Source organism: Alternaria triticimaculans, assembly GCF_023758025.1.
Source record: "Alternaria triticimaculans strain BMP 0046 chromosome Unknown scaffold_1, whole genome shotgun sequence".
Lineage (NCBI taxonomy): Eukaryota > Fungi > Ascomycota > Dothideomycetes > Pleosporales > Pleosporaceae > Alternaria > Alternaria triticimaculans.
The window spans coordinates 1,215,592-1,337,487 of NW_026055958.1; the positions used below are offsets into that span (position 1 = coordinate 1,215,592).

The 121,896-nt window shown below is 41.4% G+C and overlaps 26 protein-coding genes across 26 annotated transcripts; 13 read left to right on the forward strand and 13 right to left on the reverse strand.

Moving 5' to 3' along the window:
* Positions 1 to 52,240: 52,240 nt before the first annotated feature.
* J4E78_000435 (uncharacterized protein) lies at positions 52,241 to 54,775 on the reverse strand (the record flags this gene model as incomplete). Its single annotated transcript, XM_049361099.1, has 1 exon — positions 52,241 to 54,775. The coding sequence occupies one exon, from the start codon at positions 54,773 to 54,775 to the stop codon at positions 52,241 to 52,243; it is 2,535 nt and encodes an 844-aa protein (XP_049226382.1).
* Positions 54,776 to 55,041: 266 nt separating this feature from the next.
* On the forward strand, positions 55,042 to 55,602 carry CBP20 (Nuclear cap-binding protein subunit 2; the record flags this gene model as incomplete). The annotated part of the gene is made up of 2 exons (XM_049361100.1): positions 55,042 to 55,104; positions 55,159 to 55,602. The coding sequence occupies 2 exons, from the start codon at positions 55,042 to 55,044 to the stop codon at positions 55,600 to 55,602; spliced, it is 507 nt and encodes a 168-aa protein (XP_049226383.1).
* Positions 55,603 to 56,003: 401 nt separating this feature from the next.
* Positions 56,004 to 56,861, reverse strand: J4E78_000437 (uncharacterized protein; the record flags this gene model as incomplete). Its single annotated transcript, XM_049361101.1, has 1 exon — positions 56,004 to 56,861. One exon carries the CDS (start codon positions 56,859 to 56,861, stop codon positions 56,004 to 56,006), a length of 858 nt encoding a protein of 285 aa, XP_049226384.1.
* A 458-nt stretch (positions 56,862 to 57,319) lies between these two features.
* On the forward strand, positions 57,320 to 58,501 carry J4E78_000438 (uncharacterized protein; the record flags this gene model as incomplete). Its single annotated transcript, XM_049361102.1, has 2 exons — positions 57,320 to 57,424; positions 57,479 to 58,501. The coding sequence occupies 2 exons, from the start codon at positions 57,320 to 57,322 to the stop codon at positions 58,499 to 58,501; spliced, it is 1,128 nt and encodes a 375-aa protein (XP_049226385.1).
* A 2,520-nt stretch (positions 58,502 to 61,021) lies between these two features.
* Positions 61,022 to 61,579, forward strand: J4E78_000439 (uncharacterized protein; the record flags this gene model as incomplete). The annotated part of the gene is made up of 2 exons (XM_049361103.1): positions 61,022 to 61,200; positions 61,264 to 61,579. 2 exons carry the CDS (start codon positions 61,022 to 61,024, stop codon positions 61,577 to 61,579), a joined length of 495 nt encoding a protein of 164 aa, XP_049226386.1.
* A 1,127-nt stretch (positions 61,580 to 62,706) lies between these two features.
* J4E78_000440 (uncharacterized protein) lies at positions 62,707 to 64,098 on the reverse strand (the record flags this gene model as incomplete). The annotated part of the gene is made up of 3 exons (XM_049361104.1): positions 62,707 to 63,044; positions 63,129 to 63,755; positions 63,819 to 64,098. The coding sequence occupies 3 exons, from the start codon at positions 64,096 to 64,098 to the stop codon at positions 62,707 to 62,709; spliced, it is 1,245 nt and encodes a 414-aa protein (XP_049226387.1).
* A 2,328-nt stretch (positions 64,099 to 66,426) lies between these two features.
* Positions 66,427 to 67,368, forward strand: J4E78_000441 (uncharacterized protein; the record flags this gene model as incomplete). Its single annotated transcript, XM_049361105.1, has 1 exon — positions 66,427 to 67,368. The coding sequence occupies one exon, from the start codon at positions 66,427 to 66,429 to the stop codon at positions 67,366 to 67,368; it is 942 nt and encodes a 313-aa protein (XP_049226388.1).
* A 607-nt stretch (positions 67,369 to 67,975) lies between these two features.
* On the reverse strand, positions 67,976 to 69,237 carry J4E78_000442 (uncharacterized protein; the record flags this gene model as incomplete). Its single annotated transcript, XM_049361106.1, has 2 exons — positions 67,976 to 69,065; positions 69,119 to 69,237. The coding sequence occupies 2 exons, from the start codon at positions 69,235 to 69,237 to the stop codon at positions 67,976 to 67,978; spliced, it is 1,209 nt and encodes a 402-aa protein (XP_049226389.1).
* A 3,463-nt stretch (positions 69,238 to 72,700) lies between these two features.
* Positions 72,701 to 73,588, forward strand: J4E78_000443 (uncharacterized protein; the record flags this gene model as incomplete). Its single annotated transcript, XM_049361107.1, has 1 exon — positions 72,701 to 73,588. One exon carries the CDS (start codon positions 72,701 to 72,703, stop codon positions 73,586 to 73,588), a length of 888 nt encoding a protein of 295 aa, XP_049226390.1.
* A 274-nt stretch (positions 73,589 to 73,862) lies between these two features.
* Positions 73,863 to 74,570, reverse strand: J4E78_000444 (uncharacterized protein; the record flags this gene model as incomplete). Its single annotated transcript, XM_049361108.1, has 1 exon — positions 73,863 to 74,570. The coding sequence occupies one exon, from the start codon at positions 74,568 to 74,570 to the stop codon at positions 73,863 to 73,865; it is 708 nt and encodes a 235-aa protein (XP_049226391.1).
* A 2,803-nt stretch (positions 74,571 to 77,373) lies between these two features.
* Positions 77,374 to 78,939, forward strand: J4E78_000445 (uncharacterized protein; the record flags this gene model as incomplete). Its single annotated transcript, XM_049361109.1, has 3 exons — positions 77,374 to 77,668; positions 77,716 to 78,456; positions 78,509 to 78,939. 3 exons carry the CDS (start codon positions 77,374 to 77,376, stop codon positions 78,937 to 78,939), a joined length of 1,467 nt encoding a protein of 488 aa, XP_049226392.1.
* A 1,706-nt stretch (positions 78,940 to 80,645) lies between these two features.
* On the forward strand, positions 80,646 to 82,032 carry J4E78_000446 (uncharacterized protein; the record flags this gene model as incomplete). Its single annotated transcript, XM_049361110.1, has 3 exons — positions 80,646 to 81,191; positions 81,246 to 81,612; positions 81,683 to 82,032. 3 exons carry the CDS (start codon positions 80,646 to 80,648, stop codon positions 82,030 to 82,032), a joined length of 1,263 nt encoding a protein of 420 aa, XP_049226393.1.
* A 455-nt stretch (positions 82,033 to 82,487) lies between these two features.
* On the forward strand, positions 82,488 to 84,238 carry J4E78_000447 (uncharacterized protein; the record flags this gene model as incomplete). Its single annotated transcript, XM_049361111.1, has 3 exons — positions 82,488 to 83,869; positions 83,969 to 84,105; positions 84,153 to 84,238. The coding sequence occupies 3 exons, from the start codon at positions 82,488 to 82,490 to the stop codon at positions 84,236 to 84,238; spliced, it is 1,605 nt and encodes a 534-aa protein (XP_049226394.1).
* A 635-nt stretch (positions 84,239 to 84,873) lies between these two features.
* Positions 84,874 to 86,130, reverse strand: J4E78_000448 (uncharacterized protein; the record flags this gene model as incomplete). The annotated part of the gene is made up of 2 exons (XM_049361112.1): positions 84,874 to 85,866; positions 85,915 to 86,130. The coding sequence occupies 2 exons, from the start codon at positions 86,128 to 86,130 to the stop codon at positions 84,874 to 84,876; spliced, it is 1,209 nt and encodes a 402-aa protein (XP_049226395.1).
* A 788-nt stretch (positions 86,131 to 86,918) lies between these two features.
* Positions 86,919 to 88,706, forward strand: J4E78_000449 (uncharacterized protein; the record flags this gene model as incomplete). The annotated part of the gene is made up of 4 exons (XM_049361113.1): positions 86,919 to 87,234; positions 87,285 to 87,657; positions 87,706 to 88,416; positions 88,466 to 88,706. The coding sequence occupies 4 exons, from the start codon at positions 86,919 to 86,921 to the stop codon at positions 88,704 to 88,706; spliced, it is 1,641 nt and encodes a 546-aa protein (XP_049226396.1).
* A 787-nt stretch (positions 88,707 to 89,493) lies between these two features.
* J4E78_000450 (uncharacterized protein) lies at positions 89,494 to 91,929 on the reverse strand (the record flags this gene model as incomplete). The annotated part of the gene is made up of 1 exon (XM_049361114.1): positions 89,494 to 91,929. The coding sequence occupies one exon, from the start codon at positions 91,927 to 91,929 to the stop codon at positions 89,494 to 89,496; it is 2,436 nt and encodes an 811-aa protein (XP_049226397.1).
* Positions 91,930 to 93,683: 1,754 nt separating this feature from the next.
* Positions 93,684 to 95,175, reverse strand: J4E78_000451 (uncharacterized protein; the record flags this gene model as incomplete). The annotated part of the gene is made up of 3 exons (XM_049361115.1): positions 93,684 to 94,618; positions 94,751 to 94,817; positions 94,915 to 95,175. The coding sequence occupies 3 exons, from the start codon at positions 95,173 to 95,175 to the stop codon at positions 93,684 to 93,686; spliced, it is 1,263 nt and encodes a 420-aa protein (XP_049226398.1).
* Positions 95,176 to 96,981: 1,806 nt separating this feature from the next.
* Positions 96,982 to 98,777, reverse strand: J4E78_000452 (uncharacterized protein; the record flags this gene model as incomplete). The annotated part of the gene is made up of 3 exons (XM_049361116.1): positions 96,982 to 97,573; positions 97,648 to 97,881; positions 97,933 to 98,777. 3 exons carry the CDS (start codon positions 98,775 to 98,777, stop codon positions 96,982 to 96,984), a joined length of 1,671 nt encoding a protein of 556 aa, XP_049226399.1.
* A 943-nt stretch (positions 98,778 to 99,720) lies between these two features.
* On the forward strand, positions 99,721 to 101,400 carry J4E78_000453 (uncharacterized protein; the record flags this gene model as incomplete). The annotated part of the gene is made up of 1 exon (XM_049361117.1): positions 99,721 to 101,400. The coding sequence occupies one exon, from the start codon at positions 99,721 to 99,723 to the stop codon at positions 101,398 to 101,400; it is 1,680 nt and encodes a 559-aa protein (XP_049226400.1).
* Positions 101,401 to 102,305: 905 nt separating this feature from the next.
* On the reverse strand, positions 102,306 to 106,653 carry J4E78_000454 (uncharacterized protein; the record flags this gene model as incomplete). The annotated part of the gene is made up of 2 exons (XM_049361118.1): positions 102,306 to 103,169; positions 103,231 to 106,653. The coding sequence occupies 2 exons, from the start codon at positions 106,651 to 106,653 to the stop codon at positions 102,306 to 102,308; spliced, it is 4,287 nt and encodes a 1,428-aa protein (XP_049226401.1).
* Positions 106,654 to 107,571: 918 nt separating this feature from the next.
* J4E78_000455 (uncharacterized protein) lies at positions 107,572 to 112,524 on the forward strand (the record flags this gene model as incomplete). The annotated part of the gene is made up of 1 exon (XM_049361119.1): positions 107,572 to 112,524. The coding sequence occupies one exon, from the start codon at positions 107,572 to 107,574 to the stop codon at positions 112,522 to 112,524; it is 4,953 nt and encodes a 1,650-aa protein (XP_049226402.1).
* Positions 112,525 to 112,713: 189 nt separating this feature from the next.
* On the reverse strand, positions 112,714 to 113,673 carry J4E78_000456 (uncharacterized protein; the record flags this gene model as incomplete). Its single annotated transcript, XM_049361120.1, has 2 exons — positions 112,714 to 112,749; positions 113,062 to 113,673. 2 exons carry the CDS (start codon positions 113,671 to 113,673, stop codon positions 112,714 to 112,716), a joined length of 648 nt encoding a protein of 215 aa, XP_049226403.1.
* Positions 113,674 to 114,099: 426 nt separating this feature from the next.
* Positions 114,100 to 114,377, reverse strand: J4E78_000457 (uncharacterized protein; the record flags this gene model as incomplete). The annotated part of the gene is made up of 2 exons (XM_049361121.1): positions 114,100 to 114,182; positions 114,227 to 114,377. The coding sequence occupies 2 exons, from the start codon at positions 114,375 to 114,377 to the stop codon at positions 114,100 to 114,102; spliced, it is 234 nt and encodes a 77-aa protein (XP_049226404.1).
* A 274-nt stretch (positions 114,378 to 114,651) lies between these two features.
* Positions 114,652 to 115,228, reverse strand: J4E78_000458 (uncharacterized protein; the record flags this gene model as incomplete). The annotated part of the gene is made up of 3 exons (XM_049361122.1): positions 114,652 to 114,704; positions 114,817 to 115,046; positions 115,179 to 115,228. The coding sequence occupies 3 exons, from the start codon at positions 115,226 to 115,228 to the stop codon at positions 114,652 to 114,654; spliced, it is 333 nt and encodes a 110-aa protein (XP_049226405.1).
* A 313-nt stretch (positions 115,229 to 115,541) lies between these two features.
* J4E78_000459 (uncharacterized protein) lies at positions 115,542 to 116,105 on the forward strand (the record flags this gene model as incomplete). The annotated part of the gene is made up of 1 exon (XM_049361123.1): positions 115,542 to 116,105. The coding sequence occupies one exon, from the start codon at positions 115,542 to 115,544 to the stop codon at positions 116,103 to 116,105; it is 564 nt and encodes a 187-aa protein (XP_049226406.1).
* A 612-nt stretch (positions 116,106 to 116,717) lies between these two features.
* Positions 116,718 to 119,512, forward strand: J4E78_000460 (uncharacterized protein; the record flags this gene model as incomplete). The annotated part of the gene is made up of 5 exons (XM_049361124.1): positions 116,718 to 116,721; positions 116,760 to 116,791; positions 116,880 to 117,455; positions 117,507 to 117,540; positions 118,527 to 119,512. The coding sequence occupies 5 exons, from the start codon at positions 116,718 to 116,720 to the stop codon at positions 119,510 to 119,512; spliced, it is 1,632 nt and encodes a 543-aa protein (XP_049226407.1).
* Positions 119,513 to 121,896: the final 2,384 nt, after the last annotated feature.

Consider the following 121,896-nt stretch of genomic DNA (forward strand, 5'->3'; position numbering starts at 1 on the left):
TTTTATACCTTATAAGCTTTATAATACTACTAATAATTTAACATTCTTTATATTTAACTACTCTTTAAAGTAGGTAAATTACTAAACTAACAAATTTTTAGTAAGCCTATTAGCTAGTATACTCTTAGTCTTTAGGTACTTAACTCTAAAAGACTCTTTAGCATACTCTTGCCTTAGCTATATATTTTAGATATTAACATGTCTAAGGCGTATTATTATACACTTATTAGCGCTAACTACTAAGCGTATAGTCTACTAGTTATTACAGAAAATTATTTACGCTACTTCTAAGGTAAGAGTAAGCTTCTAAAATAGCCTCTTAAGAGCTATTACTTCTTTACTAATATACTTAAAGGTAAGAAGCTCTACTTTTATAGTTAAAGTTATTATAGTTACTTATTATACTACTTTCTAAATAATAGCACCTCTAAAGAGCATAATAAGGTAGCTCTATAAAAAGCGCTTAGTCTCTAGGTTATCTATAAAAGAAGCGTTGCCGCAAATTATAAGTTCTACTCTAGAGTACGCTCTATAGTAGATAGCCTAGTAGCAAGTCTTATATAAGTATATAATTACTTAGTTAACTACTTTAATATACTCTTTACTTAGATTTATAAGAAAGTGCAAAAGCTTTAAAGCAGCGTATACTATATTAGGCTATAGTATAATAGCTGTGTAGAGTAGTAATCTAACACGCTCTTAGTAGTCTTTAACTATCTTCTTGTCTACTTCGCCTATTAACTTTATAAGCTCTTAGCTTAGAAGCAGTATAGCTAGGCTTAAAGAAGTGCTTTCTAAGTTAAACTTCTTAGCGAGCTTATCTAAATACTTGTTATGTATAAGTGTTATAGTATAAGTAGCGCAATTACGCAATACTCTTACTTCTAGAAACTATTTAACTAGGCCTTTCTCTTCTAGATTATATACTACTTTTATTATATTAGTAACTTATAAAGCTTCTTAATAAGTAGTATAGTAATACATAAGTAGTATATTATTAACGTAGAAGAGTAAGAGAATCTTTCTTTATTTATTAAAGAAGAGATAAGGCTCTTCTTTAGAAGTAATAAGACCTACTTTCTTTACTATACGTAAGAGCTCTTTATACTAAAGTAGTAGAGAGTTCTTTAGTCTATAGAGAGTACGCTTAAGCTTTATATACTTACTAGGCTTCTTAAAGCTATCTAGTATATTACATACTATAACTAGCTAGTACTCTTAGTGCGTATAAAGAAATGCTTCTACTACGTTAAACTAGAGAATCTCTAGGTTAAATTTAGCTACTATTACTATCGCTATTCTAAAAGAACGCAAAGTAAGTATTACTACATACGTAGAGTATATAGAATTAATTACTTATAGATCTTCTCTTACTACTACGTAAGCTTTACACTTAATAAAGTAGCTATTCTAATTAACTTTGTATATAAATACTTACTTTAGTAGAAGTAGGCGCTCTTATACTAAGAAGCGCTTAATCTTCTTCTAAGTACCTACTTAATAGAGTATATTTATCTTCTTATTATAAGCTTTGTAAAAGAGCTTTCTATATAGATAGTTACTAAGATCTTTATACTTCTTTAGAAGTAGTAGTAGTTAATTATAGTATACGCGTTTAGATAGCTTATACTTTTATAAAAGCATATTACTTAAGATTACAGCTACTATAATTAAGTAAATAGTTGTAAGCTCTTTTTAGTCTTCTTCTACTCTATATAAGCATTAGAGAAGACTATTTAGAAGATTATTATCTTATATACTATTCTATAGATTATACAGCGTATAAACTTCTAGTTCTTCTACTTCTAGGCCTTTACGTTACTCTCTAATTCTAGAGCTTAATTACGTTAGTTCTCTATAATTACGCCTTTAGCGTGTTAGTCTAGAAGTAGGTAGTAGTTCTATTTTATCTTATTCTAGAGAAGTTCTAAACGTAGAGCGTACGTAGAAATATAGTGTGCTTAGAGGCACTCTATTCTAATAAGTACTATATACTTTATTTTAATAAAAGCTCTCTATGTTAGAAAGCTATTTATTACTTAGTACTAGTAGGTACTCTTCTCTAGTTTAGTGCACTTTCTAGGCGTTGCTATTATACTTCTAACTAGACCTTATAGTTTAGTACGCTCTAGACTCTAGTGTTTACTCTAAAGTAAATAGGCTAGTATACTCTTAAGAGTCTGTATAGATTCCTAGTAGTTAGCTAGCTAAGCTTTCTACCTATATAGAAGATGTATTATATACTACTTATTAATTAGGCTAGCTAGCCTATTTAATAGCAAGCTACAATATACTACCTTCTAGCTTCTAGATAGAGTCTTTAGAAGCATGCTAGTCTTGTGTTTTACTTACTACAGCGTAGAGTTAGTTAAAGATATCTTTATACGCTTCTTCTACGTTATATAGCTTATTCTTATATAGAAGATTAATAATCTACGTAAGCTCTTCTACTAAGTGCTTCTAGCTACCTTTAGCGCTACTCTTATAGAAAAGCTTTTTATTAAAGCTTACGTTTCTTGTTGTAATTATTTAATTAAGCTTTAGAACCTATATTCTATAAATATTAAACGCTCTGTATTCTACTAGGTATCTAATATAGCCTCTTAGTATAACTTTAAAGTCGCGCTTATCTTATCTAGCTACTTACTCTCTATTAAGTAAGTAAGCTTTGCAGCTATAGGCGTAGACAGTACTCTAATCTAGGCAAAGGTTAGCTATAATAGCACAGACCTTCTTACTATGCTCTATATACTATGCGTTAAGTATAGTGTTAGGTACTAAAAGATTATAAGTATATAATAAGCTTATATTATATAGCTAGGTTGCTACTTCTATAATATCTAGCTAGAGCTTTTTAAAGAGATTTGCACTAACTCTTATCTTAATAGACTTAGTAATTATCTTCTAACCTACTCTCTCTACTCTTCTATTTAGTTTATAGGTATAGATAAGAGTGCGCTCTACAATAATGCTCTACTCTTTAGCCTATATCTTAAAGCGTAACTTACCTCTCTAAGGCAGCGTTATAATATTATTATCTTAGATAATAACGTAAATGTTAAGCTTATACTAAGCTATAAAAAAGCTTATAAAGTTATAAAAGACTCTTATAATCTCTATAAGCGTTTTAGCTTAGAGAGCATATTAATAGATCTTACTACTATAATTATCTTTAAGCACTATAATCTAGAGCTCTCTATTACAACTAGCAGAAAAGTTAAAAAGATTCTACAAGATTCTCTAATAAGGTCTTAGAGCTTTCTTACATAGTTACCTAAAGATACGCTATCTTGTATAAGTAACAGCGCAATGCTTACACTTACTTTAGCTTATTCTCTTAATACATATATTGCGCGCATTCTTAACAAGAGCTTAGAGCGCTTCTAGACCTAGGTAGCCTGCTCTTACGTACTAAAGCTCCTCTAAATTAGACTAAAAAAGGCTCCTCTAGAATTATTATAAGCGCTAGTTATTAGTTACGCTTATTATAGTTAGATAAAACTTTAAAGAATTATATTTAATAAACGTAAGCTTATACTCTCTCTTAAGCTTTGCTAGTATAAAGTTATTAGTAAGCGTTTCTATACAAAGCGTTAAGTCTAACTCTAGGTACTATAGTCTAGCTTTATTAAGAGCTACTTCTAAGATAATATTAATATAGAAACTCTTTATAAGCGCTACGCTTATTAGAATAAGGTTCTTTATATATAGTCCTCTTTTTCTAGTTAAAGCGTTTCTAATTCTTTATATACTATGTCTAAGCACTTAGAAGAAGAAGCTTTCTACTTCTATAGTGCAGAATTTATATACTCTTACAAAGGTTTTTAGCTTAAGTAGAGACATATTATTAATAAGATATACTACTACTCTATTATCTAAGATAGTGCTTGTAGAGAGTAGGTAGACATTAAAATCTATAGTAAAGTACACACCGCTAATGCTTAGCTAACTTGTAATAAGAGTAGAGTTAATAAGCATTATCTAAATTAACTCTAGGTAGACAAAGTTTAGGCTCTTAATCTATACTTATTATAGAGTAGTCTATCTCTTCTTATTAAGAGCTTTCTACAGGCTATTATACTTTAAGTCTCTAAGCTTAGCAGTAATCTTAGCCTTAGCTTTATTAGAAAGCTTTAGAGGTTTACCTATAAGCGCTGTTTCTAAGCGCTTGCATATAGTAGTAGACTACTTATAGTGCTGTCTACATAGGCAATTCTTCTTAGTCTTCTAGAATAAGTTATTATTATTAGAAGCTTATTACAGTACTTTTATAATAGTAAACACACCGCCTCTACTAGTAGAGTAAGTAGTATGCTCTTAGATTAGCGTAGTAAAAATCTTTAACGCTTATTTAAGAGTAACCTAAGTTCTACTAATAGCAAGAGCTTTAATAAGGTTCTACTGCATAAAGCGCCTCTATTCTAGAGTAAGCCTAACGCTAATTACTTCTAAATAGTTTTAGATAGCAAGCGTATTATTAACTTTAGTAAGTTTATACGCTTTAGCTTAGGCTAGAATATAGAAGTATTTCTATTGCTAGCGCTTAGCGTTAACACGTTCTTGTTACACTTTCTAGAGGTGTGCTCTATACTATAAGCGTACAAGATTCTTAGTATAGTTCTTCTCTAGAGAAAGCGCAGACTTAAGGTGTTTAACAAGTACTTATAACGTAGCCTCTTTCTCTATAGAGATAGAGAGCATAGCTAGAGCTAGAAGCTTTAGGCTAATAGTCTAATTAACCTAGTTCTAAAGATACCTAATACAAGTACTCTTTAACTACTATTTTATTACTTATACCTTATACTTTATAATAGACAGGTTATACTTATTAGCGTAGAGCTTATTAACTAAAGCGTTCTATATAATTACTGCTAGCTCTAGAGCAGTTAGAACGCTTATCTAGATAGAAGTAGCTATTTTAGCGTTAGAGTTAACGTTAGCCTAAATTCCTCTACTTAGAGCATAGAATTTAAACTAGGTAAACTACTTAGACTAATGCGCTAAGTTAGTAAGCGTAAAAGCTTCTATAGAGATTGTTATAGAGTTGCTTATTATAAGCAATAGAGCAGTGCTTCTATAAAAGCGCAAAGATTAGTAATAGAATTAGTATTACTATACTCTATTAAACGCCTTACATCTTAAGCATATAAATATAGAACTATATTGTCTTTTTAAAGCGCTAGGCTTATAACTATTACGTCTAGAAGCATAGAAATAAATAGAAGATAAATTATTATATTATAAGCTTACTTAGAAAGCTCTCTTAAGTAGCAACGCTTCTAAGAGCTTATCTTAATCTATGCTAGTATAATTACGTGCCGTGCTCTTAAGAAGCATCTAGAGGTGCGTTCTGTAACATCTAACTCTAAGGCTAGTTTATAATATTTATAAAGCTTCTTTCTTATACACTATATATAAGTTTAAAGATAAACTAGCTAGGCTTAAAAAATAAAAATAGCTAAAGATATAACTTTATAAGTAATTCTAAACTAACTATAATAACTAATCTAAAACTATATAAAAGACTATATTTTATTTTAGATACTCTAAGTCTAGAATAAATATCTTATCTAACGCCTTAAGGCCTTAAGTACATAGTTTAATACTATACTCTCTTTTAGTAATACTTTATAAAAGAAAAATACTACTTCTACTATAGAAGTACTTATTAGTAGTTTTAGCGCTAGTATAGACTTTTTATTTTCTTTTTTTTTTTTACCTATATATATAAATAAGTATAAGTCTCTTTAGATAGAGAAGCGCTTTAGAGGTAATAAAATATACTTTTAAGTTTAGAAAGTAATAATTAAGTATAAGCTAGTAATAGACTAAGAGTTTCTAAAAGATAGAAAGTTATAGTTTATATTTATTAACACTAAACTATTACTTATAGTCTAGTAGTAAATTACTTTATACTTTAAAATAAGTAAGTATAGTATCTAGAATTTACTAGAGTTTCTTAACTACTTATTATTCTACTATAGTAACGTTTATAGTAAGAAGTAGACTCTAGTATACCTAGACTATCTACGCTAAAGAAAGCGTTAGTTTTTTATAAAATTCTTTATTACCTTTAGCTAGACTTTAGCGTAAGTAGATAAACTCTACTAAGCTAATAAGTATAAGCTAAGCTAGCTTTATAATACTTTAAATAATTATATAAGAAAAGTTTCTATAAACTAAAGCGTATTATATACTAACTATAATACTATAGTTCTTATATATAAAGCTATTATAGTTAACCTTAAGATAGTAGAAATAGAGTTTATCTAGAGATTTTAGCTTTATTACCTTATACTTATAGCGTCTTAAAGGTAGAACTATAATAGTAATATTTATATAGTAAACGTAGAAGTAGTAAGTACTATATCTAAGAGCTTTTATAGAGGTCTAGCTTCTAACTAAAAGAACTAGATTTCTATAAATATATTTAGTAAGCGTAAAGTAGTAGATATCTATATATAGTATAGGCGCGTAGGCTACTATATAAGAGTATATCTAAATATAGCTATAATATACTTTATTATAATATAATTAGTTAGTTTAAATAAAAAAAGAGTATATTTAAAAAACTAACTACTTCTAGAGAGAGTTTAGCTTAGAGGTAGACTATAGTTATATTAGTAGAGAAGTTACTAATACGTAGCTTTAATACTTACTTAGTTAATATTAGCTAGTTTATAGATAAAAGTCTATTTTTAGTATTTTTATTTCTAAAAAGCACTAAGTAAGTATAGATATTAGTTAACTTAAAGTATAAATATTTCTATATAATTAATAAGATAGTTACTAGAAAAGTAAGTATCTAATTTCTTAAATTAACTTTATAGTTACTACGCTAAGTAGTAGATTCTTTATAGAACTCTATTATCTTATAGTTAGCTATAGTAAAGTATAATATTAATAGTTAGCTAACTTATCTTATTACTTATATAGTTCTAAACTTATATTATAATATTATTCTAAGTAAGCTATAAATACGCTAGAAAGGTATTATTCTTAACGTTTTATAGAGCCTTCTTACTATAGATTATACTAGAGAAATAGTAGTATATAAGTATAATTAGGCTCTAAAGTAGCTAGAGATTATAATAATTAGTATTAAAAAAGTAGCTAAGGTAGTAAGTTATAAAGCGCGTATTTTTAGATATAAAAGTATAGTTCTTATTATAAGTATCTATACTCTTACTTATATCTTACATTAGTTCTATCTCTTATTAGAAGGTATTTAACTCTTTATAAAGTCTAAGCTAAGTAAATTACTATCTAAGTTAGCTATATTTTATAACTTTTTTAATAAGAATAAAGCTAGTAGACTACTTTCTTACTAGAGCTACCTTAATTATTATATTAACTTATCTATAGATATACGTAGCTATAAGTAGAACGTACTATAAAGTTTTTTATATTTAATATTATATAATTAGCTACTAAAGCTACGTATATAGCTTATAGACCTACTTAATAAGAAGTAGATCTAAGCTAGCTTCTTCTTTACTAGGTTACTAGTTCTTCTAGTAAAGAAAGCTTTTAGAGGTTAGTATTTTTATATTAACTACTATAGCTTTAATAAAATTATAGTTATAAATTACTACTTACTACTCTTAATTAAAAAGACGCTATATATACTTTTAGAGGCTTATTAGTTTACTAAAATTAATATTTATACTACGTTTTATAAGCTATATATAGCTAATAGTAATAAGATAAAAATAGCGTTTTATATCTAATTTAGGTTATTTAAGTAGCTTATTTACTCTTTTAGTCTAACTAGTATATTTATATTCTTTTAGTAGTATATTAATAGTATACTAAAAAAAGTACTAGGTAATTTTATAATAGCGTACTTTAATAATATTCTAATCTACTCTAGAGAAAGTAGAGCTAACTACTTTACTAAAGTAAAATAAGTTCTAACTCTACTACGTAATATCTAACTTAACTTAGACTTTAAAAAAAGCGTATTTATAGTAAAGAAGGTTTACTACTTTAGTTATATTATTAAAATAGAGCACGCTATATATCTAGACCTAAATAAGCTCTAAGTAGTCTAGAACTAGTAAGTACCTATAATAGTAATAGATATATATAGTTTTCTTAAGTTTATAAACTTTTATTATAACTTTATCTTTAACTTCTCTAAAGTAGCTACTCTTCTCTACTAACTTATAAAAAAAGCTACTTAGTTTAAATAAAGACTAGAGAAAAATTAGACTTTCTAAATATTAAAGTTTATATTTATTATAAACTCTATTCTTTATTAGTAGAACTTTTTTTACTAAATAATTATTAAAATAAACTACTTAGGTATTACTTTAGAGAGATGTCTTTTATAGTATATTAGAAGTATTCTATACTTAGTTACTTACTATTTAGTAGCTTTTATAAGTAAGAAGTATAACTATACTATTTATAATAAAAAGTTACTTACTATAGTATACTATTTTAAGGTAGAAGTAGCTAAGTTTACTAGCGTATATAAGCTTTTTAAAGTTCTTACTAACTATAAGAACTTAGAGTACTTTACTAGTATATAAGACTTTAGTAAGTAATAGTATTACTAGATAAAGTACTTTTCTAAATTCTAGTATATATTATATTATTAGCCTAGACGTCTTATAGTATACTCTAATATATTAAGCTACTATAAGTAAAACTATAAAAAGAATTTCTACTAGTTAACGTATATTATAATACTTATCTAGATCTTAGTAAGTATAGTCTAGGTCTAGGTAGAGAATATACCTTTACTAAGCTTTTTAGTATTTCTTAACTTCTATATATAAAGCTTATAGAACACTATACTAGTAAAGAATTCTAGCTATATTAAGAAGTAGAAAGTAGTTTATCTAAGTATAAGAGCTTTTCTACTTAAAGCTAATATAACTTAGTAAATTAAAAACTACGCTATTAGTGTATATAGTATACTACTTTAAAAAGGCGTTTTATAGCTACTAAATTAAAAGCTACTTACTATAATAGTAATCTAAAGAGTTTATAAGTTAGGCCTAGTAAAGTATTTAATAAAGAATATTACTTTCTACTATATATACTAAAACTATTACTAAAATAGTATATTAAGTAATATTACGCGTTATATTAGAAATTACTACTACTATACTACTTACTTTTCTTAGAAGAAGCGCTAAAAGCTATTATAGCCTATTCTAGTAGTAGATAAGTACTAGTAGTAGATCTTAATAGACTTTATAATAGAACTACTAGTGTATAATAAAATCTTACTATAGTATTTTTTAGTTATTATAAATTACTTATTAAAATTTATTTAGTTAGAAGTAGTTTTTTTTATAGTCTTAGACTATATTACGTAAGTATTTTATAACTACTAGTAGCGTTTTTATAAATTTCTCTTAGCTTTTATTATAAACTATAGCTTTAACTAGTTAGAGGCTTTTTAGACTACTTTATATAAGCTTATAAAAATAGACTAGCTACTCTTAATATTATACTATCTCTAGACTAATAAAGGTATAAAGTGTATAAACTAAAAAGTATAGATAGTACTATATATAATAGTAAACTTTAAATAGACTAACTAGTTTAATTACCTTCTAGTATATTAACTTATCTTAAATAACTATAACTTAAGTATTATAAAGGTTAGTTTAAATCTACTACTTAATAGATATATAGTAGAGACGCTATAGTAGATTCTACCTTAAAAGAAGTTTATATATACCTCTAAGAGCTACACTATCTAGTTTATAGAGTACCTAAAGTCTAGACTTAATCTAGCCTAAGCTATAATTATTTTTACTTAGTAGTAGTAATAAAAGACTATAAACTAGTTACGCTACTTTATAGAGTAATTCTAGATTAGTAATAAAGTATAGTTCTTTATACGTAATATTAAAATAAACTAGTCTAGTAAGAAATTAAACTAGCTTTAAGTAAAGTATACTATAATAGTAGTACTATTCTCTTTTATAGTTACCTTAGATCTATCTAGAAACTTATATAAAACTATTTATATAAATCTAGTAAAGTAGGTAGTAGTAGATTCTCTACTAAGCTAGCTACTAATAAATATATAACTAGAGCTTATAATAGACTTATATAAAAATAATAAGAATTTATATAAATAGATAGTAGAGAAAGTTTTATAAATAAAAAACGCTTTTAGTTAGAGCTAGTAAAAGGCCTTAGTAAAGTAGACTAGCTATATTACGCTAATATAAGTTAATCTACTTAAACTCTCTAAAACTAAAGCGCTAGATTATTTTAAAGCTAAATATAAAAATATATATTTTTATAATAGACTAGTGCGTTATAATAAAAAAAAAAAGATATATAATAAATTTAGTCTTAGACCTATAATAAAGAAGTTAATTTAATAGTCTTTAGTCTATACTATCTAGTACGTACTATAAATCTTAAAAATAGTAACTTTATAAATACTATATAGACTTAGACTAGAGGTATATAAAGTTTACTTAGTTATTTTTTATTTTATAATAGATTTACTTATTAAAAAAACTACTACTTATATTAAACTACTTATTAGGCTCTAGAATCTTCTTTTTAATCTTAGAAAATTTCTACTCTAGCTACTATTATAGATTCTTTTTAGATAGAATTAGATTCTTCTTAAGTAAAAGAGACTCTTTCTTAAGTAGAAGTAGCTTTTAAATATAGCTAAAGCTCTAAAGAGATAGCTCTAAAATAAGTTAGCTTTTAATATAGTAGTATATAAAATAGTTATTATATAGTAGTAAAGAGATTTCTTACTTAATAGAGCTTTAGCGTAAAGTATTACTACTAGAAGTTAATAATAGTAAAATCTAGAAAAAGTAGACTTCTAATTTAGCCTTAGACTTAGAGTTAGATATAAGCTAGCTAGATAATATTAAAATATAGCGCTAGAGTTAGTTAGAGGTAGAAAAGTTAGTAAATAAAGTAAAGTCTAGAGCTAGTCTAGAGTTACTAGGCTACTTAGTAAAATTCTCTATTAGCTTATTCTAGTTCTACTTAATATTTTTATAAGCTTTAGTACTATAGTAAACTATATTTATATAAAGCACTAGAGAATTCTATATAGAAATAGATACTAAAGTACTATGTCTAGAAGTACTATACTACTTATATATAGTAAAAAGAGCTTACGCGCTTAAGTTTAGAAAAGAAATAGTACTAGGCTAGATATTAATATAATAGTAACTATAGTAAATAGTATTTTTAGTAGTTTAAAAGTAGTTATAAAAAAGATTAGTATAGTAGTTAGCGCAGCGTGTAGAGACTCTATACTTCTTATTATCTAAGTTATATTTATTTTTAAGCTAGTTATTAATTTAGTAAGCTTAGTAGTAAAAACTAGAGCTACTTAGAGATAAATAGTTTACTTAGTAGTAGTGCTTTAAAAGCGTGCTAAATAGAAGTTAATTCTAATAAAAGTTAATATATAAATAGTATAGAAAAAGTTAGAGTTTATACTATAATCTTACTAAATATATTCTTCTACTACTAAAACTAACTACTAATAATATTTAGAGCGCTACTAATAAAACGTATAAAATTATTTAAATTATTTAAGCTATAACTAGATACTATAAAAATAACTATATTTTTCTAAAAGAGATTAAATAAAGATATCTAGTTATTAAATAGGTATAAAGCCTTATACTAGTATTAAGTAGAGAGTTTATAAAAGGTAGCTAGACTAAAGCTTTACTTAGCTATAGTAAGAGTTAATTTAAAGTAGTAGTAAAGAATATAAAAGTATAGCGTAAACTTTAGTATAGTTTTAGTTATAGGCTATATAGTGCTATATATCTCTAAATCTATAATATAGGCGTTTTTACACTTAGTGCTCTACTTAATATAGTAGTTCTAATTATAAAATATATAGTATAGCTTAGAGTTAATAGAAAACTTAAGTATATATAAAGCGTACTTTACTTTATAATAGCTATAGAAAAAATATAAAAAGTCTAAAAAAAGTTAGCTTATAGTCTAAACTCTTAAAAGAATCTAAATAGAATAAACTAGCACTAGGCTTATACTTATACTTTCTAAACTAGAAGAGTAGTATAATATATAAAATATATAGATAATTTTTAGAGTTAGTCTTAGTAAAGTTAGAGTTATTAGAGTTACTCTTAACTTTATACTAGTCTATATAGTACTACTTACTCTATTATATATTAGTAAAAGTATAATCTAGATCTAATTAGAGTTTTTACTTTAGAGTTATAAAAAAAGCTATATTTAGAGAAACTAGTTAGCTTTCTTAGATCTTAGCTACTAGAAGTGCTAGTAGTAGTAATACTAGTACTACTATTTTACGTATTAAAGAAACTAGCTAAAGTAAATAGTACTAAAGCTATAAGCTAAGTAAGAATAATATAAAACTTTATAATAAAAAGTATAGATATAGTCTAGAACTAATAGATTTTTAAAAGAAGTAAGTATAGAAGTTATAAAGTAAAGAATTTAAAGTAGATTAAGATAAAGGTAAGTTATATTAGAGTATAAGTAAGACCTTAGATAAAAGCTATATTATAATTATAAAAAATTATAATATAACTCTAGTTTAGATATAGTTTAGAGTTATTATAACTTTATATATAGGCGTAGTAAGAGTTATATAAGTAAAATTTTTATATAGTCTAAAAACTTTATATATATAGATCTACCTCTACGTGTTATCTATTAGGCTTATAATCTTAGCGTAGAGATATTCTTAGTAATACTATACTACTTTTCTAACTAATATAATAAAGTAAGTTTAGAGGTATATAATAGTCTTAGGCTTTACCTAAGTTTAGGCTAGAATAAAGAAAGTATAAGTAAGGTCTAGACTTACTATATAAACCTCTAGATTCTATATATAGCCTTTTAAGTTCTAAGCCTTATAATATTTTATTAATACTTAGTATATTCTAACTCTAAGACTAGTTTATAATAATAAGCCTTTTTAGTTATATAAATTTATCTTAGGTACTAATAATTACTATAATATCTTCTAATTCTTAATATAGCTATTAATTTTTCTAAGTTCTATATAAACTTAGTAAATTACTTTCTATCTCTTTAACGTAAAATAACGCTAATAGTAATATCTTATAATCTATACCTTTAACGTAAGCGTATAGCGTTCTAGATTAAAATAACTTAATATAAATACTATTATATCTTATTCTAGAAGTTAATAAATTAAGTTATTATTATAGAACCTACTTAAAAATTAGGTATAACTATCTATCTATTTTTACCTTTCTCTACTTCTACTACCTTCTCTTTAACTATAATAAAAACGTATATTAACTTTATACCTACTACTCTCTTAGTATTATTAATATAGCAGCCTTTTATTAGTATCTCTAGCTACTTTAACTATTAGTAGTTTAGAATTATAAAGCTTTTTTTAAAGTAAAGGTATTTATTTATCTACTTTAGTATTCTTATATACTTTGCTTATTTAAGTTTACTATAGTAGATAAAGTAATAAGCTACTCTAACGTTAGCTTTTTATAGAGTACGTTTAGTAAGTAGCTCTAGTAGGCTAATAAAACATTTAGAGATATATATAGTATAATAGAGAAGCTACCTAGTATCTCTAATCTTACGCTTATGTTACTTAACGTAAAGAGCTAATACTTAAGTAAAGCTAAGAAATAGATATATCTTATAACTATAAGATAGTAATAAGTAGTATTCTTCTATATTAGTATTTATATAGTAAATTCTACCTACATTAAAGTCTTTCTAAACTACTACGTAGGCATAACTATTATAGCTAATAAAAAGCCTTTTTATATTATTATAGTTAACCTTTTATAGAAATTAATTATCTAGTCTTAGTTATATAGGTATCTTAGCCTCTATAACTTTCTATATTATATACTACTTAATTACCTATATAAGGCTATTATACGTATCTATAATACTATATCTTAAGATATATCTATATATACTAATTTCTAGACTAGCGTAAGGTTTAGTTATTAGTATTCTTAGATAGTTACTACGTTAAAGTACATCTTATCTAATAAAGATACCTAACATAGCTCTATATATATAGGTATAGTTAATATATAGTAAGCTATTTGTATAGCCTATAATTAAGAATATATTAAAATATTATTTAAATTTATAAACGTTTAGCTATAGCTAGTAGACTTTAAGGTTCTCTTACTAGATACTTTATAACTAGAATAGCCTTATTAGTACTTTATATAATATAAGATTAACTTAGTAGAGAGGTTACTAATAAATAAGTAAATAAACTTAGGTTACACGTAATTAGATAGAAGTATCTACTAGTATTTTACTAATATAGAAAGGTACGCTTATTACTATTCTATACGTTACTTAAAATACTATATATACTTTATTTTATATACGTTAATAAAATACTATATATACCTCTTTTTACCTATATAATAAACGCTATATAATATATACTAATATATTTAAAGATTTAACTTTCTCTAGTATAAGTTCTACTACTAGAACTCTTGCACTAGACTACTAGCTAAAGAATTCTACTTTATCTCTAAATATAAGCTTTTAGTATAATTCTATACCTCTTTTAATTTTTATAATAAGATTAATTACTATAAATTTTAGTAGTTCTTTTTAGTTATAGATTTAGCTAGTACTTAGGTAGAGAGAGTATATAATATTATAGTATTATATAATAAACTATAGACTATTTAGTAACCTTTATAGCTAGTTATAGCTTCTTCTATAAATAAAGATATTAAAGACCTACTATCTTTAGATTAAGATAACCTAGAAGATAATAAGATAAGTTTCTCTAATAAGTTTATAGACACTATTATAGTTTAGTGTACTATTTACTAGTCTAGCGCGCTTATAGTCTTATCTAGAAATTATACTATAGAAAACTTTACTTACTATTACTATACCTAGACTATAGCTAAATAAGAAGTATACTTAGTCTATTATAATTCTTTATATACTATTAGTAGTCTTCTAGAAGTAATCTCTATAGTACTCTTCTACGTTTTTACTAAAGTTAGAGTAGATACTTTCTATAGCTCTATACTTATATCTACTAAGTACTATTAGCTTAATAACTCTTAAGTATATTACCTTTTATTTTTTAATATATTTAGAATAGAAGGTTAAGAAGTCTTTAGCCTACTAATTACTATTCTATCTACTAACCTTAGTGTATTAAACTAAGACTAAGAGTAATATAATAGTAACTACTAGAATAAAAACACTAAGTAGAAGTTTATAGATTAGAGCCTATTACTCTTATAGTACCTTTACACTAGCTATATAATTACTAACTATATATTATTATCTTTAGATCTAGCTATATTATAAAGTAATAATTTCTACGTTTACTAAAGTAATATTTAGACGCTACTAGATAGCTATTCTAGAACTACTCTCTTCTCTTATCTAGTAGATTATTAATAAGATTTCTTCTATTTCTATATATCTTTATAGTAAGTTTATTAGTAAGTAGTTAATAAGTATTATTAGATTAAGCGTTATTAGATTATAGTTATAGTAGAATAGAGCTAAGTAACTTTACTATATATATAGTCTATTATTAGAATATAATATATTTAGTGTACTAAGACTACTTATAGTTAACTTAACTAAGCTTCTTTATCTATATAGTAGCTTTAGTTCTTAATACGCTTACGTTCTAGACTAAAACTATAGAGTAGCTTATATAAATAATATATATAATAATTTATAGTTATCTTTACTAATAACTTTTAGTCTACGTCTATATTTCTTAATCTTATAATATAGTTTACTATATTAGCCTACTATACTTAGTTTATTAGTAATATTATTATATCTAATTTTAAGTTACCTTAGGTTATATATCTCTTCTTCTTCTATATAATAGCTATTTACTAAGTCTAGCTAAAACTCTAGTCTAGAAATAGCTTAGTTATAGTGCTAGGCTATCTTATACTAAGTTTCTACACTATACTTTAATAGTTTAAGAATTAGTATACTATCTAGTAGAAGTATACTCTAATATTCTAGTAACTAGGTATATAAGCTTTCTAGTAATAAGTTATATAAGAAGCTAAAATATACTACCTTTAAAACTAGATAAGAGAAGTAGAAACTAACTATACTAGATTTATATACGTATCTAGTAGCGCTGTTATTAATATTAATATACTCTTAAAGTATAAGTATAATAGCTATCTAATTACTAGAGTAAATAAGAAGAATAATATTATTAATATTAGAATAGATAGTAGTAAGAAGATTAAGATAGCTAAGAGCAACGCTCTTAAACTCTTACTTACTTAGTATATCTTTAAGAAAGACTATAGTAAAGTTATTAAAAAGTATAAAGTAGAATTATATAGTAGATAGGTATTATAAGTATATAAAGAGAAGCACTTTATAAAGTAGCGTAAAGTGCTATATAAAAGAAAATAAGTAAGCTATAATAGTAAGCTATCTAACTAGTTTTAAACTAATAACTTATCTACGTAACTATTTATCTTTATAGTAATTATATTAAGTAGTAATACTCTTATAGAATACGTCTATATACTTAGATATATATTTATATCTAGACCTAGTATAAATAAAATTATAGTATATAGATAATTAGAAAAGCGCTTAGTATTATTCTTACTTATAGTGTATCTTTTAGCTATATTACTACTACCTCTAAATTCTATATACTCTTTTACTATATTAGTCTAAAGTTCTTATAGCTTTTCTATAATTCTCTTCTATATACTTATCTTATACTTAAAGCTATATTATAATACTTTAAGTAATAGTATATAATCTTTATATTTTACTATCTAGTTATTATATTAGTAAACTTTAGAATATATAAAAATAAAAGTAGCTTAGGTTATAAAGAACTTAGCTAAGAAGAAACTTAATAAAGCCTTAGTATTATTTTTCTCTTTAATAGCATCTATACTTATATTAATTTAGAGTATAGCTAAGCTATAGAATATTACTATTCTATTTATTCTTTGTCTACTTTCTAGAAAGCTATAATTAAAAAAAGTTATCTTAGCGTAAGCGCTATTAACGTATATACTAGAGTATATAAAGAGTATTATACTCTTAAATAGATATACTACTTATTATAGACTAGCCTTAAAGTGTAGCTATAATAAGTATTAGTAAAGATATTATATTTCTTAGAAAGAGAGCTTATAGTAAGCCTTACTCTATATACTAAGCTAAGGCTTAAGTAAAGCCTAAGCCTATTATATACTTTCTATAGTACTTATAAAATTTTATATAATTTTTTATTATAAGCTAAAAAATACCTTATATAAAACTAATACTTAAGAATAAAGCTAAGTATTCTTAACTATAATAGTAGAGATAAAGTACTACATAACTCTTATAGCTTAAAAGTAGTAATAATAGAATATAAAAAATAACTTTTATAATAGGTTCTCTATATAAATACTCTAAGAGTAAAATAAGTATATAATAACGCTACTATAGCTAGTATAGAAAAACTTTATAACTTATAGCGCGCGCACTATAGTAGTTATATATATAAGTTAGAGTAGTAAAGTATATAGCTAGCGCGCTTATATTACTAAGACACTATTAGCTAAGTAGGCTTATATAAGAATCTTTTTAGACTATATATAATAATACGCTACTATATATATATTACTATAATATACTTATATAACTCTTACTACGCTACTCTATCTATACCTTTACTACTTTAATTATACTTTATATTAGTGCTATACTATTACTATAGCGTATCTAATAGTACTTAATAGTAGCTATAGCTTAGTCTTAAGTAGATAGCCTTCTAAGCGCTTTCTAAATAATCTTTTTAGTAACTCTATACTAGGCTATAAAGCTAATAGTAGAATTATACGTAAGAGATAGGCTATTAATAGGTTTAAAGTAGATAGTAATAGTAATAAGAAGAATTTTATTTTAGTAAAGATAGATCTTAACGTACTATATCTTTCTTATATTAAGTTTACTAAGAATTATAAAACTATTTAGCGCTATCTATATAGTAGAGATAAGTTTTAAGTCTAAAAGTTTACTATTATAGTACTACTAATATACTATTTAAAGATTACTTATTAAACCTACTTATATAAGAAGCTATACTATAAGTATATTAATAATCTTCTTGCTACTAATAAAGAGCTTTAAGTTCTTCTCTATTACTAGTTTAAACTAGTGTATTATAGTATTAATAATAATAACTCTTATATTATAATAGCTAGTATAATTAGCGCTAGCGTAGAGCTAAGAAGAGGCTAGAGAGCTATCTTTACTTCTACCTTTAACTACTTAGCTAAAGCATTCTTTAAGCTTCTTAAGATAGTTTAGACCTAGAGCTTTATTATAACTCTAGTATCTCTTTACGCTACTAAGCGTTATAATAACTAGAGTAGTAGTAGTATAGAAGTCTAGCTAGCTTTATTAATACCTTCTTATAGTTATAGTAGTAACGCTATAGCTTTAGTTAATACTATTACGCGTAATATAAGTAAGATAATAGCGTAAATATTAGTAGTTTAGTAGGCCTAGAGTAATACTATTACTAACCTCTCTAATATTATAGTAAGTACTATTATAGTAAACTTCTAGCTTTACTTACTAACTTAAACTTTACTAAACTACTAGCACTACTAGCTAGTAGCACTTTTTAGAAGCTACCTTTCTATTTTTATTTAAGTTCTATAGCTATTACTATTTATACTTTCTACGTTACTACTTTTACTTACGCACTTTACTACGCTATAACTATTTCTAAAACTACTATAGTAGTAGTAGTTCTAGTAGATACTATAGCTTACGCTAAAGTTACTATAAACGTTACTATAGCTATTCTAGTTCTTTTATATACTACTTCTATAATAGTGCGCGTAGTAGCTATTATAGTTACTTTAAGTCTAAGTCTTATTTACTATCTTCTTTAGAAAGGCACTACTAACGTAACTAGCTAGGCCTATTATAGTAGTATTAGAAAACTTAGTTAGAGCTAGATTCTTAGTAGGTAGAGCTATAAGGCTCTTACTTATAGAATATAGCGTAATCTTAGATTATAACTCTAGAATTTAGTTTAGTGCTATTTTATTCTTATACTAGTTTCTAGTATAAACCTTAGTTTACCTTTTTATCTTTTATTATAGGTAAAGTTTAGCGCTCTTATAGTACTAGTAATAAAAAAAGCTTTTCTCTTTAAACTTACGTTACGCTATTATAATATTATATACTTCTATACTTTACTTTAAACTATACTAGTACTATTATATCTAGAAAATTCTTTAAAGAATACTATAATAGGTTAGCGTAGCTAACCTATTTTACTAGTACTTAACGTTTACTATAACTCTATACACTCTTAGCTTATAGAATTTTCTCTACTTTAAATTTCTATAGCGCTAGGTTAGTCTTTTCTAATTCTAAGGTAAGCTCTAGCTAGAAATTAGCCTATACTTAGCTAAAAAGTAGGTTTTTAGTAGCCTTTTTTACTAAATCTATATAAATAGTTTTATAAAAGTTACTAGAAAAGTCTAATATAACTATAAGTAGTATAGGTATAGTAACTACTATATACTTAACCTATAGCTAGTTAAGTTTACTACTTAGCCTATTTATCTTAATATTATATATTAAGAACTAAATCTTATTACTAAGTTAGAAACGTTTTATAGAATATTAGCTATAATTAGTTATATTCTACTAGCGCTACTACTAAAACGTAATAGCTACTTACGCTAACTTAGCTCTACTATATAGATATTCTAAGAATATTATAGTAGAGCTACTTAGAGAAGTATCTATCTTACTAGAAATTAGTATCTTTTATAATAGGTTTACTATATAGCTATTTAGAAGTAGGTTTAGGCTTATACCTATAACTAAGAAGTTTTTATTATTTAGCACTAATTAATACGTAGAGAGATAAGTAGGCTAGTTAGTCTACTTAAAGTTTACTATTATATAAAGTACTATCTAAATCTTCTAGTTTACGCGCTTTATTCTACTATTAGTCTAAAGGTAATACGTAGTAGATAAAAGCTAGTTAATATCTATAAGCTAGTAAAAAGTCTTCTAAAAGCTATCTAACTAGTTAGAACTTTAGTCTATAATAATAGTAGTTAGAAAACTATAGAAATACTACTAGGTGTTATAAAAAACGCGCGTATAATACTTTATAGCTATTAATATTATAGCCTCTAACTATATATACTTTAATAGTTAGTTTATTATTACTAATAAATACTATAGTAAGTTAAAAAACTTCTAGAGAAGCTTAGTTATAAAATTTATAAAGATCTACGTCTAATATTACGTAGTAACTAGTATTAGCTATAAAAGACCTTAACGCTTCTTTCTTAAAATATATACGCTATAGTAGTAGTAGTTATAGATGTATTACGCTATATTAGCTAATATACTATTCTAATAATAGTTATAGCGTAGTAGCTAAAATATAGTATTCTTTTTAGAGTACTTTACTAAACTATCTTTATACGTACGCTAGATAACTATAGTAGTTAAAGGCTTTTATAAAAGTAGCTATATAATACTATACTAAAGAAGTATACTATATGCACTTACTATATAGTTACTAACTTACTAGTTAGTATACGCCTTAGTAGAGAACTTCTAGAACCTATCTAGTGTAGTCTATAGTTTAAGTACATAACTATAGTTCTACGTAATAGCTTTATTCTATAACTATTATATATACATATTTATAAAAAAAAAACACTCTTTAGATAAATAGATATTACTAGTATATTTTAATAATATAAGTACTATAATATTAATAAAGCGTATAACTACTACTTTATTAGAGTCTTTCTAGAGCTAATTTTATAAGTATTAGCTTAGCGCGTTAGGCTACGCATAGAAGTATCTAGGCCTAAACTTAAGGCTATAGTAGAACTAAGATAGTAACTCTACCTATCTACTTTAGCACTTACTAAGTTTACGTAAGTCTATAAAGTACTCTAAGTTCTTATAGTCTATAAATATAGTAAATAAATAGAAAATACTTTATAGCTTACTACTTTAAGCCTTTAGGTACTATACTACTATAAGAAGCTTCTTATTATAAATAGTATAGTTCTACTACTCTACTATTAGAGTAGTAGAGTAGTATACTATAAAGTAAAGAACGCTATTAATATACTATAATAGATACTTACTAAAAGCTACTTCTAAGTAGTTATATTTAATAATAGTATTATAGAATAAGTTTTACTAGACTAATATTAGCTCTATAATAAAGTATACCTTAAGATACTTAAACGCCTTATACTTAGTAGAACTTTACTTAAATAGAATATTTTAACTAGTAAGATAATATAAAAGCGCTACTACTTTAGAGAATTCTTTAATAAAGTTCTAGTAAAAATTTATAAACCTTAGAAAACTCTAAATACCTATTATAGTGCGTAGAAGCTTCTAATTCTAGACTACTTTTAGTTTATTAAAGTCTAGATAGATTATCTTTTTTATCTAAACTATATAGCTAAGGTAGCACACCTTCTTTATTATAAATATGCTTTTCTTTAGATCTAAATTTAGACTAGCAGCTTAAAGTAGTAAAAGTACTTAGTATATCTTTACTATATAATTAGTATGTAATCTACTTATAAATATTAGTATATTATTTAAATATATAGTTACGTACTATCTTAGAGTCTTAAAAAGCGCACTATTAATATATTATTAAAAGATAGTAAAGGCGCTAGTTAGCCTAAATAGATAGATAAGCTACTTAAAGAAACTAAAATAGGTATAGAACACTATTAGGTACTTATTCTCTTTAGCTACGTAGAGCTTATAAAATATAGTTTATATATTAATCTTTATAAACTACTACGCCTAGAATATTATACGTAAAGTTTTCTTAATAAGTAGAAGTAGGTAGTAGTTAAACTAAGTAATCTTATTTAATAAGTAGTAATCTACATAAAGGCGCTACCTACCTAACGCCTTTTTAACTAGAAGTATAAGTACGCTTATAGTAGAGAAGCTAGTATAGATCTAGCTCTTATTTATAAGTTTTATAAGCTACTACTATAGCTCTAATAGTTAATTACGTAATATAAAGTAAAGAGAGCTCTAAGAGAGCGTAGGTAAGCTTCTATTAGGCTATCTAGCTAACTTAATATAATAGTCTATAGTATCTCTATAAGAAAGTAACTCTAAAGCTTTAGATTTATTAAAAAGGTTCTAAAAGTCTACTAGCTTACTAGAGAGCTTTATTATAATAAGCTTCTTAAAAAGTATAGAAGTAAGTATAATAGAGTGTAGCGTGTTAATAGCAAGAGTAAGTTTATAAAAGCTTATTATCTATAATATCTATACTACGTTTTTATTATTCTTTATATTCTATATAAATATAAATACTATAAATACTACTATAGGCCTAAGCTCTAGAAAAAGTAGGCGCGTAGTAGTTTTCTTTATAATTATACCTTCTACTACTCTAACATAAAGTTTACTCTAAAGTATATTAAAAATAATACTTTTATAGTGTATTTATAGTTTTTCTAAAATAATATTATAAGTAAGCTCTAGAATAATATAAGCTACTAGCTATAACGTCTATCTATCTAGATTATACGCTATAGCTATAAGCCTAGAAATATTAGTTCTTTCTAAGAACTTTATAGCTTAGTAAAAAGTTTTAGAAGAAATTATAATATAATTAGCCTATAGCTATAAGACTACTACTTTACTAATAGCGCTATAGCACTTATACTTTAAGTCTACTAAAGCCTATACTACTTTAATACTATCTAGTAGTAGTAGAATAAGAAATAGGTCTTTATCTATAAACTACTAGATCTTATAAATATTATTAGTAAGAAGATTATTTATAAACTTCTTTACTAAGTTAGCGCTTACTTATCTTTAGTCTAGACTTAGACTAGAAGCTACTAGTTTTCTAAAATACTATATCTCTCTTCTATTATAGTATATCTAATTCTTACTACTTATAGTATAGTTACGTTAGCGCAGCTTTAGTAAAAATACTTCTACTTACTATAGTAAGTGTAAGTCTTTAAAGCGCGCCTAGCGTTAAAAATATTTTAGAGAATTTAGTTAGCGTAAGCGCTACTAGCGCTATACCTTATAGAAGTACTAGAAGTCTTTATAATACCTATATTTACTATCTAAATATTACTATTATAGTTATAAGCTAGAGGCGCTAAGAGCGTAAAGTTGTAATATAAACTTTCTACTTTAGTAGTTTTAATATCTACTATAATAGCTTTATACTTCTAGATAGCGCTATTAAAGTCTAAATATTAAACGCCTTAGTTAAGAGTAACTATTTATATATACTTATTAAGCGCATAGTATAGCTTAGTAAGCTTCTAGTTACTACTTTAGCTAAGTCTATCTACCTACGTAAAAAGCTAGCTAAAGTAAATAAAAAAGTTAGTAAAGCTCTACTTTTTACCTTATTATAAGTAATTTAACTATACCTAGATATACTTCTAAAAGTGCTAGTTACTATAATAGAACTTAAGATACTCTAGAAAAGTAATAAAGTTTTAATAGTTCTACTTACTAAGCTTATAAAATAAAGTAACTTTACGCTATACTATAATTAAGAGAGACTACTAAATATAAATAAACTAGGCCTTTACGTCTTTAATAAACTCTTAGTCTATATCTAATCTATATTTTATTATAATACGCTATAAATAAAAGTATATTCTATTACTAGTAAATAGCTTCTTTAAAGGTAAGGCCTTACAGCGTAAAGTAAGAGCTACTATAGTAGTAGAAGAACTTAGAGATAGTAGCACTATAGCTACTAAAAAGAATAGCGTAAGTACTAATAAGATTATAGTTATAGTAATAGGTAGTAATATTATAAAGCTAGGCGTAAAGCGTATTAAAGTAATAAAGTTACGTAGTTTCTTATTCTAGAAGCGCAATATTACTATTATAATATAGTTCTAGACTTATACTTTATAGATAGCTACTATCTACTTAGAGAGCTAGTAGAGTAATATAAGAAGAGAGGCTTCTAGAGACTCTTAGGTATTCTATACACTAGGTTCTACTATTATAATACTTATATATAGTATATAAGAAGAAGAAATATAAATATTATAAACTAGCCTTAAAGTATAGCTATAATAAGCGTTAGTAAAGATATTATATTTCTTAAAGAGAAAGCTTATAGTAAGCCTTACTCTATATACTAAGCTAAGGCTTAGGTAAAGCCTAAGCCTATTACACTACTATATACTACTTAATCTTTAGTATATAGTTCTAGGTAACGTTTAGCTATATAAGGTAATCTTAACTCTATATATTAAATATAGTTCTATTAGCCTACTTAATAATATTATTAAAAACTTTTATATAATACTATATCTAGGCGTTTATTATAGTAGAATATTAATACAAAGTAGAGTAATAAAATATAGTTTAGTAACTCTATATAGTAATCTTAATATAGGTATATTTTCTAAATACTTTATATTTACTATAATATAGTAGTAAGTATTAATAAAACTCTCTCTATAACGTTTACTATAGATATAGTACTTTAATAATAATAATAATATACTTATAAAAGGTAATAGTAATAGAAACTTCTCTAGAGAACTTAGAGAACTTAGAGATAGTAATAAGTAAGCTATAGAGCTATAGAAATATTAAAATATCTCTAATCTAGAAGTTAAAGTAGAAATAAGCTTTCTAAGATAGATGCTAATAGTAATAATAAGAAGATCTTAGCTATAGAAATCTTAGCTAAAAGAGTAAAATGTAGAGCGTAGTATAATATTAAACTAGAGCTTCTCTATTAGCTATAAAACTAGATAGGTAACTATAGTACTACGTGTGTAAACTCTAGGTCTAGAATAATATTAAACTATAGTATTACGAATTTAGAGATAATTACGTAGTTAAAATATAGTTTATCTCTAGGCTACTATACGTAGTATTTATATAAAAGGTCTACATCTTTCTATAAACTTATTCTCTTCTCTATTCTATATCTTTATCTACTTCTTAAAACTCTTCTTAAAAGCTTAATAACTATAACTATAACTATAATAATAAAAATAATAATAATATTATAATAGTCTATTAATATATTAGTTACTCTTACCTTTATTATTACGTCTAATAATATAAGTATATAGTATCTAGCTTTTAAGTAGAGGTAGGTATAGCTGCAGGCCTCTATAAAGAATTAGAAGATCTTCTAGAATAGCTTTCTTTCTATACTAGTTAATCTATAGAATACCTAAATAGTATTAGATATAGTAAGAAATATAGGCCTAGCGTAGAGCTTTAATTCTAAGAATTCTACTATAATAGCTATAATTAACTTAATTAATAGTAAGCTTATAGTCTTAACTATAGTAGGTATTTATAGCTAGACGTACTATAGTAACTATTTATCTAAAGTTTACGTAATTATAACTAATTAGTTTAGAAAGCTTAGAACACTACTTACTAACCTATAATAGTAAGGCTATATGCTAAGCTTCTATAAGAGAAACTTTCTAAAGAAAGTAAAAAACGCTAAGACTCTTAGCTAGAAGTAAGTAGTACTACTATATATAAGTAAGGTATTAGATATAGACTTAAAAGCAAGACAAGTTACTACTATAGCCTAGCTAGTAAGATAGTAGAGAAATAACCTTAAGAATAATTTAAGTATTATTATAAAGTTTAGACACCTACTGTAAAAGAGCTAGAGACTTATTAGTATAGATAGAGAATAAGTAGATAAGTAGATAGATAATAGTAAATGTAGCTACTAATATAGCTAGGCTTAGATATAATTACGTATAGAATATAAATTACTAGTAATTATATAGGTAATTATATAGATATTATATAGGTATCTTAGATTAGTTTAGAGGCTTTATACTAGTGTTAGACTTACTAGATTACTTTTTAGCGTTAGTAGTTACGTAAAGCGCGCTTTAATACTACTAGTTAATAATCTAAATAGCTATTAGTATTATATTATAAATATAAAGTAGTTAGCGTATTATAATTACGCGTATAGTAATTATTATATTAGTAGTATAGTTATAAGTATTATAAGTTACAAATCTAGGCTTACGTTAGAGATTTTTTAAGTTTAAATTTAGAGTTTAATATAGTAACGTGTTATTACGTAATTACGTAATTACGTAATCTTAGAAATAGTACACTATAGGCTCTATCTCTTAGGCCTAGAGAGAATCTAGGCGTCTAGAGGCGTCTATAGTAAGGTATATATACTTAATATTAATAGCGCTAAGGTATAAACTTTCTTATACTAAAGTAACTATATTAAAAATAGTAAAAGTAACACTAGTTTCTAAGTATACTAAAGTAAGGTAATAGTTAGAAGCTAAGTCTAGTTTAATTACCTAAGTAGTAGAGTAGAAGGCTAGCTTAGTAGAGTTTAAGGTAGATAATTTAGAATCTAGAACTTTTTATTATATAGATAGTTAGGTAGTACTTTATTAAGTATAAGTTACTTCTTAGATATATTATACTATTATATAGTAGATTCTAGCTACGCTAGCTACTAATTACTAAAGCTATACGTATTCTTAGATTTAATATAAAAGTAGCTAATATTTTATTCTAGATAGCTAACTAATAGCTAAATCTTAGAGTAATTAATCTTATATTAAGAGTAACTAGACGCACTTAATAATGTTTAATACGCTATAGAAAATGTAGTTTATTCTAATCTATCTATAACTAAATTTCTTAGACTTTATAAACGTTAGGCTTTAGTAGAAGCTAGGTTATTAAAGAATTAGTTTAGCGCTATAATTAGGTATAGAGGTCTATAGGTATAAAGGTATAGAGGTAGCTATATCTAGTATAATAAGATATTATAATATTAAGAATAGATATAGGTATAAGATATAAAGACCTACTACTATATAAGTCTAATACTCTACCTAGTCTAAACGTGTAGAAGTAAGTGTACCTACCTAACTTATAATTATATTAGATTTATAGTATACTCTATTAGTACTATAATCTAGATTCTACGCTTCTAACTCTAATAAAGAGCTAAGTAATATTAGAAAGAAAGCTATATAGCTATAGACTAAAACTAATTAATTAAAGACTTAAGTCTAGAATTAGACTATAAAAATTATAGAGCTTATAAAGTAACTTACTAATATTACTATCTATTTTAATAATATATAACTTCTTCTCTAGAATTATAATAGTATAGTAAAAGAGTATATAAAGAATACTAATAAATATATTTAGGTAATAGATAGTTTTAATAAAGATATAGTAATAAGTCTATTATAGGTATTATAGGTATAGATAGTTTAGTAGAGAAACACTTTTATAGAATTTAATATATAAGTAGTACTATAAAACCTAGTTAGGTAAAATAGCTCTAGAGTATATAAGTCTAAGGTTAATATATTTATACTAAACTCTATAGTAAAGTAGACTTTTCTATCTTTAGAAGTCTTAATTTATAGTTAACTCTATATAAGCTATATATTACTCTTATAGTAAAAGTTATCTAAATTCTCTAACTAGCTAGAAAGTTACTATCTTATTTACTTATATATCTTTCTACTCTTTACTATATAAGCTTAGTTACTAGAGTAATTTAAAAGAAATATATATCTATATAATAGATAGGTATATAGATACTTAAATAAAACTTATCTAATTACTCTAAAGAGCTAAGCCTTTATATTTAGTACTTATATTAATACTCTTCTATATATTTACTCTTCTTTCTCTATCTACTCTTCTAGTTCTATAGCTATTATTCTCTACACTAACTTCTAATTCTCTATTTATCTATTTATATATTTACTAGCTCTTATTTCTACTAGTGTATTCTCTTAAGGTATAGCTATATAGCCTAACTAATATCTAGATTTAGATCTAGAAAGCTACATTCTTAATATAGCACTAGCTATAGCTAGCTTATATACTACTAATACTTTATTTTACTATCTTAAAGAAGTAGAATATATTAGCAAGCGCTACTATAAGTTTAGATTTAATTTAGTAAGAAATCTCTAAGTATCTTTATATACTCTACTTATATAAGTATATTTTCTAACTACTTCTTTCTTTACCTATACTAATAGTGTAGAAGACTAGTAACGCTATTAAATTAAGCCTTTTATTTCTTTCTATTTTACTTATAAATAATATACGTACCTTATACTATAATATAACTAGAACTATATAGTACTTCTTATTAGCTCTAGTTAAAGTCTTTAATCTAGGCTACGCTATCTACTATATTATAGTAAATATCTATACTTAGCTATACTACTATATAAATATTACTCTTACTAATATAATCTACTTTATATTAGTATTTATAGTAATTATTATTACTTTATTATACCTTAGTTTTACTATTTATCTTTATAGTTAGATTAGTAGAACTTTAATTTAGGTAATAACGTATCTCTTTTAAAGTCTTAAAGTATATATTATAGTTCTTATATTAGATATAAGAGCTAATAAGCTCTAGTGTATATATCTTTAATTACCTACAATTACTATTATTATAGTAGAGTACTTAGCTCTTAGATACTACGTATACTAAAGAGTATAAAGAGAAAAGTTAAGAACTTATAATTCTGCGAGCCTTACAACTAGTTTCTAGTTTCTATCTAGCTTTTTTTACTTTAGATACTATAGTTTAATAATAGATTATATAATTAATCTAGATTTCTATAGTCTTACTTTTAGTGTGTTTTATTTATTTACTCTTAAATAGTGTTATTTATTAAAGATCTAGGTCTTTTAGAATAAGGTATTAGTAAGATAAACTAGATATTACTATAGATTTTAGTTTAGTCTAGATAAGATAACCTACCTCTACTATATATTAAACTTACATTTATAGTTAGATTATAGTTAGTAATAAGTAGTAGATTAAAATTCTTTTATAATATTATATATTTAATAGATATAGTATATAGGTAAGTACTAAGCTATCTTTTATATTAAGTACTACTATTATTAGCTATCTTTAATAAATAAAAGAATATTCTATTTATATAATTATTATCTTATCTATACCTTTAAGTAGCTCTTATTCTCTACTATATAATAAACCTTTATATTTACTATTACTATTAGTATAGCTAATATTAGTATTAAAGACTATAAAGCTATTATTACTATAGAAATATATATAAGCTATGCGCTTAGTACTCTACTACTTGTTAAAGTTACTATAGTCTTCTATAACTTATTAATTACGCTACTACTCTATAATACTATTTTTTATAAACTTAATAAACTAGGTTATATTATTATTATGCTTTATTATCTAGATTAACCTATTCTATATATATAATATAGATTCTTAGCGCAAGTCTTATTCTATCTATCTACTAATCTATACTTACGTATAGATATTACTTACTAGAAGCGTATACTAGATTATACTAAGAAGTATAGTAGCTATTAAAGTATCTTTAAATTTATTATAGTTAATAATTCTACTATATTAACTAGAAATATACTCTAGTATATACTCTTTAATTTCTATAATTAATTACAAAGTAGCTATAAAGTAGTTATTAAGGCCTACTACTAGTAGAAGACTAAGTACTACTATAACGTTGCTAGCTAATATAAGATAGTACTCTAATAAGTAAGAAAACTTTAGGCTATAGAGTTTATTAATAGAATATCTTTATAGAGCCTAAATATTATTAATAATACTACTATTATATCTAGCCTTATTAAGCGTCTACTTACTAGTAGAGGTATAATAATAACTAACGCTATAAGAAGCGTATTCTTACGTTTATATATAGTACTTATACTTTAGAAATAGCTAGGCTATTCTTAGTCTATACTAACTAACTTAGAGTAGATCTTCTTTACCTTTAGTACTATAAGTTAAAGCTAGAAGAGAATAGCTTTATAGTAACGTAGCTTTCTACTATATATATCTTTAGAAAAGAGAGTGCGTCTAACGTAGTTTTATAACTATAAGTATAATATTCTAAGATTATATTAGATTTATAGAAATGTATATCTTAATACGTAGTAAGAGACTTCTATAGAATTCTTTATTATAGACTTTATAATTAATATTTCTAAGTATATTATTATCTAAATATTATAAAATTCTTTTAAAGGCTAACTCTATAGTAGCTTCTTTAGACTAATCTTTAGAAGTAAACGTTTATTAGAATTCTATTTTATACTTAGTAACTTCTATAATTAGCTAATATCTTCTATAGATTCTCTCTTTACCTACTTATTTCTTTTACTAGTTATAGATTCTCTAAGAAAGCACGTATATATTATTATATACCTATACTATAATCTTAGCGCTAAGATAAGAGATATACTCTAAGATCTAGATAGAGTAAGTAAGTTACGTGTAAGTCTATAGAGGTAGAAAAACATCTAGGTAGACTCTTTTATTATCTACACTATTTATAATACTACTAGTAGTAGTTATAATATAGAATAACTTTCTACTATATATACTCTTTAATAATCTTAATTAGCTTAATTATATAGATTATAGTATAAAATTCTAATATATCTATAAGATATACTAGAACTAGCTTAACGTTAATACTACTACTACTACTACTTATATAAATAACTTTATTACACTATTATTAAGAAATAATAAATTACTAAGTTTTATAAAGATAGTTATTTCTAAATTACGTTAGCTTAATAATTATACTACTTGCCTAAATATACTTAAAGAAGAGATTCTTAATTAAGTTTAATAAGCATAATTAGCTATAATACTACTTACCTAAACGTACTTAGAGGCGCGTTGCCTATATAAGAAGAAGCTAGGTATTATTTATAAGGTAGATATATATTACGCTAGTGTACTATTATTTAGTTAGAGAAACTTAAGTAGTAAAGAGTAGAATTAAGTACATACTTAGCTTAAGGTAGCTCTATTTAATAATAGATAATAATAGATAATAATAGTATATCTAAGAGTATATTAGGCTATATATATCTTTACTAGCTTAGTTTACTATAATACTCTTACTAACGTAATCTTATAGTAGAAACCTCTACTTCTATTCTTAAGCTTCTACTTCTTTTCTCTAACACAGCCTCTAACACTATCTATTACTATCTACTTAGTTAAAAGTAAGATAATTAAGGTTCTTAAGCTATTTAATAAGGTTTTCTTATACCTCTTCTAACGCTATTATTATTATATTAATAGCGTATTAGTAAGAAATAATACCTTTCTCTCTCTAGCTATATAATAATATCTAAAGAACTTTTTCTAGAAATATCTATAACGTATAAGCCTTTGTATATTTCTTTCTAGTGTACTTAATATACTCTATATATATTCTACGTTTACACTTATATAATAGTATTCTATATAGTTAGTATTATTAATTTTTAGAGTTATCTTCTCTATTATTATAGACTCTATTCTACTTATTTATATAGTACTTAGCGTAGATAGTTATTTATTAAAATTAATAGATTGTAAATTTACTCTACTAGAATGTAAACTAGTTAATATAGTACTAGAGTATTAGAGATAGAAGTAGAATAAAGTTAAGACTATTACCTATATATACCTTTTAGCATTCTTTTTAGTATATAGATATAGTCTACTAGAATAGTGTAGTATACTTCTTATAAGCTAACTATATATAATTACTATTACTCTAAGTATAGTTTCTATATATAGTTCTCTTTAGTTATTCTCTAGAGTAATAAAGCTTACTTCTTTCTAAATATTCTTAATAAGATATATACTAATTAATATTACGTGTAATACGTTTAAGTTATACTATATCTTTAGAGCTTATATTCTTCTACGTATAGTTTCTTTTACAACTATAATAAAGTAAACACTAAGAGAATTACTACTTTAAAGAAATATATTCTAGCTTTATAATATAGTAGTAGTTAGGTTTAGAATAGCTATTATAGAATAGAGTTAATAAAAGAGTACTCTTACTACCTATTTTCTATAGAAATTAGTAAATAAATATATAGTTAGATTTTAAAAGAAGTATACTTATTTTTCTCTTTATAATCTTTTAACGTTCTCTTTCTAGTTATACTAAGTCTTTAATAGAAGCTCTTAGAATAAGACTTAAAAGCCTCTAGAGTAATCTTCTTAGATATTAGTAAATTATTAGATAAGAGATAAGTAGATATACTTATATAGTTATTAGCGCCTAAACTTATAAAGCTAATACCTTTACTAGCTAGATAATAGATCTATAATTCTACATGTATTACTAGATATTTACTAGTAGTACTACGTACTCTAATAGCTTGTTTTTATTATCTCTTTTACTAGACTCTAAAATAAAAATATCTATAAAGTACTAATAAAGTTCTATAGAAGTTTTGCTTATAGATAATAGAAGAGTAAAAGCTATAATAAAACTTAGATAAAACTAGAAATAATACTTATTTATAATAAAGAGCTATACACTATATATAATAGTACTCTTAGAGGTATTACATACGTCTATCTTACTATTATTACTATTCTTAGATAGGTATTCTAATATAAAATATATAGCTTTACTAGATTTAGCTTAATTAATTAACTAAGAATTAATATACGTAAAGTATACTAAAATATAAAGTAAGCGTAGATATTTTAGATAATATAGTTTGTGTAGATTACCTAGTAGCTATTATTCTAATAATGTTAGCTACACTACCTCTAAATCTTAGTATCTATTCTTCTATCTATAGAAATATATAATAATATATAGATTAGTAGCCTTAGAGTATATTAATAGATATAGAAAGACCTAGAAAATATTTAATAAAAAGCTTTTATAGTTTAGTAAATTCTTCTTTTACTAAATATACTTAATAATTAGAGTATCTCTAATAGAGCTATAATAGATTAGTATATAGATATATAGCTACTAGATATAAGCTTTATTATTAAACTATTTATAAAATACTTCTAACACTAATAAGCCTTCTATCTTTTTATATATAAGTAGACTTAAGTTCTATTTTTACTTAGATAGTATCTATTCTATTATCTTAGACTAATATTTTTAAAGTAATATTTACGTCTTTAGTCTATACTTTTATAAAGCTACTATAAGTTACTTTTCTAGAGTATACTAACTCTTATATTAGAAGTCTAGTACTTTATCTAGGTTATTAAAGAAAGGTAGATTATTACTTCTTACGTATAGGTAGATTCTCTTAAGATTTAGTTACTATATTAAGAAGTACTAATTATACTTATTATTAAACTAAGTAGAAGTCTACGCGTCTAAAGCTTTATACTTAACTAGGTAGATCTTATTAGTTAAAATATAAATAATAAAATTACTTACTAATAGCTAAAAAGAGCTTAGAAGCTATTAGAGAAATTTACTTAGTGTTTATTATCTATTTACTATAGTATTAAGTAACCTCTAGATAGCTATAACTAAAGTAGTCTTTATTAATTAAGCTAAGAATAGTAAATCTAGTATATCTTATATCTTAGTCTAACTCTTATTTATAATACGCTAGATATAGTAGATAACTTAAGTTTATAGATTCTTAAGCAGGCGCCTATTACTACTAGAATTAATAAGTTTAGTAACTATAAGATATAGCTTAGAGTAGTTTACTAAAAAGTGTAAGAGTATATTTTCTATTACTTTTAGATTACTAAATATAGTAAAAAGGTTCTAAGAGATAAAGTAAAAGGTGTTATAACTTTTAGGTAGATATAATATAAGAAGTAAGTAGTTCTTCTATACTAACTTAGCTTCTATATATATAAACTTTTTAATATTAAATTATATAAAGTAGTAGAAGCTTATAGCTCTTTAAAGTAGCTAGTGCTAGCTATTAGAGAGATTATTAAAGAGAAAATTATTATATTCTTTATTTACCTTAAATATAATAAATACTCTATTAAGAAAAGCTTCTTCTTTAACTACTTTATTTTAGAAATTTTAATAAAGCTATATAGTAATACTTATAGTGTAAAAGTCTAATCTTATAACTCTAAGTCTTTCTCTAACTATCTATCTTTAACTTTAATATAGCTTTATACAAAGTGTTAAAAGTAGTATACTTAGTAATCTATCTAATTAACTTACCTAAATCTATAAAATATTTAGAGGTTAATATTTTACTTAGACGTATTTAAGATTATTTATATACTAAGTAAAGTGTCTACTAGTACGTTAGTGTGTATATCTAGAAGATAGTAAAAGGCTCTTTAAGCTTCTAGTACTCTTCTAGTTATAAGTCTATAAGAAATTACTTTTAGAAGTAACTATTCTTACTACGTACTACTTATATACCTACTTACTTTAATCTATAATCTTTAATAAGCTTATAATCTAGTTCTAAGATAAAGTTCTAGAATTTCTATATAGTAATAATATTCTTTTACGCTAAAGCTATACTTCTAGATAACTTATCTAGTATAGCTAAGAAAGATTTATAACATAATATTATTAATACTATTTACTTATTTACTATATCTATTAAAGATAAGTATAGTAAAAGAACGTAAAGCTTCTATAATAAGATTTACTAAGTAATACTATATTGCGTAAAGTGCGTTAACTAGAAGTAGTGTAAACTACTAATCTCTAAGTTAAGAATATATAAATAGCTACTATTATAGATTACGCTAGTTATATAAAGTAAGCTCTAGACTCTAAAACGTACTAAAGAATATAAGTAGTAGATAGTTTAGGCTATTAAGCGTAATATAGCTATAGAGGTATAATAGTAACTATTAATACGTTTATTATACTATACCTAATAGTTTCTCTAGAGTAAGCTTATATTATATCTAGAGTATCTACTATTATAGCTATATTCTAAAAAGCTTTCTACTACTATAGATAAACTTTACTAGATATATAGAGTTAGACTAGATTCTAAAACACTAGTTCTATTAGTATTAGAGAATTAGAGAAAGGTATAGAAACTATTAGTACTTATAAGAAGATATTACTATACCTTTTAAGTATACGCAACTTTAATAATAGATAAGTATCTATTACCTACTATAATAGTGTTATAAAATCTCTCTAACTAAACTTCTTAAAAGTAATTATTACTAAACAAGTTAAAGGTATTTATAATACTACTTAATAAGTTCTAGATAAAGAAGAATAGCTTAGTTATAGGTCTAAGGTTCTCTACCTCTTCTAGCGTTAATAAAGTTAGTAATAGAGCTTCTACTCTACTATTATAATATTAGATACTTAGTACGTTATCTATTATATCTACTATAGTAAGTACTATTAAAAGTAGAAATTATACTTATAGTCTAGCTACCTTTACTACTATTAAAACTATATTAAAATTACTACTTAAATAACTTAAACAAATACCTAATATTAAAAATAGTAATATAAGTAAGAAGTAAAAATAGATATTAGTAAGCTTATATAATAATAACTAGAAGCTAAAATATCTCTAGATATATTAGATGTTATCTAAAGGCTAGCAGTAATTAGGTAGAAGTAGTACTTACTATACGCTCTAGGTAGAACTTTATTATTTACTCTACCTCTTTACTAAATATAGATAGATATAAAGTACTTAGCCTTACTCTATCTTACTCTAATAAGTAGGTTATAGTTACTTTATTAATAAAATATACTAGTAGTTAGAGTTAGAGGTTAGAGGTTAAAGGTTAGAAGAGTATATATATACTATCTTCTTAAGCTAATAGAACTATAAAGTAATATATACTTTAGTCTATTATATAAATACTTTAATTTATACTAAGATTTTAAATCTACTACCTACGCGTTATAATCTTACCTACTTTCTCTATTATCTTTTTTAATACCTAGATTCTTAACTTCTTTCTTCTTATTACTTTCTACTTTCTTCTTATTACTTTCTACTTTCTCTTTATTACTTTCTACTTTCTTTTACTTACTATCTCTATAGCTCTTTCTATCTTTAGATAATAAGAATAGAGCTTTAGCTATTAGCTTATATTTCTAATAATAAATATTCTTATATATAGATAAAAAAGTAATATTATTACGTTACTTAAAGTAATTATTAAGTAACTTGTATAAAGTATTTACTATAGTTATCTCTATCTTTCTACTTCTCTATATAGGTATAAATAATAAGTTATATTTATCTATAGATTTCTTAAACTATACTATATAAAAGTACTTATTTGTATTTTAGTATTATCTTATAGTAGAGTCTAGGTAAAAGGTAAGATTATATATAAAGAAGAATAGAATAATAATATACTAAGCGCTAGTATAATTAGTATAATAGTATTAGCTATATAAAAGAGTCTATTTTATAGATACGTTTATATTCTATAAAGCGTATTATCTAATACGCTATTAGAGCTTACCTACTTTCTATACTTACTTTTTATAATTATTCTATACTTCTTATACTATAATAATATAGCTAAGATATAATAATAGTGTAATAGTAGTACTTTATATAGATAATAAGCTATTACCTATAAGCTAGCTAAATTTATCTATAGAAAATTAGCTAACTTTATAAGTATACTAATATATTAAACTTATAGAAACTACTTAATTTAGAGGTAATATAATTTAGCGTAGTATAAAGTAGCTAAATAGATAATATAAACTAAAAGAGAGAACTATAAGTATTAGATCTAAAGTATCTTACTAGCTAAAGATTTAATTTAAAAAAACGTTAAGTAGTAGTTATATAATATAGTAACTTATAGATATTATACTAGTAGGTACTTTAAGATACGTATAGAATATTCTTAGAAAATAGGCTCTTAAAACTATAAGAAGGTAGTATTATAGTTTATATCTTAAGAGGTAATAAATTTACCTACTTATACTAATATTAGTATAACTACTTATTAGTAGAGTTATTATATCTATAGTATAAGAGGTTTTTATAGTCTTAGTTAATATAACTATTATAGATAGATAATTTCTTAGAAGTAATAGTTATACTAGATACCTTATAATTAGGTATATTTAAATAGTTCTCTTCTAAATAAGTACCTAGCACTATAATTTTATATTTTATCTTAAGGTATTTAGACTAATATTTTTACTTTATATAGTGCTTATTAGAGCCTTATAAATATAATATATAGACCTAGTCTAATTCTATAGTGTATCTATACTAGTTATTTTCTAGATTATTAGACTTTTCTATTAGTGTAGATATAAATACTTTATAAAGATATTCTAGAATAGATAACTAAGTTACTAGTTTAAGCTTAAGTAGCGTAAATTACTTTTATATATAGTTATATCTTATAGAATCTTCTATACTTATTTTATACACTCTACGTAGATAACTATTATAATTTCTATAAAATTAGAAGTGTATTTATTACTTTTCTAGGTAAGTATTATATAGATAAATCTACTAGCGTAGATCTATATATAATATAATAAAACTATATAGATCTAGGTTAAGTATTATATTAAATTTAAAGTTACTCTCTTTATTAATATTAGAGAAGTTAGTAGTAATAGTACTTAGTAATAACTATAGACGTTCTAGTACTTAATTACTAAGTTATTCTACTTTAAGTAATATTAGTAGTAATTATAAGTTAGAAGAAAAGTAACTAGTAGTAGTAGAGTAATAAGAGAAGCGATAGTTGTTTATAGCTAGTACTAATAACTTATAATTCTAGATTTATTTACTTATAGAGCCTCTACTTAGCGTATAGTCTAGATATCTAATATAGCTATAGAGCTAGGCAAAAGCTCTAAGATTATTATTACCTTATTAAAGAGAAAAATAAAATAGCTATCTAGAGACGCTAGTAGAGAGCTATTTAATTTTTCTCTTTAATAAGGTATTATATTTCTATAAGCTTAGACGCTTTACTCTATTAGAAGGTTAATCTATTATATATAAGAGCTACTAACTTCTATTAGAAGTAACTAGTACTTATAAGACTAAGAAAATTCTAATATTAAGAGCTACGCTATAGCTACCTATATTATCTATATAGCGTAGTCTATAGACACTAACTTTATAGTATAACTATAATAATAAATATAAAGAATTATTAGTTACTACTACTATAACTATATCTACGTATATTCTATAAATATCTTCTTCTACTTTAATTACTCTAATATAAGCTATAGGTAGCTACGTTCTTTATAGTTTTTCTATATCTAAATAACTTATTCTCTATATAAATAAAGTAAGTAATACGTATTACTACCTACTATATTATATTTACTTATTTTTATTACTACTCTATGTACTTCTAATAATCTAATCTATAATAACCTTAACTATATAAGTCTTAGCTTTTATTATCTACGCGCTACTAACTTTATATTAGGTCTATAATTATAGCTATAGTACGTCTCTTTACTATAATCTCTATAGTTAGTAGCTTTATATAGCTTCTTAGTAATAACTAGCGTATAGCTATAGTTATAGTAGCTATTTATAATAGTAGAAATATACTAGATATTACCTTAAGAAAGATATATAAACGTGTAGAATAGTTAAGTATTATAATAGATGCTAACGTGCTAGTTACTAACGCTATATATAAAGTAGCTTAAGTAAGCGCTCTTATTATATAAAGTATAAAAAACCTTACCTTAGGCGCCTATATAGTCTAGATACATCTTACGCTAGCTCTAGACTATATTAATATACGCTTTTTTAATTATAAGAACTAATAGTAAGATCTTCTAGCTACTAAGTAAGCTAACTATATTAAGTAGCTTAAAGCTCTCTACCTATATCTATAGAGTAAAGATCTATTATAACTTTACCTAACTAATAGCTATAGAATAAGAGAAGAAGAATTAAAAGTAAAGAAGCGCTAAAAGTTCTCTAATAAAGTGCCTCTACTTCTAGGTTTAGAGAACTATAACTCTAAATATATAAGACTAAAGAAGATAACTAGCTCTTAAGCTTCTTTTCTATCTCTTATACTTTAAACTCTAATACTACTTATATTCTAAAATAGCTTAACTTATAAACTAGATTAGTAACTAGTTAATATACGTAAAACTAAATACACTAGAAATAATAATATATATAGTATCTAGAGGTAAAAGTATTTAGAGTTATTATAGCTAGAGTTAGAGCTAATTTACTTCTTAGAGCCTAAGTACGCGCTAAGCTTAGATTTTAAATTAATAACCTAAGTAGTAGCTAAACTAGAGATAAGCGTAGAAGCTAGTATTAGTAGTAAAATAGAGTCTAACTTAGTAGGTAAAGAGAACAAAGCAAAGCTCTTATAATACTATTCTAAGTTAAGAGTAGATAGCTAGCGTTGCAAGTAATAGTAAAAGAAACGTTAGAATAGTAGTAATAAGTTATAGTTCTATAGTCTCTAACACTATTAGTAGTATATATCTTATATATTAAATACTAAGTAGTAAGATATTTAAGATTAAAGAAGCTTAGTTTAAGTTAGTGTACAAGAAGCTATAGATAAGTATATAGTTTATATATTTCTATTATTAGATTCTCTTAACTATACTATTCTTTACTTATCTAATTATATCTTCTTTATCTCTACTACTTTAAATACTATATATACTACGTTTTGTGCCTAGCCTTACCTTTTAAAAACTACGTACTCTCTTAATATTCTAGCTTCTTCTTTTCTTAGATATATAAAAGCCTAGAAGTATTATAATATATAGCTAATACTACTATTAGTAGTATCTTACTAGGCTACTAAAGTAATAATAGTTAGTATTTCTTTATAATTTTTCTTAAGACGTTAAGTTATAGAACGCTATAAGATACTATAGACTAGCTCTAGTTTATATAGCTAATCTATGCTATTACTAGATAATCTAATAATAGTAATTTTAGAAAGTAGCTAAGAAGAGTGTCTTATAGTTTATTAAAGTAAAAAGCTACTTTTACTAGGTTTTTTATATAGATAGCTACCTAATTATCTAGAGTAGTACGCTACTTATTAAGCTAGTTTACTAAGAAGTTCTTAGGCTTTATATCTATAAGGTTAACTAGCGTTAATACTCTATCTACTTATCTACTATTATAAAGAAAAAAGAAGTAATAGATAGTATAATTACGCTAAAAGATAGAATTAATATCTATATAACCTTTATTATAGCTATTAAGTTACTAAGTACGTTAGAGAAGTATTTAGAGAGTACTAGTGTCTAATACTAAATATATATCTACTAGTAGTCTAAATCTATATAGTATATCTATACTAACTACTCTTTTTAAAATCTAGAGCTCTATTTTAGAAAGGCTTATTCTAAATAGTATAAGGCTTTCTTAACCTTACTCTCTATCTTCTAGTTTATAAATAACTTTAGCTACTATAAACTATATTAGCTTTATTAGTTACGCGTTAAAGTATAATACTATAATATAAGCTATAATTAAGTCTAAACTATAGAAGAATATAGTAGACTTTCTACTTCTATAATAGCTATTAGTAATAATACTAAATACTACTCTCTTCTAAATAGCTTCTAATATTAGACTTATATACGTAATAATAGCCTTATTTAACTACTTTAGGCTAAACACTTTTAGTAATAACTACTCTTCTAGAGTTTAGCTTCTTAAGCTCTTTATTCTAACTTACTATAATCTATTTACTTCTAGCTCTTACTAATCTTATAGCTTCTACGCTACTATACCTTAATAATAAGTTTAGTTAATTACGCGTAAGATAGGTATTACTATAGATTTATATCTTTAACTATTTATATTATTTTATATAGAAATAGACGTAATCTTTCTTCTATACTATAAAGGTAATAAGATATATAAACTACTACTCTTAAATATATTCTTTAAGGTATTATTTTTTCTAATAATTTACTATAAGTAGATATAATCTCTCTCTACTTTAGTATTCTTAGTTAGTAGTTAGTTAGTTAATAGAGTATGTAATATCTATTGTAATAGTGCACTAGGTATATTACTATTTTTAGACGCGATCTTTAGTATATTATCTATTTTACTAAGTTACTATAGTTTCTTAACTAGGTAGGTAAGAGACTTATTAACTTTAGCTTTATCTTTTAGGTATTCTTTAGCTAACTTAGAAAGTGCTACTTATAGTAGTAGCGTACTAGGTAGATTACTATTTTTAGATATTATCTTTAGTGTATTATCTATTTTACTAAGTTACTATAGTTTCTTAGCTAGGTAGATAAGAGACTTCTCTAGTTTAGTAGCGTTTTTTAGTTTCTTCTTAGTTAATTAAGTATAAAACACTTACACTAAACTAAATATTAGATATATATATAGGCTAGACCTATAATACTATTAGTACTTATTCTATTATCTATCTATATAATTATTATATAAAAGATTACCTAATACGTTACTTTATCTAAATGTAAGTAATAAAAAAGCTACTAACTTAGAGAATCTAACTCTAGAATAAGTTTATTACTAGTATTACTAACGTTAGTAAACTAAGCTAGATAGCTAATATTAGAAGAAGTTAATCTATAGTAGTAATTATAATAATAATAATAAACACGCTTTATTAGTTACAAAGCTTATACTATATCTAGATACCTCTAGCTTTAACTAACTAGGTACCTCTATTTATAACTATACGTTAGCGCTACTCTTCTACTTTAATATAATCTAGCTACTATACTATATAAGTATTAGTTTCTTCTATAGATTCTAGTTACTTCTATATAATATTAATACCTAAGAACCTTAGCTTCTTATACTTAATTAAAGTAGACCTACTATAAGCTAACTAAAAGTAGAAAGCGTTTCTATTAAGCTAGTCTATATTTCTAGTTTATTATTCTTTTATATTACGTTATTATTTAGATTTACTTCTAGCTTCTTATAACTAGTAGGCATGCTTCTATCTATAGTATTATATATAGAGAAGTAATCTAAACTCTTAGTTAATAGGTATAGTTTACTAGTTATAGTTAGTAGTTCTAATATTAGTTTATTAGAGCTAGAATATAATTACTATTATACGTTAGAGAATAATTAGCATAGTGTAGTAAGATAATTAATATAACGTTTATTTTATTACTTCTATTAATAGTAAAAGTAAATAAATATAGATATAGTAGAAAAGTGTTAGTTATATTTAGTGTAATATATAAACTCTTAGCCTAGATAAGATATCTAGGTAAGATATTCTAGAGCGTAAAGTCTAGTTAAATTATAAGATAATTATAAATTATATTATATACGTTTTACCTAAGCTACTAAACCTACCTCTTAGTATTTAAGACTTTTTCTTAGTCTTTATATTTTACCTAGATAAGATATATAAGATAAAATATATAAAATAGACTTAAAATAGAGATATCTATTAGGTAGAATTTAATATATTATAAGTATAAGAGTATACTTATAAGATGCTTTACCTATTACATAGCTTACCTATTTATCTCTATTTACAAAACTAACTCTTTAACTAATCTTTATAATTCTATATCTCTTAATATAAATACTAGGTATAGTCTAAGCTTAGTCTAAAATAGATAAGAAGACTATAATATTAGAGCTTAAAAGAATTACTAGAAATAACTACGTACGTTTCTAAAAGAAATATTAAGTACTTAGTAGTATTAATAGTAAATAGCTCTACTTTACTTTTATAAATATCTTTCTATATAAGTTTAAAAGCTATAATAAAGAGGTATTAATATAAATTACTAACTATCTTATCTTTAGCTAAGAGTTACTATATAAAAAGCCTAAGTCTAAAAAGTAAAGTAGTAATAGTAGAGTAAAAGAAACTAGTAATAGAATAAGTAGAGAGAAGAAAAGTAAATTACTCTTCTTAACTATACTAAAACTAACGCGTCTTACTCTATTACCTAAGCTTAAAGAATATATTAAGACTTATAGATATATTATTATAGAACGCACCTCTAGATGCTCCTTAAGAGCACAGCACGTAATTATACTAGCACAAAGTAAGATAAGCTCTTAGAAGCGTTGCTACTTAAGAGAGCTTTCTAAGTAAGCTTATAATATAATAATTTATCTTCTATTTATTTCTATACTTCTAGACGCAACAGTTATAAGCCTAGCGCTTTAAGAAGATAATATAGTTCTGTATTTATATGCTTAAGACGCAAGGCGTTTAACAAAGCATAGTAATACTAATTCTATTACTAATCTTTGCGCTTCTACAGAAGCACTGCTCTATTACTTATAATAAGTAACTCTACAACAATCTCTACAAAAGCTTTTACGCTTACTAACTTAGCGCATTAGCCTAAGTAGTTTACCTAGTTTAAATTCTATGCTCTAAGCAGAGGAATTTAGGCTAACGTTAACCCTAACGCTAAAACAGCTGCTTCTATCTAGACAAGCGTTCTAACTACTCTAGAGCTAGCAGCAATTATATAAAACGCTTTAGTTAATAAGCTCTACGCTAACAAGTATAACCTGTCTATTATAAAGTATAAGGTATAAGTAACAGAATAGTAGTTAAAGAGCACTTGCATTAGGTATCTTTAGAACTAGATTAATTAGACTGTTAGCCTAAAGCTTCTAGCTCTAGCTATGCTCTTTATCTCTATAAAGAAAGAGGCTACGTTGCAAGCACTTATTAAACACCTTAAGTCTGCGCTTTCTCTAGAGGAGGACTATACTAAGAATCTTGTACGCTTATAGTATAGAGCACACTTCTAGAAAGCGCGACAAGAACGTGTTAACGCTAAGCGCTAGTAATAGAAATACCTCTATATTCTAGCCTAAGCTAAAGCGTACAAACTTACTAAAGTTAACAATACGCTTGCTGTCTAGAACTATTTAGAAGTAATTAGCGTTAGGCTTACTCTAGAATAGAGGCGCTCTATATAGTAGAACCTTATTAAAGCTCTTACTATTAGTAGAACTTAGGTTACTCTTAAATAAGCGTTAAAGATTTTTACTGCGCTAATCTAAGAGCATGCTGCTTACTCTAATAGTAGAAGTAGTGTATTTACTATTATAGAAGCACTGTAATAAGCTTCTAACAATAATAACTTATTCTAGAAGACTAAGAAGAATTGCCTATATAGACAGCACTACAAGTAGTCTGCTACTATATGCAAGCGCTTAGAAACAGCGCTTATAGGCAAACCTCTAAAGCTTTCTAATAAAGCTAAGACTAAGATTGCTACTAAGCTTAGAGACTTAAAGTATAATAGCCTATAGAGAGCTCTTAATAAGAAGAGATAGACTACTTTATAACAAGCACAAATTAAGGGCTTAAACCTTGTCTACCTAGAGTTAATTTAGGCAATACTTATTAACTCTACTCTTATTACAAGTTAGCTAAGCATTAGCGGTATATACTCTACTATAGATTTTAACGTCTACCTACTCTCTATAAGCACTATCTTAGATAATAGAGTAGTAGTACATTTTGTTAACAACATATCTCTACTTAAGCTAAAGACCTTTGTAAGAGTATATAAATTCTGCACTATAGAAGTAGAAAGCTTCTTCTTCTAGGTGCTTAGACATGGCACATAAAGAATTAGAAACGCTTTAACTAGAAAAAGAGGACTATATATAGAGGACCTTATTCTAACAAGCGTAGCGCTTATAGAGAGTTTCTATATTAATATTATCTTAGAAGTAGCCCTTAATAAAGCTAGACTATAGTACCTAGAGTTAAACTTAACGCTTTGTATAGAAACACTTGCTAACAACTTTATACTAGCAAAGCTTAAGAGAGAGCACAAGCTTATGTTTATTAAATACAATCTTTTAAAGTTTTACCTAACTGTAATAAGCGTAACTAATAACTAGCGCTTACAACAATCTTAGAGGAGCCTTTCTTAGTCTAATTTAGAGGAGCTTTAGCACGTAAGAGTAGGCTACCTAGGTCTAGAAGCGCTCTAAGCCCTTGTTAAAAATGCGCGTAATATGCGTATTAAAGAGATAAGCTAAAGTAAGTGCAAGTATTGCGCTGTTACTTATATAAGGCAGCATATCTCTAGGCAACTATATAAGAAAGCTCTAAGACCTTATTAAAGGATCTTGTAGAATCTTTTTAACTTTTCTACTAGTTGTAATAGAGAGCTCTAGATTATAGTGCTTAAAGATAATTATAGCAGCAAAATCTATTAATATGCTCTCTAAGCTAAAACACTTATAGAGATTATAAGAGTCTTTTATAACTTTACAAGCTTTCTTATAGCTTAGTATAAGCTTAATATTTACGTTATTATCTAAGATAATAATATTGCAACGCTACCTTAGAGAGGTAAGTTACGCTTTAAGATATAGGCTAAAGAGCAAGGCATTATTATAGAGCGCACTCTTATCTATACCTATAAACTAAATAGAGGAGCAGAGAGAGCAGGTTAGAAGATAATTACTAAGTCTATTAAGATAAGAGTTAGTGCAAATCTCCCTAAAAAGCTCTAGCTAGATATTATAGAAGCAGCGACCTAGCTATACAATATAAGCCTATTACATGCTTATAATCTCTTAGCACCTAATACTATGCTTAACGCATAGTGTATAGAGCACAGTAAGAAGGTCTGTACTATTATAGCTAACCTTTACCTAGATTAGAGCACTGTCTACGCCTATAGCTGTAGAGCTTACCTACTTAATAGAGAGTAAGCAGCTAGACAAGATAAGCGCAACTTTAAAGTTGTACTAAGAGGCTATATTAGATACCTAGTAGAATATAGAGTGTCTAACATTTATAGAATATAGGTTCTAAAGCTTAATTAAATAATTATAATAAAGAACGTAAGCTTTAATAAGGAGCTTTTCTATAAGAGTAGCGCTAAAGGTAGCTAGAAGTACTTAGTAGAAGAGCTTACATAGATTGTTAATCTTCTATATAAGAATAAGCTGTACAACGCAGAAGAAGCGTATAAAGACATCTTTAACTAACTCTGCGCTGCAGCAGGTAAAATATAAGACTAGCATGCTTCTAAAGACTCTATCTAGAAGCTAGAGAGTAGTGTGTTGCAGCTTGCTATTAAATAGGCTAGCTAGCCTAATTAATAAGCAGCATATAATACATCTCTTATATAGGTAGAAAGCTTAGCTAGCTAACTACTAGAAATCTATGTAGACTCTTAAGAGTATACTAGCCTATTTACTCTAGAGTAAACACTAGAGCCTAGAGCGTACTAGACTATAAGGTCTAGTTAGAAGTATAATAGTAACGCCTAGAAAGTGCACTAAACTAGAGAAGAGCGCCCGCTAGTACTAAGTAATAAATAGCTTTCTAACATAGAGAGCTTTTATTAGAATAAGGTATATAGTGCTTATTAGAATAGAGTACCTCTAAGCATACTATATTTCTACGCACGCTCTACGTTTAGAACTTCTCTAGAATAAGGTAAAATAGAACTACTACTTGCTTCTAGACTAACACGCTAGAGGCGTAATTATAGAAAACTAACGCAATTAAGCTCTAGAATTAGAGAGTAACGCAAAGGCCTAGAAGTAGAAGAACTAGAAGTTTATGCGCTATATAATCTATAGAATAGCATATAAGACAATAATCTTCTAAATAGTCTTCTCTAATACTTACATAGAGTAGAAGAAGACTAGAAAGAGCTTATAACTATACACTTAATTATAGTAGCTATAATCTTAGATAATATACTTCTACAGAAGCATAAGCTATCTAAACGCGCATACTATAATTAACTACTACCGCTTCTAAAGAAGTATAAAGATCTTAGTAACTATTTATATAGAAAGCTCTTCTATAAAGCTTACAATAAGAAGATAAACACACTCTATTAAGTAGGTACCTAGAAAAAGATTAAGCGCTTCTTAGTGTAAGAGCGCCTACTTCTACTAAAGTAGGTATTTGCATATAAAGTTAATTAGAACAGCTACTTTATTAAGTGTAAAGCTTGCGTAGTAGTAAGAGAAGATCTATAAGTAATTAATTCTATATACTCTACATATACAGCAACGCTTACTTTACGCTCTTTTAGAATAGTAATAGCAATAGCAGCTAAATTTAACCTAGAGATCCTCTAGTTTAATGTAGTAGAAGCATTTCTTTATACGCACTAAGAGCACTAGCTAGTTATAGTATATAACATGCTAGATAGCTTTAAGAAGCCTAGCAAGTGTATAAAGCTTAAGTATGCTCTCTACAAACTAAAGGACTCTCTACTGCTCTAGTATAAAGAGCTCTTACGCATAGTAAAGAAAGCAGGTCTTATTACTTCTAAAGAAGAGCCTTATTTCTTCTTTAATAAATAAAGAAAGATTCTCTTGCTCTTCTACATTAACAATATACTACTTATGTATTACTGCACTGCTTATTAAGGAGCTTTGCGAGTTACTAATGCAATAAAAGTAGCATACAATCTAGAAGAGAAAGGCCTAGTTAAATAGTTTCTAGAAGTAAGAGTATTGCGTAATTACGCTACTTATACTATAACGCTTGTATATAACAAATATTTAGACAAGCTTGCTAAGAAGTTTAACTTAGAAAGCACTTCTTTAAGCCTAGCTATACTACTTCTAAGCTAAGAGCTTATAAAGTTAATAGGCAAAGCAGATAAGAAGGTAGTTAAAGACTACTAAGAGTATATTAGATTACTACTCTATACAGCTATTATGCTGCAGCTTAATATAGCATACGCTGCCTTAAAGCTTTTGCACTTTCTTATAAACCTAAGCAAAGAGCACATTAAAGTAGTTAACTAAGCAATTATATACTTATACAAAACTTGCTACTAAGCTATCTACTATAGAGCGTACTCTAGAGCAGAACTTATAATTTGCGGTAACGCTTCTTTTGTAGATAACCTAAAGACTAGGCGCTCTTTATAGAGCTACCTTATTATACTCTTTAGAGGTGCTATTATTTAGAAAGTAGTGTAATAAGTAACTATAATAACTTTAACTACAGAAGCAAAGCTCTTTACTCTTAAGTATATTAGTAAAGAAGTAATAGCTCTTAAGAGGCTATTTTAAGAGCTTACTCTTACTTTAGAAGCAGCGTAGATAATTTTCTGCAACAACTAACAGACTATACGCTTAGTAGTTAGCGCTAATAAGCGCATAATAACACGCCTTAGACATGTTAATATCTAAAATATATAGCTAAGGTAAGAGCATACTAAAGAGTCTTTTAGAGTTAAGTACCTAGAGACTAAGAGCATGCTAGCTAATAGGCTTACTAAAAATCTATTAGTTTAGTAATTTGCCCGCTTTAAGAAGTAGTTAAATATAAAGAATATTAAATTATTAGTAGTATTACAAAGCTTATAAGGTATAAAAGAGTTTTTAGCTACTCTCCTTAGAGAGCAGCAGAAAGTGTATTTTAAGCGTAGCCTCTCTTACAGGCCTGCAGAAAACTACTTATTAGAAAAAGCTTTTATTAAAGCACACGCTCTAAAAAGCGCAGCAAGACAAAAAAGTACACACCTAGAACTATAATTAGAGTAACGCTCTTTTAGTTATCTAAGCGCAAAGTTAGAGGAGCACCGCTAGTTATTAGCAGCATTCTTATAAGCTTAGAGATACTTAAACTCTAAGGCAAAGAACTAAGAGAGCATAACTTTCTCTGTAGACGTAAATACGCAACTAAGCTTAGTAGTAATACTCTTATAGGTAACTATAATAGTATTATTAGTAATAGTCTTAGAAGACGCTCTCTTATTGTTATTGTTAGAGAGCGCTGTACTATTGTCCGCAGTCTTATTATAGTTAACCTGCTTAACTACTAGATAAAGCTCTACAAAGCTTGTTAGTACTAAGAAGTTAGAGCACTAGAATAAAACTTACTAGAAAAGCGCTGCTTAGAAGCAGGAGCGTTGTTAGCCTTATTATTAAGGTTAGATTAAGACTGCTTAATACTAGAAGCATTCTTAGACTTGTTAGCGTTACGCTCTACCTTTAAGGTATTAAAGCTCTACTTCTTACTACGCCTCTAGATTATATAGCTATACTTAAAGTACTACTTAAAAGCAGCGTTATAGTTGCGGACAAGCTTACAAAAGTAAGAGTTCTTAATATTAAGTAGATAACTAGTCTTTAGGTTCTACTCTGCGTTACAAAACTAATTAACTATACGCTTAGTAACCTTCTTTATGCACTTAGGTCTAAAAAAGAGTTAGTAAAGCTCTTTAAGCTTAAGAAAGAGTATACGTATATGTTATTACATCTATAATTACTAATAGCACTAGCAAGGCAGCGCGTAGACTTCTTACTCTTATTAATACTTACGCAGTTTTTGTAGAGAGAGTTAGTAGCCTTTCTAGTGCTTACAGACTAGAAGCATTAGAGGCACACTATCTTGTAGAGCTCGCTAGTAGTAATAAAAGTAGGCTTCTTAGAGAAACGCTTGCGTGTAGACTTAGTTACTAAAGCTCTATTATTCTTGTTGTTAGAATCTTTATTAAGCGCATACTTCTTATTATTGTACTCCTTATTATTATGCTTATTAGAAGAATTAGTACTATCTAAACTATTAGACTAGATAGAGAGCTCTAGATTAAAAGGAGAGCTCTTTATACTACTTATAATAACAAAAGAACGCTGCTTCTTCTTAAGAGCAGAGCTAGAGAAAGGTAAAGCGTTATAAATAGTGCTACTCTCTTAAGAAACAGAGAGCTTACTTAAGGCTTTAGCAGAAAGCTTAGAAGCGTTAGAAGAGACAGCAGAAGAGTTCTTAGAAGCAGAGCTCTTAGAACTAGAAGAACCTAGAAATAGAACGTTAGAACAAGCATTACTAGTAGCTAAAGAACTAGAAACTATAATAGCAACTTTAGCAGAATACTTGCAAGAATTACTAGAAAGCTTCTAAGAGAGCGCAGCAACGTTAGAATTGTAGTTAGTATACTCTTTCTAGGCAGCCTTACTAGCCTGCTTATTATAGTACTTTTCTATTACGCTAATAGAATTAGCAGACTACTACGCTTAGCAGATTACTTTCTCTAGAACTATCTCTTAATAGAGCTTAATAGCCTTTAGAAGCAGAATCTTAAGGTGTTCTTACTTAGCACGCTGCTTGTTAATAAAGCGCTTATTCTTAGACTTAATGCGCTTAGTTTTAGCGTTAGCCTTAGCTTTAGAATTCTTGTTGCTACGCTCTAAGTTACGCTTAACCTACTTATTACGCTTACAACGCAGACGCTGCTTATTTTCTACAGCTTAACTAGTAATATAACGCTTACAAGCAATCTAGTTACAACGCTCTTACTTTACCTTATTCTTAGCTTTAAGGTTGTAAGCGTACTACTTATTAGCGTACTTCTAGGCAGCGCGCTTATTATAACATAAAATATTATTAGCCTACTCTTAAGTAACTACATTACTGTACTTAGCAAATAGATTAGACTTCTTAGAAGCGTAAGTTAGAGTAGTAAACAGGTTGCAGGCAGAAGCAGAAGCACTTATAGAACTAGAGCCTTACTTCTTACTAGAAGAACTACGCTTAGAAGAGCTTCTAGAAACACTATAGAGCTTATTTAAGCGCTTGCAATTATCTACCTTAGAGAGAGTAGCTAGGTGCTTAGAGAAGTTAGAGGTGTTAGAGCTTAATAGCTTAGCCTTTAACGCGCTTGCGTAACTAGAACTTAAAGAAGTTACCTTAGAGGCGCTTATAGAGCTAGAACTAGACTGCTTATCTTTAGAAGGGCGGCTATTCTTGTGCTTATACTTATTTCTCTTTAACATAATACTAGAGAGCTTAGAGATAGATATAGAGAGGTATGCTTAGTTTAATTAGTTTAATAGGGTATGCTGCTAGAGTTAGTAAGCGTACTAATAAAAATTAGAGATACTTACTCTTGTTTTAGGTAAGAGGTAGAGAGCGTTTAGCTAATTAAATAATTTTTAGTAATATTATAATTAGCGCGCGTGCGCTAAGCGAGCTCTTAGCGCTGCGTACGCTCTAATAAGTACGTAATTAGCGTTCTTAGCTATAATAAGAGAGCTTATTATAACTACGCAGCCTACTCTTGCAGAATGCTTAGAAGGTGTGTTATAGAACGCACCTCTAGATGCTTCTTAAGAGCACGGCACGTAATTATACTAGTATAGAGTAAGATAAGCTCTTAGAAGCGTTACTACTTAAGAGAGCTTTCTAAGTAAGCTTGTAATATAATAATTTATCTTCTATTTATTTCTATGCTTCTAGACGCGACATATATACTAAGAGAGTTCTTTTACACTAAATAGCTTACTTTTAATAATATATAGTAAAATAATAGTAAAGTACTTACGTAGTAGTATAAGTACACTAGAGTATTATAATACTAATCTAGTATAAACTACTTCTAGACGCTTTTTATATATATGCTATAGTATAACCTTTTAAAGCTTAGTAACTTAGAAACTATAGGTAACTAAATTAGCTATAATATACTTATAAATCTAATAAGTATAGTTAAGCTAGTATAAAAGAGTAAATATAGTAATAAGTTAAGTATAAGCTCTCTTAAGTTAGTTAGAGCTAAGCTAGAAGTATAGTGTAAGCGTAGAGTAAAGCTAACTATCTTAGTTAACTAATTTAGTAAATCTTATTTATTCTACCTTAAATACTTTCTCTTAAATAACTTATAAGTTTTACTTTATCTACTCTACTAGTTAAACTAACTCTTTAAGTCTAGAAAATTAGTTAGTTATAAAGAAAGGCAACTTTAATAAAGTAATAAGTTATCTCTATAATACGCTGTATATAGAAGAAGTATTAGCTAGTAATAGTAATATACTTTATTTTATAAAAGATATCTATAAGTATCTTATTTAGCTATATAGAAATGCAAAGATAGAGATATTATAGAATATATTTAGTAGATGTAGAGGTGCTGCGTAGATAAATTAAAGGCCTAAGGTTTAACTATCTAATTTAATTGCCTATTAAATGTAAAATTTAAAGTAGTATAAGATATAAATTCTGTATAGTAGAACTCTAGTAAGAGTGTCTTACAGAGATAAAAGTTACGTGCGTAAAGTTACGTACGTATATACACACTTTGTACACCTAAGGCTAGGTAGTTTAGCTAGGAGATTTATAATAAGTATATGCGGAGCTTATGTCACGTGATTACCTTACGGGTACATAGGCTCTCCTGCCTTACTAGATAGCACCTGAGCTTTTACAATAACAACTCCATTACCACATATATCTCGCACTTATGTGACTTGACGTTGGTTTGGGTCATCGTAAATTGACCACATCGTCCTCGCTCGCTGTTTGCTACAAGTACACTCCGTGCTCGTCACATCTTGAAGAAAGTCATGTTAGCTGATAGAAACATTGCAACATTGATATTCGTGTCCAAACGGCGAGACCGTCACCCTACAATCCTCTAGCTCTGCCAAATCATCAAATCCACATGAGAGGGGCTTTTCGCAATCCGCCTCAAGTCGCATCGCGCATCTAAATACCACTTTCAATGGGAATATTGACTCCCAAGTTCCGCAACTTATCCGTAGCAGCCTCAACCAGCATGCTATTCCGCTGTATGAGCTCCTGCACCTGCTCGTTCTCTGCTTTCCTCGAGTAGCTTGGTACTTTGACACCGGTACCTCTCGCTTGCTCGTGTTCGCCTGCTTGCTTGGCATTCCTCATAGCTGCTTCGATTTGTTGCGCTTGCTCCTTCTGTACCTCCTTGAGCCTGTTGAGACGCTGCCAGGCCGGACGTTCGCTGCCATCAACAGTGTCCGTCAAGGTCTCGCTTGCAGGGTCAATGGCGCTGTCCATTATCTGCAACTCTTCGATCCAGTTGCTTTCCTTTTCGCTGAGTTCGCTAGAGCCGATGCTGACCATCTTTCGTCGGAGAGCTTCGTAACGCGCGTTGATCTGATCTTGTCGCGCGGTGACCTTCTCCAAACGCTCGTCAATGTTGGCGCTGCCGTATGTTGATCCGTTGTCTGAGCCGACTTGGTCATTACCGGTGACACTGTCAATGTTCGCTGCAATCCCAGATGTTCTATAGATTTGATCCCTGAACTCTTCCTGCAGACGCGTCGCGCGGTTGAACAGATCGGATACGGCGAGTTGGAGTTTGGAAGTCTGCGCAGAGAGTACGCGATGAACATCCATAAGAAGCCCCAGGTTCGCAGGAGATAGCCTAATCTCATCCTTGAGAGCACCTCTATGCCGTGCGGGGATGTTGATAGAATTGTAAAGGTCGAACGGCTCGTAGAGTTCTTTTGGTGGTTGCCAAGCTTGACGCACTTCCTTGTTAGGGCCAGTGATTGCCATGTATTCGGCAATTTCCTCTTGGGTAGGGAGTCCCTCTTCAGGTGCATCGAGCAGAGCAGCTTGTGGTTCACCGTCAACTGTGGTGAGAAGAAGGTAACCGACGTTCCCGTCTTCAATAACGGCGACTGCGGTGACTTCTTGCTCGTCCACATCGCCAGAGACGCGTCGCTGTAGGTATTGGTCCACGGAGGTGTTTGCCGATTCCAATACGCGCTTGATACGGAAAGGTGAGCCCTCGGTCTGTGGCTGGGATAGCTCGGTCTCCAGCTTCCTGACCCAGGGCTCCATTGAAACGTAGAAGACCCCACTGGCGTGTGATACGAAGAATGAGAAGTCGGTGTGCACATCTGGCGTGATGCTCTGGTTGAACGAGGGTTCATCGCTTTCCACCAGTGTAATTGTTTCCGCAATGATGAGCTCGTGTTCGGTTGGTTCTGTTGTGTCGATCTCGTCTTCCGGTGATGGCAGCCATCGCCCAACGATGCCCTCAAGGTCCAAGCAGACATGCACCTTGCTCGTTTCGGTGAGCAAGCACACGACAGCGGTCGGCAGACCCTCTGCAGCCTCCTCTTCTTCGCTCTCGGAGAGGGTCTTCAGGGAGAAAACAATCATGTCGCTAAGCTCAAAATCATCGACTTCAGGGGAGATCGTGAAAGGACCCTGTAGCAACGGCACGGCAGGCGCACTGTGTGGGCGAGCGAAGACCTGAACTGTGTCACCCTGCGCCCGCTCCTCTGTGAGAGGCTCCTCGTATAAGATGTCCGACAGCCATGAGACCTGCTTCTCTGATGTTTTCAAGTCGTCTTTGGGCGACGTCTCGTCTTCTGAGAGCTCGGCATAGTTGATGTTGATGGAGGAGGTCAGGGTTTGGAGGAATGTGTGGCTGCCGGGCGACTCGACCAGCTGCCACTTGCTCGGTAGCAGAGGGCAGAGGGCGTATACGTCTCCAAGTACCGTCGCGATCCACAATGTCATCGGCGCCCAGCCATGAACGCCTTCTTGGTCTGGGAAGTCGCCAAAGCATGCCGATGCAACTTCCAGCTCGACGGAGTCGGGAGAGAAGCCCTTGGAAGCTCCGAATTTGGAGGCGCTCAGATCGTCCTGGTCGCTGGTAGCGTTTGCGAGTTTGGGCAAATCGATGGAGAGCGATGGCTCACTGAAGGTAGACCTGTCGGCGCGGTTGATCTCCCACAGCCTGACTACGCCCGCCTTTGTGATGGTGACTAGACAGCGCCCGTGATATCCCAATGGATGCCATAGTGTTGTTGCGACGGGCGACTCTTCGAGAACGTGTACGGTCGGTCCCAACTGGAAGGCCTTTGGCTTCAACGGGCCGTCGTCCTCTCCAGCTCCGAGCAGCGACGAGTCGGGAAGGTGTATTACGTGTACCGTATGCGAGGTGGAGACGGCGAGGTAGTCTTCTTCGGGCGAAATGACGAGACGCGTGATCGGGAGTGGTATCGAGACTCTGAGTGTTCGGTATGCGGGCTGTTGCTCTTCCTTGAGGTTGACCAAGTCTGCCCATCGTATTTCGTTCCCAACAGCGACGAAGATCTCAGATCCCCTCGTTGCGATTGTCTTTCGCGGTCCCGGTTCCTGCTTCTTTGCTGCGACTCCATTCCCGTTTGTCTGCTTCGGCGCAAACAGATGATAGCCTGGGTTCGGTCGGCTGAGCCAGTCTGGCGTATAACCCAGTACTTTTGGCATGACGGCGAGCTCCCTCGGATAGTATTGAGAGAGTTAAGAGTGGGTAGGAAATAGCTGCGTGGATTGTAGAGGTAAGAGTGTGGACAAACAAAAGTTCCAGCCGCGCGATACAGCGCCAAGACCGACGCGTCTCGAGAGCTCCGAGCTCGACTTTCCACTCCCGATCCTTACACTCACTCCAAGACAACCCTCAATATCTTCTCAATCCCCTGGGCCACGGTCGCTTCCTATAAATCTAGCCGACATCGAAGTTGAGGGCGCGCATCATGCCAGCGCTTCGCAGTACCATTGACCGCCTCGACAAGCCGAGTTCGTATGCGACAGCAAAGGTATGGGAGTCCACAACACATCGCATTAGTACTCCAATACTGACTTTCTTTTAGAAGCGCAGACGCGACCGCAACGGACGTGACGATGACCGCGGCCGCTCTCCCTCACCCGAAGACAAGCTCAAAGACGCAACCACCCTCTACGTCGGCAACCTTTCCTTCTACACCACCGAAGAGCAAATCCACGAGCTGTTCAGCAAATGCGGCGAGATCAAGCGCTTAGTCATGGGCCTTGATCGATTCCAGAAGACACCATGCGGGTTCTGCTTCGTCGAATACTACACACACCAGGATGCGCTGGACTGCATGAAGTACATTGGTGGCACTAAGCTCGATGAGCGTGTTATTAGGACGGATTTGGACGAAGGCTTCGCCGAGGGCAGGCAGTACGGACGCGGAAAGAGCGGTGGTCAGGTGCGCGACGAGTACAGAGCCGAGTATGATCCTGGTAGGGGCGGATACGGCAGAGCTGTGGACGAATACCACGAAGCGCAGTAAGATGACGATGGACTACTATCTCTCGGATCACCAGGACGTTAATCACGAGAAAAAAAACCTAGGCCATATTGATCAGGAGAACCTCGCGCCGCCGCGCCATCCCACGTTGGCAAGCACGACTACGCTGAACCTGAGGACGATGAAGGGCACTTCAGTTACATGGGGAAGCTCGCCCAACCCAAACTCAGCTGGGTGTCCAAACACTGCAAAGAAGGCGTCTGGCGTCTATCATTCGGCATTGTTCATTAGTGCTTCAGTTATAAGCACATGCTCATAGGGGGTAAAGATACCATACTAGATACCTTCCCAAAACTCAGTACCATCTTCCAAACACCCTCTCTTCTGCTATACAAGAATGCCACCCAGCCATGCGCCCGTCAATGTCTAACATTTTATGTCACTCATCTAGTCCGGTCCGCAAGTTCAAACTGCTGTCGCCTCTCCACGGCCTTTACAACCTCTCCCAACCACCAAACATGTATCCGCGGGTCATCCGTCAGTTCAGGATGGAAACTGCACCCAAACACATTGCCCTGCCGTACCGCTATTATATCCTCCGCACCCGGATGGTCATGTGCCTGATTTTCCTGCAAAGGTTTCGCATTGGTCGACAGCGTAGCCATGACCTCAACCTCACTTTCCAACTCCTTTCTCGCAAGATCGTCCACGGGCGTCTTGCTCGGCGCGACAATTGTATCATCCCTCTCGCTCTCCCCTTCTTGTATGCCCACTGCCTTCTTACTCGGTAATAGCTTCTCTACGACAGGCGCGCGAATGAAGACGCATCGGTATGGATTGGTCTTGCTCGTTTCGCTCGTCGATTCCAAGAAGGGCAGCTGGAGGTTTGCCTGGAAACTCTCGGTCTGTCGCCCGAAGTGGTTTCTGTTCACTCGTACGTCTAGACCTCCGATCAGGTCCTGGCCTCCCTTCTTCGTTCTATTGGCACTCTCTGCTAGTAGAATCAGGCCGGCGCATGTACCCCACGTTGGCTTGCGCTGCACTTTGACAAAGTCGCGGAGAGGCTCGAGCAGGGCGCTTCGTGCGGCTACGAGTGACATTGTTGTGCTTTCACCACCGGGGATGATAAGGCCGTCGCATTGTGCGAGCTGGGCTGGTGTGCGGACCTCAATGAAGTGGAAGGTTTGCGACGAGGGGATGTTCGAGGATGCCGCGCGGAGGAGTTGGACGTGTTCGCTGAAAGCGCCTTGGAGGGCAAGGACGCCGACCGTGATGTCTTGAGTACTGTTTTTGACCGTCATCCTAACCGTTAATCAAACTCCAGGAACTCCGTGACTGTAGGAAAAAAAGGAATTGAAGCGTCAAGGAAATGTACAGTCATTCAACGGAAAGTGACGGCGATGGCGAAATCTTTATCGATAAGCCCAGCCCCCACTAAAACGCGGTAATCGCCCGCGCGAGCACATGTCACCTCACACATGCGTTTGGTTCAGCCCTATTGATCCGCTTACCCCGACACGGTGCCGCTCTTCGATCTACCTCTCCATCATCGACATCTCGGACCCCCATTGACTCCGTGAACGATCATGACATGTAGATCCCCACGCGTTCTACACATCACGTCAAGAGAGGCCGTACCTGCACTAAGGCTTCCAAGGCTCATATAAGGCCAGAGTCCTCCTAGTAGTCTAGTCTCACTACTTTAGCCGATAACGCAATCCGGCCCAGTATCAGTCTAGGAACAGTGGATGAAGGCGCTATGATCGACAAACAGGATGGAGAGCCAACGGGACACGGTCTCACGTGCTGGCTACTGGATACACGATCGCTATGGCCTGGAGAGAAGATTACAGATTCAGAATCAGTACGTCGTCGCTCACGCACCCATCTGCTTAGAACATCAACTCACCCTTCCCAGGCTAGAGAAGCACTCTCCCTCGTCACCCCCGAGGAACAAGACCTCATAAAACGCAAATACCACATAGCAGACGCGCGAATGAGTCTAGGCTCCGCCCTCCTCAAACGCCTTTTCGTCCACAAAACTCTCGGTATACCATGGAAAGACATCCGCTTCGGCCGCAAACGCGATCCTAAACACGGGAAGCCTATCGCCTTGCTAATACCACCGCAACATGGCCCCGCTCCCGTGGAATTCAACATCAGTCACCAAGCCGGTCTCGTCGCACTCGTAGGCTGCGCAACCAATGAACTCGACGCAGAAGTCGGCGTGGATATAGTTTGCGTCAACGAGCGAAACGACTACCGTGTTGTCGACGAGGAAGGCTTCGATGGCTGGGTGGATATGTACGCTGAACTCTTCAGTGGAGAAGAGCTCTTCGATATCAAGTACAACGTTGACCCATTCCCTCTTCTCGACGGCACAATGGTCACGCATGAGATACTGGGTCGACATGACCGCTGTTGTTGGCGAAATGAGCATCTTAATGTCACAGTACCGAGTGGAGAGAAGAGGGAGCTGGATTCGGATCTACTTATCGACGCGAAACTACGACGGTTCTACACTTTTTGGTGCTTCAAAGAGGCGTACATCAAACTTGACGGCGAGGCATTGCTCGCAGAGTGGATACCGCAGTTGGAATTCAAGCACGTGCGTGCGCCTAGGCCAGGTACGCCGGCGCGGTGTAGTACGCATGGGACTTGGGGTGAGCGAGCCAGTGACGCGGAGGTCTGGTTCTCTATGAAGAGTGATGGGAAGGGGCCGACGGGCGTGAAGGGGTTGAAGAAGGGCGAGTGTGGGAGACTGGAGGATACGAGGGTGGAGATCCAGGCTTTTGAGGAAGACTTCATGATTGGGGTTGCGGCGAGGGAGAAGAGAGATTCGGCGGTTGATGGCAGTAGAAAGAAGCTGCCGGATATTCTGACGCATTTTAGGGGGCTGCACTTCGAAGAGGATGTTATGAGTGTTGCTAGGGGTGCTTGATATTGATGGTCAATATGGTAATGCCGCACTGCCTTTGGTATATCATAACTCGGGTTCCTCGTACGTTATCACTTCTAAGCAGGTGTGGTGACGCTTGAGAACTGTTACATCTCTTGACTGGCTTGATATCTCTTGAGGAGCAACAATTGTCTCACCAACATCGCCAGTCTTCTTCCTGTCATTCTATGGAAATGCTAAAGCAACTTTCTAAGCATATTTTTGGATGCTGAGGTGAGCTTCGTAGAGCGGCCGCCGCACTAGTGATCTGATACCTGCGTCTTCTCAAACACCGGTGAATACTGATGCAAGAGCCCACGCATGAGGCCAACGTCCTGAGCAACCTTTTCCCATTGATACGCGCGATCTCAAAATATGCGGAAACTAGGCTAATTGACTCCAGTCTTTGATGAATTCGGAGTCGAGGGGACACATTCTTCGGCCTGTCCTTTCATCGCTGAGGTTGTCTGGCACTGCTTACAGAACGCGTCTGGCCAACACGCCCATAGTAGGCTCGTAATCGTTCCAGCCGATAGTCGAGCTTCGGGTTCGACGTTGAGCATTTGACATGTTATATCGATGACAGCCCGAAGCCAAATGTCACACTTGTGACTTGTCGCCCGCATGAGCGTGGAGAATTCTTTGACATGATCTCGATATGGACTCATATCTGTGTCTAGTGGTCCCAGTACAAGTGCACTGAGGATCTCAAGATAAACACATCCAAGCGAAAATATGTCCGTCTTGGAACTGCGTGGCGCCCATTCGTGCAGCTCCGGAGCAGCGTACTTGCGGGTTATGGAAATAGGGCGACCTGTCGTGATGCTGCGCGTAGCTGCGCTGTAGTCCAGAGATGAGCCAAAGTCTGTGTATATCAAAGACTCTCCGTGTACCAGAATGTTTGATGGTTTAATATCTTTGTGTCGTACTCTCGAATTGTGCATAAACTGTAACCCACTAGCAAGGCACCCGAAGGAATTGTACAAGATGTCCAGGTCGGTCACTTCAAAGGAACCATCATGAATATCCTGCAGAAATGTGTCCAGCGAGCCGCGATCAGCGACAGGTGTCAGCAAGATACCTACTTGACGCCTCCCTACATATGTTGCGAAGATCTGAGTCATGTGGTGATGCGGAGCTAACCGTCGGATGACCTTGACCTCGTTGTCAAAAAGGCGTTGCCTCTCGACTGAAGAGCCACCAAACCTGAAGACCTTACAGGCAAAGACCATACCGGTATGTCGGTCCTGAACCTCTTCCACGTTCGCGCATCCTCCTTGACCCAGATTGCGAAGTAATTTATACGGCAGCTCGTCGCTGGGTTCGAGGAAGTAGTGCTGACCCTCTTCGATGCGTAGTATCCGTTTGGGTTCACTGCTGCCGTCCATCGTGGACAGGAACTACATATACGTGATTGCGTGCAGTCGCTGGGTGAGGAACATAAGCGCAGAGTGCGACTAATACATATTAGCCTATTGGCCGGCCAGACCAAATATAATGCCTTGGGATACTCACGAGTTGTCGCTAAACGACCTAAGTCGCACCCTCGAAGATTGCCAGCGTATGACGTACTGAGCGGAGATGTTATGCTCGTTCTGGTTACGTCCAAGTAAAGTCAGTATCAGTAGTAGCTCGAGAAACGTGTCAAAACGCAATAAGATGAAAGACAAGTAGTCGCGAATTTCCTGAAAGCCTGAAAGTGACGCATGCGATTGAATCTGAGAAGGCTGGCTCCCGCCTACATGCATAGCGTAGGCTGAGCGCTGCAGAGGCGATTGGCCCCATGTAGAGGCACTGCTGACAACCACGCCGATACGCGCAGTCGAGTTTTGACTGCAATTCCATGTACTGCAGCAGTGACAGGCTGCCGAGTTGATACTCCAGAGGTTACATTGGATATGTCTCTAGTGAACAATTAGTGTTCGCATTCTTGGATGGGAGACCACGGAACTGGTAGAGTATTCAATTCGCAACTAAACAGAGTCTCCGTCAGATTCGTACATGACTGCGATGATCCGTCAACGATGAAATATCGATGAATTATCTGCGAAAATTCCTACCGTTGGTATGATGCTGTTGAGGTACGTGCAAGGCAATGGAAGCGCGACGAGCCTGGCGGGTTTCGTAGCGTGGCTGAGTAAGCCTAGGTCCGATTCCGAGATGGCCTCGGCGGGCGCGTCAGTCCTATCCCCTCAATGTAAGCTCTCTAGAACACTACCTGGCCCTCTCGCAGTACAACGAACCCGACGAGCGCGCCGAGAAACTCAACATGTCGAAGCGCCTCATGTTGGTGCCTAGTCTGAAGATGCCGAAGAAGATACGCGTCATGATTGTTAGACCCTGAGCGCATAAGGTTTGATAGCTACGTCAACGCTCCCGAAGTCCATCCGCAGCTATGCCCAGATGTTTATTACACCCCTCACCAACTCAATATCACGCCCGCAGTTTCCGCCTTGCTCTTACACAGTCAATTGAACGATATCTCGAAACGCCCGTCCTCAAAGCGATCCAGAAACCGCCACAATGTCTTCCAACTCGCTCAACTACCCGCTCCTCGCGATTCCAGCCTACTACGTCTTCTCTCTCGTCCCGCACATATACGCAGCTAGCCTTCTCACAGCCAACGGCTACAAGATCAACAACGCGAACCCTAAGGCAGCGTTGTCACCAGAAGCCGTGAAGGGCAAGGTTCCCGATGCTGTGTAAGGCTTCCCCACTCTCCCCACCCGAGATCCCTTGCTAGTCAGGTACTAACAGATCTACAGCTTCAAAAAGTACCAACGCGCCGAGAACGCCCAGTCGAACAATATGGAACAAATGCCCCTCTTCGCCGCCGCCGTTATCGCCAGCATCATCGCCGAACGCACCACCGCAACAGGCATAGGACGAGAGGTCATCTCAGGCGATGCAACAGGCTTGACAACATTTGTCACAGCTTGGTTCGCAGTCAGGGCAGCGTACTCTCTAGCATATGTACAAATCGCGACTTACTCGAAAAGCATGATCAGGAGCGGCCTTTGGGTTATCGGAAGCGGTCTAGCGATGTACCAAATCTACAAGGCTGCTGCGATCTTGGGCTAGATATCATGGATGATGAAGCGGTATGGTGAGCACGACAAATACAACAAAGGCAACATGGAATAAGAAAACGAGTGTTGGGACTATCCTTCAGAATCGATGTGCAGTGAGATCAATTGCTACTCAATTCAGGTGTGCCAGCAACTAAGGACTTCCGAATTCACAATACCAGCGATCGACACTTGCCAGTGTAACCTCGCGTCGCCGTCCCAAAACGGATGAAGTCCAGACACAAACACGCACAACGGTTACACGAGTATATCACGCGTGGTGGCGCATTCACACTGGGATTGGCCTAGAACGAACGACGAAACTCATTGAACGTACAAGTGACACAACGAATCTGCAGGAGACATTGACGACTAGCAGGTAGCCGTAATGCCACGCAGCCGCCTATATTTGGCCCATTAACTCTGATATCTCGCGAGCGTCATGCGATAACCAACCTTTACTGCATGCGCTCACTTTCTACTGTAGACATAGTAGCTGCCTTCTACATCACATCATGATTCACCCCAAATCGTCGCACTCATTTCGTTTTGTATTGGCTTGTCTTCTACGCTGTGCCGCAACACAATCATCTTCAGCCTCTTTCCTTTATCCGGAAAGCGCTTCTCCCGTCTTGACAATCAACGTTTACGATTTTGTAAACGTCAAATGGATGTCGAACTACGATCGAGCTTATTTGTACTTGTGGTGTGATCCCAATAGTGGGACCGGCAAACAGGCAGAATGTATGTAACCACCCTCGCAAGGTTTCTCAGTTACGGTCACCATCAAATCAGATGAACTTGCTGAAGCTGAGATACTGTAGTTCATGAACTGAATTTACGGGAGGTCGAATCAACCGGCGAAATGACCTTTTCGCCCCAGGAAAAATTGGATACAAGTAGCGGTTGGAGCGGTCACATCGCATGTTACTTCGACATCCAATACTATGGTGGCGGCAATGACGGGCAGCAAGGTTCACTTTTCACGATCGTGTCAGACATCGATAGTGCTCCAACTCTCTACGATCAATCGTTCACATCGCTCCTGACTCCTACGACCAGTGAGGTGACGACGACCTTCCTGCCATACTCTTCAACCACTACTTCGTCGCCAGTCTCCAGCGTAACAACGGTACACGATCAGCCGTCTACATCGCTCACCACATCTACTATTAGTGTGATAACGACGAGGTTCATGTCACCCTCTTCGACGACTATTTGGTCGCCAGTCTCCAGCGTAATAACCGAGAGGCACAACAAGACACTCTCGGGTGGTACAATAACAGGAATAGCATTGGGCGCAGCATTCGCAGTGGTGGCATTGGTAACAGTAGGATGGTTCTTCTGTCGGTACCATCGGAGGATAAAGGCGTTAGAGACAAGAATGTCTGGAGCTGGCGACCCAACGGGACATCCATCGCATAGATCGATACCTATACTACCTGCGGAGAAGCGTGATAGACCACAGGCTGAGTTGTCTGAATTAGTGGCATAGAATGCGGGAACCGATGTTTCATTGTTAAGAGTCGGACTGGCCGAATATCAAGCTTTATCAGCGTTACCTCCCCACGCTCCATGTTCGCCCTCCGCCTTTGGCTTCCCGATCCTCTCTAGCTGCGCCTTCATGCCCGTACTCGTCGCCATAGTCCTCATGCTCTCATCACAGTACTCTACACCGTCTCGGAAATAGAAGTTCTTGCCAAAAAGCTCCACAGTCAGACCCCAGTTATCCTTTCCCGCCACCTTCCTTCCGTTAGCATCCTCAATATCTCCTCCATCGACCACCTTCACCACGGCGTTAACGACTGTCTCCATGGGTGTCATGAAGCTCTCTGGGAGGGACCCCCATTCCTCTTCACTCAACAGGCCGGTGCGAACAATGCTTGGGCAGACCGTGAACGTCCTAATGCCAGCGTGGTGGTATGCTACTGTGATAGCACGGTTAAAGTGGATTACTCCCGCTTTAGCACCAGAGTACATAGGGCCGAACTCGGCTGGATAGAGTCCACCACAGCTCGCAGTCATGACTAGGGCCGCGTCATTGTTCTCTCTGCCATGCTTGGCCTGGGATTTCCGGAAGTAGTGGAACGCAAGCCATGAGGTGTTTATCACTGCCGTGTAATTGACATCGATTACGAGGCTGTTCGGCGGTGGAGGCGGCGCGTCGAGAGCATGTTCTTCGTAGAAATCTAGGTGTTGGTGATCAAGTCAGTTGGTGTCTGATTTGCCATACGAACAGGATTGCTACGCACTGTCTTTTTCGGCGATACCAGCGTTCGCGAAGACGAAGTCGAGACGACCTGACTTTGACCATGCTGATTCGAAAGCTGCTACCAACGAGGCGTAGTCGGCTACATTCGCCTGGTAGGCATGCGTATTCTTGAGCAAGGACGTGGCTTTCGTGAGATTATCAGCGCTGAGGTCGACAAGATGCAGGTCCCACTCTTCATGAGAACGAGCTGCGAGGGCTTCCGCAACAGCGAGTCCCATTCCACTAGCCCCGCCAGTAATGAGAGCTACTTTCTTGACCATGTTGAGATTGTTGAGTCGAGTAGATGAGATTCTTGTAGAGAGTGAGGAGGTGCCAAGGGCGACAGTGTGATAGTGAACAGCCAGCGTGTGAGTGTTGAAGATTGGATGGTTTGGGGTGCAAGAAGGAAGTCGTTGGAATTTATAGAGTATGCGTACGAGGGCGACCAGCGCGCTTGAAGAACTAGAAGGGCTGAAATGGATAGTACTAAGGTTGCGATATCCCTGCTCTGCATCAACATTCCACCGTAACAAGGTTGCGATATGTGCGATGAAGGGCACTTCTGCGAGCACGTGATGCCAAGGTACACGCTAGAGCCACTCCTTGTGTGCATCGGCGTGAGGACGCCGACGTCATTCTGACTCATTCTCACTCATTCAGCGCCGGCTTTACAATCGGCCGGTGGCTGAAGCGCATCCTCGCGTAGGCATCCGGGTCTAATGCGCGAATGTGCCCCGAGATGGTAGCAAATGCGGCGTCAAGGTTGCGCATCATGTTTTGGATGGCATCGTCAAGCGCCGGCTTTCTCGGACTAGACAATGCAGCGAGAAAAGGCGCCTTTTCATATTTAGACCAATACGCCAGTCAAATCTGTCTGAATAGGGTCCTTTCTTGACGAACTTAGGCCCGTACTTGGACTTCAGCAAGTGAACCCGACGTTGGGTGGGGAGGTCAAGAGGCAGACTGTCCCTTATGCTGTCCTGTGCAGACTTCTTCTCCACCCGACCGCGCTGGTAGTTATGTCGTCTCTCCTCCTTCCGTAGCTGGCGCTTCGACAATCTGCCGCCTTGGTTCGACATGCCGCCGTCAAACGTCTGAGCAGGGCCTCAAGCCTCGCCATGAGGACTAGAGTGTGGTGTTGTGGGCAAGGCGCAGGAACTTCGGTGGTGAGAGAACTGCGGGTCGGGGCCTGAGCGGCGGTCGTGGGAAAGCGACTGTCTCGAGTAGGGGTCGATGGTCAGGAAGTCACCATGGCGAGAGAGCGTCGTTGGTCAGGAAGCGGCAATCGCGGGTGAGCGTCGACGAGGGAGCCGCGAAGTTGATGGCTGGTGTCAGAATAACGCGCATCGTGGCGCTCTACTCTAATGGTGATCCTGCGACGTCTTGGGCTCTCGTCCATTTTTTGCTGACGAGTAGCATAGACGCGATAAAGGCGCGCAACTAGCGGGTGCGATCAGCGGATACATGCCAGCGGTGATGTCGCGGCTCCGGCGTTATTGTTGTGCGAATTGAGGGCGGGTTTGGCGGGCCAGAACAAACAACCACAATTGCGGTCGCATCACTCTAACAACCGGGCCATGCAGGCGCTGGCGAAAGAGCATGGACGCACATGACAGCGCGCGTTCGGGGCGGAGGTGTAATCGGCGTCAAGGTAGAGTCACGAAGATGTAGTCGGGAGGATGTAGGTGTGAAATTGATGATATAATCGCAGCGGCTGCCTGCTTGGCGCAACAGTGTTGTCAGATGTGCACGACGTCATTCAAGATATGATGCAGGTGTGGCTGCATGGGCAGTGTCAGAGGCTGCAGATAAACGAACGATTATTGCTAAAGTTCCATCCGAACCCAGTGTCTGCCAAAATGCTTTTGCACGCATACATGTTGGCATCGAGATGTCGCAAGCCAGCGTAAGCAGGGTGGAAAGGATAGGCTCGTCTATCCGTATCGAGTTGCGTTAGAGCAGCTAAATAACAAGACAGGATATCGGATAGACACGGATTGAAAAGCTCGCAAAGGCTTTCCTGTGGAGGTATATTAGAGAAGACATTGAAGACATCTTGTTGAGGGAAGAGCGACTCAAGTCGCTCGTGCAGATCGCGCTGCACAACACCAGTTGTTTGGATCTTTCTAGGCATGGAGAGGCGGCCTTGCTCGCACCTGCGATGAACTGTCGCAAGCGATCGAGAGCCGCATGGCATACTTCTTAGATCAAGCAACGCGCAAAAGCATCAATTGAGGATAGCGCGACCAACAGATTCAAGATATTCTTCAAGGTAGGCCCGAACTTGAATCGTAAGTGTGGGACCGTTATCTCGGTCGTTCACGTCGGCGATATTCATGCGCCAGGGTTCACGCATCCTAGCCCCCGCAGTATTTCTTCTGGAATCTCAACATCCCCGAAGGCTTGGTTCTGCATCCTCACTCGCTCGTTTCCTTGTTCAATTCGCTGCAGCTGGTAATACGGAAAGGATGTTTTCGTCAACTCCCCTCAAGACAGCCACATGGCTCGCATTCACGGCTTCTTTGAGCTCAGCCACACCCCAGTATGGCACTTCTCCAAAGGTCCAGTTCAAGCACTGGCCTGCTGAGGCAGCGACAGCCCTCTCCACCATGATCGCAAAGAACGCCAACCAAAGCAACTATGCGGTCTTCGACATGGACAACACCAGTTACCGCTACGATCTCGAAGAATCGCTTCTTCCTTTCCTTGAGAACCGTGGCATCCTAACGCGCGACAACTTGGATCCCACCCTCAAGTTGGTCGATTTCAAAGACACTGCGAACTTCACCGAATCGTTGTACAGCTACTACAACCGTTTGTGCGAGATTGACGACTTCGTCTGCTATCCATGGGCCGCACAAATCTGGTCTGGCTTCACACTGCGCGAACTCAAGACCTATGTGGATGAGCTTATGGCATACAACTCATCCATTCCCACGAAGTACTGGGACGGTGACGAGGTCACATCCAGCAGCGTAAACCCCCCGAAGGTGTTCCGGGGCCAGGTCGAGCTCTACAATGCTCTCATGGACAATGGCATCGCCGTCTATGTTATCAGCGCTGCGCATGAGGAGCTTGTCCGCATGGTGGCCAGCGACCCGAAGTACGGATACAACGTACCACCTCAAAACGTCATTGGTGTTACCACCGTCCTGAAGAACGTTACCTCCGGCGAGCTCACCAACGCTCGCAAGCAGATCACAGAAGGAACCTACAACGAGACCGCTAATCTCGACCTGGTCGTGACTCCGTATCTGTGGACACCTGCTACATGGTTTGCCGGAAAATGGGCTGCTATCCTAACCTACATCGATCAATGGAAGCGCCCTATCTTGGCTGGCGGTGATACTCCCGGAAGCGATTCGTACATGCAATTCCATGGGGTCGACACAGCCAAGGGTGGTGTGCATCTGTGGATCAACCGTAGAGACGCGTACTTTGAGCAACTGCAAGAGGAGATCAGGAACAACACTCAGGCGCAAATTGCTAATGGCAGGGAGGTTACGGCGGACAAGAACTGGGTTGTTGTCAAGCCCGAGGAGATTCTGTAAATATGTAATGCAAAGGTGGAGAGGCAGAGATGCGATAAATAGTGGCGAATGAATGGTAGCCCGCACTCCAGGGCTGCCAGAGAAACAAACCACGCTAGTTGACGTAATCGCTCGGCTAAGCTTTCTTCCAGCCCGCTTTTAGTCTTCCCCTTCTCCGTGCCTGTTATCGACGCGTCAAGCTCACCAACCACCTCACTCACCCACGCGTCGCCACTAACCATGCAAATGACGCGTGAAATCAGAGCGCATGCATGAAGGGATAGTAAGTCGCGCTCTCGTTGCCTTCCACCTTGTCCTTCCTTCGATGATGATCCCACATTACACTTGAACCGAGATTCTTTAGTTCCGGCCCTTCCTTCGTGCGCCTCGTGGTTTGCGAAAGCTAGCCCGGGTGCACTGGGTTGGGGCAGACTTTGGTTTCGATGCGCGAGTAGAAGATAGCTCTGATTTGCACAATATTGCACCAGTAAACCCATTTCGGATGTTATCAGTACTAACGGAGACGAACTAGTTCAACGTACAATAATGTAATGTAGTGGTATCTAAAGCGCTGGCACGACGCAAAACGAATGCCGAAAGAAAATTCATCGAAAATAAAACCTAGCTGTTATCTTTCCATCAGAACCACATCAGCGTCTGGTTTACTCTGATCATCTTCCCGTACCTCATCCGGCTGCTCTTTTGGCATTTCGGTCTTCTTTTCCGGTTCCTTGTACCAGACTTCACTTGGGTTTGCCAAGATACTCTTTTGCAGCGCATCGCTGAACATCTGCATCACACTAGACGCGCTCGCATCTTTGACACGAGTCTTTCCCATGGTTGTGTAGTGCCTAACGAAGTTCCCGTTGCAATCCGATATATCCTTGTTGGCGGTACCAGGACGAGATAACATATCCTGGCGGAAACCGGGCCATCCTACCGCATCGTCGCAGGGTATGCTAACAATCGTTTCTGGCGTATTGTTGAAGTCGTAGCGGATGTATTCTGAGAAGGCGCGCTGTTCGTGGCTCCATTCGTATCTCCATCTCGCGCAGCCTTTGTAGCGTGTTTCGGATGTACAATCGCGCCACGCATCCAGTAGTTCCAAAGTCGTGGATGAGTTTTGCGCAACGACAAGGCCGGTATTGAGGACGCGCATTCCCTTGCTGTCTAGGCTAATCGAGCCTTCATCGCGGATTTCTTCGTTATCCCATGGAAGAGCTATGGATGTGTGCTGTTTGATGCCCCAGCGGTTGAACATCCACTCGAAGGGAACGTCCGGATGCGCTATCGTAACGTCGGCATCCATTACAATCACGAATTGATAGTCAGGAATCAGTTCGCGCAGAACGTGGGGTAATATCCACGTGTTGTAGTGGTCCTTCATGTCGCGTGCTTGATAGAACTTGTAGTCATAGCCATGGACCATGGCGTACAGATAATGGTTCATGATGGAGTTGGAGACCAGGCCGGCGCCTTCGGTCTTGAGGTTGTCCCAATCTAAGCGTTCTGGGTTGAGAAGCTCGTTCTCGCCAGTCGGCACACGCGTGTCGATATCCACTATCAAGACCTTTTTGCCCAGAGGCTTCGTCCAAATCGTCTCACTTCCACCTTCATAGTATGTACCGGATGGATCAACATATTCGGTCGCGCTCCGATCGTGTTTTATGGACGCAAACAAACTGGCAACCGTGTCTCGGAGGGTTGGGTTCGATGATCTACACTGAGTGTTAGTGAAAGAGGCTCTATAGCAGGACCCGGATTGACATACGGACGTGTGATCCTCGCGACGACGAATACACCTTGGTCGCGGAAGGCATAGGAAGAGAGTGTTGCCACTAATACGAAAGTGGCAATGGCCACAACATAGATACGTTGCGCAGCGAGCATGATCAAAGGAGTGACAACTGGGGAAGTAAGAACGATCACCCATCCACGGAACCTACAAGACAACGAGTGTTCAAAGGAATGGGATGACGCAGGATAGCATTGGCCCTACGGGAAGCGAGTTGACTATCATCAAGTCGTGCCATTACGCCGAGCTCTCCAGCAATGCGCGTCGCTGATTCCAACCCTGTCATGTAGCGGAAAGATACACGGTCAATCCATGTGCTACGAGCTAGGCAAGCTCCCAGCACAAGAGATCCTATGAACACCGCTGGCCCGTACGGTAAACCGTTGCGTTTCAGTTCCCTTATGGCAGATTTGGCGAGCGGTTTCCCAAGACCTGCAGGTAGCATCAAACTTGTCGACTCTACGACCGCATTGAAATCTCATCATAGGAATGAAACGCCTCGTTCAATCGCTTTGGGATTGTACGGCAGATCCCCAAGGAGGTCCGTGGTATGACCGTTTACTGATCGCGATCACGGACACACCAATCGTTGGGTTCTCGGCCCCATCCGGTTACGTGTAACGGGTTCGCGATTGTGGCTGACGACAGGTCTGATGGAAGCTACTAGCGTCGTCGACAGCGTTCTCATCTGATCTCAACAAGGTATAGAAATGACTGTAGCTAGAGGCAAGTACGATGCGCTCAACCCCTTCACACACTTGGGTTGCCAGTATGAAACAGAGGCTTTTTGTCGCAACTCCATCATATTGCCATCATTTGAACACGCCCGACACACCAAATTCAGAACAGCTTTTTGACCATAAAACGTGGCGGACCGTTGAACGTGGTATGATTACTTCGACACCTGGATAGGAACGTGACGGAGAAGAGGCCGCGCCGCGGATGCGATGTAGCGCTGATTGACATGTCCCGACGCTCCCGTAGCCTTATTCTTAGTCAAACTCAACTTTATTAATCATGTACACAATGCGCAACGCATGTGCAGATGATACTCATTTGGTATACGCTTCCAGCATCGGTGTTGCAAGTTGTAGTACGCTCTGGCTAGCGACGCGATGCTGAACTGAATGAGCGGACGCTTAACTGTACAACAATTGCTATCTCGCGCGATGTTACAGCTTGCTTTCACATGTAGACAACGACCTAAGGGCGCGCGTAAGGATGATGGCATGTCAGCACTAATACGCAATGGCCCATGCCACACGGCAATTCACCATCTTGCATCTACGACGATCACAATTGCATGCGCCGAGATAGTTCTATCGCATTGCGTATACATGTGTCTGTCATGGCATTCTTGTTCTCCCATTTTTCACTGTTCAGACTTTATCGTCTTGCTGTAAGAACTACTGCATGTAGTACTCATGGAAGGTGAACTGTCACGAGGTCACGATGACCACAAGTCCTTTTGGAATACTCGCCCCTAAACCTCTCGTTCGTCCGAAAACTTCCGGTCCAATTTACCGAAAGTGTTGTCTGAACAGAGTCTAGCACGACATCGTACGTTCTCATTTGAGACGCATGTTGAAGAAGGTAGGCGAGATGACAGCGGGAGAAGCGCCAAGCATCTCGTGGCCGAGGCAATTACATAATCACGTTCAAGCTTCCGATCTCCGCCCGCACTCGCTTTCGTTCTCGAGAGCGCGATCCAACCGCGCCACCCCAGCCCGCATTCATCCATCCACTCACGTACGGACGGGATGTGCATCTGAGCTCGCACGAATGCCTAGGTTTGGCTCCAAGAAGACGCGTTCGGGATGCGCACAGTGCAAAGCCAGACGCGTCAAGGTAGCTTCCCCTTCCAAGTCTGTCACGTCAGCGTATACTTACCCACATTCAGTGCGATGAGAGTAGACCATGCGGCGCTTGCACTAAGTATCACGTCGAGTGCAGCCTTCTGGGGGTTGCAAGCCAAAGTCCAAGCCGTGTAGACACAACATCTCCACGTAACGATCCTACCCCAATGAACGCGTCAACACCCACGAATGGAAATGGAACAACGCCACTGGACACGGGCCTAATCCAAGAGGGGAGCGCATCTCCATTATTAGCAGGTGTCTCAGAAGAAGGCTGGATGCAGGACTTGGAACTGACGCACCATTATACCGCACATGCATATCAAACTATGCCGGGCACCGAGCACGTGAAGCAAATCTGGGGGCTCGCTGTTCCACAACAAGCCTTCAAGTATCCTTTCCTCTTACACAGCATACTAGCCTTTTCCGCGAATCATCTCGCTTACATCAACACTTCCAGGGCCACACACTTTCGTATGGCCGCCTCGACACATCAAAGCGCAGCACTCACGGGTCTAAATCAGGCCGTTGCCAACATTGGGCCTTTGAACTGCCATGCTATCTTCGCTGCGGCATCAATGACTGTTATCAACGCATTTGCTGACGCGCATGCGTACAACTTGGACGTTTTGGTGGAAATTTTGCAGCTAGCACGCGGCATGGATTATGTACTCACCAGTGTGACCGACATGCTGAGAAAAGGTCCCTTCGCAGCCATTGTCCGGCCTGCTGAAGAAATGCCTAAGCCACCGTCCTTATTATCTGCCCTCCTCGTGGAGATCCAAGCGCTGAGCTGTCCTACTTCTGCCAACCCATCGCCGGACGACGTCAATGCTGCTAGGGCGGCTGAAGTACTCCGGAATGGTCTTCAATATTCGTTGGAGACTTCTACTCATCCAGCCTTGCGAGCGACGATGATCTGGCCGATCGCTGTCGCGCCGGAGTTCATCGAAGCGCTCAAATCGAGGACACATCCTGGAACTAGGGCCATCTTCAAGCATTATTGTCAACTCATGGAGTATGCAAGTACTGACTTCTGGTTCTACACAGGATGGAGGGGGATTTCGCAACACCTGTGATGTGTTGTACATGGTAGTCTCCCATGTCGTCTCCGCAACAATGGAACAAAAGCATCGATGAGTTAGTCTAACAAACTCCTTTTGGGTGTCCAAGACTCTGACATCGACAGGTTTGCAGACTCAAAATGAGATGTGAAAGTACTCATATCACTATCCGCATTCCACTTGCGACTCAGCGTATGTCTAGTGCTTTTCACTGCAGCGTCTCATTGCCACACTGTCAGCTGTGTCAATCTCTGGAAGCGCACAGTGGCTTCCACTCTAGTAACTTGCGGTAGTGAATCAACATCACGAACGCATCGTGTGCATATAAGCTCCCTGGTGTTGTACCTTTCAACACTCACATCCGGACACGACCACCCCCTACTTCTTCGCCCAACCAACCTGCGCTCTCCGAATACATCTACCCTACTACCAAAGTACAAGTCATTGCACCTAAATTCGATATGTCAGGCGCATCCTTCTTCAAGGCTCTGGGCCTTGCCCCAACGGCATCGGAAACTTCGGTTCGGTCGAGGTTCAAGATTTTAGCTCTAGCTTATCATCCCGACAAGACAAATGCAGTCAACAAAGCAGTAGCTACTTCCCGTTTTGTGGAAATACGACAAGCTTATGAATATTGCATGTCTCACCTCAGCCCGGAAGAAGAAGTGGAAGAAGACTACGAAGATGAGGATGATGATTCGGACTGGCGAGGCAAGCTTCCTGCCGGGATATTTGATGCGACCAGCGCATGGTGGGACGGACTACAGGGCGATGAGCCCATGGCTATCTTGAAATGGGCCGAGGCTTGTCAAAACGCCCAACGCTTCGCTGGCGTCAAGCTTGATGAAGTGGAGCAACGTAAGCTCAACGTCAGTTATCTTAAGGCCTACGAAAACTTCGAATACTGGCGTCGTAAGCATATTGAACGATATGATGAAGAGGACCGCATACAGCAGGATATCAATGCTCTTCCAGAGCGTCTTCAGGTCCACGTCCGCCGCTCTCTCGAAGCTAAACGGGCTGAGCAGGACTATTGCTATGAACAATACCAGGAAGATCATGACGAGGAACAGTACTTTTGGGAGCAAGAGGCCTTGGAAGATCCCGATTCCATACCTATGCCGACCGACACGTGGCGCTACCGTCACAATGCGGTAGAAAATAGCGCGACCCCCAAACAGCACCTCGTAAATTTCAGGATACAGTGCGCGGCAGTCGAGAAGCGCAACATAGAATGGAAGGAACAGGGCATTGAGTACTATCCTCAAGCGGAGATGGATCGCCGTACCAGGAGGCGCAAAAGAACGGAAGCTAGGCTTCTCGAGGATGTTGCGCGCGCTGAGAAGCAGGCTCGCGAGCTAAAAATGATCAACATGGCCAACTCCGCGAAGCGTGTTGGCCACCTTGCCAAAGCAACCGCTACCGAGCTGATAGACGATGTCATACCTCAGTGCCTGGAAGATAGTCCCAAAGACGATGCTGTACCTCACGGCCTGGAAGACCGTGTTGAGGATGAGGCCGCATGATTCATCTTTCTCTCAATTTGTAAGCCACCGAATTTGGACATGGAGGCAGCTGGCTCTCTTCACTCTCACCACGGCACTCATCACCATTTTCAAGTGATCCAGGAGGAACCTCGGGAGCCCCAATTAGAAAAAAAACGGATCAGAAAATCTGGAATTCAAGTCTTGCTACGTTGCTTCAACTTTGTCTTTCTACCTTCTGTTGCGTTGAGTTCTATGTGCGCTTTGTATCCTTTTTTCAAGTACCATTTTGTGACATTATCTGCCTGGTCATAGTCTACGGTGGAGTAAGTCCCCACGCCGCTGGCCTCATGTCAAACTCCGAAACCTCCGAAACCATCTCCGCCGCCTTTGATCCGTAACACTGTCCCACAACCCATAGCGAAGTATCGATACCCGAGCTAACTCCGCCAGCGGTCACAATGCGCACACCCGCCTCGGTGATGCCCGCATCCGACCATCGTTGCCTCACAACGTTGATCTTCGAATCACCGCCCGCAGCTTCATCAGCGAGCTTCTTCTGCAGGTCGAGCGACAGATGATGTGTTGTAACGGTACGGCCTGCAAGTACCCCAGAAGCCGCTAGGATAAGGCCTCCAGTGCACACTGATTGCAGGAATCTCTTGCCCGTCTCTTTCCTTGGCTTCGTGTTTGAGAATCGTCGAATGAGCTCAGCCAACTCTTTGCCCTCTTTGCTGCTGATGAGTTGTTTGATGGTTTCGTCGTGCGCGCCGGGAATGACCAGGATGTCGTATTCTTCAATGCGGCTGGACATTTCGGCGAAAGTGGCATTCGGCAAGTAGACCATGGCTTTCGAGATGGACGTGACGGGGCTCTGATGGGCGAAAGTGGTTACTGAGAAAGGAGCTGGTTTGCTCATGTCCATTTCCATGTCGTGGTAGTGGCAGTATATCTCGGCTGGACCTGAGAAATCCAGGAGGTCGCCATCTGGGTAAATGTAAATTGCGACTTTGAATTGAGACATTGTTGTGTTTGGTAACGAGTGAGTTTCTGGCTACATGATTTTATATGGTCTTGCTTTTCCTTTTTATAACCACCGGCTCATCTCTAGTGCAGTGGTGTGCCTGATCTTTCGTAACACGATGTGCCCGGATCGGATGTAAGTTTGTGTCCGGCTTCCGCGATCGTCAAAGAGTCCGCTCCGTATGTTGTACCACGAGCAGGTATGCACTGATTACTGTAGCCTAATATCATCGTGCGATATATGGTTGGTCTATTTTTGCAGAGCCGCAGACCAGATTCTAGTCATTCGTGCACGTGTCAACATCGGGTGCCGTCGGTGTCTGCTACACAAGCACAGTAAATGCGCATGACGACGTCGCCTGCTAATCGCGCCCAGGGACAATTGTGTCGAACGAAAGATGCCTATATCAATACAGCGCCCATCGAGAGATTGTGTAATCGATCGAAATGAACGCGGTTGAAATATTTGGAGATTGCTGCGGCATATGTCCCAAACCTAGCACCGAATTCTGCATGCACTGCCTCAACATGCCCTACTGTTCCTCTGCCTGCCGTGTCGCAGATGCGGAGAAGCATGCAACACTATGTGGTACCTTGCAATACTTCGGACAGAGCGCTCGCCCGTCCTGGTTATATTCTCGTTGTATATTCTTTCCAGTTGACTACTCACAGTCACGTTTTGTTTGGCTGAAGTATTACGGATTACCTTGCCAGCGGCACATCGACCGCGAGGACCTAAGATTGTTCGTAACCGGTGTACCTTCCGGTGGCGACGCAACCTTTGACTGCTTCCGCGAAGGTAACAGGCAACTGCGTGATCGGATCACTGTTCGTCATGACAATAACGCTCTTGGTAGCAAGCAACCCTACAACCAATGTGTAATGGCATTACTTGGTCAGGTGGCTGGTGAGTATTGGAGAGGACCACTGTTGGCTCAGTCTTACAGGTATCGCGTTGATGACGACCTGCATCGATGGCCTACGGGGGATCGGACCGAGGCGAGTGAAGTTTTGATCCCCGTGGATCTCGATACTGCAAGTAACATCCATGTACGAAATGTTGTGAGACATTACTGACTTCGTACATCAATCTTTAGACATCCCTGGCGCCGATTCTCTCATTCATGAAATGGAGGGCAACGTCGACGGATGACTATAACTTGACTATCTCTGCGGAGGACGCGACGCTCAGGGCGACTATCGTAGGGAATATTTCTCCAAAGAAGTCTTCACCAAAGAAGAAGAAGAAGTGAAATCCAGTCGATGGTGTATCGGTCGAGGCGGAGGATGAGACCGAGGGCGTCATTAGCTGCAGGAATACGCCTGCCGGCGGTTGGGCGAGGACCTGAGCTAGCCGTCAGTCAGGAGGAGGATGGATTGCTGTACCCGGAATGGACATGATAAGCGTTTTCAATGGTGATGTTGCGCAGTAAACGTCGCCTACAGTGTGAGGCCTGACGATGTGAAGATCATCCTGATATTTCGCACGTAAGCTGACACTAATACTCTCAAATGTGATCGTCCGGCTTGTGATGTAGGATAGGCGATGTCTGCAATGTATGGGACGATAAAGACCAAAGGATTACGCGAAAGACAAGTGGCGAACCATTGATGTCGTTGTGACGAGGGTTGTAAACTGATAAGTGTGCCTACCTCGAAGATGTAAAATCTTGGCTTAGCACATGTAGCGGAGCCTGCAGGCCGTCTGCATATCGAAGCAGCTTATCTAGGCGCTAGAAATTGTTCTAGATGATCTTCACCCATTGTTATGGGTCGATAAGCCGTGGGTGTCGTTGCAGTGAGCCCTCGCGTACCTAGAATTGCCTGGTCGATCCGCAAATGCATGCAGATGGGACTTTCATGGCCCACCATCCAGGCAGACGGAACCCTTATGATTATAGTTTTTCGAGAACAAGTAAGCGATTCATTGGTAAGAAGGTGCCTATGATCAGCATTGACTTCATAGAGACGAAGTGATGCCGTGTCATCTCCAAATGATCTTACCTGCCTCGTGTTGCAGTGGTGCCCATGCTGACACGATAACGAGCTTGGAAGTCTTCATCCTTCCCACATCCGAGTATTCTTGAGCCGACACTTGCCCTATGGCCTTATCATGTTCCTCATCTTAGCATACGCGGTGGCAGCAAGCGCCCAGACGCGCTGCGCCGCTGGCCAAGCTTCGATGCACACGCGACGAAAGCACCAAGGCTTCGCACTCCTCCACACAAACGTGGATGATGATTCCCCACAGTGTTCTGTTATCCGTGTCTGGTCCAATAGCGCGTCATGTCTCGAGTGGAGTGGTGTAGCCATGGCTTGGCAAAACGCTGCCGGTCAACCGACCCTTGTTCGGCCAAGACAGGACGAGACGGAACTCGGAACGCAACTTTGCTTGTAACCTTCCATTTCGTTCGATAGTCACCAGCGCCGCCAACAGTTCCAAGGGTCGAGTCCCAATGCCTGGGGAGATAGTCTGCACTACTGTCGGGCTTTCCGTCGCGACCTAGACTCAGACATGGCGAATCGATGCCCGCGGATCCAAGTGGCTTGTCCTTGTGATAGGCCGTGGAGACTGGGGTCGGGCGTTGTCTGAAAGTACGGTAGCATCCCGAAGTATTGGTAACAGAATCGTTATCTCTTGGTTGCCACACAAGTGATTTGCAGATACCAAGGGGCGGGGTTCGTGTATAAGATGTCCTGGCTGTGCGTGACCGACTAGGCTGCCTGCTCGACTGCTGTTCCACCACTCTCTCGGAATCCGAAGAAGTCTTTCATTCTTTCCGCCTGCCCAGAATCTGCCAATCATGGGCGAAGCCGGAGAAGTAAAGCACGGCGAGGCTGCTGTTCGCACCACCTCGAGCCCGAACAGCACTCCGTCAGAAGACATCATGCCACGGCCGACCGTCGCTGAGGAAGAGAAGAAGACGTTTGTGCAGAGAGTCATGACGCCAGGATCAGTATGGCAGATCATCATCGCCGCTCTTCTAGCCATTGCTATTGGTTTGGCAGTTACCACTACGGTAGACGAAGTACCAGACGCGGCCATCACGATACTTGCCATCCCAGGTAACCTTTGGTTGCGCGCATTGAGGGCAGTCGGTATGTTGCGATGAAACCTCTCTAGACGCGTGAGCTGATTATCGCAGTCCTTCCAATGATCGTCACCGCCATGATTCTGGCAATCCAACGTCTGCGCAACATGACACAGGGAGGAGGTGCAGCGGGTAAACTCGCTCGCTGGACAATTGGCTACTACGTCATCACCACCATCATCGCTGTCGCACACTCTGCCCTGCTAGTCGGCCTGGTCTGGAGTAAACTCATGAACCCAGTCTCAGGAAGTGCTCTGGATCTGGACGACGAGAACAAGGAGCTTGTGGACGAAAGGAAAGAAACTGCCATCCACGATGTCGTCGAAGACATGTTCTTCTCGTTGGTTCCCAACAACATCGTCAACGCCCTAGCGACCGATGCCCTCCTTTCGGTACTTGTCACGGCCGTCGTCCTTGGATATGTCATCAAGCCAGGAGGTGCAATTCATCGAGCCGTCGAAGAAGTCGAAGTTATCGTCCTCAAGGTCATCACAGTTTTGATCCACCTTGCGCCTATTGGAGTGTTCTTCTTGATCATGCCGAATCTGTTCCGTCTCGATATTGCTGAGATTGGGACGAACCTGGGTATTTTGATTGGCGGTACCTTGGTCGGCATGTTCATCCACCTTTTCATTGTAATTCCCATCATTTTCTTCGCGATCACCAGATCCAACCCGTACACGTTCTGGATGAAGATGAGTCCAGCATGGATTACCGCTTGGGGAACCGCCTCCAGCGCTGCGACCTTGCCTGTTACCATTCGCTGTGTTTTGAAGCAGGGTATTCCCATCACAGGTCAGTCTCCATGGTTATAAGTAGTCGATCGCGATCACTGACACACAGTTAGTAACCAAATTTGCCGTACCTCTCGGTTGTTTGATCAACATGGATGGTACTGCGATCTATTTCCCGATCGTCGTCGTATTTTTGGCCGCCACACAAGGCATCACCCTGAACGCTGCCGATTACATCATTGTTATTCTTCTCTCGACTCTCGCTTCGATCGGAACCACACCTATTCCAAGTTCGAGTTTGGTCTTGGTTGTCATGATTGCTTCCAGTGTCAACATCCCAATCACCGGAATGTACGCCGTCGTCATCGCTATTGACTGGTTCCTCGACCGCTTCCGAACTGCAATGAACGTCAGTTGCGATACTTTCGCAGCCAAGGTTGTCACGCACATAACGGGGATCAAAGACGAAGATGGTCAGTCGTACGATGAGGCCGAGAATGTCGACCCGAACTCGCTCGGACGAACAGATGAGTCCAAAGTTTAGATGCTGTCTCCCCGGTTTAATATAGCGGTCTTGAAATCTCCGAATTCTTCCGAGCTCAATCTTAAGTAATGCAATCCTCTTTCGCTCATACTCAACAGCGTTCCTTCTCTTTGTGATCGTGAATCAAGCTACTCATTTCACGCGATCTGACGGCGTATTTCGTAAGGCCATCGCATCGACCAGCCATGCCGGCATGCCGCGTGACAAGCGGACCTCGGATTGCGCGACTTGGACGATCGGGTCAACAACACAATGAAAAGAATACGCAAAACCAAAGAGTATGTTGTGGAAGAGATGAGCAGTGCTGCAGAGCGTTTGCCGTATATGTCCTCGCTCCTGATATACGCGCGCACGAAGTCTGGAAATGTGGCCAGTCCGGAAAATTAGCCGGCTCGGAAACGTAGTCAGTCCGGAAAAATAGCCTGGATATCGCCCCTGTGGATCTAGCAGTTGTTCAGGACCGCGAAGTGCTGTAGAGAGACAGCATTCGTGGGTGTTTTCGTGATGACACAGTCGAACACTTCGTCGTGGCGGTCGAGAGGAAGCTTCGCTCCACTTCGCGCCGAATCACGGGTCTTGGCGCGTTAGCTACTTTCGAACCCAGCCATCATTGCGTCATGAACACGAGGCACAATTGAGATGCCCAGGTGTGCCTGCAACAGAAACGAACGCGTTCTAGTCGCGACTCTTAGGCGGAGTGGGTCTATTGAGCGCTGAGGAGATAACTGGCATGGAGGGATGGTCAATGTCGTCGCGTATGACGACGTTCTGGTCCAGCACCGTCCAAGGTACGTGTTCTGACCCCTATCAGTCTTTACTTCCTCATACGAGGGTTTGCATCATCTTATGTTTTCGTTCGAACATTCTCGTACAGCTCAACGCTACGCGATAGTCAACTTTTCGTCTCTAGTCTATCACGCGACGTGGAAAGTCGCGTCATTGCGCGCGTTATATAGTATCAGCGACCCTGGTTAATGCACAACCCGTTCGCTTGCAGACCTGTCGCAACCTATACGAACAATATCCAGAGCAATGCACTTAAAAACACGCGGTGTACATAGGAAGGCTTTCACGACAGCCTCGCGCCTCGCTGCTACAAGCATTTTCGCCCTTGCTGACCGCTCGCGCATCTGCCATGATGGCTGAAGGAATGATACGTAGCTCAGAGCGCCCATGGCAAACAGGACGCAACAAAGCTCATACTTGGGCCGTTGCGCTATCCGCAACCAAGAGACCTCGCCAACCCGATCAATGGCATGGCAAGAGTGCCTCCGGGTTCAAAGGGTACTAGAGCCAGAGTGATAACTAATCCTCATGCTAGCAACAATTTACTTCGGCACGTGGCCTGGAGCTCCAAGAGATGCAAATTGCTGTGAGCAATGGCTACAGGCCCGTTCTTCCACGTACTCAGTTTGCTATACTTCTTTGTAGGTCTCCCCGGATACCAATGTTCTGGAAGATCTGGTTCATGTGCGGAAGCTCTAATTAGTCCATTTGCACCAATCAGCAGCCAGATCGGATGCTTGGCCATTGCGATCACAATATATCGCGGGGAAGACTAATGCGGAGTGCAAGATGATCTCGTGAGATGGCTCTCCGTGTCCAGAGTGGTATAGCGTCAGAATGCTCAGAAACCGAAACGGTATATATCTTTGCAATACGCGTAGAAAATGAGGAAACACACTCGAGCAGAAAGACTTACCAAGATGTTCTACGGCCTTGCTTCGCTTTTACTGCTAGCTACTAGTACTTCAGCTGCAGTAGTTAGCCGGAAAGCACCCGCTGGCTTTGTCACAACCAAAGGAAACGCCTTCAAATTAGACGGAAAAGATTTCTACTTCGCAGGTAGCAATGCCTATTACTTTCCGTTCAACGACGTCAGTATATTTCACTTCAGACTTGCCACACTTACTGAAACTCCACAGCTCCAATCCGATGTAGAGGCTGGCCTGGGTGCCGCGAAGAAGGCTGGACTCAACGTCTTCAGGACATGGGGCTTCAATGATCGCAACAGGACGACTCTCGCAAACGGACTACCACAGTACGGTGGCGAAGGTGCTGGTCCCAGTCCGAACGTCCTGCAATGGTGGAGCAACGGAACACAGGAGATCAACCTAGTACCGTTCGACAAAGTCGTGAAGGCTGCGGAGAAAACTGGCATGAAGCTCATCGTTGCTTTGACAAACAACTGGGCCGACTATGGTGGCATGGATGTCTACACGACCAACCTCGGCTATAAGTACCATGACGATGTAAGTCACACAGTCTTTGCCTACATGATCATAGACTAACATAACCTTCGTTAGTTCTATCATGTCCCAGCCATCAAGAAGGCGTACAAGAAGTACGTCAAGGAGATCGTCAAGCGCTACGCCAAGTCTTCAGCCATTATGGCGTGGGAGTTGGCGAACGAACCACGATGCGGTGCTGATGGTGTGCGCAACTTGCCGCGCAGCGAGAACTGCACCCCTGACATGATCACCGAATGGATCGATGAGATGAGCACATACGTCAAGTCACTCGACAAGGACCATCTTGTTACATGGGGTGGTGAAGGAGGGTTCAACAGGCCTAGTGACGATGGCTTCTACAATGGATACGATGGTGGCGACTACGACAAGGAGTTGGCGCTCAAGAACATCGACTTCGGTACCTTTCATACCTATCCCGATTGTACGTATGTTTCATTCGACAGGCATCAACACTATCATTCTTTGAGCAACACTGATTAGACTTGCGATAGGGTGGTCCAAGAGCGTCGAATGGGCAAACCAATGGATCATCGATCACGCCGAAGCCTCCCGTGCCGTTGGAAAGCCAGTCGTACACGAAGAGTATGGATGGCTGACCGACGACAAGAGGCAAGAATACCTCAGCAAGACCTCGAATGTCACAAGACTTGAAGCCATCGGGCTATGGCAGGCCACCAGCCTGAAGGAGAAGATGCCGGATATGTACTGGCAATTTGGCTACTCTGGCTACTCCTATGGAAGCAATCACGACGACGGATTCACGATCTTTCTGGAAGACGCGGAGGCCAAACAGCTTGTTTACGAGCATGCGAAGAAGGTCAATGCTTTGAACAAGAAGTGAGATGTTGAGCAGTCTGGTTTGTGTCGCGCCTGTCTCACAGCAAACACTTAGTGCTGTATGCACTAGAGCTCTATCTTCCTGCAAAAGGCTTATGTTTGTCCGGTAATACTTTAGAACTTCGTGGTGTCTTTGTGCACATTGGTTCGGTTTGCGGAGTGTTCCCACAATGTATATAGTCGAATCCTTTCACTTCCTCCCCACGCCACCCGTTATTTCGTTCGACATCGTGCACTGAAAAGGGTGCAGCAACGTAGTCCATTATTTCGAACTAAACCAACGTGTTTCTTCGATCCTGCCAAGACGAATAGGTTGCACTCCTCTTCCGTCCGACTATACCACATTAGCTTCCGCTACTACAGCCGCCTGAATCTACACCATTCTAGGCCTATTATCTTACGCCTATTTTAAGACCATCTCACACACAACCTCAAGTCAGCCACCCGATTCTGTCGACGATGTGCGGCTTCACATGCATTACATACAGCGAGTGCGCCCACACCGCGCTCTCAACGAAGCCCGAACACACATCTCTTTGCTTTAACGCGAAAGAAATACATTTGGTCCAAGGTGTCGACTGTGCACCTGCGAACTGTGTCCCGACTGACGACACAGAAACCCCGATTGCCGCCGAGAATACTTTCTTTGATTACTGCGATGACTGCCGAGCCGAAGCACGCGCTTCTAAGCCGATTGAGCGCGGTGAGATGGATGACATAGTGCAGGCTCGTGCACATGCAAAGGACGAGGACGTAGGCGTTTATGATGAAGAAGAGACTGAGCGACTGCGAAATCTGGCCACTTACCTCGAAGAGAAGCATGCTACTGGCCTGGAGGTTACTCAACAGCTCAAAAATTTGTCGTCAATTCCGACCATTCTTGCTCTCATCACAGACCCTGAGCTTCGCGCCCTTCTGTGCGCACCAGACGTGGAGAAGCACTTCACTACCTTCAAGTACTGTTCCGAACTCTTTCCAGTCATGGGCAGTTACATCCAGCAGCGCGCCCCAAACAAGCTGTTTGTGGAGACATTCGTATACCTGAGCGATAGAGCAAAGAAGGCAACGGCGTTGCTGGAATGTTTCCAAATCGTTCTCGAGTGCGTCCTCAACTATGAGCCCTCCCGACCGGAAGAGCACTTCAACGGTAGCGAAGCCCGATTGAATTTCTTTGGCGATATGCTCAAGTGCATGATTACCGATAGGCATCTTGAAGTCCCTCCGATCGCCTTCCATTTCCATGAGAACAGCTTTGTAGTTCCAGAAGCCACCCTTCAGCGGCTTGAACAGGATCAAGACGTGCCGCAAGCTTGCACCAAGAAACAGGAGAAGGTATCGGAGATGAAACCATCGCGGAAGGAGCGTGGCATTCTGAACATAAATCAGCTGGCGTTCGATCCGGAGTCACTGAAAGGACTACTGGACGACGAACCGTCCCGTAACTTCGAGGCAGTACATATCGCGTTTCCGGAAGATGAGAATGCTGTGGGTATAGACGTGGAAGATGAGCAGGGTAACAAGCTCGTTTGGAGGGACGGCATGTCGCATATTATTTTCGCTGTTACCAAAGCTGAAGACAAGACTGCTCTCAAGGAGACAAATGAGCAACCGGCAAAGACTCCAGATGAGCTTCAGGCTCCGCCAACGAAGACGACATATCAACCAACAGGTGGCTTTGGTTTCGATTACTCGGATGATGATGAAGATGACACACTCCTCGACACTGAGGTGGCCGAAACTAAAGTTATCGAGGACAAGAGCAACGACATGCCCTCAGACCCATCACCATACCTATGCATACCCTCTTCCCCACCCGTATCGGCCGCAGAGTGTTCATTCCAGTCTCATTCATCTGATGCCTCTTCTCCATCCTCACCATCACTTCCAGCTCTTCCGAACAAACGTGAGAACGAAAGCGCGGAAGCAAGTACACCCAACAGTGGCTCCTCCTCACCATCGTCACGTAAGCGCAAGTCGTTATCGAGCGAGTCAAGCGAAGACAAAAAAGGCATCAGCGGTGACGAGGAAGAAGGCCAACAAAACTCCGACCCTCCCATGAAGCGAAGCTGCAGGAACAGTCTATCATCCGACAGTTCATCCTCTCGGTCTACAACGCCCATAAAGGAGAAGCTGCGTACTTCTCCATCGGCGCCAGCATCGCCGTTGGCGGACCTACCTCCTCTACCACCTTCGCCTGTATCTCCAGATAGTCCGTCGTTGTCTTCTGCATCGTCTTATGTGGACTCCGCATCATCGTCTCAGTCGCCTCCTGCACCCCTTCCGCCACAGCCAACGACGCCACAGCACCGCATGCAGACGCGTGCTATGACACGCAGTGCAAGTACCACACCAGCGCCTCCGGATGCGGCGTCTACGAGAGCAACGCGTTCGTCGGGTAGGTCGTAGAAGGAACAGTGTCAGTATAGGGGACAGAGGAGGCTGTCGGGATGGATGAGACTGGGAGAGAAGAGGGAAACGAGAGAGAACAAGGCCAGATCTCAAGAAACTGCATGAGAGATATTTGAGCGGCTTGAGGTCTCGTGGATCAGTGTTGTTGTATAGGCTTTTGGCGTCGCATTCCGTCGACAGTTATCGTGTGTTTTGTTACGACTAGTGTCAAGACTATTCCATTCCTTTAGTCAACGAGAGTTTCCAAATGTGGTCGCGGAAGTTGTGACAAAATTAACGAATTCGTATTCAAGAAAAACAGAAAAGCTTTTGTGGGTATCAAACGACTCACTACGCCCCGACTAAACATGCGCGTGTATTAGATATGGTGTCGTATGCTCCACAATGACAAGCGTACGCAAGCGCGGAGAACCTCGATAAAAGTTGCAAACGTAGCTCATTCAGAGTCGTCACCTCCGCTGTCGCCGCTCTTATCATCCTCCTCATCTTCCGATTCGCCCTGGACGTCGTCGTCATCATCATCGTCGTCGTCATTATCATCGCCGCCAGCCTCTTCCTCACTATCGTCTTCCAGCACAACCTTCTGCTGTGGTGCAGGTCTTGCTGATGCCCTTCGGCTTGGTCGACCCGTAGCTGTGACCTCACTGGCCTTTCCCCACGCCGCTTCACCCTCTTTGATTGCCTCGAGGTCTTTCGCAAACTCTCTCTGCTCCTTTATCTTGGCTGCCTTTTCAACCGAGTATTTGCCATCCATGCCCACGTCCTTCAGCCAGCCTTTGAGCACGCGGATCTTGTCTTTCGAGGTGTCGCACTGAGAGAGTTCGGGGTCGCGCGACCAGACTTTTCGGATGCCGCACTTCACAAGCCAGCCTTGGAGTCGCTTGACTTCGGCGGTGTCGGGATCGTCCTCGGTCTTCGCTTTGGGCGCGGCTTTCGATTTCGCTGGGGCCTTTTCCTTCTTGCCCTTTGCTGCAGGGGCCTTCTTCTTCTTCTTGGGCTCTTCGTCTATGACGCTGGACAGATCACTGTCAGATACGTCGCCCTTTGTGTCTGCCTTCTTCGCTGGCTCGGGTTCGGCATCGCTCTCATCGTCAACCACAGCGCCGGGTCTGGACGTCGGCTTCGGAGAATCTTCCTCGTCAGAGTCTTCTGTCACAGTCTTCTTCCCCCGCCGTACTAGCTTCTTGGGTGGCTCGCTCTCTGCGTCAGATATCTCGGCGGGTGGTTCTGAGAGCTCAGCTTCAGATTCTTCGGACTCGGTCTTCGCGCGCTTCTTGGGTTTCTTGGCAGGTGCCGCAGCCTTGCGCTTGGTGCCGCGGGCATTGTCGGTAGCAGCTTTGGTCTTCTTTTCGGCGGGCTTCGCTTTGGGTTTGGGGGCGGCTTTTTTGGGAGTAGGCTGTGGTGAGGGCTCATCGGAGCAGAACTTCTCCTACATATTCTTAGTACCTGGTCAGGTATTGGAAGTCAGGCTTCATACCACTGCGTCTACAATGACTTTCTGTGATTTCTCTTTCCATGTCGAGTCTGTCTTGAAGAAGCCCTCGTCTAGGGCTAGTTCCTTCTCTGCGCGCGCCCGAACGCGCTTCACAGTCAGATCATCGCTTTTTCCAGATTTGTGGATCGCGATGACAATGTCGCGCAGTTTGTTTGAAATGTTCGCCTCAGAGGGCCGGTCTGCTTCGGAATCCGACATGATGGGCGGCGCGTTCGTAGATGGTGTTGATGATCGACGGCCGTACGCGATAGACGCGGCGGTTAGGGCAGGCACGTCGCCGGTAGCGTACACGTGACTCCGCGGAAAGATCCAATGGCGTCAAGTGGCATCAGGGCCTGCGGGGAATTTGTCGTGTCGAGCCACGGCGATGTCTCAGTTGAATCGCATTCCCTCCTGCTGATTGCATGAATCGCATGGTATTGCCAATGCAGATGCCCATAGATGATGCTGGGCGCCGCCCTTTGACGTCGAGTTGGTCTGTGAGCGCCCCGCGTCTGCTGGGTTGGGCAGCTCCACGACCGACGTCACATTTATTCCCAAGTTTCACACAGACACCGCCAGCTTCATTCAGTGTTTTCCAACGCGGCCTACACCTGTCAGCGACTGAGCTGCATGCCGCCAGTCCCGTCCGCCCCTAGCCCCAGTCATCTTTAACTTCAGCATCTGCCCGGGTTGTAACTGCGCCCTGCCGTCTGCCAACTCTGGCCGCTTCAGCTCGGAACCTGCGAGAAGCCGCCTCCACCTTCGAGCGGGCCTTGATCTATTATCATTCTTTCGTCACGCCAGCACCACAATTAAAATAACTGACCCCTCCCCCCTCGTGCCAAAGGAAACCTACCCACACCGCCTGCTCACCGGCCCCAGCCACGTTGCGGAGGTGAATGCTGACCTCGCCCAACATCCTACGCCGCAGATAAATTTCCTGTCAGGAGTGTCGCGACTCAACCACCTTACAACCCCCACTATCCAACATATCCACCGCCAGGATGTCTAACGCGCCCACAACCCTCAAGCAGCCCGAGTCGTCGGAGGGACGTCTGCTACTCGTGTCGAACCGACTGCCCATCACCATCAAGCGCTCCGATGAGGGCAAGTACGACATGTCCATGTCTTCGGGAGGACTGGTCAGCGGTTTGAGCGGACTCTCCAAGACCACCACCTTCCAGTGGTATGGCTGGCCCGGACTTGAAGTCCCCGAGGACGAGACAAAGACTTTGAACGACCAGCTCAAGGAGAAGTACAACGCGGTACCTGTCATGCTCGACGATGAGCTCGCAGACAGGCATTACAACGGATTCTCAAGTGAGATTACCTATGTAGAACCATATCACTGCCAGCACTAACAATTGTAGACGAGATCATGTGGCCGCTCTTCCACTACCACCCCGGTGAGATTACCTTCGACGAGTCCGCTTGGGACGCCTACACCGAGGCCAACCGCCTGTTCGCAAAGGCCGTCGCAAAGGACGTACAAGACAACGACATGGTCTGGGTGCACGACTACCACCTGATGCTCATGCCCGCCATGTTGCGCGAAGAGCTCGGCAACACCAAGAAGAATGTCAAGATTGGCTTCTTCCTGCACACACCTTTCCCCAGTTCCGAGATCTACCGAATCCTCCCCGTCCGCAATGAGATCCTGCTCGGCGTTCTCCACTGCGACCTCATTGGCTTCCACACATACGACTATGCTCGTCATTTCCTGAGCAGTTGCTCGCGCATTCTGTAGGTATCAGCCCAAGGGCAGAGTTCGCACTTGCTAACTCAGACCAGGGGACTTGCCACAACACCAAACGGAGTCGAGTTCAAGGGCAAGGTCGTTACTGTCGGCGCTTTCCCCATTGGTATCGATCCCGAGAAGTTCGACGAGGGTCTCCAGAAGCCCAAGGTACAAGAGCGGATAGCAGCCCTCGAGAAGAAGTTCCAGGGTGTGAAGCTCATCGTTGGTGTTGATCGCCTCGACTACATCAAGGGTGTACCACAGAAGCTGCACGCTCTTGAGGTCTTCCTTACAGAGCATCCCGAATGGATCGGCAAAGTCGTGCTTGTACAAGTCGCCGTTCCTTCTCGGCAAGACGTCGAGGAGTACCAGAACCTCCGCGCAGTCGTCAATGAGCTTGTTGGTCGCATCAATGGCAAGTTCGGCACTATCGAGTTCATGCCTATCCACTTCATGCACAAGTCGGTCTCTTTCGACGAGCTTATTGCGCTCTACGCCGTCTCAGATGTCTGTCTCGTATCTTCGACACGCGACGGTATGAACCTGGTGTCCTACGAGTACATCGCGACACAAGAGAAGCGACACGGTGTCATGATCTTGTCCGAGTTCACTGGTGCTGCACAGAGCTTGAACGGCAGCCTCATCGTCAACCCATGGAACACCGAGGAGTTGGCGGATGCTATTCATGACGCAGTCACCATGGGCGATGAGCAACGCAGTCTAAACTACCAGAAGCTGTCCAAATACGTCCGGAAATACACTAGGTAAGTACCCATGATCACATCTCGATCGACACGTTCTAACTTCACATAGCGCATGGTGGGGCGAGTCGTTTGTCACCGAACTTAGAAGGATCTCGGAGACGCCAGACCGCAAAGTACACTTCGCTAACGCTCCGGTTGCGGGAGTTGATGATTCTACAAAGACTGCTGGTGAGACGAGCTCAGAGCTACCGATTCGTCAGGAAACCGGCAACAAGGACAAGGAGTCAGACCCTGCTGCTGCTGCTGTCGATGCTCAAAAGCAGACCGCCGACGGCGCATCTAGCCAATAGGCCCTGTGCCCTGCGGTGAGCACCTCTGATTATTACGACGGATGATTTCATGTGACGAAAGTTCGGCGTGATGGATTCGCTTGGGTTAGACGATTGATGAAGGTTCCAATTCTCACAGTACCCCCTCAATTACTAGATCTTCTTACCTAGAAGCTGTAGTGGAAACATCACTGCAGCAACAATATACCCTTTCTATGCACGACCTTGTTCTTTGTACTCTGATCCTGACTGTTTTGTTCCGCGAGTGAGTTCGTACCTTCGTGAAGAACGAGTATGCGAGAGCGTGGGATGTTCCTGCCTCCGAAGGCGCCTGCCAAGCCATTAGCGCGTCATCATCCGCTTTCGCAAACCTCACACCCAATTTCGCGTCTTCTGCGCCCCCAACCCCGATCACACCGACAAGAAGACCTCCTCCGGCAAGTTCGGAAACGATTAGTAACGAGTTTGATTCTACGCGTTAATAAGACTCAGTCCCTGATGTTGCCGCACAAACACGATCATGAGAAACCACAATGGAGCGACCCACGTCTTTTATTAGGAGTCTGACCACCTGTGTATAGCACTGACATGACCAGATCCCAGCAGTCGAGGTACTCAGCACCGCCTATCTACCACTCAGTCATAGCGCCAGAAAGCTCAAGCTCTACGAGTCGAACAACGCGTACGTGTGCAACTGTTGAGTTAACTCAGAAGAAACCCCAGCCACCCTTTCCAGATCGCACCAGTCCCTTCGAACACCGACATTCACTACCAGCTCAACCGCCAAGTCACCGCCGTACTACCACCATCACTTCTGCTTGAACATCGCTGCCTCCCATCCGTACGCACGCGCTAGTCGACGTCCGTAGCGTCTGGCCAGAGTCAATGGCACTTCACCGCTCGGATGCGGCTCATGGAACTGGATTCCGCGTGGCAAATTCAGCTTCTTCGGTGTGAATTGCCATGCAGACCCGTGTAGCTTCTCGACGGCGAATCCAAGCTTGGCAAGCGTGGCTACGACTTGATCCCAGCGGACTTTACCCGGGGGTTCGCTGTCGTTTGGCACATGGAAAAGTGCTTTGATCACGATATAGGCGTCTTTGCCGACGTGATACAACGGTTTCGAAATTGCAGCCGATCGCTCAAGCACATCCTCATCGGCATCCTGGGCTATGGCTGTCATCTCGCCGTGCGTCTTCGCTTTGGTTCTATCCGTGACATCGAGGCGATTGAAATTCCCAGTGATCTCTTTGGTTGGGTCGTGGAAGATCTCGGATGTGGCCTGATACTCGTACACGGGAGACGGTGTTGATGCCGTGTCAAGATCTTCGGAGTCAATCCACGGAGCCGTTCTTAGCATCGGGCCACCTTTGTCCAAAAGTCTGCGAATGGTATCGTGTTGAGAATATCCTGTACGCTTGCGAAAAGCATTGTCGATGTACCTCCAAAACTTGTCCAGGTTGCGTTCCGCTTTTCGACGCGCTCCCACCGTCTGCTTTGTTCGGACGCTCTCACTCGGATAATCGAACCTGCCATTGGATGGATTACCAAGATCTGGGGCAATGACACCTCCATCGTCTAGAACCTTTCTCCAGCGCGCCAAAGGTTGCATAAATTTGAGATACCACTTGGCGTAAAGGGGGCCCTTTCGTCCACAATCGAAGTGATTCCTCAGCTTGACGTAGCAGGAAGACACTCGCAGTTGATGAAGACACTCAACGCACACTGAAAGTGTATTCAGATAGTCCTCTATGAATGGCGAGACTTTCTCTTTGGCGGAAGGCTCTCGCCTAAAGTACGTTTCAAGGCAATCTAGATTGAGATGGGAGTAGTCGACGACCTGAGTGAAGGCGGTCGCCCGGGTCAAGAGCTTCCTCACGCGCTGTCCGATGATATCGTTACTATCCACTTCTGTGGTTCTGTAATCAGATTCACCTTCGAGCACGTTGTCGCATCCTGCTGGTATGGTGTACCTCATCATGAGATGCCGTAACTGTGGTGCTCCCATCAAGAAGTGCCTGATGAGACCCGCCGCGTCGTAACTACCTAGACTCAACATGTAGTACAACATCTCCACACTATCCGAATAGCGCTTGATAAGCTCTTCGCTTGCTTCCACACGCAAACTCAGTGTGTGAAGAACTTCGACTTCGCTTGAAAGTCGGTAAAGCTGATCCCAGAAGACCAGGCACGCATACGCCTTGTTCAAGATCTCACGGAGGATCAGAGAGTAGAACTCGCTTGTTCCAAGTCTCTTCGATGGTTCTCCGGCTTCGTTCAGTATGTTTTCATGTCGATGTTCGGCGTGATCTTGAACATACTCTGCGAAATACGCAGGATCTTCGCGCAAAGCCCAGGCATGGTCCTCGCACTTTTCCACTGCTGTCGAGATCAGGTGGCGGATACGTGCGAAGTTTGGCTCGCCTCGCGGACCAAATGGCGCCTTTCTGCATGCATCTGCAAGACTACTACTCAGCTCTTCTGGTTCTGACAAGCTCGGCGGTTCTGACAAAGGCGGATAAACGTCGCTGCACAGCGTCCCTGGAAGGATGTCATGCATGATGTTTTCGCAGCAGCCGACGAGGAACTTTAGTACGCCTTCCTGGATGCGGAGTATCTGGAGGCCCTCTCCTAGGTGATGCAAAACATGCATCGCCTGGTCTTCAGAGACAGCGTTGGTTTCGGACTCAAACCCTCTGATTCGGCCATACATCTCTTCCTTGACTTCCTGTGTCTTGGAGTTTTGGTCCGAGAGATTTATGAGGACATGCTGATAGCGGATAGCCTGGCATGGGACGGCCATGGGAGAGAAGCTGAGCTCGGATGAAGCAAACGTAGCAGGACGATTGCGCGCCCGGGCGTTGATGAACACAAGCAGGGATTTGGCGTCCAACAAGTCTTCTGAATTGATATAAGGTCTGAGCTCGCTGCTGGTTGCCGCATGGTATGGTTGTCCGCAAGGACAATCGGTGAAATTGCCATGCATATTGTCCACATCCGGTCGGTGCAGGTCGGGAATTCCGGGATAGACTACTTGAAGTAGTTCTCGACGCTTCGCCGGAGACTTCCTTCTCCATCGAATCCGTATGGCGCCTTCGTGTCGCTGCACGATTGCGTTCAGACGGTGCCAGTGCGTGAAGATGTTTCGGCTCAGTGTGGCAGCTGTATCAAGTACCAACTCCGGTGGTAGGTCAGCGTCGTTGTCCTTCCGCAAGATCTCGATGATGGTATCAACATCGTCCATCTTGCCAATTCTATGGGTATGTCAGTAGTTTGCGCGATCGAAAGAGGACAGCACATACATCGATGCTATATTGGTCTGGATGTAGTTGCTAGCACCGGAGCGGTCCAGCGAATGCTGTTCGGTCGCGACCAAAGAAAGATATTTACGCCAATGTTTGCGGTGGAGAGTCGGGTGTGGATAGAGGTAGTGTGGGGTTTAGGCAAACAACAAGCTCTTGGCGCTATGACCGCCGATGGCTCTCAAGAGCAGAGAGCGCGTCACGTGTTGGCAGACAAGGCTCTCAGACTCTCGCATATCCTACTCCAAATCCTGACCACAGCCATGCTCATACACCTACCTGATGAGATGAGTTATGTCTTTCGTTGCGATCCACTACCTTTCCCTTTGCTTCTTTGATCTCACAGGCATCTCACCACGCGCATAATTGACAACTGGATCGCTCATATCAGATGTGTGCTTAAGCATTCTTCTCTCATAGTTGGCAGTCACACAGGCTAGTCGGAACTTAGCCAGACGTTCTTTCCAGTTGCGTGCGACTGCTCGCGCACGACCTGGGTACACACAATCTGCAAAATTGGTCATCCTAAGGGCTGTACTACCAATTATTACCTATCGTGTTTACTCGAGAAGGCTTTCTGGTTGCAACGTTAGTGCGATAATCTCCATTAAAATGTAGAATATATGGGTAAAGCATGATTTGCGGAAGTCGTGAATGGCCAATCGTGGTCATCATGCGTTGAGACAGGACCCTTAGCCATAGTCCATATGGGCTGGCAGCATCTCACAGACCCTTCATTGAGCTATACAAGTAACGTAGGCAACATGATGAAATGCCCATAGGCTCTCACTTCCTCACCCACCGCCACACCTGCCAAAAGAAAGTAACGCTCTTTCCCCTCCAATTCTGCCTCAACCCTCTACGTAACATTATCAACTCTCCCTACTCAACTTCTACACCACTCATCCACTATCTCTACATCTCCACTTCTCCACTATGAAGTACCTCAGTATCATCACCATGACGAGCCTAAGCGTAAGCGCCCTCAGCTCCGCCGTACCACGCGGCGTACTCTCCGACTGCACCAACAACCACAACGGCGTTTGCATCCCCTCGCCCGCTCAATGCGCAGAAGGCGAACTACAATGCCTCACTACCCTCCATAGCGGCTACGACGGCATAGACATCTGCAAGAATGGGACTTGGGAGGCACGCGATACATGTCGCTGCACCGATAAGCCATCACCTCAGTGCATCGACGCTACGCTTTCTTCTCGCGACAACACCCTGCACCGCCGATGCGAGGAAGGCGTGCCAAAGTGTATGTTGCGGGAGAACAACGGGATGGGAGGCGTGCTCTTCAACTGCAAGAACGGGTTCTGGAAAACTGCTATGCGTTGTCGGTCTTCTGAGCGTTGTCATGATGGGAAGTTGGCTACTTGTTCGTGGCTTTAGGAGATTGAAAACGAGAGGGTTTTTGATATTGTTGAAGACGGGAGTGCTGTCGTCGCTAGTGTCTGAAAACTTGATGGCCGGATGCGTTCTGGGAGCTCATCACGCAATATGTGTCTGCTTGCTCCACAGTCACAGTAATGGTATAAATAGGCGATAAAATGACCACTTTGTCACTTTGTAGTATTCTCGTGACTCTACTATCAACAGGAATCGAAGAATGCTATCGCCATCTCAAGGTATCGCTACATCCCACCACTCTTCAAACGCCGTCAACACCTACTCATCGCGTACAACGCACCATCTACATGTTCGCCAACAAGTACTTCAATCCAGCCCACATCTCTTCACCACTGGGCAAGATCTGCGCAGCGGGCAGGACGAATCCGTAGTTGCCGGTATCCCTTAGCTCCACGGTCATGGAGTAGTTTGCCTTGGCAACCTCGAAGGCGTAGTCCACTGAGTCGCCGCTGACTTGGTAGATAGTGTTGCAAATAGGTCCACCTGTAAACGTAGTTCCGTGCACAGCCTTGACAGCGGCGATGGCGCCCTTGGTAAGGGAAGCATACTTCGAGGAGTTGGGGACGACACCAGAGCATGTGTATCCGTATGGGTACATCCAAAGCTGGCTGTAGGCGTGGATGTCCATGTATAGCGCGATTCCGCGGCCAGCAGCTAGGCTGTCGAGTTGGGCCTTGAGCAGCTTAGTCTCTACACCGTCGCCTGCAGAGGGGCCCTTGTAATCTTGTGCGCAGGGGGAGGTCGATGCGCCTTGGGGTAGGTCCCAGTGGGATGGCCAGTTGCGGTTGATGTCGCGGCCTACGCAAGACGCTGAGGGAGTCGTCTGGCGGTTCTTGCGCCACAGACGGTCGGCTGATTGGGTGTAGGCGAAGCCATCTGGGTTCACGATGGGGAAGATGTAGAAATCGTACGAGTTCTTGAATCCAGCCGTGGTGGAGTCGGTGGATGTGAGGAGCTGGTACGCAGCGTACTCAACGACCATTGTTGTGATCCATTCTCGTGCGTGCACAGTTCCGTGCCAGACTACAGCTCTCTTGGATCCTTTGCCGCCGCTGCCCCAGATGTGGATACCCTTGATGTCGCGGCCTTCAACCGATTTGCCAGCAGAGACTACTTCAGCGTTCTTTGGGTACGCCGCGGCAAGGTCCGTGATCCATTGCATATGATCGGCAATCGAGTGGTACGCGTTGAACCAGGAGGCACTTGGTGCTGCACCGGCTGATCATCGTTAGCACAAGTTTTAGATCTCCCCTGGAGCCTACGTTGCCGCTAGATCTTGAACTCTGCGAAATCGCAAGACAATGTAGACTCCTGGCTTGTTTTTCCTTGCATGAAATATATCCAACGTACCGGCATATATGCTGACAGTCTGCTCGTCTGCGATCGAACGGCCAAGATTGTCGTGCATGACCTTGGTCTATCCAGTTGTTAGTGTCAAAAAAGGATCGTAGCTAGGAGGCTACAAACTGTCAAAAATTTAGCTAAGTATGTTCAAATGTACTCGTGGCGGTTACTTTACCCTCTATGTCCTTTGTAGACGCTTCAAAGTCCTTGACTGCCGAAGGTGGGACCATAACGTCGACCACATCACTGGATGCTGGCTTGCCCTTCCACAAGTCAAGGGAAAGCTTGCTCATGACATCGTCGATTTTGGCAGCGTTAGCACCAACATTGACGCGGTACACCTTCCAGTCGTCGTAGTTGATCTTCTTGGTGTTGACTGTGGCCGCAGACGCTAGGCCTAAAGAGGCAAGGGCGATGCTGAGGAGCTTCATGGTATGTAGAGATGAGGAAGAAGCGTAAGGAGGGACTCCAGGTGAAAGCACCAACTACGCTACCTATATATTCAGTCGTAGAGCAGTCAATATCGCGAAGCCCTGCTCTATACCGGCACTAAAAGGTTAGCCCCGGCTCCTCCAATGCAGATGCGGAAGGTCGTCAAAGATCCCCAGATTCGCGCCGACCCGGTCGCTAGCACTATGAACGAAAGGAACGAAACAGGTGCTGCAGACTACATTAGTTTGAAAACCAAAGTTTGGGTGGTCCCTAGGGTAATGTAGACTCCTAGGCCATTCATGCGTTTGATTCCTGGTTTGAATGGGGCCAACAAATCAGCGTCATCATGTACCCAACCAACCAAAGAACAAAATAATTGCAATCGGATCACCCCGCAACGAGCACGAGCACGAGAAGATCCTGGAATCGGGTGCTGCTAAATTCGAGATAGAGACGATCATAAAAACACCAATGCGCGACCATTCGTTGACGGTGAACCTTGGCGTTTACGTGCCTACTGGTTTAGGCAGTTCGCTGGCTATGGCGGTTTGGTCCCCTGCTGATCCGTCTAGGCGCATGATGCTTGGGTCGCCTTCGAGCTTATCGTGGCCTTGGGATATTAATTACCATCGCAATGGAAACAGCTTCCTGGGCGAGCCTTTGCTCCGTGGGAGATTAATGCCAGTCGGGCAGGTGGGCTGCGGAGGCGCTATTACCACTGAACGCGGTGTGTTTGTTGTAGAGTGTGAGTGGTCATCTGGTGAACTGTATGATCGACTCCACATCGTGGTTGTGTACCTAGGTATTGAGCCATTAAGTCATGTGTAACGAGTTGGAAAGGTTGCGCAGGAGCAGTGAAGCGTTCCGAGGTTCGCTGTGGCGGGGCGGGGTGCACGTGTTGTCTTGGCGGCGATCATGGCAACGCCATGGAGCGCAACGATCGTTCGTGTTTCTATTATCCACATCGATTCACGTCAACCTAATGAAAGCTAAACACCCTAGAGCCTACGTTAACGTCAGATTACCTACTTTACAGGTTTTTGTCTCAATGTAATCCGCAGACCTCCAGGGCTGTTCAGTTTTTTTTCGTGTACAAGGTGGATTGAGGCATCTTGGAGTATGGAGATGTCGACGCGCACCCTACTCCGTTCGCTCCTTCAAGCTCTAGCGGGAAGACCAACCAAGAACGTGGCATACTGAACGAATCGCTATGGCCTTCGTTGTAATCGCGCAAGATTCGCTAAAGAATGGCTGTGGGTAACATAAGGTATATGCGAAACTTGGTAGAGCCACCGCAAAACCTGAACATGATCTTGGCTAATCGTCACTCTTCGTTGCGTTTCTTCCACACAACCTTTTTTCATCTTCTTCAGACTCCCCAAACACACATTCCCACATTTTCGCCATGTCGTCGCTAGTTATCAACGCCGCTTGCGCTTTCTCGGCCTATGTACAGATGATGATACGGCCGACACCTTCACAATTGACCAGCGCAAAGATATTCCACATCTTCTACATGATGGTACCACTGTGCCTGTGGAACGTATACTGCCAGGTGCCCCTTGTCAATTTGATAGTGGGAGAAAGACAAGGTGGAATAACGACGAACTTCAAACACTTTCTTGCATGGTGGCTGGTGTACTACCTGGTAACGTACACGGTGTGGAGTCCGACGCTGCTTTTCATATACTTGCCCGTTTTGTCTGAGTTACGTGGCAAATGGTCTATTTGACCTTCTTTCGGACCTCAAGCGGCTGCGGAACGGCATTAGTGCTTCCCGACAGCATTGCGGTATAGTCAACCGGTTACTCTCTCTTCAGTCCGACCTTACCCGCCTTCCTCAGCCCCACGACAGCGATCATCATACAAACGACCATATACCCGAACATAAGCCAATAACTCGCCCTGTACCCCTTCAACACAGCCACGTCATCCTGGTCCTCAAACGCCCCGCCATCATCACCATCACCATGGCCATCAGTACCCGTACTCCCGCTCTTAGCCTGAACCCCCAGTGCAACAACCTGGCAACTACCCATGCCCAAACTCATGCCAAACTGCGCAACAGTATTGAACACAGCACCAGCGAGCGCCTGCGTCTTCTCCGGGAAGTTGTCACTCACGATGATGAGACCGACAGTGAACAAGACATCGGCACTGAACGGGGCGAACATCTGTGCCCAGAAAGCAAGTTTCCAGTAGCTCCAAGTTGGCGGCACGACGGCCATTAGGAGAGGCGAGATGGCGCAGATGAAGGCGGAGCCGGCGACGAGCCAGCGGGCAGGAATGCGGTGGACGAACAGTCCGACGGATATTTGGATTAGGACGCCGGCTAGGAGATTGGGGAGGAGATAGAGGGATGTTGCTAGCATGGAGGCGTGCTGGACTTCTTGAAAACTGGACTTGGGGTTAGACACGGACTTCTGGCATGTTACGCAGCAAGATGGTGGATGATGTTGGAGGATACGTACTACAGGCTGGAGAAGAGCTCAATGGAGTTCATGACGCCGTAAGAGAGTGCGACCATGATGCACGTGCTGGTAAAGGGGAGACTGTTCCACAGCTTGTTCGGTACGAGGGCTGTTTTTCCACGTCGCTCACGGTAGTGCATCCAGGCTGGAAAGGCGCAGAGAAGGAGGATGCTGACAACGAGGAGTGAAGCTGTCTCAGCTGAACGAATGCTTGTCAGGTCCGCGCTGATAATACTATGTGCTGTTAGCTTTTCTGGAGTATGGGATGACAAGAAGAACACATACGCAAGGACATAGGCAAGAATAGCCAGTCCACCACTAGATATCATACCACCAACCCAATCAATCTCCCTACCAACCTTCTTCCAAAGCGCGACCACACCATCCTGGTTTTGAGTAGGAAGTTTTGGGAGTGTCCAGATGGCAGCCACAGCGACCGCCAACGTACACCCTCCAGTTACGTAAAACCCCAACCGCCATCCCGCTCTTTCAATCATGACACCACTCAACACCAGTCCAACAGCAAAACCAAGCGGCTGACTGAACCCCAAACACGCAAAGCCAAGATTCCTCGCTCTCCCAGACGGCACAGCACCAGTAATGATGGCAACAGAGGCGGGTAAATGCAACGCAAGCGCCACACCTTGAAGAGCCCGGAAAGCAACAAGCTGCCCGCCGGTCTGCGCGAACCCGCATGCTAGCGTGAAGACACCGAGGAAGGTGATCCCAGTGAGCTCGACAGGTCTAGCACCGACAATGTCGGCTACAGAGCCAGCGATGAGAAGTGCGGCACCGGATGTCAGACCGTAGACGGAAGAGGGCCATAGGTAAAGAGAGCGTTCTAACGCGATGGAGCGTGCGATTGAGGGGAGGCCGACTGTGATGATGCCGTTGGTGAAGCTGGCTATGAAGCCTACGAAGGAGGGGGTGAAGATTGTAAGGAAGGTGCGGAGGGTGGATGGTTTCGTGACAGATGGCGTGGTGGAAGATTCGGTGTCGGATATGCGGTGATCATAACTTGATACTTCTTGCGATGGCCGTGGTGGATGATAGATGGTTTTTATTGTTGTGGTCTTGGGTGTTGGCTGGAGCTCGAAGACCTCGGTCACGGTCTGCGTTTGCGTCGCCATCTTTCCACTTCTTCAACAGGATATCAATGTATGATTGTTCGAGTTTTGAAAAAGAAAGAAGGTCTTGAGAAGACTACAATGCTCATATTTTTCTAGTAGATTCGCTGAAAACTGTGGTAGAGGAAATTATTCGGTGACTAGCTTCACGCCCTATGACGGGCAACATGTCAAAAGTCAGGGTCCACATCTGGGTCGAGAACTTCGATCATCGGCAGAAGCATGGAAGAAGAGGATGTATTCATTGTCAGCTGTCAGTGATGCAGTCGCATCCATTGAGTTGAGCGCATGGCGTTCACAGGTTGCCAAGGCTGTTCTTACGAGTATGCTTCGGATGCAGGTACAAGAGAAGGGACGAAGGCGCTAGTTTTTTTGCTGAGCTTACGACGGTTACTACGGTTGCGCAAGACATGAGACTAGTCCGGGGATGTGGACTTCCCGCAAAAGCGTGCTGCAGGGCGCTGCAAGCCCTTTATGGGGCTCTTCGCGGAGGCGATCGTTGGCGCGCGTGGCCTCACCGCCGACTTCATTTCTACGCGTCGCGTCAAAAAGCGGTAAAGAAAAAGAGGACAATTGTTGAGATGGTGTGCTGTACCGTCTGGACTAGACAGACCTCCAATCAATGGCGGGACGCCGCGTGGCGGTCAAGTTGATTGAAGTTGGCGGCCGTGCTGTTGCTGCATCAACGACTTTGTTTGGGTGACGTCGGCTCGCGTCCCCAACCTCGTCCTAACCTCCTGCATTTGCCCACCAGCCACCCGCACCCAACACGCTCCAAACCAAAAGTTAACGGGAGCCACGCTTCCACGCTCCAAACCCCACACTGCACATTGCTACCAACGCTACAGAATATTCTCTGACTACTTTCTGCCAGTTGCATTCGCTGTTCGACTCGCTATAATCGACCTGCACCTGCGAAAACACCACCACCACCCTCTCGCCTACCATGGCGCCCCATCCCGACATTGCCGCCGACGAGCGGGCACTCTCGCCCATGGCCGTGAATGCTCTGCAGCTGGCCAAGTCAATGGTCAAGCGTGACCAACCTGAGCCATACAAGAACCTCGCCTCAGCAGGCGCACGACCACCCAACGATCTCTCCGGACCCGGCTTCCAAGCTCTGTTTGCTCTCATCGGTGTCGGACTCGCCCTCGGAGCTATCTGGTTCTTCTTCTGGGCCAAGAACGGTGGCTTCAAGTGGCGCGACAACGACTGGGAGGACTACAAGTCAACGGTGCTGAGACGCAAGGGACCCGACGGCAAGACTCTCTCCAACGCAACCAAGAGCACCAAGCTCGGCGGCGGCAGTGTTGTCCACGGCGGTAGCTACTTCGGCGAACAGAGCGAGCTCAACTACACGGATGAGTCTGGTACCAGTGTCGACCCCAACGAATACCGCGACGCCGAGAGGGGCGAGGGCGGCCTTCGTGGCGGAGACGGACGAAGGCATAAGAAGCACCGCCGCGACCACACCAACGACTACAAAGACCCTGAGCTCCGCAAGTACCGCGAGGAGAAGGCTGCCCGTGTTGGTGGCCTCAACCGCGTTGGCGATGGCATGTACACCGACTACTCCGGCTCTCAACCCTCTGAAGTCGGCGGCTCGCAGGTCTCTAGTAACGCACCGCTTGTCAAGAAGGACGCCAAAGAAGTCAAGGATCCCAAGAAGGAGGCCAAAGCCAAGGAGATGCGCGCAAGGGAACGCATGCGCAAGGCCAAAGCCGCCGAAAAGGAAGCCGCCAAGAAGGAAGCCGCTGAAGCCAAAGCCCGCAAGGAAGAACAAAAGGCAGAGGCCAAGCGCGCAAAGGAAGAGCAGAAGAAGTCCAAGAAGCACGGCACACCCTCTGAGGCTCCCGAAATGGCTGAAGTCACCCGTCCCATGATCGAGTACCGTTCCCCCGAGAGCGACTACACCCGCGCCTACACCGAGTACACCGCCCCCTCTGAAGCCGGCACACCAACACGCGCTCCCACAAGGAGCAAGGCCCCATCTGGACCTCGCCGTGCTCCTCCTTCCGCAGCATACTCTTTCACCACCGGCGACGACGACACCGCAACCGTCTACACCGGCGTCTCTACCTCTGACTTCGCCAAACCGCCCCCTCCAAAGGCCGCCCCCAAGACCGAGCGCAGCGCCCCCTCCGAAGTCACCGAGTCAAGCTACTACTCCGACTACCGTCCCAACGCCGACAAGTCCCTCTACTCCGACCCCAACAAGCACGCGCCCCGCTCTCGCTCAGCCCGCCCGTCTCAAGACCGCCCTTCCCAAGACCGCACCTCGCGCTCCGGCCGCCCAACCTCCGAGTCTCGTCCCCGCCCCTCAGGCTCGCGTTCGCGTCCTACCTCCGAGTCGCCTCGCAAGCAACACCGCACTTCGCGCCCTGCTCCCCCTGCATCTGACATCTTCACCACTACCAACGGTGATTCTCAGGGCCACATGAGCTACCCGTGCCACATCCCCGGTCTTAGCCAGGCCGGCAGTGTGCACCCCATGGAGAGCGTGTCTCAAGTCGGTGTCCCGACTAACGCGAGGAGGGAGAGGGGCGGCAGAGATGTCATGGATGGCTACCGTCGTGGTGGTGTCCGCGCTGTTGGACGAAGGGATAGTTTGAGCGACAGCGACTAAACTCGTCCGTTCGCTCCTTTCTCTTCAGTAGTATGATTCGGCATTGCATACCCCCTTCTTGGCGTTATTTGGGCTTTTTCTTGATAGAGCGACTTGATCTTTCTTTGAACCTCTGGGTTTCAACTTTGTACAGCGAGCGCGACGAGAGATTGATGTTATGGATTGGATGTACAGACTTTGGAAAGGGTATACCAGTGATGGATGGAACGATGATGGAGGTCTCCGCTCGAATGAAGGTTAATGACCTTGTATGTAGCAACACTCACAAAGCAATACATGATGGCACGGAAGTCACGATAATCAAAGACATTCTCTCCCCACACTTTCACCTCAAACCTATGTGACGCGCATCGACCACCAACCTCACTCTCAATCACACTCAACACAGCACAGCACATAGAGCAACACATCTCAATCGAACGAAAAGGGTATATCACATTACTCTGTCCACTTCTTCCGTCGCAGAAAAACGAACTAGTAACTAGACTACAACGCTAGAACTTGCTTGCTGGCATAAGAACAAAAGCGGAATCCAGTCGGCTAATCCTGTTGGCTAATCCCGAGAAAACGCAAGAGCAGATAGAGAGACAAGAGACTGAGACTGGTTCATAGCTACATACATAGGCATTACCTCGTTGGTTTTCCGATTTTCCTTTCCTTCCTTTCCGTGTTCCGTGGTTTCGTGGGCCAGATCAACTGGCGTTTCTTGTGGGTGATGTGTGATTTGTTTGAGATGATAGTGATGAGGTTGTGTAGGGGTGGTTGGTCGTTACGATTGTGGTGGTGGGGGTGGGGGTGGGGTGATGACATATTGGTGTCGTGTTGTAGCGAGGGTGCTATGTTGTGATTTGTTGAGAGTATGTTGATGATTTGGATATATGGGAAGCAAGCTTCCTCAACCCAGTCTACAACTCATCCCTCACAGCCTGGGTGGCTTGAGTAGCGGCGCTGGAGATACTGCTGACAGCTTCCTCAGCGCTACCAGATGCAGCTGCGTACATGGACGCAATGCGGCTGTTGGCGGCAGCTACAGCGTCGGCGATGCGGCTGTTGGCAGACTCCATGGCTCCTTGCTCAGGTCCATAGACGGCGGAACTGGCTGCTGAAGAGATGTAGGCTGCATTCTCGCTAGCGGCAGAGGCAACGTACTCGGCGTTGACACTGGCTACAGACGAGATTGAGCTGTATACATCACCGGCACTGCTTGTGGCTGAGGCGACGTAGTCGCCTGCTGTAGGCGTGCCGAAAATGGCTTCGCTGATAGCAGCTTGGGCGGATGCCGCGGCTGACGAAAAGCTATCTTGAGCTGATTGTGTTCCGTAGAGCTTCTCGCTCACTTGAGACTGGATGGATGAGTAAGCGCTCGCAACTGACTCGCTGGCCTGCTCAGCGGCACCCTTGGGCGTTCCGTAGAGGGCGACGGAGGCACTCTCAACAGCGAGATCCAAAGATGCGCTAGCCTGGCTCAAAACATCTTCGATCATGGCCGGGGGAGTGAAGACGGCGCTGACGACTGACGAAGCAGAAGCGTACGCGTCAGCAGCCGCGTCGGTGACAGCATCGTAACTGTCGCCCGCGTACGAACTAGCAGCGTTGATACCCTCACTGGCATAGGACTGGGCAGAGGCCATGGCTGCGGGTAAACCCGTGGAGTAAGCGGAGGCGAAGCGGTTCATGACGCTCTCGGTGAAGTCAGGCTCCTTTCCAATGACAAGCTCTGAGATAAGAGCCTGGACCTCGGCATATTGTGCAGCAGCGGCAGCAGTAGCCTACGTGTACAAAGTCAGCATATGTCTCAAATGCAGTTTATTCATCGGACGAAGTTCTTACCTGAGCACCGTAAGCGCCAGCTTGAGAGTATACAGACTCTGCCCATGGTGTAGGCTGGCCGTAGACCTGGCTACTGGCCTGAGCAATGAGTGCTTCCCAGTTCTGGCTGGCTTGGGAGGCAACCGACTCAGTCCAGGGGGTTTCTGAACCGATGACACCAGAGCTAACCTGGGAAGCGGCAGACTCAGCGGCAGCTTGGGCGTTGGCGACAGCCGACTGTGCTGAACCAGACACGTACGACGCGGCAGACTCGGCCGATCCAGATACAGCAGACGCAGCAGAAGCGGCTGATGCGGAGGCGACCGAAGCCAAAGACTCAATGGTACCTTGCTGGGGACCGTATACAGCGCTCGATGCAGCATCAGTAAACTCGGAATAACGGGCGTGCGCAAGGCCCACAGCTTCGTAGTACTGTCGGCGAGCGCTGTCAGCGACACCGGTGGATTGAGGTGCGGCGAACTGTGCAGAAGCCTGGCTGAGGCCTTCAGCGAGGCGAGATGATGCGATGGAGGAGACCGACTCGAAGTAACCCTGGGTGGGGCCTGCTGCATAGCTCCTCACTGATTCAGTGTATTGCATAGCGTTCGACAACCTCTCACTAGCGACTGCGAGGGAGTCGGAGTAGGCCTTCTCAAAGTAAGAAAGCATGGTTTGGTGCGCAGGCTGGGGCTCTCCAGAGATCAGAAGAGACATCTGGGCCTTCGCATTCTCGAACTGCTTGCTCGCAGCGCTAACAGCATCGTTGTATCGCGAGTTTGCCTCGACTTGTACGGTCTTGATTATGGCTGTCGGCGTTGGGGTACCGTAGATTGCGTATGATGCCGCAGTCACAGCTTGAGCATACTTGTCGGCGATGACGCTGGTCGCACTCTCAACAGCCGGTTGCTCGGTACCGTACAAGACGCTTGATGCAGCAGCAAGAGCACTTGCATACTGCTCGCTTGCGATCGACGAGGCAGACTCGACGGTACCTTGCGTCTTGGCAGGACCGAGGAGCGCTTCGCTGACTGCTCGGCTCATCTCAGCTGCTCGGTCGCCAGCGTCGGCAACCACGCTTTGCACTTTGCTGGAATAGGTGTCGACGACTTCGTCATCGTCTTCCAGCGGCTCATCAAGTACAGGTTCGCGGGCTTCAGCAATGATTTGCGCATTGGCCCCGCCCCAGACCTTCTTAGGCGATTCGTAGGCTGCGGAGGCCTTCGATGCGGTGTCATCAATAACTTCAGACGCCTTGGATGAAGCTTGAGATAGCAGGCTCTCGGATGAAGGTTCACCATAAATAGCCTCAGACGCTTGAGACGAAACCTCAGATGCAGCTTGCTGGACAGAAGATGCCACACTCTCAGCAACTGGGGTAGAGCTACCTGATACGGCCTCAGAGACCTGCGATGATGCTTTGGATGCTGCCTCCTTGACGGAAGATGCGATACTTTCGGTAAGAGGTGTTGAGCTACCCTGAACAGCTTCGGACGCTTGTGAAGAGAGGTCGGAGTACATGTCCTTGGCAGACGATGCGATACTCTCAGCAAGCGGTGTCGAGCTGCCTTGGATCGCTTCGGCAATCTGGGACGATGCACCCTCAACGTTGTCCATAACTTGTTGGGCAGCCTTGCGGACGCGAGGCGCGAAGACCTTGTCAGAGAAATCATCGCTAGCATCGCCGGCCCAGATCTTAGACTTGGAAACATCCTTCAAGCGTACTAGCTCGGCAACCATGTCCGACGCAATGGCCATGGCCTTGTCTTCAAGCTTCTTGGATTCTTCATGGGCCACGCGAAGGCCTTCGTGCCTGTTACCAACGGCTTCGACTTCGGCCTGCCATTCGTTGAGCGTGTTCCTCAGCTTGTGGTAGTTCTGCCAGTCCTTGTATGTGACGCCATCAGTCCACGCCCATCGCATGCCTACTTCTTGGAGGCCAAGGCTGTGGATCTTCTCAAGTACTTCGACAGTGCTCCTGACAGCAGCTTGTACCAGGGAGTCAGTCTCTTGATCGTATGATGCCTTCCAGACACGGATGTCCTGAGCGCGCTCCTTGACAGTGAGACCGAACTCGCGGGTCTTGGCGCCGCAGTCCTCGTAGGCAGCCTCAAGATCCGCGTCTGAAGCATCCTCTGGAAGAGATTGAATAGTCTTCTTGATGTAGCTCTTCAGCTTAGCAATAGTCGCGTCGGCAGTCTCCTCTAGCTTAACGACCAGAGCCTGACCATGTCCATTGACGGCATTGTCGACCTGTCGCTTTGTGATTTCTGCGACGCGTACCTCGAGATCTTCAGAACCCTTGTCGGCGGCTGTAGCGAACTTGGTCTGCCAGTCGCGGAGATCCTGGTTGAGCTTCTCTTGTAGTTCGGCACCTGTGAGCTTGGGCTCAGAGGGCTTGACTTTGGTTGGTTTTGCTTCCAGTTCGTTGGCGGCTGTGCTGGCTGATTCGCTGCCGAAGAAGTCATCAAGGACACCCCAGCCAGATCCCTCAGTAGAGCTGGGAGGGACAATAGAGGCAGAGGAGCTTGCGATGGTGGGAGTATCCTTGGTGGACTGAGATGGGAGGCTTGTCTCAGCATCGACGGCGGAGACGACAGACTCGATCTTCTGTTGGTCCCTGTAGCGGCCTAGACGCTCAGAGATACGGACCAACTGGGGCTCGACGTTGTCGCCGTATAGCACGCGCAGCTGGGGCCACACAGTGCGGAGGAGGAAAGCCCAGGTGGCATCCTTTGCGGTGTGGACATGGGGATAGACGATGTCGACGAGGACGTGGTGGCCGTATGCGTGACCCTGCTGGAGGTAGGGCTTGGAGCGCTCGTAGGCCGGGAGCAGTGTCAGGTGGTAGATCTCTTCGGAGCTAGTCCTGAGGTCGTTGTAGTACGGGGCAGCAGCATCAGTCGCCTTGTTGACATGAGGGCCGAGGTATACGTCGTACTGGCCCTTGATTTGCTTTTGGGCGTTCTGCAGCTGGGGTTGGACAGACTTCTCGTACTGGGCCTCTGCATATTTCCTGGCATGCTCAACCCTGTGTGCACCGTAGGTTGCGTAGTGGTCCTGGGCGAATGTGGTTATGGGCGTCGTGTAAGGCTTGACCTTTTCAATCTGCGGGGCGACGTAGGTCTCGTAGTAGGGGTCGACATAGGGCGCAGCGAAGGACCGGGTCTGCAAGTAGGGCTTGCATACGCGTGGGGAGTCGTGGTTGAGCTGGTGCAGCGATGTAGGACACCGGAAGAGGAAGGTGATGATGAGATACCACGTGGAGAGTCTCGCAACCATGCTCGTGAAGGCGCCCACGAGACTCCGCCTGGGCTTCCGCGAGCGAGCCGACCTCGAGGTGAGCTGCGTCTTTTCTGCGTGGCCGTTGGCGGTGCCATTGGCGGACCCGTTCAGGCTGCCATTTTGTTTGGACTTGGTCGCCCTTCCGTTGGCCTGGGCGGCCATGCTCGCGTGTGGTGGACGATGAAGCGGTGACGCTGTGTGGCTGACCAGCTTCTGCGTGTGCGTATTAGTGGTACTGCCGCAGCAAGTCGGGGTCTGGCTACGTACAAAAATCAGCGACAGGCGGCAGCGTCTGGGTTGTGGATGTCTCTTGAATAATGGCGATGGCTGCTCGAAGTAACTTGTCTGTTAGCGCTGGGGGGACGACAACCGAGCTGCAGCAGTGATGTAATTGCACGTGCGGACGCGGGAACACGATAGCAAGATCAAGGTTTGGACATGCGATAGGCGGCAGAGAGCGCAGAATTACGCGATAGGGCGCGAGAGATGACAGAGGAAATAGAGTCTGCCTGTCGCGATTTCCCAGTCCCAGACATTTTGAGTGCCTCAGGCTGCCCCTGCGGTTCGCGTCGTCTCATGTAGGGCTGGATGCCTTCACCCGTGCTGTAGGACCCTGTGACGCTGATCAAGCACCGAAGACACGCCATGCATGTGCAAATCCGATCGCTTGTCCCAGGTACCAGACTAAATAATAAATTGTCCCTACACGTGCACTAAGTGTGGCTAGGTTGACATCGCTCTGCCAGGGGCCCGGGGTGCTCGACTGCCAAGACCGAGACTGTCTGGCGGCGGCGACATCACCACTTCCGTCGCCAGAGCTGCTGCACGCAACCACGGTTCCGGCCGCATCCACCCTTGTGCGCTTTCCCCCCAGGTCTATTCACGTCCCTAATTGCCTGCATCTGCATTGTCCTCCATCGCGCAGCACTGCACGCCCGTCCTCTTCACGCCGCTCCCTCGCTGCGATTCCGATGCCTACTTGAGATCGACTTGTGCGGCATCTGCCCGAACCCGAACCATATCTTCCGATTCGATACAACCCCCCTCTTACCACGCGTATACTTTTAATCTCCCTCCGCCATGGCCACCGATGCCGAGCCCCTCACCGCGGGGCTCTTCGACGATGCCTCCGCGCACGACAACGCCCCCCAGACTTCCGACGAGCGCGCCATGGACAAAGACGAAGCCGACACCTGCCGGATATGTCGCGGGGAAGGCACCGCCGAAGAGCCTCTGTTCTTTCCCTGCAAGTGCAGCGGTAGCATCAAATACGTTCACCAAGAATGCCTGATGGAATGGCTGTCCCACACCCAGAAGAAGCACTGCGAACTGTGCAAGACATCCTTCCGCTTCACCAAACTATACCACCCCGGCATGCCGAATCGCATACCCACGACCGTCTTCGTACGCCGCGCCGCTCTGCACGTCCTCAACATGTTCGCAACCTGGTGCCGAGGGGTCCTGGTGGGCGCCGTCTGGCTCTTCCTACTACCCTGGTGCATGCGCGTCGTATGGCGCAGCCTGTTCTGGGTCGGCGATGGTGGCTGGTCACAAGACATGTTTACCGACACACCTGAGACGTCGGTAATGCCCGCGACCGGTAGAGGACTGGCCCCTAGCGATATCGACCTGATACGCTCTGCACTCGATACCGCCAAGAGCAACAACTCGACTGTGCATGTGGCAAGTACCGTCGGGCCCATAAAGATAACGTATACTCCAAACAATTCCACGACTAGCGAATCCATCCTCTGGACCTATGCCAAACGAGTCTTCTTCGGGGTCCCATTCCCCTTTTCCCAGCTTGCACAATCCGACAGAATAACTACTCACGTATCTGTCGTTGACAAGAACGGCACCGTTTCCAATACTACCTCAGACCATCTCGGTGTTCGCAGTCCGTCGCTTCTCTCCGATGTCCCCTTCTTCAACTGGTTCCAGTCTCAAAGCGCCAATCGCTTTATTGTTGACGTGATAGAGGGCCAGATCATCACTCTACTCGTTGTCGTGGCGTTTATCCTTGTCTTCCTGATCAGGGAGTGGGTGGTCCAGCAACAACCTGTCATCAACATGGTTGCTCTTGGTGACAACCATGCTGCGCAGAGGGCTGCCATCATAGAAGAGGAGGCTCTCGTTGACAACGTGGTCGTTGACGAGGGCGAGCTGGAAGACGCTCTAGATGCTTTGGACGCTGAAGTGGCTGGGGAGGCCGCGGATGTGGAAGAAGCTCATGAACCTGAAAATGCTGACCAAAACGAGCCAATTGCCCCTGGAGACTTCGCTCGCGAGAATGATGAGCCTGAGACTGCCGAACCTACGATACGCCGCGTTCGCCGGTCTTCCTCGCTCCGCCGAGAACGCGACGAGCTTGTTCGCAACATAGTACGCGAAGGCCTCTCGGGTGATTTGAGGTCAATGATGCAATCGGATGAGCTTGTGGATGCCTATGACGATGGATTTCCATCCCAGAGCTTTAACGAGGCTATTGAGCGAGCAATGATGGAAGACGGCGAGGCTAGCAGCTCAAGCTTTCCTGCAAGAACCTCGTCACTCCACCAACCTTCAGGCGTAGCGCCAGATCTTGAAGGTTCCGAATCGTCTTCATCTTCGCACAGACCAAACATGCCAGCACGCGATAGATCCTTCATCGCGACAGAAATCCGTCGCGGCCTAGAGGAGGGTAATTCATGGTCTTTCGAGAACGTACCACAATCGTCAGCTTCGAACGAGGAAAGTGCTGAAAACGTACCCGAATCGTGGGAAGACGACGACAACGCAGACCGAAGAGCCGATCAAGGACCCGAGGCTGCATCCGACCACGAACCGGGTAGCGAGCACAGCAGTGGAAGCTGGCAGCAAGTCCCTGAGGCTGTAGAAGATGACTCCGACCAAGCGCTGGAAGGAGAACATGTTCACGACAAGGGTAAAGCTAAGGCCGTCGACGCCAGTGTGGAGGATAATCTACCCGAGTCAACGTCTTCTGCACAGAGCAGTTCTACTCATCTAGACAACTCAATTACGGTCGATACTACGATTGAAGTCGACAACAGCAGTAGCCAACCTGACCAAGACTCGACCACCCGCGAAGAACAGGAGCATTCTGAAGTGGGTCAGCAGAACCCGGACGATCAGCCTGCGGTTCCAGCCAACGCACAACCAGCAGCTCTTCAACCTCCACAAAACCCAGTGAACCAAGTATTGGACTGGATGTTTGGAGACATAGCCCCGATGGCTCAACCTGTCGAAGAGGGAGGCAACGATGAGCATATCGTGCGCGATCTGGCAGACGAAGCGCCTTTTGTGCCCTTCTTAGGGAATGAGCCGCGGGATCATGGCAATGCTGCGCCCCAAGATCCTGAAGTTGCTGCTGCTGCTGCACAAGCTGGCATAGATGTCAACGACCAGGAAGCGATTGAAGACGCTGAAGACCTGGAAGGTATACTTGAGCTCATTGGTATGCAAGGGCCTATTGTCGGTCTTTTCCAGAACGCCCTGTTCAGTGCCGTGCTGATCACCTGCACATTGGCGTGCGCTGTATGGGTTCCTTATCTCTGGGGTAAGTTCGTCATAATAATGGTGGGAAGTCCTATCGAACTCCTCAAAATCCCTCTACAGGCGGTCGCTGCAGTAACGGACTTCATAGTCGACGTTACGCTCTTCCTCGTAGCTGGTACGACGTACTGGAGTTCTTATGCCATCTCCAGTCTGGTCAAGCTGTGTTCCTTGGGGAAACTGTCTCAAACCATAGATGGTCCACTCCGTGCAGTATCTACGCCAGCATACTCCCTTGCAGAGAGTGCGATGGTTCGTATTGGCAAGATGTTCATGGACTCGCCATTATCGTCTCAGCCCAGCTACACCCAATTCACGCTCAACGCACACGCTTCACTACGAAGCCTGCAGAACACGACCTCATTTGCGCTCAATGAAACGAGCAGCTTTGCAAACGCCATCATCGAGGAAATTTCAGCAGACTCACCGCCCAAGCTTGTGCTGAGGGTCCTTGGACGCCTTCCCTCGTTAATTCAAGATATCTTTACGACTACCTACGGCCAGTGCAGTTCTCTGCTCTCATGGCTTTGGACGGCCAAGTCATACAAGATCACCATTGATCTAGACTCGAATAGCAGCACCGCTGCAGCATATACTGCATTGGAGCGATGGACGGCGAGTGACCGCCTGATTGCAATACTTGCTGGCTATGGGTTCTTCGCTTTTCTTGGTGCGATATATCTCAGGCGCGGCACACCTTTCAGCTCGTCACAGCAAGGACAAAGGATCGAACGCATTCTTTCTGATGTACTGCAACAAGCCGGAGGTGTGCTCAAGGTGATCCTTATCATTAGTATCGAAATGTTGGCATTTCCGCTGTACTGCGGGCTGCTTCTCGACTTGGCCATGCTCCCATTATTCCAGAACGCTACGCTGTACAACCGGTGGCAGTTCGCGAGAGAGAGTCCATGGACATCTGGATTTGTGCATTGGTTCATCGGTACCTGCTACATGTTCCACTTCGCGCTCTTTGTGTCCATGTGCCGCAAGATCATGCGCAAGGGTGTGCTTTACTTCATCCGCGACCCAGATGATCCGACCTTCCATCCTGTTCGGGACGTCCTAGAGCGTAGCGTTACGACTCAACTTCGCAAGATCGCCTTCAGCGCTCTTGTGTATGGAGCACTCGTTATTGTATGCCTCGGCGGTGTCGTATGGACCTTGAGTCGTGCTACTACCAACGTGCTGCCAATCCACTGGACTACCGAAGCACCATCGCTGGAATTTCCGCTCGACCTTCTCTTTTACAACTTCCTCACGCCGGTCATCATCAAATTCTACAAGCCTAGCGAGGGTCTGCATACCATCTACAAATGGTGCTTCCAGAAGTGCGCTGGGTTCCTTCGCCTGTCCAACTTCCTCTTCGGCGACAAGGTACCTGCGCAAGAAGGCGATGATGGTCGATACGTTCGTGCACCCGCTTCCGATCAAGCTCGCATCCCCAAGGGCCAACCTGTCTTCGTCGAAGTCGACCGCGACAACGTGCGCAAAGATGGAGAGAATGAGGGTGGAGTGCACAACTCTGATCTCGTGTCAATGGTATTCATCCCACCATGGTTCCGCGTGCGCATTCTCTGCTTCATCGTCACGATATGGATCTTCATGGGTCTATCAGGAGTAAGCGTAACGATCCTACCCCTCCTCTTCGGCCGCTACCTCTTCTCGCTCTTCCTCCCACCGACCGTTGAGATGAACGACATCCACGCGTTCTCCCTCGGCGTCTACACGCTCGCCAGTATCGGCTACTCCGCCTACCACGCCTTCAAGTTCATCTCGTCGCTCAATCGATCCATCCCAGATCCCATGTCCACACTCCACCACATTGCAGCAACCACCTCCCGCGTCGGCGGCCGCGCCCTCCGCTTCTCATACGTCTGGGCAACCCTCATCTTCGCCATCCCCTTCCTCTTCGCCGTCCTCCTAGAACTCTACTTCCTCATGCCGCTGCACGCCTACCTCGGCCCCAAGGAACCCCACGTCGTCCACGTCATCCAAGACTGGACCCTCGGCTTCTTGTACTCTCGTCTCGCCGCGCGCCTCGTCTTCGCGAACCGCAATTCCCGGCCTGCACGCGCGTTCAAAGCTGTCATCAGAGATGGCTGGCTCTACCCCAACGCCAAGATCGCGACACGCTGTTTCCTCATTCCCGTGCTCGCGCTCTTCCTCGTCGCTATTGCCGTTCCATCCAGTCTGGCGTTTGTCACGAGTCGAACGCTATACCGGAATGCGAACGAAGCGACAAAGAACTTACTCTGGCGCTTCAGCTTCCCGGCCGTGGGACTTGCTTTGGTGGTAATGTGGGCTTCGTCGGCGGTTGTCAGGCTGCTCGTGAGATGGAGGTTGGTCGTTAGGGATGAGGTATATCTTATAGGAGAGAGGTTGCACAACTTTGGGGAGAGGAAAGCGCCCGTTCAGCCTGCGTCTGCTGCTACTCCTGCGGTGAGCGTTGAGGGTGTTGACGTAGGCACGCAGACTGCTTAGTTTTGTGGGTTCGTCGGTCGGTGTGTTGTTGTTTTGCGTGCAAGAGTGGAATTGCTGCATATCCTTTTCATTATGCATTTGCTTTCACTGGGTGGTTTAGAAGGCATGTCTATCGTTTTGTCAGCGGGCTAGGCAGATAGCCAGTTAGCATGAATCTCACGCTGCTCATCCTCGTTACATTCATCTACACTACTGCCCTGTGAACTTGATCTTGTGTCCATTGGTCTATCGATTAATGTCGTGGTCAACTACGCATGAAGTCCAATTATCTCGCTACTCCACAACCCAATCGCCTTCCTAGCACGGACTAAGATCCTAAGCCTTCGACCGCCACCCTCCCTCAGCCATAAGAACCTCTCCAAGAACTCTGCTGATCCGAAGAAGATGCCCGTCGCGCCCTCTTCCCGCAACAACAGAAACACCAACGGGCATACCATGCAACCCCACGAAAGCAGGAACATGTACCACCGGCACATGCAGACCCTGGATAAAAGTCAAACTCGTTTTTATCTACCACCTGTGACAAAGTCAACTTACCGTCCACATCGTATTGAACACCGGACTCCCCATATCGTTAAGCCCCACCGGCGCCTCATCTACAGCACTTGGCGCGATGATGACAGAATACTTGGTCGCTATCGTGTCGAATAGTGTACGTAGATGCGTGTGCTTTTCCAGTGCTTCGCTTTTCTCTTTTTCTGCATCAGCGTGTTTGGAGTGGTTTTCTACTAGATTCCGAATTGAGACGTCCAAACCATCCTTGTGTAGACGGTATTCTTCGTGGAAAGCGAGGGCGGCCTCAGCGTCGATAATTGCGTTTTGAGAGCGCGTTAGATTGTCTGCGTCACCAAAGACATCCGGTAGGGACACCTCTTCCACTCTTACACCGTGGTTTTGCAGGATGGCGGCTGTTTTCTCCATGGCGTTCATAGTACCAGGTCCAGCATGTGACCACATCGGTGTCTTAACAAGAGCGACTGAGATATCGTCCAAGCATACCTTTCCTGGGCGCTGGTCGTCACAGAGGGAAAAGACATCTGCCAGTAACTGCAGATCCGCCATGCTGCGAGCGAAGAAGCCGATAGTATCGAATGTAAAAGAAACAATCTTTTGCCCCGAGGTTGAGATGGCGTTGTGCGTGGGTTTCATGGCGAATGTCCCACAGTAGGCTGCTGGTCGGATGACGCTTCCGCCTGTCTGTATGCCCAAAGCAAGCGGAATCTGCATATCGGCTACTGCGGCGGCGGACCCGCATGAGGAGCCGCCTGGGGTTCGAGATGGGTCGTGGGGATTGGTGGTCGGAGGTCCGCAATTTGTTATTGTGAATTCTGTTGTCGTTGTCTTGCCTGTGGGAGACGTCAACAATCATTCACAGGGAAGGTGAATTGACAGACCGAAGATTAAAGCTCCTGCAGCTCGTAGAATGGCAACAGCCGATGAGTCGAAGCCAGATTGGTGTCCCTCGTATATCTGAGAGCCGTGTTGGGTGGGCGTGTCTGGGGCTTGTCAATATCTGGCATGCAAAGAACTGTACCTCACGACCTTTCGTGTTCATCACATCTTTTATGCCTATCGCTACTCCATGCAACGGTCCTCTCTGGTTTTCTGGTATTTGATCAAGTTCACGAGCTCGGCGTAGAACAAGCTGCTGGTCTGGCCTTTGCTCAGATCGAGACGTGTTTATAGGCAGAGCAAGACTCACCGAGATGGGCCCATGCCTTTACAATATCGTCCCGGTCGCGGATGCGGTCAAGGAGAGATTGTGCATAGGTCTCCACTGTGATGGTATTGGCTTTGAGCAGTTCCAGTGCTTCCACTGCTGTCAGAGTGTATAATGCAGGTGACGTTGACATGTTTGGAGAATATTGGGAAGGAGCAGCCTGGAGAGAGAGGTAGGGCGTAGAAACATGGATGAGTACATGCGATAGCATGCATGGCCGATCTGCATGCAAGGGGATGCCCAACTCGCTAATGATCCATATTGATATCTGCACGCATGGGACGCAAGCTGCCGGTACAGATTTGAGAAGTTTGTATTGATTTCCTCCCATAGCGCCGTATCTGATGCAAATTGTACAGTAATACATGGTATACACATACGCGACCGTCGTTCCCGGTGTGGTCCGTCTAGAAACCTGGAGGGTTCAGTCGTTGACTGACTCTTGTCCACTTTGGCACCTCTGTCAAATGTCAGTAACTGCAACTTCTGAATGTAACCTATCATGACTGTTCCCCGTTTTCATTCGGCTGCCACCAAGCTTTGTCCCAAAATACTAGAAGTATGCAACTTACTGTGTATTCCCTTTCGATACCTCTTCACCTTACGGTCGAAAACGGTGTATTTGTCCTTGGGCAGCATCTCCGCCTCGGTTGGCATCTCCATCTTCCAGCGCTCCACCTTCTTCATGCTCTGTCCCATGCGTCGTAGTGCGTTATCGATTGTGCCGACCACAGTGTCAACGTGCCGTAGGCGCTCGCGTTGCCTGTACTTCTGGTGTCTGGATAGCCGCCATGGTATCTTCCTATAGCTTTGTCAGCACGGACTGCCAGATATCGAGTCCCAACTGGTGGAAGATGCGTCGGAGCAGAAAATGCGATGGCGACGACGAGCAATTGCGCGCGGGTGACAGTTCGGGAAACGCAGGGAGTCGCACCATAATAGACCACCCGATAGCGGGTTTGTGAGGCGGAATGGACCGAACATGGTGACGTGCTGGGGTTGGCGATGCTGGGTTGCGCAATCGAAGTCGCGATATTCTTCGAAAGGCACTCCCGCGGACTTTCTTGGCAGACATGCCGATTAGCGTGGGGAAGCTCATCGACACACCCCACACGTTGCACAGCTAAACACAAGCTACTCTTACGACGATACGAATTACGAATCCTGGTGCCTTTATCTTCGACATCGGTAAAAGCCAGAAAGACTGTACTAGGCTAGATCACGCATCCCCACCTGGACCACGGGGCGCACGCCAACCACTCCACACGTATACCGACGTACAACCTCATACCTCACCATGTCATACACGTTCTCCATTCTGTCGCCTCTCGATGTTCCTCTCTTCACGCACGACTTCGGTACCTCACGCAGCGGCGGCACCGGTGTCGCGAACTATACCCCCGCAGAGCGCGCCCTCGTCCCGTTCATTCTACACTCGTCTCTCGATATAGTCGAGGAAGTACAATGGGGCCCTTCTACATCCAGTGGTTCCGCGCCCATGTATCTTAAGCACATCGACAAATACCAGAACTGCTTCGTGTCGTGCTGGATCACCGGCGGCAATACACGCTTCCTCCTACTCACAAGACCGCGAGACGAAAGCCTGGGGCTGACAAGTGGAGGTGCTGGAGGCGCGAGGGGAAGTCTAGCGGGTGGAAGAGCTGCTTTGGGAGGAGGTGCTGGTCTATACAACCCCAGCAGTCCAGCCACGGAAGAAGCTGTTAAGAACTTCATGGTCGACGTATACGAGGCTTGGGTCAAGACTATTATGAATCCATTCTTTGCCGTGGGCAATGGGGAAGTCATCAAGAGCCCAGTGTTTAGGCAGAGAGTTGCGACTGCCGCGAAGAAATATCTATGAAGGGAGAGAAAGCATCACGGAATCACCGATTCAAGAATGGAGATGACCACAGGCGCGAGGACCCATCTTATACCCGAGAGCATGGTGAACGGCACACGAGCAGTTCAGATTATTGCGACCTGATTGGAGAGTCTCGACCAGATGACTGCTGAAAGGTCTCACATCCCCTTCGCAGCGACGCAAATCTGAGACAAGGAAGGCAGCAACGGGAGCCTTCGAGCTAGTTGCGAGCCTTTGCACTGAGTAGGTGTATGGCTACTCATGCCCGCGAGGCTATTAGACCTAGCCGAAGTCGACCTCGCGTTTTGTATGGGTTATGATAATTGGGAACAGGAGGATCGATATCCTGAGAGTCGATGCGATGGAGTCTCTGTCGCGCACGCATCTTTTGATACGCACAGTACTGGACTGATATATTGCATTGGGCTTGCGCGCAGCCAATCCCTCTCTATATAGCATCCTAGGTCACAAACAGCCACTAGGTCAAAAGTGGATACTCGTCGTTTGCGTCTCGGCGTCGTTTACCTATTATTCAAGGCACCCTACCTGCAAGCCTAAGCCATGAACATAGAGGTCTTACCTTACTTACGCATCCTCAAAACTGTGGTCACCATGAGTTGCGCCTTTACCTTGGTCCCGTTTGTAATCGCGCAGATCTCTCACTCACCTTCACCTTGTCCAAGCTGGTATATCACCACTCCATCTACCCACCTTCTCCCGCTCGCAACGAAATCTCTTACCTCACAGTATTTAATATCTTTGCCTTGACTTCAGCGCGTTGCGACTCTTAGCATGGCATCGAAACCCCCCGAGGTCAGTGCTGCAGACAAACAGTGGCTCACTTTCCGACAAAAGCACGAAGCTGAACTTAAGGGCTTCCAACGGTATGCGACGGAGTCTTTTGCCAAATTTCAAGACAACGTCAACAAGGAGCGAGCAATTATTCTCGCAAAACACCAGAAAGAAGAGGAAGAGTTCTGGAGCAAGGCCAACGCGGCAGCAAATAGGGAGAAGAAAAACATTGGTAACACGGCTACTGGGCCTAAGACGGGTGTCCAGAGTCAGGCAAATCGTCGCCCAGCTGCTGCACCACCGAGAGCTGCTCCCACCATCAAGAAGACGCCGGCGCCGAGGCCCAAAGCACCATCCATATCTAAGCCAGCCAGCAACGCAAACACACCGGTAGCAGGACCCAGGAACAAAAAGGCCGCCGTCACGATCATTGATCTTTGCTCCGACGAGGATGATGATGAACCAGTGTTGGTAAAGGAGAAGCCTATTTTCAAGATAGCTGGGCAAGGACCTGTCGCGAAAGACCCTCTCAGCTTGTCTGACAAGATCGGAAACGTGGTAAGTCGGCAAATGGCAAAAGCATTCCTTTCCCAAGACTGATTGATATAGGACACGCCAAAGCCAGAGCAGTTGAACCATGAGCGTCATGGCTTTACTCAGCAACCCTCGTACCCATCTACACAACCGCCGGCACTATGTACAAGTAACAGTAATACTTCCAGTGTGCACGTCTCGAACTCCGTCGCCTCTCAGCATGCGCCAGCAGCTGTCCTCAGTACACAGCCGAACCTGGTTGGGGGCGTGGGTTTTGGCAACTGGGCAAATGTGCCTCGCATGTCAGATGCCCGTCAAGGAACAGTACTCAATGTTGGAGGTAGACCATTATCGGCTTCCTCTCCGTGGGCTACCCCCACAGTTTCTGCTTCACAACGCCTACAGTCGACGAGCGGTTTCGCTTCTTCGAGGCTCTCTCAAGCCCACCAGCCAGACAACTTTCAATCGCAACAAAGTATAGGCTACCAATCAGGCCAGTTATCAATGTTCCGGGAGTCAGCTTTCCATGGCCTTCCTCGAGACGACCACGGAGCTTTGCGAAGTGCAGGCCATGCTTACTATTTAAATGGCTCAATCGAGTCTTCGCAAGACCTTGGACGTAGAGACAGGTTTGGTCCTGACTCTGTCCCGGATCATGCAACCAAAAACTTGGAGAGCGACCTTCGTAGATCGGTTTCGAATGGTATGGACACGATGATGCATGAAGCTCCGCGTAGTAAGCTTGCTGTCTTCGATCTTGTAGTGACTGAACTAACGTGTACATAGCTCCAACAAGACCACAGCAACACACTCCAAACATGCTTCCATCACCTCAAGATACTGGTCTCGTATCCACTCAAGAGAGCCCTCGCACCCCAACCGCAGAGCCACTTACCCCTACCACTCCTAAGACTCCCGGCTTCAGAAGGCCATTCCTCCCAGCCAGTGCCACCAAAGATAGTATTGCGGTTGCTAGGGGTGTTCGGGCTGGGTCGCAGGTATCTACTTCTACGCCTACTAATCGCGCCTCGAGTGTTTCGCAAAGTCAACGCGATGCGTCAGTCGTATCGCATACTTCTTTCTCTTCCCGTTCAGGCAGAGGCAAGCGGAAGGTGGTGGATCTCAGCAGCGATGAGGAGAGTGACTATGCCCCGCCGTCTGATGATGAGGAGCCTAGTTCCCCTGTCATGATGGACGATGCTCCTGAGCCTATAAAGAAGCAGACATCTAGGCCGGCGACAAAGAAGGCTAAACTTCCTCCACCACTACCACCAGCTCTTGCCTCAAAAGGTGTGTACAACAAGGGAAAAAATGGCTTTGGCTTCACGAGCTTGCAGAAATCGAAACCCAAGGTCAACAGCCAAGCTGATGTGGCATTACCGACTACCCCACCGCGTATGCCCACCAGAAAGCCTCAGCCGACGACACCATCTACACCGACACCTGCGTCTCAGAGGTCCAAAATTGTTACGTCAAAGACTCAAGGAGCAACGGTATCGCGCTCACCCCGAAAAGCCAAGCTTGATGCATCTGCAAAGATTACGCAGCTCAGCGAAGCCGAATTAGAAACTCGGACCAGCATTGCTATCGACGAAGCGAACCAGCGCGAGAGAGCAACAGCTGAAGCTGGAGTTTTCGAGCAAGTCAGAGGTGGCATGCGGGCCATGTCAATCACACCGGCGCCTGGCAACGCTGCAGAGGACGTAGAAATGCTGGCCGACGTTTCAGACTCTGGTATCACATCCCCAAAACACGGCGCTGGATTGATTTCATGGACAGACTCTCGCTTCAATGGCGACAGGTATCTTGCCAAGTCTCGCGCTGCTCGACCCATAGTACAAGACGACTCGGACGACTACGATGACCCGGACATCAGTAAGTACAGCGTCGTCGACGGCGTTATTGTGCATGAGGCGGATCGAGAGAGACTGCGACTGACGCAAGAGCAGGAAAGGCTTATGAGATCAAGAGGGACAGACGGTGGCAGTCGCGCACGTGCAGTGACCGCAGTTGAGATGCCGGAGCATGCTCAGCGGATGGCTGGGCAGAGTGGGAGGCGCGCGAGAAAGACTATGAGGTGAAAAGCACAGAATTGAAGTCATGGGCACTGACTGTGAGCTACGCCTTGTACGATGTACCTCGAATGAAACTACCATGTCGCAGGGGGGGTTAGCAGTGGAGATGTCTCTTGCAGAGCAGGTAGTATCGAAGTATCCGTATCTTCGTCTACTCGCATGGAGTCGCGATATGCTTCGCACTAGCTACACTTCTATCATTCATCGAAACTCTATACGGTTCTTGCTTAGCTAGTGGTGACAAGAAGCTGGTACACAGTCCTCCCAAATGCTATCACACTTTAGCCCATCGAACACGTCAAATCTCTCTTGCGTAAAAGCCAAACGAACCGCCCCCACCTAGCCAATCCATCCACAGCCTACTCACAGTAAAAGCATCCAGATCACCAAAGACTGCAACCAGGGAGATGACGATGCGCTGCAGCTTATCAAAGCCACCGAATCGGCCAGACAGACACACTAGTTCCGTCCCCGTTCACGCACCTGCAACCCCACTCTCCTAAGCGCATGACAGCAACCGCCCAAACGCCTTCCTAGAACCCGGATCTCGACGCGTCGAAAAGTCTCATCTACAGTAGTAGTAGACGCCCTAACAGTGTCAATAGTAAAAGGCAAAGCTTTTTTGCCCCGCAATGGCTAAAACACTAGCTTATTAGCTGCACGCGATCAGCCAGCCTCATTCAATCATTCAACGGCGCTCCGTGCATCTAACAGAGGACGAGCTCAATCAACCATCCTGCACACGAGAGCCAAGACGGGGAAACGAGCATCAACGACGCAGCAAAAAAACGGTCGGCGGTGCTAATACTTTCAACGGTTTGGCAAGTCGCGCCGAAGATTAACGTTAACGTCGGGTTAGCTGTTTAGTAGTGCGGAAAGTGGGCTTCGCCAACTTGTGACTGGCTGGCTTTGGGTGCCCGGAGTTTTTTTGGAAAGTGGAGTAGCTACTAGCTAGCGACGTAGTTGGTTCGGATTAGTTAGTTCACTTTTCTAGGTTGCAGACTTGCAGTGGAGAAGGTCTTGGGAGTTCGGTTCTTCTTAGTATTAGCATCGGGGCGGCCGCGAGTGGACAGGACGACTCGAGTCTTGATGCAGGTTGCGTAGTCGCGGAATTGGCATTGCGGAGGATTGATCTGGGATGCTGCGAGACGGGACAGAAGGCGTTGGTTAGAAGGAAAATTGTTGCAGGTAGAGTGCGCAGACGGAGAAAAGCATCTGTTTCACACACGAGTATACCAAGAGCCTTGGAACTGCCGTCAGCGCGAAAAGCGAACGATATGTCAGCCCATCTCTGGTTTAGTTTTGACAAGCCAACTAGGCATATCCCGCCCAGTGTGACATGCCCTCCAAGCACCATCGCTGCAACTTCGGAGAGTTTTTCTTACGTTGCTTTGGATGACGGAGGGAGGGAGGGAGGGGGGCCATTTCCGACTACTCCTAAGTTCGTAACGGTTTTACCGTTTTCGACGCCTTCGGGGGCTGGTTGGCAGCAGTTGGGTTGGTTGGGGTCCTTTCCGCGCGTGCCTCGTCTCGCGTGCCACATGCCACATGCATGCATGGGTAATTTCGGTCTCCAACGGCCAGCCGTTCCGGCAATCGTGTCTAAACCACAATCAGCCTGTTCTGCCCACCACCCCCAACAACCGTCGGGTCGCGTCGCGTCGCACAACATTGCATTGCGTTGCAGTCGTGTGCCTGGCCTTCTTTGATACCCTGCCCTGTTGCGTGCGGTGCGCCCCCCCTCGCCCCTTACTACCCACACCTTACCCACCCTGAAAAGCAAATCATCCTTGTGTGCCTGAGCTGGGTAGTCAGGCACCAGGCACGCAACGCGTAGACATGAGTGGTATTCAGCCACGCGAGACCAGGCTCTCCCGGCCTGTCATCTGTCCGCCTTCCGCTTTGCGAACGTATGGGGGAGGGATGTCCCTAGGGGAGAGTAGGTCGACCGAACGACTATCGACGTGATTTATTTGTCTCGGACAATATCACGTCGAGCATGCATGGAAAGGCTTGCGTGCCGTACCGCTGTGAGTAATCGTGAGTGGCTACTGAGCGGTTCGTGTGGGTTCTCTTCTCGTTCGGTGCTTTAAAGGATTGCGGGCGAACTGGTCAGCTGGCTGCATCTGGGATGCATCCTCCGGGTCTCTCGATGATACACAAAACGCCTCTTCCAAGGTTTCGAGGAGGGCAATTTACTCTGGACTTTTGCCGGGCTGTAAACACTCGCGAGAAATCACTTAATGTCAGACTGCATGTTTGTTTTTGAAATGTCTATTATATGTCCAGGGTAGCAACAACTAGCCCATCTACCAAATACTCACAAAACATGCGCAATATAAACATATCCGAAGACGCAATCATAGCCGACAAGACTCCTTCCTCATGCC